Raw genomic sequence first — 144,179 nt, forward strand, 5'->3', positions numbered from 1 at the left:
TGCACTTCGTCTTCAGAGGCAGCCATTTCTCAAAGCAATACCAGAACTCTATTTGGGGATAGGCTTCCTGGATTCTCACCTAGTTCCCTGAATATTTAACAGTACCAAGTTTTTACCATTGGAGACGAGTCTAAACTTTTGGAGTGAGCCAAATATTGAGAGCCAAAGTTGTTGATTAAGGTGAGTAATTGAGCTTAGGAAACCATTTGGCATTAAAATAATATTGAATATAAACATGAAGATAGGTTTTTCTATTTCATTATTTATGAACTGCCTTTGACAGGTAGCTTTATTCAGTTATATACTGTTTAAATTTCATATATAGTTTAGCTACAAAGTAAAACTTCAAAATATTATTTGTGTGATTTATCCCATTTGTCTAACAGATTCATAAATGAAAATAAAGAAAACTATTTTTCCTAAGCCTAAAGTCTGATAATAACACCAAAACATACACTGCCATATGCTTTTGTATATACTATGTAAGCTTATTTTTCCAATCAAAATTTGATTTTTAACCTCAAAAACAATGAAGCATCCTTTAGCCAGACAGAATTTTATTAGGAACAGAAGGGATATGCAGAAGTTCTTAATTCTAAATGTAATTATTTCCTCTTTGAAAAACAGAGCAGTTATAACATTAATAATGCCAGGGGTTGGCTTTTAAAACATTTCCTTCCTTTTCAAGGAATTCTTTCACCCACTCTGAGACCAAGACACCCACTCAAACACTGGAGTGACAAGTTCAGGCACTCTAATGCTTTCAGAAAGGCTGTCATGGCAGAACACTTCCCAAGCCTCCATTCCACATGTTCTCTGGGAGTCATTCAACATCAAGGTTTCAAAGCAATCTCCCAAAGTCCCCAGAAAATACATGTATCTATTTGAAAAATTCCTATCAGCAAGATTGGGCCAGTATCATCTCAACTAGTTATTTCTTAAACAAACAAATAAAACCCTCAAAACCTTTTTAAAACATCGTCTCGGACACCCCAGACAGAAATGTCACATGCGGGGCACGCATGGCTGTTGCGCTTGTACTGTTTCCCTGTCTCGCCTTCTGAGCAAACACAAAGGCTATTTTCCCCCAAGGGTTCAGAGGGCATACGATTTCATTTCTTCAGAAAATTGTTTCTCAGGATTTCAATCTTCTTAGCTAGAGATGACAAAACATAATATCAGAAACACTTATTCCTTTTATCTGCTATATTTTCAAAGCATAAATAAAAGCTCAGTATACATCTCAGACAGGTGGATTCAAACGGTGGGTTCAAACTTAGGGATAAACCATATACTTTGCAAAAATAAATTTGATCATGTGAGAACATTTAATTGTAAAAATGTTTGGGAACATGATCGATGCAAAAACCAAACCCTTTTAAGATATTTTGAATTGTCAGCCTCGTATTACTCAAGTAGCATTTGATTTCTCTAAATCTTGGGGTTAATGAGACAAGTGACAAAAAATTAAATTGGATTTTTAGAAAAGGGGATTCAAATGAATACCATTCGGCTAAAGCTGCTCTTTTCTATCTACGCACAGTGGTGAGCACTATTTTGGTTTTCAACCTCATTACACTCTTATTCATAAGGCATGGTATAAAAACTTTAAACCTCAAATGTTTTTAGAATAAAACAAACCATGCATCTATGAAAAGATGAGCATAATGGCTTTTTGTAACATGCCTGGTGCACTTCGCAACTGGCCTTGCACAGCATTGGGTGAGCAATTCCCATTAACATTAATATGTTCTTAAGCTCCTACTGTTCTATCATTTAGGCAATAATTCGAGGATCAATTTAATTTCATGGGAATTTCACTATTCCAGGCTGACTTTGTGGCTTTGTCATATAAAGAAATTTAGTTCAGAGCACCTAAGATTTCACAGTGATTCTTTTCTGGAGTAACTGAACATGTCCACACTTGCATATCTATTGCATACCTGTCACTAAACATGTCATCATGGATGAAACTAGTTATAAAATATGGTTGTTTCTGAGTTAGGATACAATCTGTCTTGTCTCAGCTTCCAGGTGATTTGCAAAAATCATACAAACTCTGTCATCTAGCAAAACATAAGAGATACATATACCCTGTTCCATTATGGCTGCCATCTTGGATTAAGGCACTGCCTTAGCAGATCCCTAATGATGCATTGATATTTAATTTGGGAATGTTAACATAGCGTGTCACAAGTAGGGTTTCCTTTAGACATCTCCCATACACAAAACCTAGATGTGAAGCTATTGTAGTGCATGCATGTGTTTCAGGAAACTACATCTGTGTTGAGGTGAAATAGGACTCATTGTGTGTACAATCACTCTGTGTTCTTAGCTATGAAAAGCATCAGCAGACAGAGTAAGGGTCTTGAGGGCCAGGTCAGGGGGCAGGGGGAAAGGAACAAAAACTGAGATTCTATTTCAGAATTCTTTTCAGTAGGTTTGGGCAATTAACAATATTCTTGGCATCAAGAATTACTTCTAATGATTGCAAGAAAGTTCAGAAAAGGTACCTTGTTAGTCGTAGGCAGCATTTTACACATTCTTATTCTCTGGGGAGGGGAGGGCTGAAGAGTATGAGCATTACACTAAGACTCAAACTTTGTGGAACTTCTGAACTTCTATGATATGCATGGAAAACATACACCAAGTTTAAATATACATGCACCAAACAGACATCAATGCACATAAAAGGTCAGGTGGGCTCTGATATATTAATAGTGGGTGGTGCTCTCAACTCTTAACAGGCCATCTAAAATTAAAACTTAAGGAAACTTCAGTGTTAAACCACACCACAGAGAAAATGACTTAACGGACAGGTAAAGGACATTCCATGGAAAAGCTGCAGAATATACATTCTTCTTAGTAGCACATACACTGTCCCTGAAATAGACCTCATTCTAAATCACAAATCATTGGAACAATTGCTTGTATTTTATCAGCTTATACTGCAATAAAGCTAGAATTCAATCACATAAAAAAACATGCAAATACATGCAGGCTGAACGATATGCTCTTGAATGGTCAGCAAGTTATTGAAGAAATCATGGAAGAACTTAAAGAGGATGAGAATGTAACTTACCAGAACCTTTGAGACAGCTAAGAACAGCTAAAGCAGTTCTAAGGAGCGTATAACTGCAAGTGCATACCTGAGCTAATCAGAAGGATCGCAAAGAAATAGCCTAATACTGCATCCAAGCATTCTAGAAAAACACTAACAATTCAAACCTCAAAGCAGTAGGGGGCAAGAATTAAATTTCAGAGCAGAAACTAATGTAATAAGGACAAAAAATACATGGAATAGATCAAAGAGTTGGTTCTGCAACTTAATAAAATCAGAGATTGAAAGAGAAGGTTATAGATTCCAGCTAAATCCAGACAATCATTGGTGAACACTTTGAAAACTTACAGTTGCATTTTTTGCAATATCAAGGAAATGAAACTAGCCTAAATGTCCATCAACAGAGGAGTGGATAAGGAAAATGTTGTATTCATATATAGTCCAAATTTATGTATCTGTAAAGAAAAATGAAATAGTGATATCTGTAGGATTACGGATAGACTATATTAAGTGAAATAAGCCAGTCTCAGAAGGTTAGTTCCCTGCATGTTCTCCCATGCACAAAACCTAGATGTGAAGCTCTTGTAGTGCATGCATGTGTATATTTATATCTGTGTGTATGTGAAGCTAGAAGGGGATCGAGTTCATGGAAGAAAAGAAATGGGAGGGGGAGAAGGTAATGGACTACTGTGATATAAAAGCAGAACAGAGCATATCTGGGAAGAAGGAGAACCAGCTAAAGGCGGGGTGGGGGCAGAGGACAGGAAGGGGGTGTGAAGGAGGGGACAACCTAGAGCAAAGCATAAAGCATTTATTTATGAAAAATTCCATCATGAAACACACACTTCCTATTTTAACCTAAGACATTAATTTTTAAAAAGTTAAAGCCCACTAAAATTACAAGACTTTGAACAAGTTTTGAAGACATTCTGTTAATCTTAAACCTTAGGTTCTTTAATGGATGGTTATGTTCCATCTTTAGCTTGGCTTCCTTAGACAAGTCCTGAAGATATCCAGTTATAACAGCCACATGAACATTCATCAAACAAACGAGATGCAGATGCTCCTGAGAGAGATGTGTGGCTCGAGAAATACTCACATGTATGATATCACTTGACTTAGAGAGAAAATTGAGTTAAAAACAGACCTCCCAAAGTTTAAGCATTTGTAATAAAAGTACCAACAAAAAATAAACCTAATGATATATTCTCACAAAAGCCAACATCCTGATTTAAAAGATACTATAAAAATAATAACTTTTATCTTGAGGAAAAATGAATACATTACCATAGTAAGAAGATTGGTAAGGGATAGAAAGTTTGATTAAAGGGATAAAACGAGGAATTGGAGACAATTTATAGAAACAAGAGAAAGCACCTGAAGGGTATAGAAAGACACAGAACAAGTGCCTGTTCCAGGCATATGGCTACTTTTCTCTTAGTAGTTAAGACCTAAATTCTGTGGTGTTGTGAAACTTGCTGCATTCCCCTACTGTTGACTTAAGATGAAATAATTACCTGAGAAAATATCGTATATAACCAACAGATACATCTGGAGTTGTATTAGGCCCTTTCTCCTATTTGTAGTTGCCTAAAAGCTCATTAGTGCCATGGAAAACATGGAATAAACTTTACTAGAAAAGTTGTTGTTCAAATGTAGATAAAGTATTTCTGGAAGACAAGAGATATCTAAGTGTCCTATGTGCATTAGTTTTTTGACAATCTGAAAATGTAAGAAGCCTAAACAAAGTAATCTCCAATATCCAACTGGTTTTTCTACTTTTGAAATGTTTCATTCTAGAGGCTCCAATGCAGTTTAATTTTTAGCACTTGTTCATGTGCACACGCATTCACATACACACCACAGAACACATGTGGAGAACAGAGAACAACTTTAGAGAATTGTTTCTCTCTTTCCATGATGTGGGTCCTAGGGATCAAACTCGGGTTTTCAGGTAAATACCTGACAAATACCTTTACCACTCAGGTTTTCAGACTTGGTAGCGAATACCACAGAGCCAACCTGTCAGCTCTAATTTAACTTTTAGATGATGAGTAAGTAGCAATAAATATAGATATTATAGAAGACAATAAATTTGAATATTAATTGATGACAGAATACTGCTTGTTACCTCAATAAAAAGAAGCATTCTCCATTTTAAAATTCCAATATAAACCATGGAAACTCCCAAACAACTCAGACTATTGGCAAGGCTATTGGTTGGTTGCTCTCCACAAACTAACCAATAAGACCCTATTGCTGAAGACAACACCTATCTATGTCTCAATGAACATGGAGAAGTCAAACTAGTGCCTTGGCCCTACCATGCTTATGAAAGGTACTTTGCATACTAGCAAAGAAAGGTAAACACCAACCATGCTACAAACTGTCCAATCTACAATGGTGACCTGCCCGAATGACACACTTTTGCAATAGTGGCAGAAAAGCTGTGTGTCAACCACTATCTAATTGGATTTGAGGTCCCCTCCATGAGATGGAACCCATGGCTGGCACTACTTGGGTGGCCAAGAATCTGAGACTAGATGGGCCATGGACCCAGGGGAAAACCAAATACTGTTGTTCTACTAAAGGAATGTAGCAATATTGTGACTCCTAACAACATTCTGCTATACTCACAGGTAAGTGTCTCACTCAGCCATCATTAGAGAAGCTTTCTCCTGCAGTAGATGGTAATTAACACAGATCCACAACTAGGCAATGTACAGAGAGTGAGAAACCCTGGAACACTCAATCTTAATCAGAATGTCTTCATCAAAGCTATCCTCTCAAGACTCAGGGAACTTTGGGAAGAAGAAGCAGAAAGATTCTAAGAGCCATAGGGAATGATGATACCAAGAAAACAAGGCCTTCCAGACACCACAGGACTGATGCACAGAGGAATTCACAAAGACTGTGGTAGCATGGACAGGGCCTGTTCAGGTCCAAGCCAGCCAGGGTCCTGGCACTGAGATGGAGAAGCAGACACAAGTTCCCAGTCCTAACTCAAGCTGTCTCCAGTTAGCAACAACTCAAAAAGGAAAACTTCATTTCTCCAACAGTCTCATTCAGTATGCAAACCACACTTAAGGGCAAGCCCCATGCCCAGAAGTAGATGGCCAACACAAAATGAGCTCAAAGGATTTTGGGAGATTTTCTTTGTCTCATATTGCTGTGTCTGCACATTTGTTATTACCTTGCTGGTCTTTTGCTTATATATTATGGTTTTGAGTTTTTAGTGTGTGTGTGTGTGTGTGTGTGTGTGTGTGTGTACATTTCTCATGTTCTTTCTTTTTTCCTTCCTTTCTTTCTTCCTTTCTTTAGATTTTTCATTGCATTTGTCCTTGTTTGTTTGTCTTTTTTACTTGTCTGTTTGTTTTCTTAAGAAAAAGAAGAAGGCCTGGAGCTGGAAGGATAGAGAGGCAGGGAGGATGTGGGAGGAAATAAGGGAGGGGAAACTGTGATTAGAATACACTGTATGAAAATAACTTTGTTTTCGATTAAAACTGGAATGAAACAAAGAAATTCTAGTGTAAGAGAAGGCATGGGAAACAGGAAAATGGTACTCAAGTCATCTATCAGGGGATGCCCACATTTTGGGGAAACATGCCCAGGAGAATGTCTTCATTTACAGCTCTTTACAGATATACTTGTGAGAGCAAACATTTTCAACCTTTTGGGGATGGCTTAGTTAATTCACAACCAACAGGCTCTGTTCTAATCCATTGCTTTGAACAAAAGAATGCATCTCACCAGGCCTCTTTCTTTGGCTCATCTCAATTTTAAGGAGCAGCTCTGGTCATCCATTCCCCACGAACTAAAAGCAGTGGTTGACTTCCATAACTGCCTTTGTTCTACCTAGTTGGCCCCTCTTTGCCCTATTTGAATAGTACTGCATCTCCTTCAGATTCCGTTCTTAATGAGGTTATTTACCTTGCATACCCAATGAGATCGTACCTTACATAATAAATTCTCTGCTCTGAGGTATGTCTGAGGGGGCAGCCTATTCAGCTATTAAAAGGTATAACCTTTTAACGGAGATTGGTCTTAAGGCTGGACACAACTTTTATACTGGCTTTCCAATTACTTAAAGATGTCACCATAGCATACAGAGGTGTTTACATTTACATATACACTAGTGGATCGGCCTTACAAACACCCACTAACTACAAAATGACTTTCCAAAGCTCATTTGCTACCACATGTATAAATGTTCTTGCTTATGTATGTTAATGAAATACACATGTGCTAATAATGCAAGCTGGGCATTAAAGAATAATCATTTTAATGCATTAGCGTTGCTATCAATTATGTGTGCTAATGAAATGCATGCAACTACAATCCATTTGGACTCTAAATTTCCTTCCAGTCAGTAATTGCTCTTCTCCCTCCACCCAGCTATTTGCCAGAAGTTGTAACGTTGACTACCTTAATTTCAACTTATATAATACCACAGTGGAAAAATAACAAGCTGAGAAATGTCCAGAAGTCTGGAAGCAAACAAAGGATAAGGAAGCCTGGAAAATCCACCATTTTGACAATAAATTTAGCCTATCATCATTGATAGGATGGCAGGAGAGACTTCATAAATGAAGGGAAGTCGGGGAAGGGGGAGCAGTTACTTCTTTGAGTCCATATAAGTCATACCACATTAGAGAAGAGAAGATCTTGATCAGCATGTACAAACAAAAAAAAAAGAAAATGTGAAAAAAAAAAAAGGCATTTTAAATAAATACATTAAATAAAATTGTTTTAATTAAAAATCATTTTAATAAAACTTTTCCTCAAAATTCTTTCTCACCTTTTGTTCTATGTTATTATCTTTTTATTGACACAAAGTCTCATTCTGTAACCTAAGCTGACATATAACTCACAATGAAGCCCAGGTTGGCCTCAAACAAACTCAAAGCAATCTTACTTCAGCCCTAGGTAATGAGACTATAGATGTGAGCCACCACATCCTGGGATTTTTGTACATCTCCCCCCAACCCCAGGGGAAAATGTGAGCACAGTCCACTCCACTACAAATTATGCAGTTGAGTTTCCCACATTTGGAAAAATCGCAGGGGTCAGCCCATATGGATAAGTCTCGCCCTGGGAAAACTACCTTGGTGATCATGGTATCGCCCCTGCCAGGTATCGTCCCTGCCAGGTAAGTATACTTTCATATGTCTTAATTTCAGATTTTCATTAACTTGATCAATGTGCCTGATGTTGCTGCACTAACCTACAAAACATGTTTTTAGTTTTCTCCAAGTGTGGTGCTGGTCAAATCCAATAGCTACATGGAGAAGAACGGAACTTTACATCTATCACACTTCACAAAACTGAACTCCAAACTGAGACCCTGAATCTAACAGAGGAAAAAGTAAGGAATATACTTGAGCTTATTGGCACAGAAAGACTTTCTGGTCAGGACTCTGATAGCACAGGAAGTAACATCAACAGTTTGGGACCCGAGGAGATGGCTCAGTGCTTAAGAGCACTGACTGCCCTTCCAGAGGACCTGGGTTCATTCCCAATGCCCACATAATAACTCACAACTCTCCGTAGCTTCAGTCCTGAGAGGTTCAACACCCTCTTCTGGCCTCTTCTAGCACCAGGCACTAGGCACCAGGCACCAGGCACCAGGCACCAGGCACCAGGCACCAGGCACCAGGCACACACATGGTACACAGACATGCATGCAGTTAAACAAACATACACATAAATAAAATGTTTTAAAGACCAGCAATCAATAAATAGGACCTCATCAAATGAAAATGATTTGTGCAGCAAAGAACACCATTATTGAAGTGAAGAGGCAGCTTACAGAATGGGGAAAAAATCCTTATCAGCTATCTAACAGAGTATCTAGAATATACACTCTCAGCCGGGTGTGGTGGTGCCTTTAATTCCAGCACTTAGGAAGCAGAGGCAGTGAATCTCTGTGAGTTCAAGGCCAACCTGGTCTACAAAGTGAGTTCTAGGACAGGCTCCAAAGCTATGCAGAGAAACCCTATCTCAAAGAAAAGAAAAAAAAAAAACCAAACTCAAAAAATTAAAATCAAGAAAACAACTCAATTAAAAAAAATGGTTGCATGGAACTAAGCAAAGAATTATCAAAAGATGAAATACAAATGCCTGAGAAACATTTTTTAATGTTCAATATCCTAAGCCATCTGGGAAATGCAAATTAAAACTACTTTGAGATTACCCCAGACAGAATAGATAGACAAACACAAAATGATGACACATGCTGGTATGGGTGTAAGGCAAGGGGAACATTTATTTATGGCTGGTGGGGGTGCAAACTGGTGCAGCCACTATGGAAATCAGTGTGGAGACTTTCAAAGAAATTAAAAGTAGATCTATCACATGGTCCAGCTATACTGCTCTTGGGCATATACCCAAAAGACTATATTCTACTATAGTGGTACTTGCTTATCTATGTTCATTGTTGCTCTAGTCATAATAGCCAGAAAATGGAAATAGCCTAGATGTCCATGAATGAATTGGAAGTGTGGCTTATTTACACAATGGAATATTATTCAGCTGTTTAGAAAAACAAAATCTGCATATAAATTGATGGAGCTAGAAACAATCATCATGACTTGCTATTGATGATTACTTTGCTCCTCCTATCAGAGTAATGCAAAGTACCTTCCAGCACCATAAACACTAGTCAGTAGGAATGAAGCTACTAGTTGGGCACCAATTCAATTTCTCCATGGTTGATAACTTAAGTTTTGTCTTCAGCAATAGGACCTTGCCATCAGTATGAATCAATATATATATATATATATAGATATATAGATATATATATATATATATATATATATACATATATATATATAGATATATATAGATTAGATAGATAGATAGATATAGATAGATAGATAGATAGATAGATAGATAGATAGATAGATAGATAGATAGATAGATAGAGACATAGATATAGCATGTTTTCTCTTATATTTAGATGTTAGTTGGACAGCTAGCAAGGGACAAGGGAAAACGAGGGGACCTTCTAAGGAAGGAAAACTAGAATATGGTGTTATAAAGAGATAACAGCGAAAGTAGGGGGATTGAATGAGGAAGGGATGGAAGCACAAGGTAAAGAAGGAACATAGGTTGAGATAACTAACACTAAAGGTCTTTTGAAAAGCCAAATGGAAACCTACTACTGTAGAAGCTTCCTAATGGAATTTACATAGATAGATAGATAGATAGATAGATAGATAGATAGATAGATAGATAGATAGATGGATAGAGTAGGTCTACCCTGTAATAGGATGACAATGATCCTACTAGACAGGTAGACATGACAGGCACTTTTTAAAAAGTGCCAAGAATAGGTTATTTCTTTTGAAGTTGTCGACCAGTGAGTTTCCATAGACCCCCCAAATATTACAGGCTACTGTCAATGCTATTGATCACTTTCCATAACTTGATGGTAAGACTCTATTGCTGAAGATACTATGTACTTGAGTCACAGAACATGGATATGTCAAGCTTCAAGCCTTCATCCCCACTGGCTAACTTTGCACACTACCAAAGGAGAAAACTAATCATCAATCTTAGCTATGAACCCTAAAAGGTACAATAATGTCTGACCTGGCAAGACAAGCCTGCTAATGTAATAGTAGCATGAACATCATGGAGTGACCAACCACTTTCTAATTGGATTTAAGTTCCACTTTACAAGATGAGACCTATACCTGGGCACCATTGTCAAGTCAATAATCTGTGGCTAGACAGTCATAGACTCTAAGGAAGAACCTACCACTATTATTCTACTAAATGGGCATAGTATTAAGCCAACTCCTAATGATTCTTTATTATACCCATAGACTACTGCATATCTCTATCCTCATCAAATAAATTGATTTGCTTCTATTTGCATTAGATGCAAATGAACACAGAGACCATAACTGGTCAAGGTGCAGAGAACAAGAGCCTGCAGAATGCTTAGCTCTAGATGGGATATCTATATCACATTCCTTTCTCACAGGGCTCAAGTATCATTGTAAAAAACAGAATGTAAAGACTGTAAGAGCCAGAGGTAGTGAATGAATACAAGGAAACAGTGTCTTCTGGATACAACAAGGCAGCTGCACACAGGAGTTCAGCAATTGTGACGTCATGCACAACCTCCCACCCCACGATGTGAGCTCAAGCCAGACAAAATTCCTGCATGGAGAGGGAAGGTGGACATGAAGTCCCACCTCTGTCAAAGGAGCTTTTGGCAATTGATAGCTGTTGGAAGACAAGAGTCAGTTTTCTTTAAGAGTTTTGCCCTTGGTAAATCGATCACACTGCTGCAGTGGAAGGCCACACATCCAAGAATATATGGGCAGCACAAATTGGATTTGATGAGGGGGAAAAAAGGACACAAAGTGGGTGGGTTGGGAAGGGAGGCGACCTGAGAAGAGTTGGAGGAGGGGTGAATATAATCAAAAAACATTGCACAAAATTCTCAAAGAATAAAAGGAATGAAACAGCGGCCCAAAAGGGGCAACTCTCTTAAGCCTAAATACTTTGGTGACAATTGCTCCAGGAAAGGAGTAATTAGGAGAATCTCCTTCATATAAACCATCCTATTCCTCTCCCCTGCAAGAGACCCAGGAAAATCTAGCCTACTTACTAATGCTTAGGCGCTCATAGATTATACCTAGACAATTCAAATATTTATTGACAACCAACCATCTTATAGGTATTGTAAACATGGCATAAAACAAAACTTCAGATATTTCTGGCAGCAAGTATTTTTTTCTACTGGTTGGGGATGGGGAGATGATCTAGTTTTATATATATACAGTATGTTAGACAAGGACAATATTACTACTGGATACTAGTAATAGTGAAATTGGTTTTAATGGAATAAAGAAAGCAAGAAAGGGGAGTGAAGGAATATTTTTAAAAGGATATGACCAATTCAGAGACAGCAAGTTGGTATCTGAGTATCCCAGATAAGTTTAAGGCAGAAAAAAGGAATACAGGAAGAGGACCACCATGCAGGCACATAAGGATGGACAGTGTAGGACTTGTAAGCCATTGTGAAGACAGGCTTCCACTATAGATATGAAGAGCAATGATAAGAGAGCAGGTAAGTGCCTTTCCAACAGCCTATATGAGATATGAGAGAGCTTTGGATCTGAAAGAAAAGCTGAGCCCACAGCTGGAGTCATCACTATCTATCCTGCAAAAACATTTATATTCTAAATTCTAATTCATAACATTTAAGTATTATAAAATATAATTCATCAGTAAGGATACAAATTAGTGACTTCTGGGTGTTAAAGTTTATTATAAAATCTATTTGTGTGTGCATCATTTAAGGTTGCTGCATATCTACATTAAAGATTGAGTCAATAATCATAGCAAGCAAAGCCTCAGAGCTAAAAAAGAAAATAATTACAACTTAACCTATCACAGAATTAAATTACAAATGAATGACACATCTTACGGTCTTATGTTTGTGTATTATGAAGTGTGAATATTGTTACAACAAATAGACATTTTTTTAACATTGCAAAAGAATTTCAACTTTATTCTTTATATCTTAAACAATGTGGGAAACAGCTGTATTAGTTCCTCTGATTTTTGCTGTGATAAATAAGAAGCAACTTGAGAAAAGGATTCATCTTGGCTCCTGGTCCATCACAGAGTTCACAGTGGTGGGAGCGCATAGCTGAGACTCCTTACATCTATTCAGAGGGCCTGATCCAGCTGGGGGCCCCTCAGCCTTTGGTTCATAGTTCATGTGTTTCCATTCATTTGGCTTTTTTTTTCAATAATTGAGTAAAACTGAAATTTATTATAAGCCATAGTCATCCTAGGGACCTCCATGCTATATATATAGCCTCTATGGTTCTATGGGTTGTGGTCTGATTGTTCTTTATTTTATAACTAGAATCCACCTATGAGTGAGTACATACCATAACTGTCTGGGTTTGGGTTACCTCACTCAGGATGATTTTTTCTAGTTCCATCCATTTGCCTGCAAATTTCATGCTTTCATTGTTTTTCTCTGCTGAGTAGTACTCCATTGTGTATATGTACCACATTTTTTTCATCCATTCTTCCGTTGATGGGCATCTAGGTTGTTTCCAGGTTCTGGCTATTACAAATAGTGCTGCTATGAACATAGCTGAGCATGTATCTTTATGGTATGAATCAGCATTCCTTGGGTATATGCCCAAGAGTGGGATGGCTGGGTCTTGAGGTAGTTCGATTCCTAATTTTCTGAGAAACTGCCATACTGATTTCCACAGTGGTTGTACAAGTTTACATTCCCACCAACAGTGAAGGAGTGTTCCCTTAGCTCCACATGCTCTCCAACATTGGTTGTCATTGGTGTTTTTGATCGTAGCCATTCTAACAGGTGTAAGGTGGTATCTCAGAGAATAGACATGATTTTTAAAGACATTTATTATTTTATGTGTATGAGTCTGCATGTATATCTGCATGCCTGTACACCATGTGCATGCCTGGTGCCAAAGTAAGCCAGAAGAGAGGGATGGAGCCCTTGGAACAGGGATCACCAGATGGTCGTGAGCTGTAGATACTGGGAACGAACCTAGGTTTTCTGCAAGAGAATTGAGTGCTGTTAGCAACTGATCCATCTCTCTAGTTCTGCAGAAATTTTAATAAGATGAACAAATGCCTTTAAGTAAAGAGGTAATGATTGTTTTGAATCAACAAGAATTGAGATCTGAAAGGAGTCATAACTTTTAAAAGTCAAAAGTTAAAGTACAAATTTTGTTTTTACTCACTCACTTTTGTGGTGTTAAGGATGGATTCCAGGGCCTCACACATGCTGGCAAGAGCTCTTTACACTGAGCTGCATCTTGTGCTGTATCTTTTTAACAGTATAAATCATTGAAACAAATACAAGAAAGTTTTTATATAGGTTTATTGGAAACTGTTTTTAAGCATTTGTAATTTTAGCTTTCAATCAGGAGTCTCTTGTCTTGGGGATATTATTTTAAGGTGTGTTACTTTTGTTTATGTTGCATTTGTTTGTCTCTGTGAAGCTGTGTTGCTTTGCCCGCCTAAAATACCTAATTGGTCTAATAAAGAACTGAACATCCAATAGCAAGGCAGAAGAAAGGATAGGTGGGGCTGGCAGACAGAATATATAGAAGAAGAAATCTGGGAGGAAAGAAGAAGTAGCCAGAGAAGGAAGAGGACAGACACCTGGCTGCACAGCAAGCCTCGGAGTAAGAGGAAATAATGAAAGATATACAGAAATAGAGAAAGGGAAAAGCCCATGGGCAAAAAAAAAGGTAGATGGGATGAGTTAAGTTACAAAAGGCTGGCTAGAAATAAGCCAAGCTAAGGCTGGGCATTCATAAATAAGAATAAGCCTCCATGTGTGATTAATTTGGGAGCTTGGTGGCAGGACCCTCAAAAGAATAAAAAACCCCAACAACACTCTTTAACTTCATCTTACTTGATAATTGTCATGCAATAGCTATGCTTAAATGATTAAAGATAGAATCCTCTCAGGGAAAAGAAATTGAGTCAAATGATTGAGAAATAACTACATGGAATCTGGAGGTTCTATGAAGCACAGCATAAAAATTAAAATAAGTTTTTAAAAAAGAGTTCCCTGGGCTTCTGGTAAAAATGCCATTCCCTGCAAAGGCTGATTGTCAGGTCCCGGGACTGCTCTTGGGAGGGTCAACAGAAGTTGTTGGAAGAGGACAATCCACTTCTCTTCCCAGAGTCTCACATTTGCCCATCTATCAAACATCTGACAATATGCTTTTTGCAACTAGCACAGTATAAGAATTACATATAAATAGGAATTATGAAAAACACATGTAAGTTCATAAAGAACTAAGGGAAAGGTTGATCCTCACCCCAGATTCAACAGAACATGTAAAGCACTAGAGATGAAAGTGTGGGGTGAGCACAGTCTAGAAACATAAGGATAACACCTGAGAATGTAAGGTGAGAGGGGCCAGGCACACAGGCTCTTCAGATCCACAAATTAAATGAAGAAATGCCTATTCCTCTGGGTAAAGCTCTGGGGTTGGGATCTATGGATAGCAGGCACCCATACCCTCCCTCCCTAGCTTCTACTATACCAAAGCAAAGACCTGGAGGACAAGAAATTCTAAAACAAAACTCTAAAACTAAGATTTTAGCATTCTGGTGAAAAACTTTAAATCCCAGCGAAGGTGAATATTGATACTTTAGCACAGTGCCTTACTAACAACAACAACAAAAAAAGTTCATCTGTGGAGAACTACTGTTTGTTTGCTAAGCAATGTACAGACAGACAGTTGAAGCTACCTAAGCAACAATGGTTCCCCAATGAACATCCAGTCTGTGCAAAAGTCTGCATATTTTGTATAAACCAAACCAACAATGTGAACTCAGAACAAACATTTTGATGAGACAATAAAATGCATAATTCTTTTAATGATTTAAACGAACACCTTGTTGGAAAGGTGCTTCCCCCTTTTTGTCTAAAAATGAAAGGTTTTGACCTTAACATAGTAAAACTATATGCAGCAAAAACAGTTCTCAAGTAAGACTTACATTTACAATATTCAGTCCATTTGTATTCTGCAAACTCAGAGAAAATACTCCACCATCCATCCCATCTCAGTGACTCCAAAGTTTTATACCTAATTTACTTTCTATCATAACTAAGAAAAACTGAAACTCTAATTATTTAGTCTTTAACTTCATCAAAAGGATTTAATATTACCTAAGTAAACAGGAAGTGCATTGCAAGCAACTTCCAAAATTTTAGAAATGACAGAGACATCTGACTACCTGGACAGTCACCCAAAGATCCTCTGGAATGTTGGAACATCCATCTTCAGCCTAAAGGCCTAGAGTATCTGGCAGATTTTTTCGGTGAAGCAGGAAATTTGAAGGAATTTCTTCTGTGTCCTACAAAATGCCTGACAAACTCTTCCATAAAGCAGGAACCCTGAAGAAACATCCTACCTTATTTTGGCAAAGTTCAGCAGTCACTTTCCTGTGGGTCCCGCATGTCCAGTTTTTACAGCATACTCTCAAGCAGTCAAGGCAAAAGAAGTTTCTTGCCCAAATGGCTAGTCTTGCCACAATGAAAGCAAACTCCTATGGAGTTTCTTCAATGTTCATCATCCTTTTATGAAGCCAATTGGAGTTGCCAGGAGCAGATGTGTCTCATTGACATGAAAACCTTAGGTTATTAAACATTTTAAATGCAATATTCTGTAGGTTTTTGAAGTGTTTGAAAATCATCTGTCTAAAATATACCCATTTAATCTTGAAAACATACCTAATATGACTACAAGTTTGATTATTATAGATTAACTATTAACTCATTTCTTACTTATGCATTACATTTTTAAATGAGCTGCATGAGTACAATACCCTAAACAAAAGTAGAAACATATATACAGTATAACAAAATTAACTTTAAATTTGTATCAATATACCAAAATCCATGCCAGGACAAAATATCTGAGATTAATAAGTCATTTTTTTAATCGTATATTCCTATATTCTCTTAAATAACAAACATCTATAACCCACCAAATAACCAAAGACCACCCACCCCATCTCTTGGGAATATGAGCATCATGTTCTCCAGACTGCTTCCTGTTGTCTGTGGCAAAGACATCTTTAAGGGTCCCTGAGGAAATCTGAAATAATGGCCAAGACCTTGGAAGACCATCAGTAATATTTGTTGATATATATCCCCTGTCGAATTTCAGGCAGTCTCCCTTGAACAAACTAGATCCACATTATCCTGGAACAAATCCACAGCCTCTTGTTTCCTATGGAAATGAAAGCAAACCTCTTCTCCAAAGCATTTTGTACTTCCATTTGACAAATACATTTTTTTTACTTCCATTTTAAAGTTAAGGCATTCTTAAAATATCTAGGCTGGTTTATTTCAACAGTCCTTTCAATCCCATATCTTTTAGCACCTGTTGTTTGCTTATCAATAATCAAAAAAATCAAAATCAACACAATAACATACAGGATCCAGATTCCCTGTGTATTTCGCATCTCTATGTGGCTTATTCTTTTTTTATATATTACTTTACTTCTCTCTTTAAAGATTTTATTATTTTTAAACTGTTTTTCTATGACTGTGCATACTCTTTATTTCTTTAAGTTTCTACACACTGTAAAACACACTGGAACCTGTTTAGAGGTTTTTCCATCTGGATCGCTTTTACTGTTTATCTTTTAACCTTTTTTAACCATGTGAGCAAAGTTAAAACTGCTAAGGTACAGCTGGGCCCCCCGTGTGGCTTTTGGTGGCTGGCACTGCCCGATTCTAGGTTCATGAGAGCCAAGCCTAAAGCTCAAGACCCAGTCAGAGGTGCATCTGACAGGAATTGCATTCAACCCCCCAGAGATCTAGAATGCCCGTGTTTGCACTGTGTCAAGCATTTTTTACTCAGTGTTTTTTAACTTAATGTACCCCCTGCTCCAGGGCTTGCTGTAAGGTAAAAACTCTTAAAGCTTTTTTTCTTTTTACCTTCTCAGGCCCTACATGGAAATATGGTCCCACATTAGGCACTAAAATGTAATTGGATTTTTACTCTTTGGGGGTCTACCACCCAGCTCCCAAATACATGAAGACTTATTCTTACTTACAAATGCCTGGCCTTAGCTTGGCATGTTTCTAGCCAGCTTTTCTAACTTAAATTATCCTGTTTCTCTTTAACTACATTTTTGCCTCTAGGCTTTTTTACCTTTCTTTATTCAATATTATCTTCTTTCCTTCTTACTCCATGGATGGCTGGGTGTCTCGCCCCTACAGTCCTCCTCTCCTCTTCTTGCTCTTCACCCTTCTCTCTATATTTCTTCTCCTATTTATTCTCTCTGCATGCCAGCCCCACCATCCTTTCTCCTGTCTAGCTATTGGCTGTTCAGCTCTTTATTAGTCCAAGCAGATGTTTTAGACAGGCAAAGTAACACAGCTTTACAGAGTTAAACAAATGGAACATCAAAGAATACAACACATCTTTGCATTATTAAACAAATATTCCACAGCATAAATGAATGTAAAACATCTTAAACTAATACTCCACAACAGTGCTTTGTTGTGGTTGGTTGGTTGGTTGGCTAGTTGGTTTTCCAGACAGTTGTCCACTATATAGTCCATTCTAGTCTTAGAACTGTCCTATAATCAAGACTGGCCTGGAACTTGTGATCCACCTACCCCAGCCTTCCAAGACCTGGGATTACAGGCATACAACATCATGCTCAGCTGAAAGACAATTTATTAAATGACACAGAATCAAAGAATGTAAATGTCTTAGAAATTTATTCAACATCAAGAATAGAAATATAATTTATGCATTTATGCACAGAGCAACTTCATTTATCTTTTGTGTTATTGCAAACTAGTTCCATTTTGTGATATCCTAGAAGAGTTATAGTGAATAGTGCAAGCAGAACAAACACAGTACTCCCTCTTGCTAAGTAGCGAAGTCAGTAGGCAGTAGATACTCTTTTTCAGTTTCTTAATAATATCTGCAACAGAGCTTCAGAAAACCTGGTCAATAAATTCTTCAGTGTATTCTTTACTTCTTCAAATACTGAGTAACACATTGTTATAAATTATTATCACAGTATATTTTAATTATTTTAAAGTACATTAGGTAAAGGAAAACGTTAGTAAAAATCCAACCTTACCAAATGGTTAAGAGTGGAAGATACAAGAGAGAGTGAGCAAATATGTGGTGGAGAAATGGGAGAGAGAGAGAGAGAGAGAAGCAAAGTGGTTTGTGTGCTGTGGAGAAAGGCAGAATTGGAGACGTGACGGCTATGAGGACCAGGCGTATGTGAGTGGCCTGAGCTGCCACCTGAGGTCAATTGATATCTGGGCCTGTGTTGCCACCAAGGTCCATATTGGGGCTGTGGCCCTATCACAGCCAGGGTCTGTGTTGATGTCTCATTGCCCCTGTTATCATCAAAGGCCAAGCAGATATCTGTGGTCTGGGGTGCCACCAGAGGCCATCATGACATCTGGGCCTGAGATGCAGCCAAGGGCCCCACATCTGAGTTCATGGCCCTCTTGCAGCCAGGGGCTGTGTTGAAGTTTGTGGCCTGTGTTACCACCAAGGCCATGTGGATGCAGGGGTCCGGACTATGACCCAAAGCTATGTTGATGTCTGAGGGCTGTGCTAAACTAGCTCTGCCCCTTGCTGGCCATGAAAGGGCTGGTCCTGCTCCTCAATGGCTGCTGCAGCAGAAAAGCTGTTCCCAGTGGCATGGCTGCAGGAGAGCTGGCTCCAGAGGCCTGGGCCCGGGAGAGCTGGCCTCATCCCTTGCCAGCCCTGGGAGAGCTGGAACTACTCCTCAGTGACCACCGCAGCCAGAGCTGGCCCCGCCCCTCACTTGAGGGGCAGTTCCGGGAGGAGGCCCTGGCAGACCAACCTAGGCTACTACCCAGGCTCACATCCAGAGCTTTGAGTTAGCCCAACCCAATATCTACACCATGTATGACCTGCTAGAGCATGTGGACGAGTCCTGCAGATCCATAGCCAAAGGATCTCCATGACAGAACAACAACAGGATAACCGAGCAGAGTCTCGGTGAGGGTCCAGTATTGATGGCATACTAGAAGTTAGAGACCTTGAACCAGACCAACAACTCGTTGCAATAAATATTTGCAAGTAAAACTGTTTGAGCAAAAGGGTCTACTGTGTGACACACTGCAGCTTCCAAAACCACTACGACAAACAAATATGTGATGGAGAGAAGGGCAAGATGGAGGAGCAAATCGTTTTTTTTAAACCATTTTTTAAGCTTTTATTTTCTTTTGGGGGAGGCTACAAGGGTGGGGGACAGACATGAAGCACTGGGAAATGAGTGGGATGGGGGTGCATGATGTGACATTCACAAAGAATCAATAAAAATAGGTTTAAAAAAAGAGTGGAAGATACATGAAATGCACAATGGATACCTAAGTTCAAACCCTGCCTCTACCACTTACTGAGTGATCTTACATGAGTTAGTTAACTTTGAACATCAGTTTCCTTATCTACAAGATAGGAATAAAAATTACATTCCAAAGCAGCATTCTAAGGATCAAATAATACTGTAAATATAAAAGGTCTTACAACAGGCTGGACAAATATTAAGTAATGAATAACAATTCCATCTCACAGGAAACTAATACATCAAAATGCCTCCAATTACACAGTTATACATAGTCAGACATTTAAAACATGTAACTCGTAAGTAATAGCCCTACAAAATCTCACATATACTATAAATCTATCTGTATTTTAATCCCCTAAACAGTGAAATTAATTTTCAAATTTATTACAAATTGTCATAAATTCTCAATTGGTGAGGCTTGCATTATTTTGTAGTAACTGTTCTTTGTTGCATGAGAATTCTAGACCAAATTATACTAGCATGCATTACTACATATTGTAGCATAATCATTTCTAAATTTATATCCAAAGCGAACTTTAGGAAATTATTTGAACACACTTAAGAAGTAGTCTCCATAAGAGCTTAGTTGTGAGATGTCCAAAGAAATATTTTAAGGGATCAAAGATTATGGCACCATATTGAATATAATAAAATAAGTACTTACTAGAAGACAAAAGCCTTGACTCATTTCTCTTAATTAGAAGAGTTAATGAGCTGTGCATCTCTATATATGTGCACATAAAAGAAGGCTGAGGAAATATGCAAATGTGGGGAGAAGGCCCTTCACAGCACCAGACAAGCTGAGAGTACTTTGAGCTACTGAAGTAAGTTGAGCTCTAGTTCCTTCCTAATTCTTAACCCTGTGTCATGCATAAGACATTCATTCCTCCTCTCCATTTTCCAGGTAACAGAGGTCTCTAGATTTTATTGCTCATATAAATGCTTTTTCTTCCCAGATTCTGAGTCTCTTCCACTTTAAAGTTGAATTTAAGTCAACTCTTTCCCAAAAGACTTAAACATATAAAAATGTTCTGAATTTGAAACTAAGAGTATGAACTGAGATCTGGCAATCTTTCTGGAACAGTGATTTGCTATAGGCCATCATTCTATATTTTAAATTTATTTTAAAATAGTAAATATAGATAGCCAGAAATAAAGAATAAGTAGTGAATTTTGATAGTGAATTTAGAAAACATAAGGAGAAAAGAAAAAAGTAATGCATATCCCACAGTAGGAATAGTCAAAACATTGTTGTATTTCTTTCAAGTTCTTTTTATGTATGTCCAACATCTCTCTCCCCTTCCCCCTCCCCCTCTCTCTCTCACACACACACACTCACACCTGAATTCTTATATGTAAGTTCAGACCATATGCACTGTAACTATGTATCCACTTTTCTCCTAATATTAAACAAACATTTCTCACACTATTGTTTTAAACTTTAAAAGTATTTTAAAGGAATTAAAGACTCTTTCCCTTCCATTCTGATCATTTATTTTTTCACTATACTAAATAATTCAAACTGAAAGAAAAACAAATGCAGAAGAAATTAAGGAGGGGAAATTGAGGCAAGTACTGAGACTATCCATCCATGCATCCATGTCCTCAGCTGTCTACATGGGAGGGGAACCTCATTACCATCAGCAGCTGCTCCAGGTCTATAAAGAGCGGGTTAAAGGGTCGCAGTCTCTTCTTGGGGGCAGATGTCTACAAGGCCTCAAATGATAACAAGTGGACAGTGATTGATTCTGGAGTTTGGTAACCACAGTTCATCTAAAAATAGCTACAAGGGCAAATTCTGGTGGCACCCACAGAGTATCTTGCTCAGACGCAGTTTAGCTTTAAGAATATAGTTAATTACATAGCAGTATTAAATAATTTATAAAGTATACAAACCAAAATACTAAAAAGGAAGCCCACAGGCAAGAAAACAATGTTAGAAAGATAGAAAGCTGTGAAATAGCTTCGCAGAACTGTTCAGTGCTGGGGATGAAGTGCAGTGGTGGAGTGCTTTCTAGGCCCTGGCTTGACTCTCCAGAACAGAGAGGACAAAAACAAGATAGAGAAAAGCAGACATGAGCGAGAAAAATGAGTTTCATGACATCATTGCAGAAGCAGGAGCATCCTAGGAGGGAGGAACTGGAACAACTAAAGAATAAAATAGAATGGAGTAAGCAAAAATATCGTGTTTACAATACCAAATGTACTAGGATTCCTCACAATACTCCATCTCATTTCCAAAACTTAAAAATATGACACAGTTCAAGCCATTCTTTCCATACAAAAGTGATCAGCAAAAAAGCTACCCTGAGTCCAAAAACACACTGAACACACTTTTCCATTAATTTTACCACTTAGTGTGGCTTCTGTCCATGAGGATAGTTTGAAGTATTCTCTTACGCCTGAAAAAGATTCAATTTTTACATCAGTCTAAACACTACTATCATGCTGAGTAATCATTTAGCAGTTAAGTATTCCCCAAGGCACCACTGCCTCCCCTCTTTGACTCCTGGTCCTCTTAGAAAATTAAATGACATCTGTGTTCTCTTCCAGGATCAAGTGTATACACATACAAAACTGTAAAAAAAAAAAAAAAAAAAAAAAAAAAAAAAAAAAAAAGTATTCCCAGAGGCCTCTGAACTCTTTCAATTCCTACTAACTTCTTAGAAAAGGAGGGATTTAAAGAGAACTAGTAAAGGGGTAAACTGAGTCACGAGTGGGAACTACAGAAAGAACTTTACCATTCTGGGCCACACTGGCCAATGCACATTTCACTTAGCATTTAATTAAGTGAAGTCACTGTGTTTTCATCTCAGAACTTTCTATGGTTGAACCAAGCTATCAGACAAAACAGAGACACTATGAACTCTTGAGAATAGGACCCCAATCTCATTTCTATCTCCCATGCCTGGCTCATAGTTAACATTCATCAGAGGGAAAATGAATAATTAAATGAACACACTAGAACAAAAATCCTACAGATGGCAGAACCTATATGCAGCATTGTGTTATTACAACAGGGCCCTTATTATCACTAAATGCTTTTAGTTAACCACTGGCATATGTATTAAAAATCATTTGGTAAAACTTTTTTGAGCTGTCTTAAAACTTATTCCTAAAACACAAAATAGCTTAACATTAATCTGCCTGTTATCAGAGCAATAATTAACAATCTTTGTTAGTAAATAAGTGGATCTTATGAAGACCAAGCTTGTGTTGGAAATAAATGTATAAATTACTACTATTTTCAAAAATTTGAATCTTTACAAATTTCATAACTGGAACTTTAATGCTTTTTTAAATTTTGTGCAATAATTGCACAGAAGATAGCAGCCAAAGCACCATTCCAATACACTAAAGGCAATTGCTGCATCTACTGCTCATGTCATGGTGATGTATGACTATGTAGCAAAGGTCAACCTTCTGCACTCATACATTATCGGATTTGAAAGCACAATATTTGATTCTGACCAACCTTTAAACTGCCCACAATATGTGTGAAAAATAGATGGAGTTTTACCTTGGTTTTATAAAAAAAAAAAAAAAAAATGAACCCATGTTTCGGAAGCAGAAGGGTCAAGAAGGCAGTGGCAAGGTTAGATGTCAGCACTATGAATCTCACAGTGTCTTGGCTTATCAGCAAGGTCCAGTACAATGATTACAAGCAAAAATTGTTATACTAATGAAGACAAAGATCTAAAAAATTAAATAGCACAGGCCCTCTGACAGAGGGCAGTACCTGGTGGACAATAATGCAAAAATAAGGACATAAATCACTCTTTAGAGATAATAAAAACCCATAGTACACCAATCATTTGCACGCCTGTGGAAGGCACTGTTGAGACCAGAAGTGTCAGCTGCCATACCCCTCACTTCTCATCTGGAATGCAGCAGCCTGAAACACAGCTTCTTGATCAGAAGACAAGTCATTGTTTCTCACGCTCCTCACACACAACAACCCTGCTGACATACAATCTAGTAGTTGTGTGGCATCCTGAAGTCAAAACCAGTGTTTGCTGAGTGGACAAACTGGTTCTCAGAATCTACCGAAATCTGAACAGCTGTTGGTCTCTCCATCAGTGACCAGGGGGCACTAGGAAGAAAGAGTGGAAAATAGCAGAAAGGAAATCTCTATGGTTTAATAGATTAGTTATTTGGGGTACGAGTACTGTGTCATGGCCCATATATTGGGGGGGGGGGTGGTCAGAGGGAAACTTTCTGGAATCAGGTCTTCCCTTCCACCATGTGGGTCTTGGGACTGAACTCAAGTAGTCAGACTTGGCAGCCAGTGCCTTTAACAACTGAGCAATTTTGCCTGACTACCATTGTTTTGAAATAAACTGGAGGTTGCTGTATTTAAGGGAAGAAAGGTCTCACAATTAAAAAGAATTGAAAAAAATCAAAAAAAGCTTCTCGAAATTCAAAAGAAAAAATGTGCTGGATAGGAACAGCAAGAATCCATCACAACACTCAACCAAAATAGGTCTCAAGAATATCAATTTTATTTCAATCTGTATTCAGTTTTAATTACAAGACCCAAAGCATTCTAATATGAAAATCCATATACTGTAGCTATGTGAACACACAGTTGAGAATAAAAGTTCCAAATTTTATTTAATTTTTTTGGAAAGATTATATAAAGCAAAGCACTATTAACTTAAAAAAATCTGTCAACTCCTAGAAAGTAAGGAAAGCCTTTGGAATTCTTGCTATAGACAATAGGACATGAGTAGCCAGGTTCATTTTTAGCAAAAAGTTTATAGTTCATAAAACACACATTGTAATGTCTTAATTATACTTGTATAAGCACAGGACCCATTTCCTTTTGCTATGTTTTTCTTTGAGGCAAGTACCCAACTTTAAAATCTATATACTGAGAAAGGAAATATTCTTGAATTATTGCATACAAGGGGATATGTGACTCTAGGCCCCACTAGATCCAGATGTCAAAAAGCAGCAATTTAAGGAAAGCTCTAAGCTAACATCAGTCATAGCATCAAATGGGTTGGAAATAGGTAAGTAAAAATCAATATAGAGCCTGGTGTGGTGGTGCACAGGCTTTAATCCCAGCACTCCAGAGGCAGAGGCAGGTGGATCTCTGTGAGTTTAAGGCCAGTGTGGTCTACAGAGCAAATTCAAGGCCAGAGAGGGGTATATAGTAAAACTATATAAATATTTATGTAAAATATTTATGTAAAATATTTATGGGTTTCTTTAAATATCTTAGAGGAAGCAGGAAAAAGGATTGTTAAGCCCAGATTAAGTCTCCTGAAATTCGTAAACCCAGCCCAGGTAACAGGCTCTTTGGAGCAAGGGCTGTTCTCTCTCCAAGCTCCCTCTGCAGCACATGTGCTTAGGTTGTCTCCAGCTTAGTCCATTCATGTTATTGAGGCTCCTCGGTGTCAGGCACCAAGAGAACAAAGACAGTATGTCCTAGCCCTCAGTAGTGCTTTGGGCAAGTACTCACTTTCTAGTCCTAACTCCATCATTCACAGGACTTTCAGGCAGAAACAGCACATTGACCTCTGGTGTTGGCAAAGGCAAGTCCAGCACTTAGTAAAAGGAATCTGCTTTCTGATTATAGATGTAGCACATCCTGTGCCAAGGTCTGGTTTACTCTGGTTTGAGATCAAGAGGGAGACAATAACTAAGAAACATGGTCTATCTCCAGTATTCAGTGAGAACTGAGAAGCAGAGATAACAAGCAACCAGGTGTTTCCTGCACGAATGACTGGTGATGACTACACACGCATGAAAAACTGAAGAGCCTTAGCCTACCTCCTTCAGCTAAAGGAGCGCTCACAGGTGGGGAAGAAAGCAGCGGCAGTCCCCAGGTTTAAATCCTATTTTCAGCCCCATAAGCCAATAGTTTTAGGAAATGAATTTAGTCTCCACGTGGCACTGCTCTCTCCTCAAAGTCACTGGGAGAACCCTAAGAGAATGCACAGGACGGCACCTAGAGCAGAAGCTTGACCAACAGGAGGCACTCATCACAAATGCGTGCACCAAACGCCCTGCCTGCAACACCCTTCAAAGCAGACTGAGAAATGTTTATTTCCATGAAAATACGTCTTCCTCAAGTTTTCCTAAATCAAATGCCAGAGATCTGGTAAAAGTCTTGAGTAGCTAAAAATTTGGCCTCTTTTACACAGTTCTGGACTGAGGGATGCTTTGAGAACACTTTTTAATCTTCTAAGAGTACTTGCAACATTTATCAGTTTTGATGCCAGAGGGGAAAGCGGGGAGAGGATGGCCAGCGTGCTCCTGAACCCACCTGTCACCACCCGTCAGTGATGGGATGACGGCCCCAGGCAGCCATGCCCAGCTTTGACACAGGAGCTGCAGGCCCAAACTCAGGTCCTCATGCTTACAAAAAAAACGCTTTCTCAGCTCCGACTTCAGCAATGCTCTTTAAGTCTTTATTTTTCCCTTGATTTCATTTGTGTATATGTGTGGGCATACATGTGCCATAGCAGGCATGCAGAGGTCGGAGGCCAGCCTGAGGAAGGTGGTTCTACCCTTCCACCATGTGGGTCCTGGAAGCCAAACAGGTCATCAGGCTTGGCAGCAGGTACTTACCTTTACCTGCTGGTTCATCTCTTGGGCCCTAGAAAGGTTAAAGGTAACTGTGAAAAATAAAATGGAAGTACAAAATGCCAACTAGTTCAAATAAGCTAATAATAATAATAAGACAAACTGCTCACAGATTGATTCAATTAAATAATGTTTTAATTCTGCACTCAGTTTTTATTGTTTCCAAAGACATAACCTTTCCATATTTATATAACTGTCTGTCTAAATTAAAATATATTTATCCACTGACCAGTAGTATTAACACACTTAGAAATTTAATAAACTTGAAATACATCAAATTATAAAATTATGATCTAACAGGTCTCAATACACAACCATTTCTACTCTGATTCATTATTACTTGGAACTTGAATTATTTTTTTGATGGTTCTTTAGTTTGTGAATTGTATCTAATGTCTTCTACATTTTTTTCTGCTGTTGTCCTAGAGCAGTTTCATTACCCACAGCCACTCAAAACACCTGTCCTCCTCCTTCTCCCCTTCAACTGATACATACAAAAATCTAACAGGTCATCTCATATTTAGGCACTGTCAGTTGGAAAGAGAAGTAAAGCTGCTAAAGAAGTCCTAAACTTACCAAAATTGAAACACTGAAAAATTAGTGGTTCAACAGAATCATCCTGCATTAAGTTAGATCTGACTTGGCTCAGATGCCCACTGTCCCTGACCTAAAACTGACAATCACTCAGCACTGGAACTCAGCGTATAGTATTTAATGACAATCACTACATAATTAAAATCAGTCTCCCCACACACATATACACACGACTACAGACTTGATTCTACTGTGAAGGCGTGCATGCACAATGAGTACATGATAAAAAAATCATAGTTTAATGAATAATAAACTGTCCAACCTTGGATTCCAAGTGGAGCTACTCCAATTCAACAACTATATATCGAGTTCCTTGAGGATCTACATAAACAGGAGGTATTTCAGGACATCTAGGAGGCTGAGAGAAACTTTGTATGTATCAGCACTGAAGAGAATAATGTATATATACTGAAAGTATGTGTGTGGTGAGGGGAGGTGACAGCGACACTAGCTGTAATGCTAAGAGATGTCCGAGCTGAGGAGGAGGGAGGAAACTGCACTGGCTGTGTCGGTCAGACCCTAAGTTCAGATCTCTCTCAAACACGGCAATCATGGAAGGCAGAAGCAAAGGTCTGAACTGCATAGAACGGATAGGAAAGCGTCAAGATGAAGACAGACAGTTTAAAAGGTAGATTTCATAACCTGAGACCATGGAGGCATGCATTAAAAGGCAATCCCATGATGATTAAATGTAAGGCTTTTAAGAGCTGCAAGAATATTTCAATAGCAGAGCTGTGCTTAACATGTATGAGGCTATGGGTTCAACTCCAAAGACTAGCAAGAAAAAGTCACCATTAGTCATTTGTTTACATTCAGATCTCTGATTTCCATATACCAGATGTAGAACTCACTCAGAGAAAACTGCTTATTCTCTCTACATCTTGTTTCTTTCCCATAACTCAAGATATAAAATCTTCACAGGACTGTTTAAAAAAAAAAAACTTGTGTGTAAGCACACATATATACAGCAGGCAGATGTTGTTTGATGGAACAATGCAAATTTATTATTAATATCATTCAAATGAGACAGAGAAATAAAATAAATGTAAGGTGTTTAAGAGAGCAAGGCATAGTGACTCACAGAAATGATGTCAGCACCCAGGAAGTTGAGGCCACAAGTCACAAATTCCAGACTAAGCTGGGCTATACTGCAATATTCTGGGGAGGGGTGGGCGGGGAGGTTAAGAAGTTGGGATGGACAGTTGCACTACAGAGGGAAAGGAAGAAGGAACAGACTCTAAATTCTAGCCTGAATACTGATGCTATTTGGTGAAATGAGAAACAAGTTTGAATAAGCGTTCTTTTTCAAATATACTGACTTCACAATGCCATGGCAGTAGGTGAGTAAATACGAAGCTATGAAGAAAAAGAAGCAGAGCAAGCTAGAGAGCTGACATTCATAGACAGACAGTAATTGTTAAATCCCTGGGCATTGATGAGAGCTCCCAGAGAACAAATGTGCAGAGTGAAGAGCTGACAGGAGGTGAAAGCCAGGGAATACCAACACTCAAAGGACCAAAACCAAGAAACCAGAAGATAATGGTAGCATCTGTCCAGAACCAAAAGGAAAAAGGTGTCTCAAAGGCAAAAGAACACTCAGCCAGCCGGGCAGTGGTGGCGCACACCTTTAATCCCAGCACTCGGGAAGCAGAGCCAGGGGGATCTCTGTGGGTTCCAGGCCAGCCTGGTCTACAGAGTGAGATCCTGGACAGACACCAAAACTACACCAAGAAACCCTGTCTCATAAAAGAGCACTCAGGCAAATCAAGCTGCCAAGCAGGAAAACGAGTGGAGAATTTGTCTTCAATGAGTGGAGCCCTGCTAGACCCTCAATACACAGGTTGAAGAGAGGCCAACTGTGGAGAGAGCTGAGGAGAACACAGGACACCCTTCAGTAAGGACCCTGAGCAAAGACAAAGGGACACACACGAGAAATGCGGAGGGTCAGAAAACAATGCAAGCTGACACTTACGGCAGGGAAGGGGACAAAGCCCGGCTACGGGGTTGAGAGGAGGATGTGGGGAAAGACAGGGAGAAGAGGCCAAACCCTGTCTGCAGGTCACACCGGACACAACGAGGGGACATTAAAAAATGACTGTTGACTGTGGACAGGGAAGCTGTCACTCTGGCCTGACAGCTTGCTTCCCTCATTCACACTAGTCTTGATAATCAGAAATGGGGCGTCTCATTCTCCTCAGGCATTGTCATAACATCAGAATGAGATTTCAAACACACTAACTACTTCTCCGTTGTGTTAGCTTTACTAACCTCCTTTTCAGATCTGGATTTTTATGTTTAATTATGTGTATCTGTGAGGAAGAGAATGCACATGATTTTGGTGTCCTAGGAGGTCAGATAGCAGGAGCTCCAGGTGGGCGTGAGGTGCCCAGGCTGGGTGTTGAGAAGCGAACTCCTGCACTCTCTAAGAGCACACTCGCTCAACCACTGAGCCACCTCTCTAGCCCTCCCTGTGTATTTCTTTTTGGAGATTTTCTTTATAGTATCTCCTCAGTTTCATCACTAAACACCTTTTCTCTGAGGTACTCATATTTGAGCACTGTATATCAGATGTTTTTAAAAAGACTCAACAAGGTGCGATTAACACACACACACTCACTCACTCACTCACTCACTCACGCATACACACAGAGCTAGTGAAATTTAAAAACAAAAAAATGTTACATGAAGTTGCAGAGATGGCTTTAGTGGTTAAGGGCAGTTCCTGCTCCTCTAGCCAAGTTTGATCCCTAGCACCCATGTGGAAGCTCACAATTATCTGTAACTTTCATTTCAAGGGATCCAGTACCCTCTTCTGGCCTCTGCAAGTACCTGGCACAAATGCAGTACATAAACATATATGCAAGTGAAACATTCACCCTCATAAAAAGAAACGCAGCTTTTTAAGAAGGGTTAAATTCATAGTTTCAGTTCTCCATTTCTTTAATCTATCATTTAGACACACGCATATGACATTAATGCAGAAAGCTGTTTCTGTCCAGGGCAACTCAACTATATGATGTTCATGTTTTTTAAGTTTCGTTACCTGCCATAGAAGGAATCTATGGCCCTTCCATATTTCACAAGAGTTTCAATAATAATAATAATAATAATAATAATAATAATAATAATAATTTCTACCATGTAATCTAATATCTATTAGTTATCCAGCAAGAAAGCTAGGCACATCATATAAACTATTTTTATCATCCCAGTACCTATAGAAAACAGATATTATTTTTCCCATTTTACAGATGAAATAAATGAGAAGAGGTTAGGTGAAATGCCCAGGATTACAAAGCTGACATTCAAGTCTACTTCCACATCCTTGAATTTATGGGCACCAAACTAAAATGTCTCAGACTATTAACAAACTAGGTTCTTTAATATATGTCAGATGAGATATTAAATCTAAAAATAAATTTTTAAATGATAAAAGTATATTTAATTTAAACCAGACACACTATGCTAACATGTCTCCCCTATGGCATAATAACTTCACTTCTAATTGTTTCAATATTGGAGAAGACACAGCAAAGGAAGCTAGAACCAATTATCGGATTGTGTTTAAGATTAACTAGTCTATATCAAAAATCTTCACACCTGCTCCTTGCTATATATACTCAATCCAGTGAGCTTCATTAGCAGCTAACTGCCTAGTTCAAAAACGTATTTGTCTCTCAAAGTTAAAAACTACAAATGGCATAATGTGTTTCAAAATCAGAACATTTTAACTTCTGATTAAAAATACCAAATTTCTTATTTCTCTGAATTTGAAAATCTAAATGAAAAACAAAAACATAATTTACTATGTATTTATCATACAGTGAACTCTCCCTACCAAGATTTTTTTTCAGATGGCTAGTCATCCATTAAAACACTATGTGAAGAAGTGTAGATATTTAACCAAGAAAAAACATTGCCAGGTCATCTTTATTTTCCAAAACACACGCACACACAAATTCAATTCATTTATATATCATTATTTTACAAATATAAATAATACCAAGAATTCAAGTACAGTCAAGTGCAGACATAGTTCCTATTTGTTAATATGTAAACATAAACTAACTATATACATCACATGCCTTTGGCCCAGCTGCAGAATAAAAGACATCAAAAGAAACACTGCACTTGACTGTTCAGTTGCATTCTTATTGACAATTCGTACCAATGCCTATGTAATTAAGATTACAGCTTTCAGTATCACTTAATGTAAACACCTAAATAGATATATCCTTCCCACTGGCAAATATCTCAGGAGTTAAAATTCAATGATGAAGTATTCAAAATCTTAATTATGTTTCAATCCTTAAACACCATTAAAGAAATTATTCCTAGCCAAAATTGTTCCTATGTCAAAATGGGTATTATTTACAAGTTATAAGTGTAGAAAACAAAAATGCTTTTTTTTAAACTTTAGAATGCACAAAATATCTAATAGCTATGTGGGTCTCTGCACATTCAGTGATACCACATGCTTTTATTTTCAATGCCCAATAGACAGGACTTGAACACACTAAACTTGCTAGGCAATCTGAATTTGAATAGTATTAAGCATATATCTAAAAGGCATTTTTTTGAGTACCACAAAAAAAAAAAAAGCAGTAACTGACATCAACAAGACTACAAATGTCCAGTAGAAGGCACATGGAGTTATTTACTGCTGTGTCACCAAAGATTCTCCACTTGGTTCAAGATTAGAAACAGAATCAGCTGTGAGAACTGTTGACTTGGCTTCATTTGTTGACGTTTCTTCATTCTCTGTCTCTTCTTGCTTCGCCTCTGGATCCTCTGGACCAGATGTTTTTTCAATCACTTGGCTTGTCTGCTCTGCCACTGGTATTTTGTCGTCTCCCTGCTCTGTACTATTACCAAGAACATCTTGTTCTTCTAAAGATTCTGAAAAGAGAAAGACATGAGACTTCAGGAATATCCAAATGTCAAAACTGCTAAATAAGGCAAAATCAAAGACAAACATATACATGTACTAAGACACACACCTTTTAGTCTTACCTTTTATATCTTCTACAATAAGTACTGAACTATAGCATATTACTTAGGAATTAGCATAAAGGAAAAAATGAAGGAAATAAACCCATACTTCTATAATTTCATATACAATAAGCTTCTAAAGATCCATCTGTAAGCTCTGCGTCCAGTCTCAAGGCTCCAACAGGATGAGATACTGTAAGTGCACTAATTTTTTTTTCTTTTTTTTTTTTTCTGATGACTAGACACAAACTTGAGACACCTAGAAGAGGGAACTCAACTGAAGAACTACCTCCATCAGACTGGCCTGTGGGCTTAGGGCATATCTTGATTAATGACTGGTGCGGGAGGAGCCCAGCTACTGTGGACAGTGCCACCCTTGGGCAGGTGACCTTGAGTCATATTTTTAAAATAAGCAAGTTGATGAGAGGAGGGAGTCTGCAGGCGGGAGACGTCGAGATCATGATGGGAGGACATGCAGAGATGACCGGCCACACTGGGGAAAGCCCATGAACTGTGGACTGGTGGCTGTGAAGCCCCCATGGGACTGGACTAGGCCCTCTGGATACGGAGATGGTTGTTTGGCTCAAACTGTTTGGGGAGCACCCAGGCAGGGGGAATCAGCATCCATCCCTGGTGCATGGGCAGGCTTCTGGGAATCCGGTGCCTACAGCGCGGTACCTTGTGCAGTCTTGGTGCAGTGGGAAGGGGCTTGGACCTGCCTAGGCTCAGTGTGCCGGGCTCTACTGACTCCCCATGGGAGACCTTGATTTGGGGAATATGGGGTTGTGGGGTGGCTTGGGAGAGAGGGATGGGGGTTGGGAGGACGTGGGATCTGTGGGTGGGTATGGGGAGTGAGTAGAAAATTTAATAAAGAAAAATGAAAAAAAAATAATAGGGGGAAAAAAAGCAAGTTGAGCAAGTCATAGGGAGTAAGCCAGTAAGCAGCACCCCTCCACAATCTCTACTTCAGTTCCTGCCTCCAGGTTCTTGAGTTCCTGACCCAGCATCCCTCAATGATGGACTGTGACAAGGGAGTTGGTAGTTATAGGGTAAATAAAACGTGTCTTCCATGAAATTTGTTTTTTTTAAGTGTTTTATTACAGCAGTAGAGAAACCTAACTAGGACAATAAGGCAAGAGTCTAGAAAACAAAACAAATGTACAATCTCCCATGTTACTGAACAGAAAATTGTTTTCCTTACACCTAAGTGTAAAAAAGTGTATGCTTTTGTGTATATGTATATATGTGCATATAGATATGTATGTATATATAGGCAGTACTCTCCAGACCTTATATACATCTCCATTATTCAAGGATGAGAAGTCAAGATCCATCTTTCCAACTGTATATCTTGTCTCTCTTTATGCCTATCCAAGCCCTCACTATTGAAACTTAGGGATTAGAATATGCTGTGTGCTAGGACAAAGAAAACGGTCTTTTCCCTTCTATCTATACACAGAAAAAGTTTGTGTGTATTACTCTCTTTAACTTCTAATTATTTTTGAGTTTTAATTTAAATCTCTTAATAGTAATTTAATGAAAAGTTTATGAAGAAAACTCTTTTAAATTCTTTAGATATTAAAGAATGAACTGGAGGAGGAAATGACAGAAGCAGCAAAGGCCTGGAGTCACCTAGTTTTCAAGTCAAAGGGAAATTCCAGTTTTAAGGCATTCCCTTCTTTCATAATAAACCTAATATTCTTGCTAGCAGAAAAGTAATTAAATTAGTTAAGCAAAAGACAAAATTTCTATACTCATAAATGTTCTTTATGATAAACTACAAGTGCTATTGATACAAAAAAAAAATCTGGGGGAAGGCCAGCCTGCTTAAGGAAATATTCTAGCTAAATTCCTTGTAACATATAGCCAAAATTTCACAAATTAAATAGTTTTGCAAGAAAATTATGTGTATTATATACACACCATTGTAGAAATACTAGAAATCCATGGTTTTAGCATAAACACACTTTTTGTCAGAACTTGGAAAATATTTTTAAGGTATTAACTCCTAAAATAGATATCCTGGATTCCCATCTACAGGATTAGTTACAAATTTCTCCTTTTACAGAATAAAAGGCCCAGATTCCATAGTTAGGGGCATCCACATAATGATGTCTTACTGTACGACAATCCAAATAGTAGTGATCACAAAAAGTAGTAAGGAATGATCATAAATGACACTTGTGACACATGATTAGAGAAATCTGGTTGACGGAAGAAAAGCAGTAGGTCACTCAGTTTTGTTAAATGAGCAGGCAGAAAGGAAAAGCAGAAAGGGCAAGTGAAACTCTATGGATATAAACAAATCATGTCTGCTACAAAAGCAAGTTCTAATGCAGAAAACTTAGGAGTTATAACCATTTGTAATTCAACCCTCACAGAATTTATTCACAGTAGAATTTTAAGAGCCACAGTTTTCCACAACTCTCTGGCCATAAACCAATATTTATTCAGCAAGAACTTTGTCATTTGTGTAGTAAGCCTTCTGAAACCAACCCATCAAGCCATATAAAATGAAAAAACAAAAAGCTAGTAACAGAGGGCAAAACCAACAAACACCATGTTTAAATGAACACAGGCACACGCCATTGGCTAAATTCTAACACAACTAACACAACAGCAAAGGAGTCAAAGCTCAAAGTGTATTATATTAAACTTTTATAATATTACTAACTTTAAAAACTTAACCAAGTCAAAGCTAATTTTAAAATTCTAGGTTTGCATAAAAAGCTAATACAAAGAATGGAACTAGAAATTTTAAACATCTATAATACATGAATTCAAAGCATATGTCTCAATAATTAGAAAATATGACACAGTTTCCAGTCAAAATTATATTTCAGAAAATATATGGAAAACTAAAAACTTGGTGAAATGATAGTAATGACTGAAATAACTGAACTGCCTATTTATAAGGACTTTCCTTCTCTTGGGTTGATGTATAGAAAACAATCTTGATGGGAACAATACTAAAAAAGACAATGGCCTGTTACATACCTATGACACAAATCAGTTAGCACTGATGTGAGAGGCTAAACCTACCTTACAGGACCCACACAAACAAGAGCTAAAAGACCAGGTGCACAGTATTAACAGACACATAACAATTTCACATTTAAACAGTAGAGCATTATAAGAAGACCATGTACTATCCCCAGAGTACTTATTTCTATGGGAGCATCATTTGCCTGTTACAACAAAAACAAAAATTAGTTTTGTTTTGTTTAATGAAGCTTCAGTTTAAACTAGTTTGGTAATATAAAATAACAGTTTAAAAGACATTAGTATTTGACAATAAGATACCAAAAGACTAAGACTCAAAATAGTGATCTGAAGGACCTCATCCTATCCACCACCTTTATTATAATATCCACTCCAATATTACTAAGACAGCAGTGTTTTTCTACCAAAAAAAAAAAAATAGCAATTAGTAACTGACTGTTTAGGCCTAGCCCCAGCTCAGCTTGACAACTCAAACTCAAAACAATATAACTGTATAATAAAAATACTATTGCTTCACCTACACAATCACACACACACACACACACACACACACACACACACACACACAAACATATGAGCCTTACCTTAAATTTAGATTTTTTATCCTAGCTCTTAAGAAAGAAAACTAATTTAGAAAAAAAAAAATTGTTTTTGCTTTGTGGAGAAACCAAAACTTGGCCTTTTTAACATATCAGTGCTCACTATACATGTACACTATACATATTCCTTCCCATTATTAAGTTAAAACCGACAATTTCAATCTTTAAGTCATAGATTGTAAAGAAGACATTTTTGCCTTCCTTAGGATCAATATATTTAAGGAACAAAGGCATGAATTTCATCACAATTCATAAAAATGACTCAATAAATAACCCAATTAAATTATAACCAGTTTTCAAAAAATAGTTAAAATTCAAAACATAGACTATTATCTAGTTATTTATCATTGGTAAACAATTCAATTAAAACAATTAAGAGTTTCATTACAGAGCAATGACTTAAACCACCTAAACCATTGGGTGGAAGTGTTTACAAAAAGGAATCAGAAGACCAAATTATTCAGAAAGCTCAACATAAACAAAGGTTGAAGCTTTAATGAGAAGTCTTTTATGTAAACAGGAGCCAACAAAATTTTCATTATCAAATGGTAAAATTTCCTAAAGCATCATAAGAAAAACACTAAAAACAATTCTTATTCATTCATTGTAACCTAATAGTAACAGTAGTTTGCAAATAAGAAAAAAAAGAATAGATATCAGGTTATCAAATTTTATATTATATAAAGTTTACTTAACTATCAGTATTGGATAGAAGGCATGAATTTTCATATTATCGAGTGAATAAAAGATTATTTTCAACTAAAGCAATTACCTGGGACCTAGACAAACATAATTAAGTAATGGAAACAATGTTTTTTTCAAACATGGCAGCAAAAACAGAACCACTAAACTGACACAAGAATGTGGAGACCTTGCTGCTCTGATGACTACATCTGTGAAGAGAATGCTAGCTATGAAGCATTTTGGAAAGGGTTTTATTTATCATCATTATTAGTGCTGGGGTGGTGCATGTGCCACAGCATGCGTGTCAAAACCAAAGGATGACCCTGTGGAGAGGTTCTCTCTTTCCACCTTTCTGCAGACTCAAGGGATCAAACCTGCCTCATCAAACTTTCATGGCAAGTGTGTTTGCTGAGCCCAGTTTTGGGGATAGGAAAAAACCAATCAACCACTTACTTTAATGTCAGTTGGCAGAATTAATTTTTTATGTATTTATGGATTGTGTATTTATACATTATCATCTAATCATAAAAGGAAATAATCTAAAAGCAAGTCCTTTTTTGGTAACTAGTACAGTTTTAAAAATATAGCAATTAATACACCTAGTTTCTTGTGTTTTTGTTATGTTATCAAAGTATCTGGATTACGATTCTAGAGTGTAAAAAAGTTCAAGGATTAACAGGAATTTCTTCTAGGTCTCTTTGGTAAAAATTTGACAAGATTCCACAAATCTAAATGATAGAAAACTTTTAAAAACCTCATCCTAAATGTGAATTCTTCTAATATCAGAATCCAGACAAAACTTAACTGCAGAGACATGTGGCACAGACTGGGAGGAAAAGTTCTTAGTTCTAGATCATTGATCAGAAGCAAGTTATCTTTCCAGTGTAAATTCTGTAAATTCAGCAACATATCTTGACTAGTTCCTGCTCTCAAGAAGTTATTTCAATATGCTTTAAAAATACAAAAGGAAAACAAAATTTCTGCTCAGTCCTCACTTTCCTATAACACTGATGAATTTAGAAATTAGAACTTTAATCTCCAACTACATTGGCTATTAGCATAAAGTTGATGACTGAAATCATATTGTCTTATTTGATAGCTCAATTTAACCACCAGTGTTTAAAATAAATGCAGCTCTTTTTGTTCATCAGAAATACTTGGCATCATTTACTATAGGATCCATCTTTGGACTGATAACTGTATTGTAGTGTAATAATAGGAGTCTTGGAGAAAAGTTTCCATCTTCTGAAGAAACAAGAAGAAAAAAGGTGGCCGGCCACTCTGATGAATCCAAAGAGAAGTATGAAAAAGTTACGACTCTATAGAAACGTCCTTAGCAAAATGGAATTACTGCTTCAGCTTTTAGTACTAAGGAGTCATCAGACCCTGCCTCAAGTTTAGTCTTCACCTATTAACATTACCTTACTGGGGTTCACTTTGAGCCAGTTAGACTTCATTCCGGAGATTTCAGATAGAAAATGAGACATCTGAGGTATTGTTCCTCCTAGATTAGATGAGAAGGAAAGGTATAGCTGTGTGTTGTTTGCTAACTATCCATCTTGACCTTAGTAGAAGAAATAAAGAATAGGACCCATTATCAAGATTTATATTTTATTGGAGTTTTTTTTCTTCTCCTCTTTTGAAAAAAAATCAAACAAAAAATACTACTGGCTTTCAAGCATTCACTTTAGCTTTCATAAGCAAGGTTACTCATGAAAGGGACTTCAGGTTTTTCCTCTAGGCATCTTCGGTATAAAACCCTTTATTCTCAGTTCCAAGAGGCCGCAATGCCAAGGCAGATGGTTTGCATGTGTCAGCATGCAGCTCAGAGCATGACTAAAGCCAAAAAAACAAGGTTGACACTGTGTTTGGAGTTGATGCTGCAGACTTGGAGATGAAGATGCATTCACTCAGCGTTGGAAGGACACAGGCTCAGTCACAGCTGTCTGTATTCATGTTCACTTTGACACTTGTTAGTAAGCCAAAGCCAAGCCCAATTCCACACATATTTCAGGTTCATTCCTCAAAGTTTAAAAAACCCTTGACTCTCATACTAACCTTCTGAAATCTAAAATATTCACTGCTTCATATAATCCAGCTAAAGCAATTTTAATGCTTTTATGAAAGATAAATCAAAAGTATATAAATGATAATTGCTACTAAATTTGTGAACTTCCAGGATGTTTTTATACACTAGGCAACAGTACCAAAATACTATGGTCTATTTCATAATTTTAGACATCTTCATAATTTAGAACTGAGTAACAAAAAAATGAGTGAATACTAATAACGAGAAATAGCTGGCAGTTTTCTATTTCACCTTTTCCATTTTTTCATGAAACTTCCTTAAGAATTCTTAAGATAGACTTGCAAGAATAATTCTAAAACACAAGCTCTGATAAATCTTATTTCCATACAACAAAGTGACTCCTTTATCACAGGCACTGTTAAGCTCATGGACTTCTAATAAACTGTCCAAATGAAACAAAGTGCTATTACTATTAACCAAGTTGTCCAAAACATGCAAAGATGACTTTCCAACTCCTAAGTTTCTTGCTCTCTGGTCATTTCTACCAATGACCAACCTGAACGGTAGACATACACCTATTCTACCCACACACATTCTAAATATTTTGTCCTTAGAACAGTTGTTTCATGATTTCAGTGCTTCATTTAGACACACCAAATGATTCCACGAAAGCATCACTAATAAGTCTCTTGGACTTCAGAAGAGTTCATTCCATACACAGCTCAGCCGACTGGTGCTAAATGCTGTTGATCACAACATAATCTGCATTTGAAAACTGAAACACATCAATCATATCAATCACAGAAGAAGCCATCAGTGCAATAGCTGACATATGCATGCTGAAGAACTCCATAAATTAACCCATTGTCATTTTGTAAGTGTTGTGCTCTTATTATTAAGCTACACACAGTACCAAGACAAACACTTCAGTTAACAGATTCCTACCTTCACTGAACTGACTCTCTGGTGAGGGTACACTTTCTGATGACATGGGACCAGCTGAACTTGAGCCTTCCACTGCCTGCTTCCTTTCAAAACTAAACTCTGGAAGTCGTGGAGCTTGAGGTCTGGTTTTTCTTGCAGGATTCAAGAAAAAACAGTAGGCACATCGAAAAGCTGCATAGAATTTTTTTAAATAAAGAAAAAAAATCAACCAAATTTCAAGAACAAACCAGATAACTCACAAGATTACTTTTATAAATAGTCAAACTCAAGTTATAAGTTCATAACTTCTGAATTTGTTACCTTACTATTACAATAGGTGTTCTAATCAACATTAATTTTAAAGCATACTATATGATTACTATGAGAATTCAAATATTAATTTTAAAGTAGAAAAGGTATAACAAGTGCAGTTTAATAGCAAAACTATATAAATTATTAAATACTTGACTGAACTTGCATTTCTAGTCAATAGAATAATTACATATTTTAAAACCCAGAATCTTGTCCAAGAAGATATAGTGTGTTATATCCCTACAGCAAAATTTATCACGTGAGCATATAATAATGGCTGCGTGTGAAAATAATTGGTGATCTTAAAAGTATACGTTAATGCTTAGATGCCACCCCAGTAATTAAATCAGACTCCCTATAGGTGGGTCTGGGTAGCAGAATATCTGAAAACAGCTAGCCTAGAAGCTGTGCATTTTAAAAAGGAATTGAGTTAGCTTTTCTCCTTCATTTTTAGTATTAAATAAGGAGACAATGTACCTGGTCAATATGTACAGGCAGTACCTAAAATAAAATATTACACGGGAGTAGATGAGAATAATATATTTAAGAGTAAAATATTTAAACCTAACTATCCAAAAATCCTTACCAATGTATTCAAACTCTTCCTTTAAAGCCATGCCATTGTGCGACAAACACTGCTGACATATGAGAGCATACCTACACCACAAGGGAAAACAACACACTGGTTACAACTACAGACAAAGCTCACCAGAGAGGCCACTCAGCCACTGCGACTTATATCAAAAAAGATGACTATGCCTAATAAACAAATGTTAGCAAATCATTAATAACACTCCTTCAGCCGGGCGGTGGTGGCACACGCCTTTAATCTCAGCACTCGGGAGGCAGGGGCAGGAGGATCTTTGTGAGTTTGAGGCCAGCCTGGTCTACAGAGCTCGAGATCCAGGACAGCCACAAAGCTACACAGAGAAACCAAAAAAAAAAAAAAAAAAAAAAAAAAAAAAAAAAAAAAAAAAAAAAAAAAAAACTCCTTAAGCAAAAGCTGAAGTTAACCAAAACCAAAATTTCAACCAGTTTGAAATATAATTTAAGAAGTGGCAGTATAGCTCATTGAGAGGATGCTTGCTTAGCATGTGCAAACTCCTGAGTTCTTTTCCCAGCACCTAATAAATAAACACTTAAAAATAGAATAAACACAGAACATAAAGCATTTAAATGTATGCATGTATATATAAATTGATGTATATATGTGTGTGCATAGATATCTATATATAGTTTATACATGATATTAAAAATAAACTAAAGAACAGTTGAATATATCCTAAGTCAAAAGAAACAAGTTTAGTAATCAAGGGCTTGAGAAATGGCTCAGCAGTTAAGATCATAGTATATAATGCTCTTCCAGAAGACCTGAGTTTGATTCCTAGCACCTACAACAGACAGTTCACAACCACCTGGAACTCTAGCTCCAGGGATTCATGCCTCTGGCTTCTTTGTGTACCTACATTAATATACACAGACACACATACATACACACAACTTAAAAGATAATAAAAAAAATGTTTTTTAAAAAAGTTTAGCAACAAAACACTTAAATTCCTCAGTGATTTATTCCTTGGTATGATAGCTTCCAAATTTGTGATTTCATAAAGTCAGAAATGATGCAACCTTCTTTTTTTTTCTTTTTTGGTTTTTCAAGACAGGGTTTCTCTGCATAGCTTTGTGCCTTTCCTGGAGCTCACTTGGTAGCCCAGGCTGGCCTTGAACTCACAGAGATCCGCCTGGCTCTGCCTCCCCAGTGCTGGGATTAAAGGCGTGCACCACCACCGCCCGGCTAATGCAACCTTCTTAGAGATTCACAACAAATATAAAAAATAAAATAAAAAGAAGCCCTGTGAAATCTTGCAGAAAATAAATATATTTAATTCTATATAATTAAGGCCAATAATAAATTTTTATATGATGTGGTTCCTGTTCCTTTCTCATTATCAGTTACACTTAAACATCATTCCCATTTTCTGTTCTATCATCAGAACTCAACAGAGTCTTGGCTTAATCAAATCATTCTGTTTTGAATAACATACAACTTATATTAGAATTAAACTATGTTTCCTTTATGAAACTAATACCAACAAGTAAAGCTGTCAAACATGTACTCTACTGTCCCATGAGTTTTTTGAAAGCCTACAAATGCTTTGCACACTCATAACTACCTTCCTAGATTTATGGTAAGGACCAAGTAATATAATAATCTGAAAAACAGTAAGAGTTAAATAATGCAAATTGTTTTCATTACTATTGGTAGTATTTCCATCATCACCAACAACAGTGACACACATTAAAAAATCAATTTCTCATTAACCTACCAGGGTTTTGCTATTTTTGCTCTCTTCAAGTTTAATAGTTTGAACAAAATAATTCAACTGCTCTAATATGATAGCAGAATTAAATGTACAAATACAAGCCACAAAACATCACAGATATATACATACACAGCCAATAATTTTTTTTCATGTCCCTTAATCTACTAGCTTAGCAAACATTACCTGTTCTGTGGACCATCACCAACTAAATATTCAACAATTCTATCCAGAGCACCTCGTTCTCGGGGGAGAATGGGTCTTGCTAAGGGTGGACCTGGAGGATGATGGCCTAGCAAATAAACAAAAATACATGAAATTTGTATATATAAGATACATACGCAAGATTTAATTCAACTGCCAAAGTGATTTAGGTGTGTTAGAACATTTGAAAGATTTTAAAACAATAAAATACTAACTCTTATAAATCTCTATACAGCATTAAATGTTTAATGAACCATACTATAAAAATCTACTATATATGTACATCAGAACCACCAATGTAATTTATTAGGATATGAAACTAGTTGGGTTCTATACAAACTAATTTTTAAAATACCCTACTCCTAAAAGCCTATGGTAATAATTTAGAGACTTTTACTTCGGACTCAGAGTAACAGATTAGGGTTACCTTCCCCAAAGACTGTGAGAAATAGATGAAGCATATTAAAAATTAACAACATGTCTATCAAGCAATATAGGTTAAATTTCCCTTAGAAAACTTAAAACCAAGACAAACCCTGCAAGCGGACCAGCCTTCTGCTTACGGACAGTTTCTAAACAGAGGAAGGGGGCTAACCCCAGAGGAACTACAGCTGTCTCCCAGAGCTGAAAAGATAGCATGGGAAGTCTAGGGAAACCAATGCAGCTCAAATTCACATGACAGTGTTGAAGACAACATGAAGAAAAAAAAATCACTTAAGTGTTGTGGAATATGACTTTAACTGTGTAAAGGTGTGTTGCATTTGTTTATGTTGCATTTGTTTAAGTAGGCAAAGATGTGCTACATCTATTTATGCTGCATGTGTTTAATTATGTAAAAATGTGTTGTTGTTTTACCTTGCCTGCTTAATGCACCTGATTGGTCTGATAAAAAGCTGAACAGCCAACAGCTAGGCACAGAGGGATAGGAGGCAGGCAGAGATAATAAGCAGGCGTAGGAATCTAGGCTCGAGAGAGAAGAAATTGAAGGAAATGACCAGGGCCAGCTAGCCAGGCAGCCACCAAACAAACACGGAAGTAGCAGAAAAAGTAGGACATAAAGAATGAAAGAAGGGCCGGGCGGTGGTGGCGCACGCCTTTAATCCCAGCACTCGGGAGGCAGAACCAGGCGGATCTCTGTGAGTTCGAGGCCAGCCTGGGCTACCAAGTGAGCTCCAGGAAAGGCGCAAAGCTACACAGAGAAACCCTGTCTCGGAAAAAAAAAAAAAAAAAAAAAAAGAACCATGCCAAACATGTAAATGCATCATAGCAGAACTTCAAACACATGAAACAAAAACTAATAGAGATTCAAGAAAAAATAGAGAAATATAAAATTACAGTTGAAGGTTTTAACATTTTCCTACCAATAATTGATAAAAAATTAAATCTACATAAAATCAGAAAAAAAAAACTTGAACACTCACTACTAACAGCTTTATCTAATGGACTTTTATAAATGGTCTACCCAACAGGAACAAATAGATGTTTTTTTTTCAAGCAGAGAGAAAGCAGTTACCAAGGTATAATGTAATGGGTCATTATACAAGTCTTAATATGTTTAATCAGATCCAAACAGCACACAGTATATTTTCTGACTACAAAAGAATTAGAATCACCAACAGGAAACATCTTAAAACTCACAAAATATTTAAGACTATGTAACATATCTAACTAACTCAGGATGAAAATCAGAATCAAAACAGAAATCAGAAAATACTTAGCTAAATTTAAAAAATTAAAAGGAAACATAAAAATGTATGTGTAGCTAGTATAGTACTCAGGCAAACATTCTACCACTGAGCTACATTCCCAGTTTCCAAATGAATTTTGAAAGCATTCACATCAACTTAACTTACTCAAGTATTTTACTTTTACATATTTAAAATGAACATGTACACAAAGCAATCTGAATACATAAAAGATTTCATTAAAGTATCTTAAGCTTCCTGCAACTTGGTAATAACTTGGTTAAATAACTTGGTAACTTTGAAAATAATGCACCTTAATACATGTTGTCATGGGGAACAGTAAATAATAACCATCAACAGCAATTATTGTAGGAATACTGGGCATCTTTACAGTTTGGCAAATTATCAAGTACCTGCTGGTTATTAATTTTCAAACATATGGAAGCACTGCGGTAATATACATTAAATTGATTCTCTCACAAACATGTTGGAATAGAAAAATGAATTATTAATTTTCTCTATAATAAATTATTTAACTAATTCATATTTTTGGCAATGTACAATATAAACAGTATTTCCACAGAAACTAATTAGAAACTTAGGCAGCACATGCTTTACTTACATGTACATGAAATCTAAGCTACAGTTGCTTGTATAGCCAGCCCTATGCTATACAGTGTCGTCTTTACAACTATGTAAGTGGGTAAGCTGCATGCGAGTCAAAGATTCTCACCCGAAGTTCTTACATTAAATAACCAAAACTTGAATTTACAAATTATGGGTATCTCAAATCACCTAAATAACAACTGGAAAATGAACTGTTTTCAATCAATTAAACTTTCTCAATTTCACAAAATATATGACTATTTTTATCATTATACATAAAATTTTGATGTATTATTAAAATCATTTTAAATACTAATATTTTATGCATTCCATTTATAGTCAATTCTTTTAATTTGTAAATCAATAGTTTCTTAGTCTTCTAAAATGTTAGTTGAATTTTTACAGGAACACAAGCAAGAATCTATCATAAATAACACTGGGGCTTTTTATTTACATAAATGCTCTAATAACTCACCTGATTAAAGTAGTGTCTACTCTCAAAAACATTACTCTATTTATATAGTAGCAATTAGTTATGAAGTACTAAAGTACCTGTATTAGAATTAAATACCATAAATAAAATACAGTTTACCCTTATTTAATAATCTGGCATGGAAATCTACATGAAACAACATCATCTGCTAAAGCAGTGAATAGATTTCCATGCCCTAATCACACTTCAAAAAAAAAAAGTAGCTGGCCATATGTTACACCCCTGAATAAAATCTACAGATCTATCACACTATTAAGAGAACTTAAAAGGAACCTATCAGAAAACACTATAGTTCCATGACTTAAGAGAAAAAAATCTACTAGCTCATATTTACAAAAGTAATATCAGACACTACAATGCTTGAATATTTTTCCTGAAATATGGTAATTGTCATGTTTTAGTGTCTATACGAGGAATTAGCAAAGAATATGAGTACTTGCTAAAGTGCTCTCCTCTATCCCTACCATATATAAATCTGGAGCCATTCTAAGAATTGAATATAAAAAGATAATGCTACACTGTAGACTACAGAATGCTACAAAGTTTTATTGCCATTTAAACAAAGAAGCCATAACAGTTAAATGAGCTCAAGAAATAGGTTTTGGTATCACAAGGTGCCAGCTGTAAAGAGTTATAGCTAATTGAATATGGAACTCCTGCTTAATCAGATAACTGCTCTGCTATTTCCAAATGAAATGCCATTTCCATAGTGTCTGAAAATGGCCCATTTTATTGGTAACCAGAGAAAACAATATAAACTGTAAATAACATTAAGTGCTCTGTTTACCCATTCCAGGCACTGAAGTAGCAGGGGATCCAAGGCGCCTGGGTAAAGCTGGAGCAACAGTCCTTTCTGGAGGTCCCCCAGGAGCTGAAGCATCCTTTGATGGCCCAGGAGATACTGGAACTTGTGGAGGAGGGCCCTGAGTAGAGCTTGCTGGTGCTGAGGAAAGGTTTCTTTGAGCTGCAGTTCGCTGACGAATCTCTGAGAACAATAAGTATATTCTATACTTAATGTCTAATATACCATATTAGACACAACCATAAATGACATTTGCTAAAATTTTGTAGCATCAAAGGGCACTGTATCTAACCATTTATAATGCGAATTCTACATAACACCAAAACCAGAGAACTCTTTTAATAACCAGAGTAATTCAACTGTACATGTTTATACAATCAAACTAGCCACCTAGTGGTGGCGCACACCTTTAATCCCAGAACTCAGGAGGCAGAGACAGGTGGATCTCTGTGTGTTCAAGTCCAGCCTAATCTACACAGTGAGTTCCAGGACAGCTAAGGCTACATACAGAGAAACTCTGTCTTGAGGAAAAACAACAACAACAACAAAGCAATTTAATTTGTCTATCTACCGACATCTTAAAAATAAATTCAAAATCACCACCCAGTTATGTGCCACATCCTTTTATAATAAGCCTTCCTAACTATGATATGGAAAAGGAAACATCAGAATTAGTGAAAATTTCAAACACTAGATTTGCTTTTCAAGACTAAAAGTAACAATTTTAATGTGGAAATATATACATGTATATTCTGGAATAATAAAATAATTTAAGTGGTCATAAAAATGCTATTAAAAAAGTATGCTTCACTATTTAGGTACCGATCCCTTCATACTATGATGACTTTTGGCACATTTATTTGCGTCAATCCATTCAAAGAAGGAAAACTCCCACTGTGTATACATGCTTTGTCATACATGAACCTCAGTTTCAGTTAGAAATTAGAAGACTCTCCAGAGCAGAGATTGGTCACATGTGCCAAATTTAATCTGTTGCCTGGTTTTGTAGCTTTATTGGATGATATTCTCTCTCTTGTTTACATATTATCTACAGCTGCTTTCAAACACTTGCAAAGTTGCAGAAAGGACCATATGGCTTTCAAAGCTATTTACTAACTGGCTACACAGACTATTTCACGATCCCTACTAGACGAGACCACATAAATGAACTTCTAACAGTCCCTTTTACACCTTAGCATTAGATATCAAGGCAAGAGACCCTTTGTAACTTTTTAATTCTATATATCACAAGTCTAAACTACTGGGCTGAAACTAAAGAAATCATATGTTCATTGGTCTAAACAGTAAAAGTGCATTAAACACTTTTGGTTTGGATTCTGCCTGACAGTTTAAAAACTGTTTTTGTTTGTTTAGACAGGGTACATATATCAAACTCCCCAGGTAAGTGAGAAGGACCTGAAACTTCTGATCCTCCTGCCTCCCTCTCCCTGTAGTAGAATCAGAGGCATGCAGCATCAGGCCCAGGACTTCACAAATGCTACACAGACATGCTATCAACTGAGCTGCACTCCAGTCTTAAAGTAAATTCTCGACAGGATGACTTAATACTTGTATTAATAATCAGTCAATAAAATTCAGTTACCAAGTATGAGAATATGCCTAGCTGTACTGGATTTAAATTCAAAATTAAGCCCATAGACTCCAACTATGTTAGAATAAACAAAAAGGAAGAAAATAAAGTTTAAAAGTAATTATAAAACATCATGTTATGACCAGAAGACTCTATATTCAAGCTTCCTTAATTTCAGCTATATTGTTTTCTTCATATGCACACAGCCTTTTCTAAATTGATGACATCTCTAAATTTTGCTTCCTCATAATGAAAATAGTTAATCGCTATGGTTATTGTAAAGAATGAGAAAAATCAACAAAAAGAGCTTAGCCAAGCACAGGAAAAGTACTTAATAAGTAGTAATTATTAGTATTAGCATTAATAAACAGGTTTCATAGATTACAATAACCAAAAACTAAGCAATCTAAGCCAAGTATAGTAATCCACATGGAATCCCAGTAGTATAAAGTGGCAAAGGCGAGGATTAACTCAAAGTCAGCTTGGGCTACAGGGGAAGACCCAGGGTCAAAAGCATCAAGGGTTGGGGTTATGGTTAAGTAGTGGGACAACTGCCAAGAACAAGCAAAGTCCTAAGTTTAGTCCCTAATGCTGGAAAAATGAAAACTAAAAAGAGAATGTAAGTGCTCTTAAGCAATCTAGTATCTACAGTGACTAGATTTTATAGGGAATGGAAAGATGACTTAGCAGTTAAGAGCATTGGTTGCTCCTGCAGAGTACTTAGGTTCAGTTCCTAGCACCTGCATGAGAGCTTACAACTGTCTGTAACCTCAGTTCTAGGGGATCCGGTCCTCTGTTTGGTCCTCCACAGGTACCTGGAAGCCATGCAGCACACGTACATAAATGCAAAAAAAAAAAAAAAAAAAAGAAAAAAGTATACATATAAAACATTTGTATAAAACAAAACCAAATATTTTTAAATTATTTGTTTATTTTATATGTAAGTATTTGCCTTTGTGTATGTATGCCCACCACATCCATGCCTGGTGTCTTCATCAGATCCCCAGAACTGGAGTTACAAATGGTTGTAAGTCACCATGTGGGTCCTGGCAAGGAAACCCAGGTTCTCTGTAAGAACAAGTGCTCTTCACTGCTGAGCCATCTCTCTAGCCTCTAAAAATTTCTTTTTTAAAAGATATGGTTATTAGGGGATTGAAGAGATGGTTCAGTGGTTAAGAGAAGTGGTTGTTTTTCCACAGGACCTGGGTTTGATTCCCAGGACCCATATGACAACTCACAATGGTCTGTAACTCCAGTTCCTGGGGATCTAACACCCTCTTCTAGCCTCTTCCAGCACTAGGCACACACACAGTGTACAGATATACATGCTGGCAAATCACTCATAAAGATTAAATAAAATAAAATATAGATACTAATTTATACATTAAATGGTTCACAAGTTATTTGAGTTTCTTTAGCAAAAATCTAACTATGCAAAAATTAAAATCTGAGCCGAGCAGTGGTGGCCCACGCCTTTAATCCCAGCACTTGGGAGGCAGAGCCAGGCGGATCTCTATGAGTTCGAGGACAGCCTGGGCTACAGAGTGAGATCCAGGACAAGTACCAAAACTACACAGAGAAACCCTGTCTCAAAAAAAAAAAAAAAAAAAAAAAGAAAAAAGAAAAAAAATTAAAATCTGTAGTTTTCTATTAATTCTCGAACTGGATATTCTATAATAAAAATAACTATAACTTAATTTTTCAAAATTGACCTAAGCATTTCCAATAGTGATTTGAATATCAACTCCTAGCTCATAGACACTGTAGATTATTCATGGAAGTATCTCCTTAGCAATCCTGGAAAGACTGTGCAAGCACATAGTTGCTTGCAGATTCTCACATAGAAAGGACACCATGTCTTAGAAGCTATTCTACCAGGCATTATTTTTGCAATGACTCTCAAGAGTCTCGGTAGATAATCTAGATGATTTACTAACTCCTCTTACCAACCACTACTTTCCAAATGTAATCACCATCAAACCACATCAGTCTGCTTTCTATGCTTCTCAACCTTCCTAACACTGCGTCCTTTTAATACAGCGTCTCTTATGACCCTCGACCACAAAATTTCCATTGCTATTCCTAATTGTAACTTTGCTATGTTATAAATCATCATGTAAATATCTGCTCCCCAAGGGGTCGCGATCCATAGGTTGAGAACCACTGTTCTAGATGCTTCTTTTTCATTTACGCTGCCATAATTTTGTATGATTTATGTCCTCCTCTCATATCTATACTAGATTATATCCTAAGTTTATGTCTCAGCTTTGTTCTGTTTTACCCAATCTCCAAGCTAACAAAAAAAAAAAAAAAAAAAAAAGGCCTTCTTGATTTAGATTTCATCTTACGCCTGTCACAATGACTAAGACAATAAAACAAATGACAACTCATGCTTGCTAGGATTTGGAGTAAGGGGAACACTTATCCATGCTGGTGAGCCTGCAAACTTGTACAGCCACTATGGAAATCAATGTGGCAAGGTTCCTCAGGAAGATGAGTATTGATCTACCTCAAGATCCAGCTATACCACTCTTGGGTATCCTACTACAGAGACAGTTGCTCAACCATGTTCATTGTTGCTTTATTCATAATAGCCATAAATTGGAAACAACCTAGATGTCCCTCAACAGATGATTGGATAGCGAAAATATGGTGCATTTACAATATGGAGTATTACTCAGCTGTTTTTTTTAAAAAAATGAAATTGTAAAAGTCCCAGGTAAATGGGCAGAACTAGAAAAAAAAAATCATACTAAGTGAGGTAACCCAAGAAAGACAAAAATGGTATGTATTCTCTTATATGTGGATATTAGCTATTTAGTCAATAATAACCAAAGTATAATCCAGAACCACAGAGGTCAGGTAGAGAGTAAGGGACTAGCAGGAAGAGATACATCTCCCTAGGAAAGGGAAACAGAATAAATAATTATAGGAGAGATGGGGGGAGGACAACTGGAACAGGGGATCAAGTGGGGAAGGGGAAAGGGCACAGATGAGAGAGGATATGAGGACAGGCAGCTAAAATGAAGGGCCATTTAAGGGGTAGTATAGAAGCCCAATGCAGTAGAAGCTTCCTAAAATATTTAAATATATGACGGCAATTTAAATAAAACCACCAAATAATGGGGGGAACAGAACCCCATCTGGACAGCTCTCATCATCAAATGAAGCCTCCAGTACCAGAAATGGATTACATTTGAGTTGCTGGTCAAAGGGGTCCTATGGGAACCCCCGAACAACCCAGGCTCTTGCCAACACTCTAGGTAGCTCTCCACAAACTGGTGGCAAGGCCCTACTGCTGAAGACAGCACCTGTAACAAATCACTGAATGTGGGAAATCCAGCCGGTACCCACATAGAGACTTTACCCCACAAGCTATTGTCTCAGGTCCAGAAGGTACTCTGCATGCTACCAAAGGAGAAACAAACCCCATCCTAGCTTACAAACCCTCTGATCTACAACACTGCCCTATCCACAAGACATGCTAATGCAATGGTGGGGCAAAGCTTGTGGGAATAACCAACCAATATCTGATTTGACTCAGGTACACTCCACTAGAATAAACCCATACCTAACACTGCTTTGGTCACCAAGAACCTAAGACTAGATAGCCCAAGGACCAAGGGAAAAACCAAGTATTTCAGTTCTACTAAAAGAACACAGCAATGAAATGACTTCCAGTGACATTCTGCTATACTCATAGATCAGTGTCTTGCTCAGCTATCACCAGAGAAGCTTCCTCCTATATAGTAGATGGAAACAAACACAGAGACTCACAGCCAGACAATATACAGAGTGAGAGAGACACGAAACATCCCTACATGAGATCTCTCTATCAAATCCCTCCCCTCAGGGATCGGGGAACCCACAGAAAAGGAGAGGGATCCAGTGTAAGAACCAGAAGGGATGGAGGATACCAAGGGAATATGGCCCTCTAAATCAACAGGAATGATGCACATGTGAACTTAAAAACCTCCTAGTTTTATGTATTACCTCGACACAAGCTAGAGTCATCAGAGGAAGGAGCCTCAGTTAAGGAAGGACCTCAGTGAGATCCAGCTGTAAGGCATTTTCTCAATTAGTGATCAATGGGGGAGGGTCCAGCCCATGGTGGGTGGTACTACTACACCTGGGCTGGCGGTCCTGGTTCTATAAGAATGTGGGCTGAGCAAGCCATGAGGGGAAAACCAGTAAGCAGCCCTCTATGACCTCTGCATCAGCTCCTGCCTCCAGGTTCTGGACCTGTTTGAGTTCCTGTCCTGACTTCCTTTGATGATGAATAGCAATGTGGAAGTGTGAGCCAAATAAACCCTTTCCTCCCCAACTTGCTTTTGGTCGTGGTGTTTCATCATAGCAATAATAACCCTAACTAAGGACAATACATTAGAATTAAATATAGTCCTGGATTTCAAGATCTTGAAAACGAAAAAGCTCAGTCCTTAACAAATTTAGTCCTGTATAATCAAGATCTTGAAAGAAATTTAATTTTTTGTCATTCCCAAATACTTACATTTCTCTATGATAGAGAGGATACTCAGGAGTTTATACTGTGACAAATTTCATTTTTTATTTCTGTCCAAGCTTTATTGCTTTTTAATATAGTGAGACAAAATCTTTCCATCTTCTAGTCCATGACAATACAAGCATCTTACCAAAAGGTTCTATTTAATGTATATACACACAGATCCCTATTTTATATGCTCAATCCTTCACATCAAATGATAACTAATTTTTTTTTAAGATTAAACACTCTATTAAAAATTCCTTACCAAAAAATGTTAGGGAAAGATCTCTCAAGGTCATCAAAAAATCAAGAAAAATCCAGAAACCATTCCAGTTAAAAGCAGTCTAAGAAGAACAGACAACTAAACATAACATAGAACTCAAATGGGATTACAGAACAGGAAAAAGTACAGCACGGCCTTCAGTTACATGTATCACATGGCTACAAACATACCTTCGTGTTCGAATAGGAGAAACTTGGCACAAGAACAAACAGGAACCTACACTTTGAAATTTGTCTACAAATCAAAGCTGTTCTTTAAAAAAATGAATTGAAATCTACTTGAGACTGAAAGAGAATGTCAGGGAAGATGGGTTAATCATCCAGTAAGCACAATATTTCTTTTAACATAAATCAAACAATAGGCAACTCAAACAAAACTATCCTCAAAATCTGTAATCAGTCTAAGTATAGTAAACATCATTAACAACTCAGTTACACAAAATAAAGATATCTATTATACATGCATCAGTTTTTGCAGCTCAGCAATTTGCAAGAGAGCTAGCAAAATAGACATTTCAAATTAAAATCCTTTTAGAGAATAGATCACTTCAAGGGCCATATCTGAATGCAATATATGTATTCAGCAATTTATTGCACTTTCTGTTAACCAAAAATCAGACTAAAAAGAGAAGGTAAGAGGGGAGGAGAGCAGAAGGGAAAAGAGGAGGAGGGAGGAAAGGGGGAAAGCTAGCATGCAAGTGCAGCAAAAACTCAAGATTCAAACTAACAGAAGCTCAGAACTAACACAAACACAAAACCAACAACTATGACAACACCTAAGAAAGGTGGCACACACCTGCAATCCCAGCACTCAGCAGTCTGAGGCAGGAGGACTGCCACGGGTTCCAGATTAGTTTGAGTTACAGAGTGAAACCCTGTCTCCAATAAACAAATAAAGATATGAACTAAAAGATACTGAATAAGATTCAACATAACTAAAATGCAATTCTGAAAGGTAAAAGGAAATTATAACCTAATTTATAACTTTTTAAATGTTAAGAAAAAATCCAAAACGCAATTATATGCCAAAAGGAGTAAGATATCCTAGAATAAGACACCCAAAAGAAGTAATGTTATTTTATTTAAAGTTTTAAGTTTTTTGAGGGAGATGGGACTAGGAAAATGGCTCAACCGTAAAATGTGTGTTGTGCAAGTAGAATGACCAGAGCTCAGTCCCCAGAACCCACAAAATGAAAAGCCGGACATGGAACTTGCCCTTGTAATCTCAGTGCTGGGGAAGCAGAAACAGGTGGATCTCCAGGTGGCTAGCCAGGCAACCTAGCCTACTTGGAGAGTCATAAGGAAGTGAGAGACCCTGCCTCCGAAAAAAAGTAAACAGCACCTGAAGTGACAGCATGAGAGTGTCCCCAGTCCACATGCATTTGCACACACATGCATGTATAGCTGCACACAGTTACCAACTTTTTAGGTTAAAAAATGATACCTCGTCTCTTTATTCTCCAAGATATCTGCCTGTAAGTACTGACTACATTTTTAATTCAATGTCTTTATTAGTTTGAGGGATGTGTCCTGTATGTCATGATGCATATGAGGTCAGAGGACGATGTGCAGGAGTCAGTTCTCTTTCCAACACGTAGATCCTGGGGATAGACGCAAGTCATCCCGCTGGCAGCAAGTGCCTTTACCAGAGTCATCTTGCCTGCTCCTTAAATGCATTTTTTAAATATTCTCTCGAAGACTATCCAAAAGCAAATGAAATCAGCAGCAGCTTTTCTATAATTATCATGTCAGAAGAAAAACGTTATTTGGGTCTCTGAAGTTTCTAAGAAACGTTTAAATTCTTAAAATTGCTACTTTAAATACTAAAATACCTAGGACAGTAACAGCTGTGGCTTTCTGTAAAATACCACACTGAAAAACATGTTTACTAGTGTTATTACTTATTCAAAGAATTTCTTACACATTATTAAATGATTCCTACAGTCAAGCTATTAGCCATATCCATCATACCAGTTTTCCTGTATATGGAGAGAACACATAAAGTCCAGTCTTTGCAAATTTCAAGTAAGCAATACAGCATTACTAAGTATAGTCACTATCCTATCCGTCAGCTGTTTATGTATTACATTCATCTATATAACTAAAATTTTATCCCTTGACCAATCTCTCCCTATTGCTCCCATCACTTCTATCTCTGAAAACAACAATATTATTCTCTGCTTCTATGAACTCAGTATTTCTTAAGTAGTACTTCTTAAAAGTATATATACAAAAAATGTTTTACATATAACAAAATTTTTTTATAGGATTGCTTAACAAATGTATAAACTATAGAAAAACTTAACACTGTAAATATGGAAATTTCACTAGAAACACATATATGTAATTTATTTTAATCATATGAGAACTTTTACTTTTACCAAAAAGAGCAATGAAAAAAATAAAGAACAAGCTAATATTTTTCTAACCCATGAATTCTTCCCACCAGCAATATCAATTAGAAAACCTAAAATGTGACTCATTTCATCTTCACGGTCCTTGTGGTTATTTATAAAAAGATTCCCTTCTCAAAGTTATAAATGGTATTGTAAATTTAAAACCAGGCTTCAATTCTGCAAGGACAGGAGTTGCAGTTTTCTATGTATTTTATATTCCTCAATGCCACAAAATCTTAAAAACTTACCAGACTCTAGTGAAAAACTACAAAGATTAAAAACTAATGAAACTCAAGATATCTTCACACTCCACTTTAGCAGACATTTTATATACCATTTAAAATGGCTTCTGGAGGCTGATGAGGAGGCATACCCATAAGCTTGAGAATCTGAGCTCAATCTCTACAACCCACAGGAAGGTGGAAGGACTGAGTCAACTCCAGAGTTACCTCTGACCTCTATACATAAGCCCTGGCACACATGTCCCCTCCCACACACATACACACATCATATACACAATATTAATAAACTAAGTTTAAATAATTCACAATAAAAATAAAATGACTTGAAATTTTATATAATATTTAATGTATTGGTGATGACAGTATGGTAGGTAATACAACTCCAAAAATTTGCTGTTACATGAAATTTTTCTTTCTATGTATTTCTATATAAATGATATAAAAAATTTCATATATATTCAATTTTCTTTTTACTCATTTTTAAATTATTTTGCTTTTGTATTAAGTAAATGTGTTATTTTAAAGTTTTTTAACCATCACAAAAGTCTTCATTCTCCAGAAAGAAATCATAAAAATGAAGAGATATTAATAAAAGATATTCCAAAGATTATTATTTGCAAGGGAAAAAGCTCATAAAATATAGGTGAAATCAATTAAATTTCAAGATTAAAATCAATTATATATTTTAATCTCAATAAATATTTAATATTCTAACTTATCAATACATTCCCACAAAATAAAAATTATTTATCCTACGTCAGATGTCAGATTATCAAGTATAAATTAACATAAAAGCATTTAACTTTTTACATACCACCAACACACACTTGTGAACTCACTTGGGTAAATATGGATCTTTCCAACAGCAGCAGCAGTTTCTACAAAGTTATTTACCTTGTCCTGGTTTTGCAGTTACAGCTGCTCCAGCAGATGGCGGCTCAAACTCCTGTCAATTACAATAATGTTTAAATTATACAGTCCCTAATACAATGTATAAGTCGTAATGAAAAAACAGTAATGTCACAGTTTTACCTTTGCTTTCTTTGAGTCTGGATCAAATCTTTCAAGAATTAACTTAGCTGTCTTATAAGTTTCTTTTTCCATGACTTCTTCAAGCTACAAACAAAAATTTCCATAAGTTGTTATATTTTGAAACATATACTATCTATTTTTATAAATCTTATTCAAGGGGTATTAAAGTATCAATCTTGGAATCAAACAAAATAAAGTCACTCCTCTATTTGTACTTATAGTCAGCAAATGCATCTAAATAGATTTCCAACAATCAAATCATTAAAATCCAAGCTTTTAAAATAGTTCCTAACCTCTAATAACAGTGCTTGTATTTTAGCAGCTTTACTGCAAGGAAATACCAAATATCGCTAATTGTTTACATATAATGAGGAGAATAATTACATGCACCAACTTCAATAATGGAATGTGCAAAAATCTATCAGCCATCATTATTGGAAGTTATTAGACATGACAAGCAAATGACAGGCAATTCCTCAGATTTATTTCCTCATAGCACTTAATGCTATTAATTTAAGAAGGTCGTTAGCCAAGAGCTTTACAAAATAAAATCTCTGTGCCAATTAAGTGCTGTCAGCATCGATTTTAGATTATTTATTAGCAGAAGCAATTAGCTTGCTGCAAATGCAATGAGAACTCACTAACTGGGAGAGCGGCCATGGAGTTTGCTCAAGTGACTCAAAAGCTAACGTTCTCCCCTCCTCTTTTTTCACTTAGATTCAAACAACTTTAGAAGAAAAAATCCAAACACAGAACAGAACGTAAGTCAATTTTTACTGAGTTTTATGCTCACACTAGGGGCTGTAATTAAAATACTTCATTGTTATAGCACTTTATTTACAATGCTCTCAAGTCACTTTATAGCCTAAAACAGGGGTTTGATTTTAAAAGTAATCACTAGTAAAATATCATTTCAGCAGAAAAAGTTCAAATTTAGTATAAAATAATCAGCTATGACAAATAACTACTGTGCCATATAAAATGCTTTTGGAAAAACTGGAACAGGATCTTTTCCTTCTCAGTGACCAATAACCACTTATATTCATTATATGTCATGTTCATTCCAAGGATACTTATTTTAAAAAGCAACCCAGACCACATTTACTTAGTTAAAGCATAGCTTTAAAAGAAACACAATAGAAGTTAATTGATTCCCCATTAAATGTTCAACATTTAAGATGCCAAGTCCTTAGATGATTTATAAATCTAATTTAGTAAAACTAAAATATTTTACTAATTATTTCAAAATTATAATAAATTCTCAAGCAAGTTTAATTTTATGATGTAAAATTCATTTTGGACTAGGGAAAATTAGGAATGGAGGTAGAGGAAGAGTATCATGAAATGTATGCCCAAATCAATGTCATCATGGAATATTAAAGAATTTAACCTCTGGTGCTAATAACTTTTAGATCTGTTGTACTATAACAGACCTCTCAGTAATGACAGAAATGCTCTACACTGGCACAATAGAATATGGTAAGTGAGCACTTAAAATGTTGCTTTATGACCTACAAATTAAAGTTACTGTTTTATTTCACAATAAATAATGAAAATGTAAATAGTCAATGTGGTAAGAAGCTACTGATTTGGTCAGTACAGGTATGGATGAAATCTCCTGCTAGGTTTACAAAGATTGGCACATTAAGAAAATTAAGCCAGTCTCAGAAAAAAACAGGTATTGTATGTTTTCTCCTGTATGTGGTTCTCAGATTTTAGACAAAGAGAAAACCATGTATATGTACATGACAGGAAGAAAAAGTAAAATTGTCTATGGGAACAAAGGAGAGTAACGGAAGTGGGGTGAGCAAGGAAATATGAGAGGGGAATGTGCTCAATATACAATACATATTTGTATGAATATGTCCTTATGTAACATAATAAATATAATAAATATATGCAGTGAAAGTTTTTAAAAGATAAAAATGTTGCCAGGCGGTGGTGGCGCACGCCTTTAATCCCAGCACTTGGGAGGCAGAGGCAGGCGGATCTCTGTGAGTTCGAGGCCAGTCTGGGTTACCAAGTGAGTTCCAGGAAAGGCGCAAAGCTACACAGAGAAACCCTGTCTCGAAAAACAAAAAAAAAAAAAAAAAAAAAGATAAAAATGTTTTAAAATTTTAAAAAGATTAGATACAACTATAATCTTTAACATAGAACTCAAAGTCAAAATGCTATTTCAACAACTGTAATTCCTAGTAGATCAGTCAGCCTTAAGTATTTACTTGTGTGTCTGTGTTTCATTTATTTATTTCAAATAAGATAATTCTTAAGGCACTAATAGGTACAAACTCATTCTCCTTAATGTTTAACTTTTACTTCAAATCCTTTTCATACAAGACGCACCCATCATTGAGGTACTATGCTACCACAGACAAGTGATCAAGGGCTGAAGCCTTTAAAGTCAAGAAGCAAAGTAAATTATCACCAGTTTACATTAAATACCTCAGTTATTTATAACAGCAACAGAAAACTAATACAACTTATACTCTAGACAAAAGTACATTAAACAGACCATATATACTTGAATATTTGATTAAATTTCATTTTATGAGTTTCTACATAACACCATGCTATCAGCTTTAATACTAAGAAAATGTGTAAAACCACTAAGACAAACCCCAAGATCAACTCACTTACAGACTTACATATGCCAACCTCTGAACACCTCGGCCCTTTTTCTTACTCTAGTACTTTTCCCCAAACACCCAAAGCATTCACTAATTAGCCTCAGAGCAGGTGTGCTCACCAATGCTGGAGTCAAGTAGAAGATACTAGAAGAAAATATCATATTCCCTCTTGTTTCAGTCTTTTCACGTTGAATTTGTCTCTTACAACTAATATTCTTTTTCCTCCTCTCTCTCTCTCTCTCTCTCTCTCCCTCTCTCTCTCTCTCTCTCTCTCTCTCTCTCTCTCTCTCTCAGTACTAAGGAAACCTAAGAATTTACACAAGTATACATTTCCTACATTTGGGGCTCACCTTTATACCTTCTCTGCCTCATTTAGTTCTTCAATTATTTATTTCTTAGCTTCCAATTAACATAAGTTTTCAGAATCTCAAAAGTCCACACACCTAACCTACTTTTTCCTGAGTATTACTATTAACTAAAAAAAACATAATAATTTCAACATTAAAATACTGTCAAAAGTGTTCCTTGAAGAGTCACTAAGGTATAATATATAAGCATTAATTATCCAGTTCTTAACTTATTTATATAAATTAACATTAAATAAAATTTAACTTACTATCTTTTTCTTCTGGGATTTTAAATCATCCAATGCTTCATCTAGAAAACAAGATTTAAATGTGAGCTAAATCAAATATTAAGATGCTTAGATATGAAACTCAATCATTATAAATAATATACATGAGACAAACAAAAAATGTTCTGAATTTCTCTAAATTTATCACATATGTAGAAATAGAAGTTACCAATATTTACCCATACATTTCATATTCTACCTGTATTATACATTTCAAGATTCAGGAAAAATTTAAATGGACTTTATATAGACAAAATTTTTTTTAATAGTTTATTTTTGTTTTATGTGCATTGGTGTTTTGCCTGAATGTCTGTCTGTGTGAGGGTGTCAGAATTCCTAGAACTGGAATTATAGACAGTTGTTGTTTGAATCTTATATGGTTTTTTAATAAAAAACCCAGAGCCAGATATCAGGATGAAAGCTGAAAGATCAGAGAAGCAGAACAAGCCACAGCCAACCTCACCTTGCCAACTCCTCAGCCAATCCTGTTTCCTCTGACTGAAAGCCTCTGAGTTCTCACCTGAAAGGGTCTCAGCTGAACTGCCTTAGTTCCTGTTGCCTCATGCATTATATACCTTTCTCCACCCTGCTGTCACTTCTTGGGATTAAAGGCGTGTGGGATTAAAAGCATGTGCCACCACTGCCTGGCTCTGTTTCCAGTGTGGCCTTGAACTCACAGAGATGCACACCAAGTAGTAGGATTAAGGGTATGTGCCACCACTGTCTGGCCTCTATATCTAATCTAGTAGCTGGCTCTGTCTTCTGATCCTCTGGCAAGCTTTATTGGGCTACACAATATATCACCACAGTTGTTAGCTGGCATGTGGTTGCTGGGGATTGAATGTGGGTCCTATGGAAGAGCAACCAGTGCTCCTAATTGCTCAGCCGTCTCTCTTGCCCCTAAACAAAAATTCTTTTCCTTTTTTTTTGTTTTGTTTTTTGAGACAGGGTTTCTCTGTGTAGCTTTGCGCCTTTCCTGGAGCTCACTTGGTAGCCCAGGCTGGCCTCGAACTCACAGAGATCCGCTTGGCTCTGCCTCCTGAGTGCTGGGATTAAAGGCGTGCGCCACCACCGCCCGGCTAGACAAAAATTCTTAATGTTTTCAGAAACAATACTTTTACTTTTTTAACATTCCACCCACATTAATTTACAAATACCAAGTGTCTTTTTATATAGTAATAAAGATATTTTGTTTCTAAGAAGTATGCTACTCATTTTAATAAAAAATAAGCTTTTGAAAATTTTTATTATATCTGAGAAGAGACTTACAAAGGGATATCAATAGCTTTTCAAAATTAAAGATTTCTAAAATTTGCCTGCTTATTTAAGTTGGCATAATGGAATATGAAGAATCACTTCAAAAGATATTCCGTACCAGGCATGGTGCTGCACACTTTTAATCCCAGGGAGAGGCAGAGGCAAAAAGATTTCTGTGAGTTCAAGGCCAGCTTGGTCTACATAAGGATTCCTAGGTGCCAGAGCTACAAACTGAAACTCTGTTGCAAAAATAATAATGTTTTAAATAAAAATAAATAATTTTGGAAAAATAAGAGAAGTTGGAGAGATGGCTCAGAGATTAAGGGCACTTGTTGCTCTTGCATAGGACCTAGGTTCACTTCCCAGCACCCACATGATGGCTCACCACCATCTTTAATTCTAGTTCCAGAGGATCTGACACCCTCCTTCTGACCTCCACTTGTGGTGCACATGTGGTGCATGCAGACAAAACACACATACACATTAAATAAAACCTTAATAAAAAAGGAATCCCCTTACAAATGTATTAAGTTTCTAGTTTTTCTGTAGAAATAATCAGTAAAAATAAGTAACTCCTGAAGGTTGTTCTCCAGCCCCCACATGTACAGCTTGGACATATACACCCACACATGTACAGCTTGGACATATACACCCACACATGTACAGTGTGGACATATACACCCACACACGTACAGTGCTGACAGATACACCCACACACGTACAGTGTGGACAGATACACCCACACACGTACAGTGTGGACAGATACACCCACACACGTACAGTGTGGACATATACACACACACAACACATAAAAAAACAGTAAGTGGACATATAACCCACATGTACAGTGTGGACAGATACACCCACATATATACAAAAAACAAACAGTAGTGGACATATACACCCACACATGTACAGCGTGGACATATATACCCCCACATGTACAATACACACACATACAGTGTGGACAGATACACCCACACATGTAGAGTGTGGACAGATACACTCCCACATATATAGCGTGGAAATATACACCCACACACGTATGGACATATACACCCACACACGTACAGTGGACATATACACCCACACGTACAGTGGACATACAACACGTACAGTGCGGACATATACACCCCACACATGTACAGTGTGGACATATACACCCACACATGTATAGTGTGGACATATAAACCCCCACATGTACAGTGTGGACAGATACACCCACACACATGTATAATGTGGACAGATACACCCACACACATGTATAATGTGGACATATACACCCACACACATGTATGCCCACACACAACACAATAAACAAACAATGTAGGGTTTTTAAAGAAAAAAAATACATTGACTAGATAACAACTCACATACAGATTTGATTTGGTAATCAGATTTAAGTTCAGTGTAGTTAAGGACCTGGAGAGGAGCAGCTGCACAAAACTTGCTGCTCTTGCACAGGACTAGAGCTTGGTTCCCAACACCCCTATCAGGCAACTCACAACCACCTGTAACTACAGTTCCAATGATCCAACACCCTCTTCTAGCCTCCGCAGACTCCTGCACAACATACATCTGGCATATAAACACACACAGGCATGTGCACACGCACACACACACACACACACACACACACACACACACTAAATAAAAGTGGAAAAATTAAGTGTATTCAAATAATGTTTGTTGAAGATTAAGTAGGTAATTATATTTAAACAGGGTAGGATTTCCCAAATAAGTATGATAAGGAAAGGTATGGAAAACAACAACAAAGGTGTCTGAAAATAAGTGATTGTTAGGCTGGATAGAAGTGAGGTCATATGCAAGGAGGACACTTTAAAAGCCATCTATTTGTACAACCTTATTTGCATACTGAATCAAACAAAATATTTTTAAAGCAAGTAGCACTTTTTAAACTACTGAAAATTTAATATTTAATATTTTATATTAATATTTTATTAGTATTTCTAAGTATGATTAATTCATTATATTATAATTACTCTAATATAAGATATACTTCAAAATAATGTAAGCAGCGAAGGTGAAGGCAAAAATAAAATTAAGAGAGTCCATGAGATGATAACTGTTTAAGTAGGATCATAGGTATATAAGAGTTCAGTATACTAAACTTTGTACAGTGTGGGCGGAAAACAAAAGGAAAAGAAGCAGACCACATGGAAAGTTCATTTAAGATGAATGTGTATTTCTCACTGAACACAGAGAAGTCAAGCTGGCGCTTAGCTAGAGCCTTCACTCCTAGTGAAGACTAGTTAGTGTTCATGGTACTGAAAGGTACTGCACACGCTATAGAGGAAAGAGTCAAACCTCAACCCAGCTATAAGCCATGATCTACATGGTGACCTGTGTGCATGACATGCTAATGCAATAATGGCACAAAAGTTGTGGGGGTGACCAATCGCTCTCTGCTTGGATATAAGGCCCACTCCACAAGATGGAACTCATGCCTGACACTGCTCAGGTGGCCAAAAACCTGAGACTAGACATGCCATGGACCTAGGAGAAAAACCAAAAACTATTGCTCTGCTAAAACAGTGGTTTTCAACCTGTGGGTCTCAATTCCTTAAGAGGTCAAATGGCCTTTCAAAGGGTTCACATATCAGATATCCTGCATATCTGATGTTTACATTATGATTCATAACAAGCAAAATTACAGTTATGAAGTAGCAATAAAAATAATTTTATGGTTAGAACTCACCACAACATGAGGAATGAAATTAAGGGGTCAAAGTATTAGGAAGGTTGAGAACCACTATGCTGAAGGAATCTAGCAATAAAATGACTCCTAATGACATTACGCCATACCCATAGATCAGTACCTCACTCAACCATCCTCAGAGAACCTTTCTCTTGTAGTACATGGGAGTTAACACAGAGACTCACAACCAGACAATGTTAGAGAGTGAGAGGCTTTGGAACAGTCAGTCCTAACTGGGAGGTCTTCGTCACACTCCTCCCCTCAGGCTCAGAGAGCTGTGCAGAAGAGGCAGTGGAAGGATGGAAGAGCCAGCGGGGACGGGTGACACCAAGGAAACAGTGTCTTCCAGACCCATCAGGACGGATGTGAACTCCCAAAGGACTCACTGGGGGCAGCAGGCACAGGGCTCGCAGATTCAAGCCCGACATGGTTCAGTGTGCAAAGGCAGAAGTGGATACAATCTCCCATCCCTAAGCAAAAAGCAATCTCCACATGACATCCTCTTGTAAAGGAAAAATCAGTTTTCTCTAATGGAGCCTCAATGGGCATGTTAACCACACTTAAGGGTTATTTTTATAGGTTTTCTGTCTCATATTTGCTTTGTTTGGACTTTTTTTTTTTTTGGTCTTACTGGTCTCTTGCTTATATATCATAATTTTTGATTTTGTGTTATGGGTTTTGTTTTTACATGCATCTGAGTGTGTGTATGAGTGTTTCTTATGATTTTTCTTTGTTTTTGCTTTTCTTATTCTTGCTTTTTAAAATTGTCTATTTGTTTTCTAAAGAGAGAGAAAAAAGGGTGTGGAGTTGGCTAGGTATGGAGGTGGGGAGGATCTGGGAGGAGTTGAGGAAAGGAAAACAGTGATCAGAATATATTGTATGAAAATTTTTTTTAATAAATGTATAACTGATTAAGATATTTTGTAAGACCTGAAAACCTTTAAAACTTGAACATACATAAAACATACACAAAAGTTGATTATTATATTTTTATATTTTAATTAAAAGAAAGCTAAAGGGCTGTGAGGATGATGAGAGTAATACAGTTAAAAGAAAAGTCAGAAGGCTAGAGAAAGGGCTACTCTTCCAGAGGACCCAGGTTCGATTCCTAGCACACACACAGCCACTCATAACCATCTTTAACCAGGGGGTCCAATGAACTCTCCTGGACTCCACAGGTACCAGGCAGCACACACATAGTGCACACAAACATGCAGGTAAAATACCCATATACATAAAATAATAAAATGAATAAAAGGAACAAAAATATGTGTGCTAGATTTTACTCTGTACCAATGTTTCCCACAAAGATTGATTTAACAAATACAATTTGCCTTTAGTTAAGAAAATGTTTTGTGTAAAAAAAATCTAAATAAGAACTGACACATATTAAAAACAGAAATTTCTTACATTCATAAACTTTGTTTTACTGTATAGCAAACAATTCTGATACTTACTACATTATGATCTCATATACCTATGATCTCATAAACCATTTCATAACTGGCTTATAAAATATCACACAGTAAGATGTTTGCTTATTTAATACATACTTATAAAAAATTATGGAACTTAAACTTACTATTTCTCTCTGTTCTCTTGGAAAAGAAGAAAATAAGCACAGTTCTTATGGTCCAGATGCTAGAGAGGAAGCAAAATTCAAAACAAAATCATCATTACAAGAGGTGAATCAGAATCCATAGAATTGAATTAGGGTTAGGTATGTATATATATATATTGAAATATATATGTATTGAAAATTAAAAAAATACTATATTCTGTCAAGGAATACCAGAAGCTTGCCTAAGCTTTCAATAGAGGAGTTCTCAACCTAAACTCCATGGGCCTTCTGAGGGTCCCCTGGAATTATAAAAATGCCTTTGTATATATGAGTACATTTCTCTAGAGAAACCATTGTTTTTGTCAACTTCTAAAGGGTCTATAAATCCCCCAAGACATTAAGAACAATATTATAGAATGCTTTCTTTTATTAATATTTTTTATTTTTATTTATTTTTATGTGTCTGTGTATTTGTATGTGCCTATGTGTGGTGATGCCTATGGAGGCCAGAAGAAGGTGTAAGATCACAGGTAGCTGAAGTTTACAGTTGTAAACCTATTAGCATAGATGCTAGCAACTGAACTCAAGTCCTCTGCAAGAGCAGTACAAATCTTAATCACTGAGCCATCTCTCCAACCTCAAGATGCTTTCTAAATAAGTATCAATTCCAAAAAATGTTATTATATGTTCCCTTGTGTTAACAGGCAAGCGTGTTTTTTTCCAAACATGAGCATTATTACACAATTCACTGGAGAGATCTTTATTCAACAGAAACAGCTATCTGGAGAAAGAAATTAGCCAGGGGAGGGGAGAGCCTTACTTTCAAATAAACACTTGATAAAAAAAAAATTAGCTAAATGACTCCTTTTAAGATTCTATGGTAGCCAGGTGGTGGTGGTACACACCTTTAATCCCAGCACAAGGGAGGCAGATGCAGTTGGATCTCTGTGAGTTCAAGGCCAGTCTGGTCTACAGAGTGAGATCCAGGACAGCCAAGGCTATACAGAGAAATCCTGTCTCAAAAAAGATTTTATGGTAATAACTCTTTAGGCTTTGTACTCCTATTATATCCAAAAATATTATATCCAAAATAATTTTTAAAAAATTAAGAGAAACTCAAAATAATCCTCTCACAAGGTCATTTCTTCAATTCAGTATAAATACAGAAAAGACCAGACCAGCCAGATGGCTCCATGGGTAAAGTGCCGTAAACCCAACAACTTACTTGAGTTCACTCCTCTGAACCCACAGAACCAACCCCACAATAGTATCCTCTGTCCTCCATAAATGTGCCATGACATGGACGCAACACCCCACAAACACACACACACAAATGAAAAGATTAAAAAAGTAAATGGAATATTAATAGCAATGAGATTAAATCAATAATAATAAAGAATTACATCTCTCAAATGTAACAGGCCGGGGTGAGTTTACTAGTGAACTGTCCTTAACTTTTAAGAACCACTATCCATGCTTCTTATACTACTTCATAAACACCCTACCAAACGTTTTTTGAAGCTAGTTATTACCTTGATACCAAAACCAAAAAAAAAAGAAAACTATAGGCCAGTTTCCCTAATGAACACAGAAATATGAAAATTCTCAACAAAAATATTTACAGTTCAAAAAAGCATCAAAAAGATCACCTACCATATCAAGCTGGTTTTGTTCCAGAAACGTAGGGATGGTGCAACACACACAATCAATGAATATAGTACATCACATTAACAGACTCCAGGATAAAATCTAATACTCCTTCACTGAAAAGGGGTCAGGGGACAGCTCTGAGGAAAGTAGGACTAGAAGGAATAATAAAGCTATATAAAACAAACCTAAAGCCAACACTACACTAAGTGGGGAAAAACTCAAAGCATTACCTAAAATCAAGAGCAAGAAATGGTATCTACTATCTCTGCTCTGATACAGAGTGCTGCTTATAGTCAGCTACAGCACTAAGACAAGATAAGGAAATAAAAGGGTACAAGTAGGCAAGGAAAAAGCCAAAGTATCCTTATTCACAGGTGATAGAACTCTACACATAAGAAATCCTAAGACTCCACAAAAAAAAAAAAAAAAAAAAAAAAACCCTGGTAAACATTATCATCAAAGAAGCAGGATACAAAATTAACATTTAATAATCAGTAGCCTCCCTGCGTACAAATAGTAACTGTGCTGACAAAGAAATCAGGGCAACAATCCCATTCACAACTGCCTCAAGAAAAAAATAAATTACTCTGGAATAAACTTAGCCAAGGAAATGCAAGATCTCTACAACAAGAACTTTGTAAAACTGAAGAAATTTAAGAAGACACTAGAAGTTGGGAAGATTTCCCCAGATACATGCTCATGGACAGGAAGAATTAAGATTGAGAAAACGACTGTACTACCAAAAACAATATACAGGCTCATTCAATGCAACCTCCATCAAATTCCCAACATCATTGCTCACAAAAATGTGTGTGTGTGTGTGTGTGTGTGTGTGTGCGCGCGTGCGCGCACGCTCGCACGTGCTAGAGATATTGTGATACCTAATTCCAAGTTATGCTACAGAGCTATAGTAATAAAAATACCATGTTGCAGGATATTTGATCACACTGTCAACCCTGAAATTACATTGTTTACTGCGGGGGGGCAGGGGGAGGACTGTTTCTAGTTGTGGTGTGGCTCAGCCCTAGACACACCTTTAATTCAAGAGCTTTCTGCTTTAATATTGTAAACAGGCAGGATCAAATAAAGTCAACCATAGGTTAAGAGGCAGAGCAAGCAACCAGTTGACAGAAAAAAACCAGAGAGTAAGAGGGAGGAGAATAGATAGAAAGACACACAGAAAGTAGAAGGGAGGACATTCAGTTTGAGGAATCTTGGTTGAGAAGGCATAGGAGAAACTCCTTTTATGGAACGTCAGCAGGGGAGGAAGGTCAGCTGGGTACTTTCTCTGCATCTGGCTCCCAAGTCTTTATTGGTAAAATCGAACAATTAAGATTTAGAGAAAAACAACAATACCATGGTACAAGTGCATGCGCGTGCGCATGCGCGCGCACACACACACACACACACACACACACACACACACACACACACACACACACTCCGATGGAACAGAGGACCCAGATATAAACCCACACAGTGACAACCACCTGACCACCTGACTTTTGACAAAGATGCCAAAAATACACACTGAAGAAAAGATAGACTTTTCAGCAAATGACACAGGAAAAACTTGACATCCTCAAGTAGAAGAATGGAAACCAGATCAATAGTTCTCACCCTGTAAAAAAAAAAACCAATCAACACCAAGTACTGGAGAGATGGCTCAGCAATTAACAGCGCCTGCTGCTCCATCATGAGGACAGGAGTTCCGATCAAAGCACCCTACCAGGCACTTCACAAACATCTCCAAGGAATCCAAAATCCTCGGGCCTCCTTAGCCACGGGCACACTCTCATATGTACGTACAAATGTGTACACACACACACACACACACACACACACACACACACACACACACACACATGAAGTCTTTTTAAAAATCAATTCCAAATGGTTCAGCAATCTTTGTAAGACCTAAAACTCTGAAACTATTAAGGAAAAAAAGAAGGGAAAACACTTCAATACATAGACAAAGGCAAAGACTTTCTCAATAGGATTCCAGTATCAAAAGAAATAATGCTAACAATTGACTACTGGGGTCTAGGGAAAGTAAAGTTGCAGTACAGCAAAGAAAAACAATTAAGGGAAAAGACAGTCCACAGAATGAGAGGGAAATGGTACCTAATTATGCATCTGACAGATCAGCATGTAGAATATACAAAGAACCCAACATCAAAACAAGAAGTCAAGCCACCAAATCAATAGATGGGTGTGATGGTTTGAAAAAAAATGGCCCCCAAAGGGAGTGGCACTATTAGGAGGTGTGGCCTTGTTGGAGGAAGTGTGTCACTGTGGGGGCAGACTTTGGGATCTTTTTCCTCAAGCTTCCCTCAGTGTGACAGTCAGTTGACTTCCTGTTTCCTACAAGATGTAGCACTCTCAGTTCCAGCACCACGTCTGCCTACACACTGCCATGCTCTCTGTCATGATGATAATGGACTGAACCTCTGAAACTGTAAGCCATCACCCCAATTAAATGGCCAATAAACATGGAAAATGTTCAACCTCACTATCAAAGAAACGCAAATTAAAATTATGCTGAGATTCCATTTCTCACACCAGTCAGACTGACAGTCATTAAGAAAATAACAAATGCTCTGGCAAGCACACAGATAAAAGGGAACCCTTATATATGCTGCTGGTGGGATGTGAGCTAATCCAGACATGTAAACTATCATGGAAGTTCCTGAAAAATTTGCCAATAGATCTACCCTAAGACACAGGTCTATCAATCCAAGTATTTACTAGAAGGTCTCCAGGCCAACACAACAGATACTTGCCTATCAGTGTTTATCATAACACTATTCACAATAACTAAATTGTAGAATCAATACCTAAATGATCATCATAGAGAATAAAAAAAAAATGTGGCATACACACACAATGGAATTTTTTCAGTCATAAAGAACAGCCAGGTGACAGTGGTGCACGCCTTTAATCCCAGCACTCAGGAGGCAGAGCCAGGCAGATCTCTGTGAGTTCAAGGCCAGCCTGGTCTACAGAGCGAGATCCAGGACAAGCACCAAAACTACAGGTAAAATCCCTGCCTCGAAAAACCAAAATAAATAAATAGTTAAATAACCAAGTATATGTAGTTTTCAGGAAAATGAATGCAGCTGGAGATAATATTAATCCAATGAAGTTGGTTTTTAAAAAGACAAATACCCTACTTCACTTATTTTATAACATTAATAGAACACCAGCACCCTATACAATAGACACTCCTAAAAATTAAAACACATTGTGTCTGGATATAAATTTAGAATCTAAGGAAGACACAGCACTGCTATTTGGAAACTTCATCAGCAAGGCAGCTAGCACAACCTCCTCATACTCAGACTCTCTATGACTGACTGACTGTGACAGATGTGACAGCAAAGAAATCAGAAGAGCTCAGAGTTGGGTCCCTCTCTTTGACTGTCTTTTCTTTCCTGGATTACTCACTCTGAAAGTCAGTGAGCCTGTGGAAACACCCAACAAAGGACTGACGCTTGCTAACAACATGTAAGCCTAGAAGTAGATGAAAAATGACCAAAAATGCCTAAAACCATATGAGGCATCATCACTGTATTTAGACTCAGAGCCTACTTTGAAAGATGCAAAACAACTAGCTCTGGACGACTTCGGCAAGGAAAAGAAATCCACACAGAAGCACAGGTTTACAGGGTACGGCCTAAAAGAGATCCCAGTGGGGGAGTGGTGGCGCACGCCTTTAATCCCAGCACTCAGGAGGCCGAGGCAGGCGGATCTCTGTGAGTTTGAGGCCAGCCTGGTCTACAGAACGACTTCCAGGACAGCCAGGGCTACACAGAGAAACCCTATCTTGGAAAAAAACAAAAAAAAAAAAAAACAGAAAAGGCAGAGATTAAAAAGAAATTATCCAGAAATAATGCATTTACAAAGAGCATTGTTTCTATGACAAAGAGGGAGAAAAGAGATTCAGCCCTGTAAGAAAAATGCAGTTGCCTAACTTCACTGGCAAGGAAAACATACAAACACTTCACACAAAAGCCTAGATAGTAAGGAAAATTCCAGTCAGTCTAGAACACAGGTGAAGACATTCCATTCATTCCAAACAAATAATGGCACAAAATAAAGTAAACAAAATATATGGAAATCTTTTTTATAAAAGTAAAAAAAAAGGTATATTATATTTCAAAACTAAAATTAACTTCTTATCAGCAAAGTACACTAAACTTTAAACCAGAAATTCAAAAAGAGACTGGTATACTGGATCATAAGATTTCTAAAATGTAATACTTAACATGAACTAACTTTCAAACTGTTTTCTCAGACTGAAAATTATGAACAGACACACACCAGGGACAAATAAAATAGAAAGTGCATATGTTAATACCACAAAAAGACTTAACTAGAGACAGTCACTTACCTTTTTAATTTTACTACCACAAATTAGTTGTATAAATAATGTTTCTTTACAGATGTACATACTGTACTTTTAAAAGATCTATTAAAATAGTTTTTGAAGGTACAGTTCCTTTCTAGAAATTTGCCCACTAGGCAGCATCTGGGTTGGGGGACTTCAAACAATACCTCATCCCTATACAAAAATCAATTAAAAGTACATTACAAACAAGTACAACATATTTCTTTTAAAAGGCTTAGAAAAAACACAGAAGGAAATCTTTGGGGCATATAATTAAGCAAGAGGTTCTTAAACTTGACAAGAAAATCAAGATTCATAAAAAGAAAACTGACAAACAGTATCTCACCAAAAAAAATTTTAAACTTCTGTTAAAAAAAAAGAAAGAAAGAAAGAAAGAAAGAAAAGAAAAAAAAAAAAAAAAAAAAAAAAAAAAAAAAAAAAAAAAAAAAAGAAAGAAAGAAAGAGAGAAAGAAAAGAAAAGAAGAAACAACTGTTACGGGACCCTTAGGTGGGGAAGGCATTATCAAGCCTAAGGACCTGAGTATATCCTCAGGACCCACATGGTGGAAGGAGAGAATCAATTCCTTCTAGTTGTTCTCTGACCTCCACACCTGTGGGTTTGTGTGGAAAGACTGAAGGAAGGGAAGGAAGGGAAGGAAGGACAGGGAGGGAGGAGAGGAGGGAGAGAGACAGACAGCAGTAGGCTGGCCGATTATTGAATTTACTTCAAAAGGCTGGGACTTGTGTTTACCAGTCTTCTAACTAAACTCAGGAAACAGCCAGCAGCTAGGAAGCATGAAAATTGTGTGTGGTGGTTTGAGTAAGAATGGTCCCCATAGCTCATACACTGGAATACTTGTCCCCAGTTGGTGGAACTGTTGGGAAAGGATTAGGAGGTGTGGCCTTGTTGGAGGAGGGGTCAGCAAAGATGAGCTCTGCGGTGTGCCCCCTCTGCCTCACAGTTGCTGTGAACTATCAGCTACTGTTCTAGCACCATGCATGCCTGCCTGCCTGCCTGCCTGCCTGCCACTATGCACCCTGTAGTGATGGTCATGGACTCTAACCTTGGGAACCATGAGTCCCAAATGAGTCACCGTGTTTTCTCACTGCAACAGAAAAGTAAATACAATCAAATAACTACTCTTAGCAGCTTCTAACTGAAGTAGGGCTATAAAAAAATATGAAAATGACCACCCTTCTCATTCCCTTGCTTAAATCTCTTCCCTCAGAGTCCCAGAGAAAACAACAAAATATTTTATTTAATTAAAATAAAATAAAGTCACCATGGAGGAAGACAATGGTTAACTCCTCTAGGAAGATCAACTTTTGATAGTAATTAATTTCTGAAATTATAGGGAATAAAATGTCTAGAAAGTTGTATTAAGAAAGAAAGGAAGTGAAGGATGGAGGGAGGGAAGGAAGTGGTAAGAGAGAAAAGAAACAAAGAATATGGCTGTAAGAATGCTTATGACATTAAATGATACAGTAGCTGGAGGTATAACTAAGTGAAAGAGCATTTGTCTAGCAAGCATAGGGCACTGGATTTAATGACCACATACACACATAAGACACTTAAAATTGTTCACTTTAAAATGAACCAACTAGAGCTTGATGTAGTTTATTGACTACTTACCTAGTATGTATGAAGCCTTGGGTTTGATCTTAAGCACCACACAAAATTAAAAAGAGAGGGAGGTCACACTCACATAACACAACACACATACAACAAGCAGGCCTGGTAGTGCAGGCCTTTAATGCAGCTACTCAGGAGACTGATGTAGGAAAGTCAAAAGTTCCAATCCTTGTCCAAGCTACAGAGTAACTTCAAGGCCAGCCTGATCAACTGAGCAAGACCCTGTCTCAAAATAAAAGCTAAAGAAGGTTTAAGGCTGTAGCTCAGATAGAATGCTTGCCTAACACATACAATCCCTAGCACCACTAAAAAACAAACAAAAAAAAGTATTATGTATGCATGTGCATATATGTCTATGTCTGTATAGCTAACTCAGACAGCCATGTAAAACACACCAATAATCTCAGCATGAGGATTATCAGCTGGAGGCCACCCTAGACTAGGTACTGAAATGTTGATTCAAAGAAAACAGGACAATCAATTCCAAAAGTAATATATATCTGCAGAAATAAAAATGTTTAAGTATACCCAAACCTTCCTTCCCTGTGGAAAAGCCTAATGTCTATGAAATAAATGCTGCATTTTGATTAGAATTTAGTGAGGCTAGAGGGTGGTTCGGTGGCAGAATACTTGCCTAGTATGTGTGAAGCCCTGAGGTTTGAGCCTTAGCACTGGGCAGGGGAAGAGAAGGGCAGGTTAAACCTTATGCTGGGAATATACCCCAGTAGTAGAGCTTTTGTTTGGCGTGTATACGCGCTTGGATTTAATCCTCAGTAGTAAAAAAGCAGTGTTTAAATTTTAAAAAAAAAAATGGGAAAAAATATGAATATTCACTTAATGTCTGTGTTCTAGAAAACAATAATGGAATCTAAAGTTCATTCACATATAACAACATGAAGATGAAGTAAATTCTCAAAGCATCTTATATAGAACATTGCTATGGATATTGCTCTGTATGCTGTGAATGTGTTGCTCTGATTGGTTAATAAATAAAGTGCTGCCAGTAGCCAGGCAGGAAGTAAAGGCAGGACAAAGAGAGAGGAGAATTCTGGGAATAGGAAGGGAGGGTAAAGAGTTGCCAGCCAGACACTGAAGAAGCAAGATGTAAAGATAGTGGTAAGCCACATGGCAAGGTATAGATTTATAGAAATGGGTTAATTTAAGATGTAAGATCTAACTAGCAAGAAGCTTGAGCCATTAGGCCATACAGTTTTAATTAATATAAGCCTCTGAGTGTTTATTTGGGTCTGAGTGGCTGTGGGCCCGGGTGGGACTGGAGAAAACTCCAGCTACAGAGCATTGATACTCTACCACCAAGGGCAATTCTGGAACACTTAGTAAAGTTTTTCTACTTTAAAAAATGATTCAGGTAAAGAATATAGCTCAGTGGAAATTCACTGATGCTTGGTGTTCCATCCCCAGTGTTAGCAATGATAATGACTATAATTATTATGATAAAGTGATTTATTTGTCTCAAAAGTAATTCTCATGATTTAGTGACAGATCCAGCAAAGCACAATTTGGGGCAGCAATTGGAGTTAACAGAGTTCTCTATTGGGTATTTATAAATTACCTTTTTTAATCAGAAAATCAACTGCTCTACAGAATTGAATATCAAGTAGGAGTATTTTTCCTAGTGTTATGAAAATATTTAAATCAACTATATTTTTTTATTTATTTATTTATTTATTTATTTATTTATTTATTTATTTATTTATTTGAGACAGGGTTTCTCTGTGTAGCTTTGGAGCCTGTCCTGGAACTCACTCTGTAGACCAGACTGGCCTTGAACTCAGAGATCCACCTGCTTCTGCCTCCCGAGTGCTGGGATTAAAGGTATGCACCACTGCCGCCCAGCTTATCTCATATTTTTAAAATTATTTTCTCCTTGATTTTTATGAAAAATAGAAAGGAAACAATGTAAAAGAGCTCAGCATTATAAGCTCATCTACTTTGGAATTTAAAAAAATCCAAAAGATTTCTACAAAGAAGGGAAATAAATAAGCTAAGAGTGAGGCTGGCAGCACAGCTCAGAGGCAGATCTAGCCTAGTACATGAGGAGGCTCCACAGCCAATGCCCAGGAAATTAACTTCAATGTTACATGTGAGCTCAATTTCAGTTCTCATATATGAACATAGAAAAAAATGTGTTCGCCTTTGCACATGCAAAGTTAACTATCTTTAGTTTGGGAGTTCAAATTTAGAAATATGTCCCGCACTAAAGACTAAACCAAAACCTGAAATACCTTCTTTTTCTATATCCCATTTTCTCCTATCATATTGTATCAGCTTTAACTTCCAAAACATTTCAAAGTCATCTAGTAATTTCTGGTGTTACTGAGCAGTCCAATCCATCTTTATCTTTAGATTAAATTTACTAAACCAAGCATGGTGGTGTAAGCATTTAATCCTGGCACTCAGGAGGCAAAAACAAGCAGATCTCTGTGGGTTTGAGGCCAGCCTGGTGTACACAGTGAGTTCCAGGCCAGCCACTGCCAGTTTCAAAAATAAAAGCTAACAAAAGAACTTGTACAGCAGCTTCCTAAGTATCTGACTTTTGTCCTCTCCTCTTACCCGAACTCCATATGACACCATATATGTGACCTTCTAAAATGTAGTTTCTATCATGCTATTCTTCCACTATAGAAGCTTCCCATTTCAACTACTATGAAATACTTATTCCCAGCTTTGATCTTCCATGATCTGGATCTTGTCAGATCCTCCAAGCTCACTTCACAGCATTTCTTTCTCCATCACACATTTCAAACATATCTGTCATCTTTGCCCCTCACATAGGTATATATTCATGTTCACAATCTACACATTTTCTGTTTACTATTTTAGAAACATCGTCCCTCAGCTACTGGACTTTGCTTTTTTTACAATGAAAGTATACAATGATGTAAAGAAAATTCAAACACTACCAGACAACACAGAATAAAAGATGTAGCCAGAAGTTTTCTTCAGTCCTGCCCAGCCCTGTGGTCTTGCAGCCACTTATAAAATAATCATTCAGGCGCTTAATATTATTTACAAACTGTATGGCCTCTGGCAGGCCTCTTGTTAGCTAGCTCTTATATCTTAAATTAACCTATTTCTATCAATCTATGTTTTGTATTATGTTCCGTGGCATTACCTGCACCCCATTACATGTTGCTCCTTCAGTAGCTGTCTTGAGTCTCTCCAGACTCCACCTTTCTCTTTCCTGTCTCTCTCCTTGGATTTCCCGCCTGCCTCTAAGTTGCCTTGCCATAGGCCAAAGCAGCTTATTTATTAACCAATGGGAACAACATATATTCACAGAGTACAGAAAGACATCCCCCAGCAAAAAGAACTACTTAAAATCCTACCAAAAAAGAATTACCACTAATATTTTGGAAATAATCCTTTATATGTAACTTTGTAGGTGTATGTGCCACTATATGCTGCATATAGTCTTCACAGATTTCAACTTTTCCCTTACTTGTTCTTCAATTCAAACACCACTTCCTAAAAGAAGGTCTCCCAGGACCAGGACCTTCCTCAAGAAACCTTTTTTTAATCACATCATTTGTCTTCCTTCATTGCACATATTTCTCTCCAAATTAACTATGTCTTTGTTAACTTGTCTCTATTTTTTATCTGTCAATCACAGATAAATTCAAGGTCCATGAAAGCAGAATCTTACCACTACTTTTCCCATTATTATGGTCTAGACCACTACCTAACACATTGCAGATGCCTAATACTTATAAAGAGATGAATGCTTTGGTAAATGTGTGTGTGTGTGTGTGTGTGTGTGTGTGTGTGTGTGTGTGTGTGTTACTAGGACTTGAACCCAGAGCCTCACATATGCTAGCAAATGTTCTACCAATAAGCTATAGCTCCCCAATACCTTCTGTACTTTCTATTTCTGAGACAGGGTCTCAGTAGGTTGCATAGCCTAAGTCAACTCTCCCTATAGTCTAGGCAGGCCTTGACCTTGTGATCCTCCTGACTCAGTCTCCCAACTAGCTGGGATTACAGGTCTGACTTCAATTAACATTTATAAGCTACAAAATCCTACATTTTTATCTATTAGATTTTTCTCTAAGTTTCATACTCATACTTAACCATCCATTTGACAGCTCCAATTGGAAAATACAGTGGTTCACCAAACCTGCTCCTACTCATGTTGTTCACTATTTTGATGAATGATAATACTCTCAAACATCCCAAACTATAAAACTGAATTTTACCCTTGAAATGATTCCTCCTCTTCACCCCATAATAAACCAATCACCAAAAGTCTCTCAATTCTACTTTCTAAATCTCCAATCCATCAATTTCATTCAATCCATCTGCTCTTCTCCCACCCACCCAATACAAAGCATTCATTTCTCTTTATCAACTATAATATCCTTCTAGCTTCCTACTCTAGATCCACTCTTACTTCCTTCTAATTATTAGAGCTACACTCTCAGTGGCTATAATGATGTGGTGGTTAATCTTGTCAATTTTGCTGGATTTAGAATCACTTAGGAGAAAGACATCTGGACATGTCTGAGAGGCTTACCTAAAGTAGGAAAAGCTACACTGCATATGGACAGACCCGTGCTCTGGGCTGGGTCCCAGATTAATCAACCTCACTCTGCTTCCCAACTGCAGATGCAATGTGACCATGCTCCTTCAGCCATGGCTACACCTCCTCCTGCTGCCATGTCACACCACCTTACACATACCCACTCTGCAAGCCTCTATAAACACCAATTTTACAGGAGTTTGGAGTAAACAATTCCACAGAAATCCTCCCTCCCAATGCAGCCTTGGGTGATATAATAGATAACACAGTAATCTAGATAAGTGCTGTGAAGGAACTGTGCAGATATAATCCAAGTTATTGATTTTAAGTGGGAGGTTATCATGGATTACCCACGTAAATCAGAGATTCGGAAGCTGACCAACAATCTAAGTCTGCAGTTTCTCCCACCAGAGACTCCAAGTAGACTGCTGTCTGATCTCTGGAGACTCAGGCCTATGAGATTCTAAGCAAAGACCTAGTTGATCTGCCTGAGTTCTGAACTTCAGAGATCTGATATAATCAATGAGTGTTGTTTTAAGCTGCATAAATTGAGAACAATGGAAAACACAACCAAGATTTTTTCTAGAAGCCTGTCCCCACACTAAGCCTGGGTTAGGGCCCCTGTTAAATGTTCCCATAGCATTTTGTATTTCTCTGTCATAACACTAATCATATTTATTACTCAATATACATAGCCTAAAATTTATAGCCAATGATTTTCCAATTTTGTTCACCACATACTATTATAACCCAATGTCTACACAATTGTTATTCATAAATGTTTGCTAATTAAATGAAAAGACTTCTTGTTTCCCAAAATCCTCAGCTGAAATACACCTCCTATAAAGTGCCAGATTATGAAATATATAAGAAGGAATGATTAGCTTATAGCAATAATTAAAAAGAAAGGCGTTAGGATGAAAGATACATACTTGGAAGCATTTGGACACATTATTTCAGTTTTACAAATGCTCCATACTCATCACCATACTCCATACACCATATACCATGCCCAACGCCTATAGCAGTGGTTCTCAACCTTCCTAATGCTGTGACCCTTAATACCATTCCTCGTGTTGTAGTGATCCCCAACCATAAAATTATTTTCCTTGCTACTTCATAACTGTAATTTTGCTACTGTTATGAACTGTAATATACAGGATATCTGATATGCAACCCCTGTGAAAGGATCATTTGACCTCTGAAGGGGTTGCTAGCCACAGGTTGAGAACCACTGGCCTACAGGAAAACTATAAAATATTACTAGTAACAATGGTAATATCCCTAAGATATACTCTTTGGGCTATAGAATAGAAATTATACTACATTTTTTTAAGTTATCAAACTTCAGAAATAATCCAAATTTATTCAATCTAAGACATTAATATTTTATAATAAGAAGAGAATGAATATATTAAAAGTATCTTGTCAGAAAAGGAAAAGATCAGCAAAGAGAATACTTACATAAAAGGAAAAGCAAAAAATGGGAGTGTCATGGCAAGTCTTGCTGTAAATTCATCAGGAAGATACCACAAGTACACAATTAAGCATGTAAACAGATAAAGAACTGAAGAATAGATAATTAATCTTCCAACCCATAATTTCTGCAATCTCTGATTTTTTTCTCTAAATTCTTCCAGTGCTTCAATTTCCTGTTTAGAGAGAAGTATTCCATATTATTAAATCTCATAAATGAAAGAACTAACATGACAGAAAGATCATATAAGATTCCTAAAATCCAATGAAATTCAATGCTCTAATATTTCAAAGCAAACATAAGGAAAGGAAAACTAAAAATGAAGTTTAAAAACTAAATAAGCCTTTCCCAACAAATTATTTTTTAATCTTAAATATTAAATATTATTTTTAATCTATCAAATTAGTAAAGACTAGATAAATGAAAGATATCAGTAAATACTTATTGAGTGAAAAAAAATCTCCATATATGGGCTTTAAAAATCTGGCAAGAAAAAAAAAGAATAAAAATTATAACAATGTAGGGCCAGGTATGGTGGTATACACCTTTAATCCTGGTACACGGGAGGCAGAGGCAGGCAGATTTCTCCAAGTTTGAGGCTAGCCTGGTCTAAATAGTCAGTTCTAGGCCAGACAGGCAGAATAATACAGTGAGACTGTTTCCAAAAACAAACAACAAAAAAATCAAAACAGTGGCTGAAACTGCACCATTTCAGTCTATTCACTATTTCCTATAGTCCTAGGGGGGAAAAAATCACTTTTTAAATAAGAGAAAAATGTCAAATCTACAGAATTGTTGCAGACTGATAAAGTTGCACAGTAGCCTGCAACCTTTATTATGATATCTGTTACATTGACTTACACCATGCTAGCTCTAATTACATTCTATTGGGTTCTATTACTTGATATTCTATTACCTGATACAGGCTTTTTAAGTCACTAAGAGACCAGATTTTTTTTTTTTTTTTGAGATCATGTAACACTAAAGATCTCAGGATTCCTCTATAATATCTTTAAGTTCCATATCTCTTCTCTAATATAAAATTACTAAAATATTAAATTAAAATAGAGTCAACAAACATACCTTATCTATATTTTCTAGAACTTCTACTGTTGAAGGTTTTGCCTGTTTTAGAAACAGAAATAAGATATGCATTAAAACTTGTTACTAAAAACACTTGGATTTATAGTCATTAAAACATTTTATTTTGCAACTAGGTTTCTCAGTGTTATCAAGCTACATGTCTACCTGTTTTAACTAAAATTGGAAAATTATAAAAATTATAATTACTAAATCTATGTAGAATTTTTGTTTTGTTTTGTTTTTCAAGGCAGTTTCTTTGTGTAGACTTGACTGTCCTGGAACTCACTCTGTAGACCAGGCTAGCCTTGAACTCAGAGTTCCACCTGCCTCTGCCTCCAAAGTGCTAAGATTGAAGACATGCGCCATCACTGCCCAGGTAGGATTCTTAAAATAACACTTTTTCTAAATCTTTCAACTGTGATAGCTCTATTTTTACCATTCTTAACCTCAACAGAACAGACTTTTATATAGAGAAATAAATTTTCATCCAAAGGGATTCATATACCAAAATATTCACAGACTAAAGACAGTCTAATTCAACAATGCTGAAAGTTCACCTCGGGCTCTGTGTAAGCACCACACTAATTGACTACAACACTGACATACAACAAAGCTCCGGAGGTCAAAATCTGTTCATTCTGATTCCTAAAATACACAGCTTGGGAGAGCTGTTTGCTTGCTTGCTTGTTTGTTTTGTTTTAAATGTGTATAGGTGTGTGCTTGCATGTATGTCTGTATATACATGCATCCATGGTGCCCACAGAGGTCAGAAGGGGCACTGGGTCTCCTGGAATTGAAGTTATAGACAGTTGTGAGCCACCATATAGGTGCTAGAAATTGAGCCAAAGTCCTCTGGAAGAGCAACCAGTGCTCTTAACCTCTGAGCCATCTCTCTAGCCCCAAGTACACAGCTTTGTAAAGAATAGTTTTTAAAGAGTATCTAAGAATAATTTATAATACAGATTATTTGCCAAAGGTATTTTTATATAAGCCAGAATGGTTCAAATAACAATTGAGAAAACATTTATCAAGACAATAACAAATGTCAATGCAATAGTGTAGCTGAAAGTTTTTCTGTGCTTGCCAGGCATCAAGGTCCCACAGCCACTTATAAAATTCCTGTGTCCTGCCTGGTCCTGTAACTACTCAGATCCAAGTAAACACACAGAAGCTTATATTAATTAAAACTGCTCCACCATTAGCTCAGGCCTACCACTGACTAGCTCCTACACTTAAACTCAGCCCATTACTGTTCATCTATAAATTGCCACATTTTCCATGGCTTTACCTGTGTGTCGTTACATGCTGCTCCCTGGACAGCGGGCTGGCTTCTCCTCACTCTTCCTTCCTGTTCCCAGAATTCTCCTCTCTGCTTATCCTGCTGTGAATGTGTTGCTCTGATTGATTGATGAATAAAATGCTGATTGGCCAGTAGCCAGGCAGGAAGTATAGTATAGGCAGGATAAGCAGAGAGGAGAATTCTGGGAACAGGAAGGAGAGTGAGGAGACACTGCCAACTGCCGCCATGAGAAGCAAGACGTAAAGATACCGGTAAGCCATGAGCCACGTGGCAAAGTAAAGATTTCTAGAAATGGGTTAATTTAAGATGTAAGATCTGGCTAGCAAGAAGCCTGAGCAATTAGGCCATAAAGTTTTAATTAATATAAACCTCTGTGTGTTTATTTGGGTCTGAGCAGCTACAGGCCTGGGCAAAACTGGAGAAAACTCCAGCTACACTATAGTCCCTACAAGAGTTGTTAACATAAGGTTGAACCACACAAAATTGCCATTTTTGTATGTCAAAGCAGAATACTTTAAGTTCATATAATTCAACCAAATAAGAAAAACAAAGGAATAATAAGATTTTTCAGTCTGCCATAGGTTTTAAAAGAAGAATCATTTCATTCATCTATTGAAGGAAAAAAAGTTGATCCCACAGAAGGAAGGAAAGTTACCAATCTAGGGAAATTGGAGGTAGAGACCTAGAGGGTTGAAAGATTAGGGGTCAACGGATACAAAACTACATTTAGAATAAATTCTACAGATCCACACAGCATGATGACTACAGTTTATAGTGACATACTATATCTTTTTCTGAGCTTTCTCAAAAAAGTCTATTTCAGTTTTAAGTATGCACATACACATGTGTGCCTATGTGTACACACATGAGTACAGGTATCAAGCCAGAAGTACCACATCCCTGAAACTGGAGCTCCAGGCAGTTGGAATAACTGGACTGGGGTGCTGGGGACTGAACTCAGGCTCTTTGCAAGAGCGACAGATGCTCTTACACCCGTAGCTACCTCTCTAGTCCTCATTACTATATTCCTGAGAAATGCTAACAGAGGGAAGGTTATTTTCTTCACCACAAAAAGTATAATTACGTGAGCTAATGCATGTTAATTAGCTAGATCAAACAATGTAATGTACATACTTTAAAACATCATATTGCATATGATAAATACATACAATTTTACCTGTGGATTTTTAAAAAAGAGGAAGTCAATTTAATACAACTCTAAAACGTGGATTAATCTAACAAACCAAAGGCTAAATCATCACTAGTCTTCATTAGTATGATAAGGAATAAGAAAAAAAATAAGGAAATTAGTTTGTCCTAGACTATATTATCTCTTCTTACAATAGAAGAATATTTATCAATATAATTTATATTTTATATCTCTAAATTTGAGATACTTTCTCTAAAGGCTTAACTAATAAAATCTTCATTTTTAATTTTGTTCAACCTATAACACTTAAAAGCATATTTAGTGTGACATCAGCAAATTTATCTGACATACTGAAAAAAAATTACAATTCCTTAAGTCCCAGAAGTAGGAAAGCAGAGGCAGAGCAAATTTCTGTGAATGCAAGGCTACACAGTGAAACCCTATCTCCAAAATAAGTAATTAAATAAATAAACAGATAAGTTAATAGATTATACAGTCTATAAAAACCATAAATATAAAACTTTTAAATTCAACTACTTTTAAAATAAACTTGGAACTTGGGCAAGATGAGAAGAAAACTACTTGCATAAGATACATAAATAAAAATGAATTACTAAAGACATTAGATACCCATAAAATATACAGAACTACCAAAATAATGTCCAAATGAGTAACTCTAAATGGAGTTAAATGAAATTAAATATATAACATTAAACTCACTGAAAAGTACACCCCAAAGGTGACCTTTACAAAAAACTTATGTAACATTTTTATGTTAGATTTGAAAACTTGCAATACAGAAAATATGTTTTCTTACCCTCCATCGAGAAAATAATCCACCCATCTTTTATTTGTAGAAACTTGGCACAATAATAAATATCATGGGTTGTCCAAAAGAAGTCACAGCTAGAAACAAAGCAAATATTTTAAACTTTTAAGTTAAATGCCCAACACAATCTCTCTAAAATTTTTATGTTGTAATACTACATTAAAATACCATAAAGTATTTGTTAGCCTCCACTTAAATGAAACTTGAATCCAGATAGCCACTGGTATATTCTAAGTGAGGACATATTTAAAGGTAAAAACAGAGTTGGAAATTTTTAATGACAAACCACTCTAGAAGTATACACATATCTACAGACTTTCTATTTTTTAAAGCAGTTTCCCTATGTTGTTCTTGTTATAAAAGAATGAATCCTTCAATAGTTTGAGCCTTAATTACTTTGTTAATTAAAGTGAACAATGTCAACAGTTTGTCACAGAACAGCCTTTAGTGTAAATCACCTTGGAGACATGAAAACCTGATGACAACGGAGTTAGTGATTTGTCCAATAGCACATAAGAAACCTGCCCTAAAGTTCCTCTACCTTCAGACTTCTGGTTCCTATTTCTAAAAACACTACTGTTCAATGCCCAGTTAAGCATGTGTTACTAAAATTCTAAGACCTTCAAGCTGGATAACCTTCATTTCAGCTAACTTTGTATTCCCTTTGTTTATCTATGATTCTTAAACATTGTATAAAGACTCAGAAATAATATCATAAATCAATTTAACAGATAATCATTATATAATTTCTTATTCTTTTAAGTTAAAATGGTAAAATTATACCTTCAAATTGACATGTTTTTATCAGGTTACAAGTATATGCTTATCTGTGTGAAGCTACTTCATTTATACACATGTACACACACACACTTATTTTCATAGGTATATCCCCCATATCTTAACCATAAAAAATAATTATCAGCACCCAGTAAGAACTTCAATACTATTTATATATCAGAATTGGCTCAAGGCATACTTATTTTAAGAGTTTCTTTTCTTAGGAAAGTAATGAATGCCTAATTTTTAAAGCACTTTCATGTATAAAGTGATCCTTCAGGACAAAAATATTATCTGTTCTAAGACAATCTGAAACATACAAACATAATTTTATAAATGACAAATAAATTACAATCACTAATCCTGAAATATTAGCTCAGTATTCAAAATTCTAAAATGTGACAGTGAGGTATTCTGGAGCTCTTATGAACAAAAAGAATACATTTCTGAGACAAGATATTAAATAAATCTTAAAACCTTCTTAAGATTCTAAAAAGTTACCAAGAAAGGTAGAAGGAAAGAGATTCAGATGAACTACTTAATTTGATATTCTCAAATTACACATCACCCCACTCTTTTGAAACTAGCATGTGATATCTGACAGTGTTTCATGCACAACTGGACTACATAGTTCCATTTCTAAAAGAACTACATCCTTCCAAGTCAAGCTTGTAGCCATCACACCTTGAGACCAAATTTTCTGTTTTGGTTGGGTTTTTGGAGACAAGGTCTCCCTCCATATCTAGCCTACCCTCAACTTCCACCTTCCTGCCTCAGCCTCCTGAGCAATGGCATTACAAACTTGCACCATCATGCCCTGCCTGGGTTAGACAGGTTTTTACTGTTGGAAATTAATTACAACATCAGTTACTCACAGGCTCCTAAGCCAGTTACTCTAAAGGGCCCTAAAACAGATGGTTTGCAAGAACTTTATCATTTAGATACTGTCCCTCCACTTCACAAACTAAGACCCTGAGACTAGAGAAGTAATATGTTAAGCTCCAAAGATATTAAGTAGCAAAACCAAACATTGCATTTTAGTTTTGAATTTTTTTAATGCAACAGTTATTCCCAACAGCATAAAATCAGAAACAGAGAATACTTATATAGCATAGGCTGGACAATATCAATATAGGCTAGAATATCTATGTATAAGATATAGATAGCTGAGGATACAGGTCAGAAGCAGAGCATTTGTCTAGTACATGTGGAGTCCTAGGCTCAACTCTCAGCACCATAAAAAATAAAAATAAAAACCAATGTGAAATAAAATATAGGAAAGCACCTTGGACCTTCTCAAATAGTTGATAAGCAGAGTTGCTAAAGTGGAGAATGGGTTATAAACACAAGAGACAGTGTTTATGGCAATGTATCAGGTAGCCCAATTCCTTTATCAGATTAAATACAAGTGCCAAAATCTGCATTAGAGAAGTTAAATGGCTTGCTAAATTTCCAAGACTCCAGTTAGAACTTTTAGAGCAATGGTTTAAAACAGTCATTACTGTATATTACCTTTTGAATGAGTATATGAACTATACTCATGATTCATAATAAATATCTATTTTTATATCAATTATTTGTTTGGAGAATGTTTTGTGTTAAAGAAACAAACTATGGGTTAGTCTCTAGTCTCCCTGAAGCAAGAAGTTGTGCTTTTAAATTTACCCTCTGAAATGTTAGTGATAGTCATTAAATCCATGCTTTCATATTCATAAGCAAAGAATCAATCCTTATTGATTCAGAAATTTTTTCTATCAAATTCTATTATTAAAGAAGCTGATTTACTATAAATGACACACACATATGGTTTTAATAGGTATGAAACACAAAAAGATTAAATATTTCTATACTTTTAAGTTTGTTTTTCTATCTCACCCACTACTTCTGTCCTTTCCAACTAGACATCTTAACTCCAATTCTGATTGCCCATCATTTACTGTGAAACAATGAGCAAATAAATTACTTAAACATCCCTATTTCTCTATTTCTGCAAAAGAGGGATAGTTAGAATCCTCTTAAATGCTGAAAGGCTTAAATAACATAGCCTACACTATTTACTCCAGTACCCGAAAACACAGTAATTACTCAGAATAAATTTTCTCTTGCTGTAGTTATTGCCATTTTCTAATCCATCTCTACTTTGTTGCCAAGTAACTCTAGCATTTCCTTGTAAAGCACAAATCACTCACTTGCCATTAACTAGACCTCATCAAGCAGCTTGTCTCCAAACTGTACCATTTCTTTCCAACTCTGATATCACAACGGGACTTAGCATGCATGACCTTAAAGACTGAGTACATCTAAATGTGTGTTTGTTTTTTTTAAGATTTACTTAATTGTATTTGTATCAGTGTTTTGCTTGCATGTCTATGAGCACCATATGTGTGCCTCAAGCCCAGGGAAGTCAGAAAAGGATGTTAGATACCCTAGCACAAGAGTTACAGATGGCTATGAACCACCATGTGGGTCCTGAGTGCTCCAAACCTCTAAGTCATCTCTTCAGTCTCCTAAGTGTGTTTTTCCATAGCAACAATGCCTACCAAATTACATGATATTTTCTATTATTCACACTCAAGTTTAAGTGACAGAACTTAAAATCTTAAATTTTTTTCTTGAATTCTCAACTCATTTCAAATCACATTAAAACAATGGGATAATGATTCAAAACATGGTTGAGCTATATACTAGCTATATGATCTTGGGTAAATTACGTAAACTCTATAAGTCTTGGTTTATAAAGCAGTGAAAATACATTCCATGGAATTGTATAAATTAAATGATTTATCACTTAGCAATGTTCACACATAGTGTTTAATAAATTGTAGCCATTACTACTGCTATTACAAAAAAATCCACATGTAAAATTTAAATGAAGCACATGCCTAACTTTTCATAAAAATGAGCACTTATTTCATAACTTAAAATGTTTAAAAATAAGTTTGTATCTTAACTGAAAATATTTTTCTCATTTACTGTCGCATGGAAATAAATAACAATATTCTTCAGGCACTTCTATTATAATAAACTTGTAGGCCTTCAGAGAAAATAGCAAAAGAGTTTTGTGTTTAACTTAAGTTCCAAACTTAAATATAAACTAGTCAATCTTCAACAGCACTTCCATGTTACTACACAATCTGGAATTCAATGTAACTTGTTCAAAATCGCTTTCAAATATCCAAACAGGCAATTCTGAAATCTCTTGTACCAGGTTTATTGCCCAAAAATAAATGAAAAGCACACCTCTAAAAGCACTTTAGATGTGTGAGATGACTGCCACAAAAAAGGGGGGATTTCTATATGAAATCATACCTTCATGATAGTCACCTGTCCTACCTTGCATTCTTCCAACACATAAACACAATATATGTTTATTAATAGCACTACTGTGCTGACAATAGACATCAAGGAACTTTTTAAAAACTCTACGTTTAAATGAGTCAATCTTGTTTAAGAAAATATATTCACAATCAACTCCGTTCCCCGAAGAAGGCACTATGGAGAATTTGGGGGACTAGGGATTAGTCCTGCTGCCAGCTTCAACATATGCCTGACACTAAATTTACTCATAATCCTTTACATCTCTGGACAATTTGTCAACGCTGAGACCGAGGCCACTGAGACAGAAAATAGACTCTCAGCACAACAAACCAGAAGCCAAAAAGGAAGGAGCAGAACATGGAAAACTCAGTGAGTCACACGTGTTGCTTACAACTGCACACACAAAACTTAAATTCACCAATCCGAACTCTCCGTCCGAAAAGACATCATCAAAGGATTAAATCTACTGATGTCGTTTGGAGTTGCTTTGCCCCCAGCTGTCCCTAACACCACTCATCTTCGTCCTTCCTCTCCACCCCTCGGGCCGGCCGCTGTCCTTCTAATAAATAAGGACAATGGTCGTGGAGTGGCTCCTCCAAGTCGCTCACAATCCACGCCCACACCGCGCTCTGAGCAGCATGACACTGACAGTTTTCAGTCCTTCGCATCCGGCCAGCTCCAAGTGGACGCGGAGGTGATCAGAGAACTCCGGGGTGGCTATTTCAGCTAGGGAGTGTGCTTTCTGGGAGCTTCGGGCACTTCTCAACACAGGTGGGGCCAGGGGTTCGAGCTTGCTTCGGGCAGCCACTGCGCGGAATCCCTGAGAACACAGCCGGGAGAACACCGGCCTCGGGGGGGAAGGCCGAGCCGGGTCTCGTGCACTCGGGCGCCGCCCGGGCAGCGGTGCTGGGCAATCCACGGGAGAAGGTGGCAAACCGTGTCCGGGGGCTCAGCCCCGCGCGGCGTGTCCTCAGCCGCCGCCGCCGCCGCCGCCGCCGCCGCCGAGCCCTAGGCCACTTGGCATGGGCGGAGGAGGCACCCGGGCCGGCGCGCCGAGGAACCCGGGAACTGCTTTCCCGCAGCCCGGAACGCCTCCGTCTCCGCGGCCCTCCCCCCTTCACCGTCCTACCTGAGCGAAGAGGGAACCGCCCGGCCCCGGCGTCCGCTCCGGCAAGCCCGGGACGCCACAGCGCGTAGCCCGCCTCTAGAGCAGGCGGCGGCAGCTACTGAGACAGAGCTGGGCCCGGCCCATGCCTTCCCATCAAACCCCGCGCTCCCGCCGCCAGCCAATGGGCGCCGCGGCCGGCGCGCGCCGCTCACCCCCCCCGTCACGTGACCCGGCCCGCCCAGCGGTTGGTGCCTCGGAGCGATGCCTTTGGCCAGAGGGTTCAGGCTGCGAATCCTCTGTCGGTCCTTAGATCACTGCAGGCAGGCTATGGCCGGTCCGATGTCTCTTACTGGTCTTGGACTCTTAGTCTTCCTTTGCCTCCTTTCTTTCTGAACAACCCCCCCCTCTCCCCCAGGGAAAGAAACCGATCCTGGTTGTCCCAGTCCTTCTGAGCGAAAAGAAGAGTGGAGAGGACAAAGAGGAGGGGCGTTTGAAGGTCTAGACGAGTGTGTCTGAAAAAGAGCGGGTACCTGAGGTCCAGATCAGCTGTCACGGATCCAGCAAGCAGCAAAAAAAGGTTTACACTACATAGCTCAGAAGAGACCAGTCCCAGCCAAGCCAGTGGAGACATCTACATAGGCCTGGCTAGACCCTATGAGGGCTTGAGGCGTCTGTTGCTCATGGACGTCAAAAAGGGTCCTTTGATGACTGGGCGCTTACCTCACCAGAATGAGATGAACTTCAAATGCAAAGGATGGCCTTTTCAAACCTGTGGGTAGCAACGAAGGCTGAGCTTTACACCTTTACACTCTCCTAAAGTTCTAAATAACTGAGCCTGCCTAAAACCATCGTGATGTATTTTTCCTAAGAGTTGAAAACGGCCTAAAGAATGTTAAGTTTCCTAGTCAAGTATCAATAATAAATGACATTTGAATGTGGAGGAAAAAAAAAACTAGAGATGTGTACCGGTAACAAGAAGGAAAACTTCAACAAAGGCTTTTATGTTTTATCCTGTGTGCAATCGTTTTTATGGGTTCTTGTACTTTAGTTACTAAAGAAAATGTTTCTGATTTTCAGGGTGTAACGGGTATAATATGCTGTGTTTACAATGATGATGCGGGCGAAGAAGGAGAAGACGACATAGATATAGTCTATCGAGTTGGTGAGATGATTCTCTAACTGCTAAAATCCTCCACTACAGCTCTGTAAAAAGAATTGAAGGGGAGATCTAAACTTAAGTGTGCAGTGTGAGCCACCTCACAAGTGTGGAAGAAAATGAACACGAGTTTCACCAGGTTTGATTTGGAAATTTTACCATTTTATTTCCTAGCCTGTGCAGCTTCTAAGTATTGAAGTCTTGTGCTGCTGTGCAGCTACCGCATCTTGTCTTAGGTCTTTCCTCAAGAGAACAGGAAAGAACATGTTTGACTCTTACTAATATTTTGTCCTCTATTTTTCCAATGGGCCATCAAAGACTGTCATAAAGGGAGTTTCAAAATAAAAACAGGACAGCAAGACAGAAGAGCTAGCTGGTTACAGTAGAGTCTAAAAATCTAATCCTAAGAGAAAATGTCCTAGGGGAATAGAGTTAGAAAAAGTTTTAACCTAGTCAGGTTTGAAGGAAAACATAAACTCGACATCATCCCCCAAATCTTTCAAAGTAAGTATCATTTTTCAGATGGGGAAACAAAGCAGAAGGATATGTGCGCTGTTAAAGATAGCACCATGCCGTTTTGTCTTCTATATGGGGAGGTAAGAGCTGCACTGAGGATATAACTCAGTGGTAGGACACTTACCTAGTGTGTACAAGGCCCAGGTTCAGTCCTCGGTACCAGGAAAGAAATGAAAAAGGGAGTAAAAAGGAAGAGTTTGTCAAGGGACAAGAAGGGGAGGCAGCAGAGATCTAAACATGGGATGGATTGCTAAACTACAGACTATGAGCAAGGCCCTGGGTTAAATATAAGGAAATGTGCAAGAGCTGTAATAAAGCATCCAACAGGAGTGAGAGAAAAACTGCAAGTTAGGTGTTGTTGTATAAACCCGTGCTCACGGGGTTAGAACTTAGCACAGTAGCCTGGGACCATGTCAGAGCCAGGGAAGCAGCTGCTTTAGCAAATCCAGATCTCAAATGTGACTCCCTACTAAGCCTAAACTTAACAGGATTGCATCTAAAGAAGTGAAATCCAGAGAATACTCTGAGAGAGGAAACAAACTGTTCAAGCTGGTGGAATCCTAAATGGTTTAATTCAGCCAAAAAAAAAAAAATCAATTTCCATAAGTGTTATGAAAATTTACAGGAGGGGCATTCATCAATCTGGTCAGAGGTGTTAGAGAAAGATTTCTTAAGGAAGTCACACTCAAATTAGATCCGAAGAATAAGAAACATAACTGTGGAAAAACACAAGGAATGTCATATGTAAAGGCCTTTTGTTAGAAGCAGGCATTTGCAAGCCTAAGAGACTAAAAAGAGGCCATTGTGACTGGGTCGTAGACTACAGGGAGACAGTGATACAGTGTGAAACTGGGCACCACACTGACAGATCTGTTTTTCTGGCCTTGTTTTTTAAAAAACAAAAGTTAATCCTTTCCTTGAGAAAACAGCAGATTTGATGGGACCCATACAAAATGTGAGAGCATGGGCGTGGTCAACTCTGGACCAGTGAGGGTACACAAGTGATGAGGGCAGTTGGACACAGTGCAAGCGAAAGGAGATAAGAACAAGGAAGTGGGAATAAGTAGGGCAAATGGAACAAACTAGAAAGTAAAATGAGAGGTCCTGGTGACAGGTTCAGATCAAGATTTAAGGAACAAGAAATGAAAAATAACTGGAGATTCCTGGTGGTCCCATTAGATCACTGCTAATGCCATCATGGAGATATGGGGAACACTGGAAAAGAGCCAGGGTTAGAGGAAAATGGTGCTTTTGACTTGAACAAAGAGTTTAGGGTGTTTTTACGACTTCAAAGGGAAGTATAAACAGTTGGGTTTATGGGTCTGAAACACCAAGAAGTCTGGGCTAGACAAAAATGTGTTGCCCTTTCTGTAGCCACATTCTTTCAAATGAAGTGTCCTTACTCTAAGTAAGCTGTTTTGTCTTACATTTAGAATAGAAAATACAAAATAGAAGTCACCATAGCAGTATCCCAGGGTTCCCTGAGAATCACCAGGGCCTTGTTAAAAAAAAAAAAAAAAAAAAAACAGTTCTCAGACTTCCCCTTAGAGATACTTGTCTGTTGTGGGGCCCGAAATTTGTATTTTTAATAAGTGCCACTGTTGATCCTTTTTATAACTAAGTTTATTCAAAGCATGGTACTATGGTGCCAGAGACTAACTGCATGAGAATACCAAGGTACTTACTAAAATATAGACTCTTCTCACCGGGTGGGGAAAAAAACCACTCTTCAGGGTAGGCCGCATGCCCAGCAGTCGATGGCCAACAAACAGAAAACACAGTGACATCTTTCAAGGTTCCTTGCCTCATAAATGTCCTGGCTGGGCTTTTTCTTTCTTGTTTTTCTAATTTTTTTCTCTTTTTACCCTGCTGGTCCTTCGTATCTATGATGGCTTCCAGTTTTGTGTTTTTATGGGATTCCTGAGTGTTTGAACACACATAGTACATCAATAGCGAGTTCTTTTGCCTTTTCTTGGACTCTTTTCCTGCTGTTTGTTTTGACCTACTCCAATGTGTTTGGTCTTATTTTATCTTATATTTTATTACTCCTTAGATACCTGTTTGTTTTCTCTTTTGAGAAATGAGAAAATCATTATTTTTAATGTGCTTTGATGTTTGGTCTGCATGTGTGAAGATGTCAGATTCCTTGGAACTGAAATTACAGACAGTTGTGAGCTCCCATGTAGATTCTGGGAATTGAACCTGGGCCCTCTGGAAGAGCAGCTAGTACTCTTAACCACTGAGTCACCTCTCCAGCCCCTACCTGTTTGTTTTCTAATGAGAGGCAAAAAGGGAGTGGATCCAGATTGGAAGAGAAGTAGGGAGGTGCTGGGAGAAGGGGAGGGAGGGAAAATGGCAATCAAGATCTATTGCATGGAAAATCTGTTTTTCAACAAAAGAAAAAAAGCAGTTATTGAGATACTGGGAATGTAGCCCATTGGTTGATCACTTGTCTAGCATGTACTAGGACCTAGGTTCCATTGATTATATATTAAAATAAGTAAATAAATAGAATAGACAAATAAAATAGAATTAAGAAGATACAGCCATTTCATTTCTTTTTTTTTTTTTTTTTTTTTTTTTTTTTGCATTCTTTTGCTTTTGTTTCCTTTTCTGTTTTGGGATTTTTGGTTTTTTAGACAGGGTTTCCCTGTGTCTAAAACTCAAACTCACAGAGATCTACCTGCCTCTGCCTCCCAAGTGCTGGGATTAAAGTCACATGCCACCACTGACTGGCCTGAGTTTGTTCCTTGGTATGTTTTGCATTGTTGAAGATACAAGATAACTCTCTGAGTTATATTACCAATTCCTATACATTTTTCTCTATGAAGTTTAGAAAACTATTGTTGCAAATAGCTATTCTGTTTTTTCAGTATTTTCCTATGTGTATTTACCTGATTACATGATTTTCCTTGCTACTGTAAATGTGACGAATTACTTAGTTGACTTTTGAAGAATGAAAAAGACTTACACAGTGAGAAGAAATCTCACTGGCTTAGCTATATACTTCTTTCAAAATATAATTGACTTTATTTGGTAATAATTTGCTTGGAACTTACAATTTTAAATTCATAAAGGATGTGATCGCTATCCTTTCCTTTGTAGTAATGCCTTCCTCTGGCCTGAGCAATAGACTGTTAAATGTTCTTGGCTTCATAGAAATTCTGAATGTTATCTCTGCTTTGTAGTTTTTAACATGCTATAGACAACTAGTATTATATTTACTTCAAGGGTGGTGTTTGTGCCATAAAAGCTCTACCCTTCAGAATAAATTAACAAATTATTTTTTAAAAATACAGATTCTTGGCCCCTGCAAATTAAAATCACTAGGAATTAGAAGAAGAAAAGCATAGAGAAAGGAAGATAGTATCGCCTCCTGTGGATAAAGCTTTACCCTTCATCTTTGATGGAGGTGGCCTAGGTCCTCCACAGTAAGGCGGCTCTGAGGAAATGGGGCCTTGCAAGCTACAAGCTAGATAAGTTTCCTGGTGCTGATCCTGGGACTCCTGCCCTGGTCACAGAAATGGCCCTCAGCCCACTTAGATAACTTTTTTGTACTACTTCCAGAGCTGCTACACAGAGAAGCCCTGTCTCGAAAAGCCCAAAAAAAAAAAAAAAAAAAAAAAGACAAAATAGTCACATTACATGAGGTAGATATGCTTTGTTTATTTTTAAATCTTGTTTAAGTATTTTAATACTATAGGACAATGGTTCTCAACCTTCTCAATGCTGTGACCCTTCAATACAATTCCTCACGATGTGGTAACCCCCAATGATAAAAATTATTTTTTTTGCTACTTCATAACTAATTTTGCTACTGTTATGAATCATAATGTAAATATCTGTGTTTTCAATGGTCTTAGGTGTTCCTGTGAAAGGGTCATTCGATGCCAGGGGATCTCCACTCACAAGTTGAGAACAGCTTCTACATAGGCTGTAGAATATCTTCAACATTTTTCAGAGTTGATCACGATTTTTATTTTTATTGTCAGTGCTATGATAAATACTTAGTGCAAAGTGACAGAAGTATGTTTGGGACTATTTCCAATATTGTTTGAAATTTTGTCCTAATTCCAACACAAAATTTAACAGTTTTTATGAGGCTTAAGCCAGCAACTCAAGCAGTAATTTTGAAAATCAAGTATTCTAACATAATGCAATCAAAGCCATGCTAATTTGATACATGCTGAGCAATGGTGGATGGAAATATTATTATAAAAGCCCTTGCTTTGTATAGTTAAGCCATTAAGTTTCCAAAGACAAGAAAATGTTTCATGTACAATAAAGGCACTGCAACTCATACCACAGCCTGCCCTCACCAACTCGTGATGCTTTCAGATACTTCGATTTTCACCCATCTAATGGATACAGTACACCAACCAAAGAAATGTTCTGTCTTGCATTTCTTTGTAATGAAAAGCCAATCACCTTCATCTGAAAGTTTTCTCATTACTCAGTGTTTTCCCATTTGTATAGTGTGTTGTTGGTATTTTTCTTATTGATTTGTGTTAGTGCATTGCATACTGGGGAAATAAATCTTATGTTGATTATATGTTGTGAGTGGTTTTCCCACTTTTATAGTTCATCTCTTCACTCATAATATCTTGATGGGAAAAAATTCCTAATGAAACCAATTTATTGGTCTTTTCCTTCATTAGTAATACCTGTTTCCTATTTCAGAGATCTCTTCTTGCCCTTCTACATTAAGACTTTTAATTTTTTTTCTAAAATTTTGTACTTTCCTTTGCTCTAGAAATTTATTTTCTTAAATTAGAGAAAAGGTGAGCACTGAAGTTCTTCACTCCTCTCCTTGGGGAGGATGAGCAGTAGTAGAGGTGACATGCTCCGCTCTGCAGTACTTTGTTAGGGTTTCATTTTGAGCCTATGACAAGAAGGCACATCACAGTAAGAATGTGTGGTAGAAGAATCTGCTTACCTTGCCTCGTGGTAGAAGCAAGCAAAAAAGAGAGGAAGACAGAACTGGACTCCCAGTATCTTCTTCATGTGCAGAGCCCAAAAGACCTGACTTCCTTCACTAGGACTCTCTTCAGAAAGGCTCCACTGCCTCCCAACAGCAGTCTGTCCAGCAAGCTTAAACGCATGCGCCTTGGGGGACACGTATAACCATGGCATTTGCTTGTAAACTGGAAAAGTAATGTATGTGTGAAATACTTCTGACTTTGGTTTTCTTTCCTGTTGATATATTATCCTTTTGTATATTGCTGGATTTGATATGCTATTTTGCTTCAGATGTAGAGAGCTTTAACAAATGGTGTGGACCTGTAATTACTTGTCTGTTAAGGTCTTTCTCTGCTTTTAGTATCAAGGGCAGCCTAGCTAACTTCATAAAAAGAGTTACAGAATATACTTGCCTTTCTGTGGCCAGTTATTATTTTTGCCTATTATTTGTCTTATCTTTGGAATCAGGTTTTCAAAAACCTCACCTCACCCCAAAAAATATCCAATTGGCCTTTCATTCAACTTTCTTTGTGTATATTCATTTCCTTTCATGTAAGCCTTTCTGGAACATGGTTTGTGTCTACAATGTTCCCATATAAGCCTCTTAATCTCCAAATTTGTTCTCATTTTCATTATATTCCATACCTTGTAAAAGGCAGGATTCTAAAAGTATTCTTGTAAGATTCTCACTTCTGGTTAGTCAGGTTAGTCAATAAAATAATAATCCAAGTATTGCTATAAAGGAAATCTGCAGAAGAAATTGAAGCTATAGACTTTTAGAGGGGAAAATTCTCCTGGACAATCTGAGTGGAGCCAATTGAACTACTTCCCTGGCAAAAAGAGAAGTTTAGCTGGAGTCCGAGAGATATGGCAGAAGAGGAAAAAATGAGATAGGAAGTAATCAGAGGTAGTCAAATCGTAAGAAGGATTTGGTGCTTCATCTGTGACTTTTGAAAATGGGAAGGGCCCGCAGCCAGGAGTGCAGTTACCCTTCAGAGGCTCACCTAACAGCTGGCAAGTAGGAGCTCAGCCCCGCCAATGGCAGAATTAAACTCAAACTCCAAGGAAACCTGGAAACATTCTTCTCAGGCAGCAGAAGGAGCACACCCTGATGATATTCAAATTCTGTGAAACCTAAAACAGAACAGGCTAAGCTACACTGTCTGCATTCTTGACCTATAGAACAATATGATGGTGTTACCCAAGGTATTAAATGTATGGCTGGAGCTAGCTAGATGGTTCAGTGAGTCAAGTCACTTGATACCAAGACTGACTTCCTGAGTTTGATCCAGTTACATGGTAGAGGAAAGGAAACAACCCATACAGATTATCTTCTGACCTCCACACATGTGCCATGGCATAGAGATGTGTTCGAACATACTATTTAAAAATTTTTTAAACATAGCAATGTGTTAACTGCAGCAAAAAGAAAAACCTTTCTTACAAGCAAAATATTTTTGTTTCATCAGAGAGGCTTTTCTGTTCAGTGCCATCTGCAAGGTCACACTGTGGTACGCATTGTTTGCCTATTTGGGTTCATCCATCACACTCTTCTGAAGTAAACAGTCATTCTAGGTGAGTCAAGGTAAGTGTCCTATGCACCTTTAGAATGCCTACACACTAAAGTTGAATGAAATCTATAAATGAGTGAACTGTGGAGATGTGCTCAGGGGCAGGGTACATGTAGGCAGAGAGATGGAGAGAAGTGTGTCAGGAACCTGAAGCTGAGGAGCCCAGAGCAGTCCAGAGAAGCCACCACCCACACCACAGTCAGGGGAGCAACAGTATGGGAACTTAAGTATGCTGAACTTGGATGGGGGGAAGCCAAGATCCAGCCAGACGCTAACACCCAGTAACCAAGGTAAACACAAGTGTGGACAAGCTTGCCACACCCCTCACAGCCTCAGCCACAGAAAGCCCAGAATGGGAGTATGATTCCCAGCACACCAGCACACCAGAGACAAAGTTGTTAAGGACAGGCAAGAGTCTCACACTGGGGGATTGCTGTAAAAGTGGAGCTCTGTGTAGTAAGCTGGAGAAGAATTCTGACTTGAATAACTGAGGCTAACAGCCCTCTTCTTCCTACAGACCCTGCTACAAATGAGATGGGAGAAACCACATTCACCCCCGCTACCAGAAAGAACGATACTGAAATAGCTTCAATTTCGTTTGTTTTTTTAATTTTAGTTTAGTTTACAAAGTAGCAGGTTTCTTTATGGTATTTTCTTAACATGGTTTTTGGTTGTTACACACACACACACACACACACACACACACACACCTTCCCATTCCACCACTCTCTCTGCTCTAACCTTCCCTCCACTATGCCTCTTTATATCACGTGTTCTGTTCCCCTCCCGCCTCCTGCCTTAAAGCCCACTCCATGGCCCCCTTCTAGCTTCCTGGCCACTACCCCACTAACCCCATACCTAAATACACACATTCACACATTTGATTTCATTTTGTTTTAGACTGTAACTCATCTGAAAAGACTCTTCTGACCGCTTTCCCTGTGTATACACTACTCTTCCCTCTAACCATTCCCTTTGGGTGCTCTTTTATGACCTTTTCCCTGTGTCTCCACTATTTCCCTTCATCGTCCTCTTTCCTCTAACCATGCAATTTCCAGGTTGCTCATTTGCTCCCTCTTTCCCCATCCTCTTTTTCCATCTTAACTATCAATCATGACGGTTCTAAAAACACTGTCAACTGCATTTTTCTCAATCCAGTCCCCGGGGCTGCTGTCTCCGCACCTTCTCTGGGGTCCATGGAAAGTCAATGCCTGCTTCTGCAGGTCCGCGCCAGCACTGTTGTCAAGTCATGGTGTGCACTACCTCAGCAGGCTGCCTTCCTAAAGCAGAGTAGGGACCATAAATTCAGGTGACAACTCACTAGGAAGAATCACAGATACCAAACCAATTAGTGGGGAGTGAACCAAAAGGGAAAGTGAAAACTGGAGGCCACATCCATCCCAGCAGACAAAATACAACAAAGAAACACAAGCGGAGAAATGAACCCACCATCACACCTCCGCAACTCACAACTCCAGCGCTGGGAACTAAAGGTGAGCTGAAATTCCACAAGTTTTTAAAAGGATCAGTGACCACCCAGAGGACTCGATAAGCAGATGAATAAGGAAATCAATCTGGAGCCCAGATAGCAAAGTTAAACAGCATGAATGAAGAAGAAATTTGAAGGTGAAATTCAAAATCATAGAGGAAATTTTCAGTAAGGAAACAGACTCCTGAAAAGAAGGAAAGAGACGTGCTGGAATGAAAGAGTCAACACAGTGGCCAGCCTGGTGTACCAGTGAGTTCCAGGCCAGCCACGGCCACACAGTGAGGCCCACTCTTAAAAACAAAACCTAACAAAAGAACTTGTATAGCAGCTTCCTAAGTATCTGACTTTTGTCCTCTCCTCTTACCCGAACTCCATATGACAGCATATATGTGACCTTCTAAATGTAGTTTCTATCATGCTATTCCTCCATTATAGAAGCTTCCCATTTCAACTACTGTGAAATACTTACTCCCAGCTTTGATCTTCCATGATCTGGATCTTGTCAGATCCTCCAAGCTCACTTCACAGCATTTTTCTCTACATCACACATTCCAAACATGCCTGTCATCTTTGCCCCTCACATAAGGTATATACTCACGTTCAGTCTACACATTTTCTGTTTTCTAGTTTAAAAACATTGTCCTCAAACACTGGACTTTGTTTTTGGTTTTTTTGTTTTGTTTTGTTTTGTTTTGTTTTAACAATGCAAAGTATACACTGATGTAAAAAATCCAAACACTACCAGACAAGACCAAGCCAAAGAATAGATGTTGGAGATAAAGGACAGGATTGAGATAATATTGCATTCAGACATATCTAAAGGAGAAAAGAAATGAGCATGACCAAAACTTCCAAGAACTATTCAGGAGCCCAAACCTAAGAATCTACTAGATGGGGAAAAGGAACTAAGTATTAAAGGCATGGACAATTCAGTTATAAAATTATAGCAGAAAAATTTTCAAGTCTAGAGAAATAAATGAACATACAAACACAAAAAAACATTCAGAATCAAACATGCAGGGTGCTGGAGAGACAGCTCAGTGGTTAAGAGCACTGGCTGCACTTCCAGAGGACCACGTTTGATCCCCAGTGCCAACATGGCAGCAAACAACCATCTTTACCTCCAGTTCTAGGGGATCTGACACCCTCCTGGGGCCTCTGTGGGTACCAGGCAAGGGAGTGTAATCAAATACATGTAACATGAAAGCAAAGGAGGGGCTACTTGTGGACAGATGACACGGAACAGGGAAGGCGGTGAGAGGGAGGTGAGTAAGAACAAATTATTTGTGAAAATGCTGCAATGAAACACATTACTTGTTTGCTAACATACATACATATGTATATATAAACATATATATCCACATATAAAATGTGTGTGTGTGTGTGTGTGTGTGTGTGTGTGTTAGCTGAAGATGGAGCTAAATGATAGAGCACTTATTTAGCATGCTCAAATCTTTAATTGGATACCAGACAATACAAAACACAAGGAATGATGCTAGTGGTGGTGATGTGTGGTTGGTGGTGGTGATGTGTGGTTGGTGGTGGTGGTGATGTGTGGTTGTGGTGGTGATGTGTGGTTGGTGGTGGTGATGTGTGGTTGGTGGTGGTGATGTGTGGTTGGTGGTGGTGATGTGTGGTTGGTGGTGGTGATGTGTGGTTGGTGGTGATGTGTGGTTGGTGGTGGTGAAGTGTGGTTGGTGGTGGTGATGTGTGGTTGGTGGTGGTGATGAGTGGTTGGTGGTGGTGATGTGTGGTTGGTGGTGGTGATGTGTGGTTGGTGGTGGTGATGTGTGGTTGGTGGTGGTGATGTGTGGTTGGTGGTGGTGATGTGTGGTTGGTGGTGGTGAGGTGTGGTTGGTGGTGGTGATGAGTGGTTGGTGGTGGTGAGGCAGCAGGTAGGTGTAGCATGAAACTTAAAAGTTCTTATTAATAAAATCAAACCTAAGGCCAGGTATTGGGGTGAGCACTGGAAGATCAGAGAGACAGAACAAGCCACAGCTTCCTCACCTGGTCAATTCCTCAGCTGATCCTGTTCCTCAGCCTGGAAGCCTCTGTGTCCTCATATCCGAATGGGTCTCAGCTGAACTGTGCTACTCAAAACCTAAAAGCTTAACCAGCCAAATGCTTAACCAGCCAAGTGCTTCTAGTTCCTGGTCCTCATGCCTTATATACCTTTCTGCTTTCTACCACCACTCCCTGGGATTAAAGGCTCGCTTTCTGGGATTAAAGGCGTGAGTCACCATGCTTGGCTGTATCCTTGAACACACAGAGATCTAGGTAGATCTCTGCCTCTGGAATGCTAGGATTAAAGGCGTGTGCTACCACTGCCTATCCTCTATGTTTAATATTGTGGCTGTTCTGACCCCAGATAAGTTTGTTAGGGTGCACAATATTTGGGGAACACAATACCACCACAGGTAGGTGTGGCAGTTCACACCTATAATCCTAATAGTAGAAAGGCTGAGACAGGCACTACCACAAATTAAAGACTAACATAGAATACAGAGTTAGAGTTTCAAGCCAGCCTGGGCTACTGAGACCCTGTCTTCAAAAAAAAAAAAAAATGATAATGGGGGCTGGAGAGGAGGCTCAGAGGTTAAGAACACTTGTTCTTGGAGGGAACCAGAGTTAAGTTTCCAGCACCCAAATGGAAGCTGACAACTGCAACTCCAGCTGTAGGTGATCCTATGCCCTCCCCTGACTTGTGAAGGTACCAGAAACACATATGATACATGAAACATACATCAATACACATCAAATTTTTGAGTTAGAAAATATGGTTATCAGAAAAGGACCTATTGCTCTTACAGTGTAGAATCTGTCAGATATAAGCAATGACATTAGCTGGCCATTATTGTGCTTTACTGATGTTATTAAAAAGCTTATGAGCTGGGCGGTGGTGGCGCACGCCTTTAATTCCAGCACTCGGGAGGCAGAGCCAGGCGGATCTCTGTGAGTTCGAGGCCAGCCTGGGCTACCAAGTGAGTCCCAGGAAAGGCGCAAAGCTACACAGAGAAACCCTGTCTCGAAAAATCAAAAAAAAAAAAAAAAAAATTATGAGTTGCTTTCAATTTTGTCACCAATGGAAAACTGGCTTATAGTCTTATTCAAGCATGTGGAGCATGGACCAGATCTGGTGGTGCATGCCTTTAATCCCAGCACTTGGGAGGCAGAGGCAGGTGGATCTGAGTTTGAGGCCAGCCTGGTCTACAGAGAGAGTTCCAGAACAGCCAGGTCTACACAAAAAAAAAAAAAAAAAAAAAAAAAAAAAAAAAAAAAAAAAAAAAAAAACAAACACCCTTTCCAGTGAATTATAAACAAAGCATGGTTTGGGGGAGCCCCTGACTTGAATGTAGTTTCAGAAGTCTGGATGGCATTGACTGATTCCTCATAGTTTGGTTCATTGGCATGTATCAGAAAACAGATTCCGTCTCTCCTCTAAGTAACCGTCCAGTGTCTGAGGGCCGGGGGGTGTCTGCTTCGCTCTGTCTTGTTTTGTCTAGCTAAGCCGTGATGTTTGTCTCACATACCACCTACTGTTTAGTCTGACTTTGGAGATTTATAGTCAGCCGTCAGAGCCGTGGGCTGTGTAGCTTTGGGTCTGTCCTGCACATGTGCAGCTCAAAAGTGAGACCAAGTATTATGCTGATTTACCATCAGAATTGGAGGGTCATCTTCAAACCTTTATCTTCCAGGATTTCTCCCTCACCTTGCAGTCCACAGGGGTCCTTTTCCTAATCTTCTGGTAGAATGATAGGATTCCTCTTGCACTCCAAGCTGCCGGGCTTCCCAAGCTGGGGCCACCCACAAAGGAAAAGGCAAGAGAAAAAAAAATGATTTTTAGAACTCTGAACTCCTGAGAGTTCAGTACGTCCCTGCTTCTCGACTCCTCTGAACAGAAAAGGAGAACACAGACTCACCTCCACTACTCGTCTGCCTTTGACGAGCCAAGAAAAAAATACATTACCATGTGCAGTCTGGCCTGTGAGCAGTGCTTTTCCTGGTCTTCTGGACAGAAATTAGGATCTCAGAATTGTAACTGTCCGCAGTTCAGATGCGTGGTGCTCTCAGGAGCCCTTGGCCATGAGTAAAAGGGAGTAATGAGACACTCACCCCTGAATAGCTCACCTCCTAGTGGCCCCCACCTACGCTTCACTCTTTAAAGTTGCCAGAAAATTGTTTCATGGGCTTTGTTTAGAACTTTAAGTTGTTAATTATCAAACAGATATCAGATATCAGACTCAGGAATTCCACCTGCCTCCTTTGCTGTGGTGGGGGCAGGGCATGGAGGTCTGACTAAAGCCTCGAGTTCTCTAAGCATGTCCTCCACTGCTGATCTATGCTGCAGCTCCAAGCTCCAACACTTCGGTAATATCTCTTTTACAAGACCTGCCTTCTCTGTGTAGCCCTGGCTATCCTGGAACTCTGTAGACCAGGCTGGCCTCAAACTGCCTGCCTCTGCCTACCTTGTGCTGGGATTAAAGGGGTGTGCCACACTCCCACCCCACTAATAAAATTCCCCGCCCCTCAGCCTGTACACTTTTTGATAATCTGTTGATTTGACAATGATTTTTTAATATCTCCTACAAAGAAGAGAAACGTAATGAGTAGCTTGGTTAATTATTACTGATAGTAACGTTTCAACTTTGCATTAATAATGAATAAATGTTTAGGACAGATGTCAAATGTGGGAAGAGTGCTTTGGGGTTTTGTATCTGTACTATAAAAATGCAGGGGCTGGGCTGGCAAGATGGATTGGTGGGTAAAGGTGCTTTTGGTGCAGTCCTAATGACCTGAGTTTGATCCCTAGAGCACACTTAAAGGTGGAAGGAGAGATGCTACTTCAGAGCTGTCTTCTGACCTCCTGACATGTACACACACACACACACACACACACACACACACACACACACACACACACACATAGACATACACACACACACACACATAGACATAGGCACACACACACACATAGACATGCACACACACACACACACACACACACACACACACATAGACATAGACACATACACACGTAGACATGCACACACACACACACATAGTTTTTTTTTTAATTCATGCTAGAATTTTGTGCAATAATCAATCAGAAACTTTTTTTAATCAGTGACAATTACTATGCACCCTTAATGTTCTTGTTGCAGTAACATTATTTTTTATTATTTTTGCTCTGTTTTATTATGTCAAATAAAGTAGAATTTTCAATCCTTTTGCAATGTGCATGTATATGATCCCCTCTTCTCATTAACTGGATTATCATACAACAAAGAGCTTCTTCATTGGTTCTCTGTGAAATGTGTTCCTTCTAGTACAGTCCTGACTTCATTCTGATTTGAAATCTTTGGTTTTTACAATTTATGCTCAGTGTTAGAGTGATTTTCACCAATGTCTTTTTATTTTTATTCCATATTCCACTTTTTATAAATTTTTCTTATTACCATCTTTAAAAGGTACTGGGGGTGCTTTTCCCCAAGTTTCATAGCTGAGGTCTTGTCGGATGACTCTGCATGAATGTTTTCAGCCACAGGGTACTGTTGTCCAAACTCTGCTTCACATTCTTTTTCGTTGTTGTTTTTTGTTTGGAAGATTTTTGTTTTTGTTTTGTTTGGGGTTTTGTTTGTTTGTTTTGAGACAAAATCTCTATATATAGCCCTGGTTGTCCTGGTAGTCACTATGTAGGCCAGTCTGTTCTTGAACTCTTAGAGATTGCCTGTCTTTGTGCGCACACACACATATACACACACACACACACACACACCGCCAGTGCTGGGATTAAAGATGTGCACTTCCAGGCCTGGCCTATGCTCCACATGCTTGAATGAAGCCGTAGGCCAGTTTTCCACTGGTGACAAAATTGAAAACGACTCATAAGCTTTTTAGTCAGAGCAGTAAAGCACAATAATGGCCAGCTAACAACATTGCTTACATCTGACAGAATGTACACTGTAAGAGCAATGGCTGGCAACTGCTCATTTGCTGAGTCCCTCACTGTGTATACACATTTCCCATTATTTCAATTAATCATTCACAAACCACCATTGTTTTCATTTGGAACATCTTTCCTTCAGGTCTCATGCAAAAATTAGCTGAAATCAATAACTAGCTCTAGACGTTGCATTGAATTTTAATAATTTGCATCATGTCCATTGTTGTCATCAATAACGTCCGACAGTTCCCTGTAAGACATAATAATAGCTTCAACTGTTCTTTCGGCACTTCAAAATAAAAGGGAAAGTTATCACCTGCTCCTTGATTTATGTATAATACAAGAAAATATGCTTCTCTGGTGCTACCTGCAGTCGTCAAGTGCAAATAATGTATAATAATAATAAATATATAATAAATAAGTACATAAATATAATGTATAAATATAAATTATGTCTGTCATGAAATTTATTTACAATTATTTTTATTAACAAAACAGGATTAGACTAGGAGTCATGGATCATACCTATAATGTCAAAACTTAAGAGTCTGAGTCAAGAGGATTGCCTTGAGTGCAGAGATAGCCTGGCCAGATATAGAATTAGACCCTTTGTCAGAAAAACAAAACCAAACAAAAAGACTTTCTAAAAGTACTTATGAACATGTAATCGGAATGCTGGGGTTGGGAAAATGATTCAATGAGTAAAGCATGAGAACCAGAGTTTGGGTCCCCAGCACCCACATAAACAGCAGGTGGGTTTGGCAGCCATCTATAATCCCGGTGCAGGAGGCAGGTACAAGGAGTGTACAGTACCTGGGGGTGAACTGGCTAGCTAGAGAAGCCAAAGAAGCAAGCTCTGGGTTCAAGCAAGAGACCCTGTCTCAATACAGAGAAAGGAGAATAATCAAGGAAGTCAGCCTCCAGCCTCTAGACCCATGTACACACACACACACACACACACACACACACACACCCTCATACATACACTCACATATCACACACATGTACACACATGAAAGTAAAGATAAAAGTTAAATTGCATAATTCCTATCAAAAAACTATGCGAGAAGTACATCATTGTGTACATTGTATGAGCAAGTGTTCTTTATAGTAACCAAATTCCACTACATGCTGGTGAAAATTTAGCCTACAATTTACAACTCTGCATGTCTGATGACTGAAAGAATTTTCCAGACTACTTTCTGTCTCCATATTCTGCAAAGTTTATCTCTATCTCATGTATCAACCTATCCCTGCTGTCTAGGTGCCAATCATAACATCACAACAGAGCCAGGTGTGGTAGCACATACCCTTAATCCCAGCACTCTGGAGGCAGAGGTGGGCGGCACTCTGAGTTCAAAATCAAGACAGTTTACAGAGTTTTTGCCAGGACAGCCAGGGTTACACAAACTCTTATCTTAGATAGATAGATAGATAGATAGATAGATAGATAGATAGATAGATAGATAGATGATAGATAGATAACACCACAACATCAAGCAAGCTGACACAATGTGCAACTAGAGTATCACTAGAAATTAATCTTACCCTGAAGAGGCAATAACTACCAAAGAGACTACAAACCACAGAAATGTAATCCCACGGAAGCAACACAGCCTGTCTCCAGATCAGCCACCTCTTACATGGATCTCCACAGCACCTTGACAGTCCCAGAACCCCACCATCAAGGCCAAGTGTGATGAAAGGAAAGCCAGAAATCAAAGACACACTATCTTCAACTGACAGTACTTAAAATACCTCAGCACCAGCAAGTTTTGCAAACGTACAGATTCTTGGGAATGAAGAGAGGACTCAAAAGTTAAGGGCACTTGTTGCTCTTCTAGAGGACCAAGGTTCAGGTTTCCAGCACCCACCTGGCAGCTCACAACTGTAACTCCAGTTCCAGGGATCCAGTGCCCTCTTCTGGCCTCTGTGGATAGCAGACACACACATGGTACACATACATACATACATGCAGGAAAAAAATCTTTTAATAATTTTTTAAGTATAGAATTACTGTTTCTTCTATAGAACTTTGTGCTTTTTTTAAAAATGGGGTCCTAAATTTTTAGTTTACTCTAGGGTAAAACTTCCTACAGACTTTAGTTCCAGGTTTTACTGAGTTTTTCTCATTGCTCAAAATACCCTGTTCCTTTTCTCTTTCTGGTGAATCCACACACTTCTTTCAGAGCATGACTCAAATATCTAATTCCTGAGGAAGGATCTAACATATTTGGAGACTTCAATAAAAAACTGTGTGTCAGAAGCAAATTATTAACTTCTTTGTCACCGTTTGAATGGAGACAAATATAGATAAGGACATATAATTTCCTGAATCGTCTGGGTTTGTGTGTGTGTGTGTGTGTGTGTGTGTGTGTGTGTATGTGTGTTGCTGGAGGGCTTCTCTCCAGGTCCCACCAAGCCCCGCAGTCCCACAACCCACGTACAAAATAATCACTCAGACTTTTATATTACTTATAAACTGTATGGCTGTGGCAGGCTTCTTGCTAACTGTTCTTATATCTTAAATTAACCCATTTCTATAAATCTATACCTTGCCACATGGCTCATGGTTTACTGGCATCTTCACATGCTGCTTGTCCTGGTGGTGGCTGACAGTGTCTCCCCCTCCTTCTTCCTGTTCCCTCAATTCTCCTCTCTCCTTGTCCCACCTATACTTTCTGCCTGGTCACTAGCCAATCAGTGTTTTATTTATATAGAGCGATATCCACAGCATTTTTGTTTTTGTTTTTTGTTTGTTTATTTGTTTTAGTTTATCTTTCGAGACAGGGTTTCTCTGTATAACAGCCCTGGATATACTAGAACTCGCTTTGTAGACCAGGCTGGCCTCGAACTCACAAGGCAGAGCAAGGGGATTACAGGCATGAGCCACCACCACCCAAGGATCAGATTTTTTTTTAAGCTCAATAGTTCATCAAGTCATTATTTGTCATTTATTTTTATAGTAGCCTCATATTTATTCATCTTTATAGTAGCCTTCAAATATCAGCCAAAGGGTGCTTGAGAGAGAGAGCCAGGGGGAGTGGCTAAAGGATTAAGAATGCCTATTGCCCTTGCGGAGGCCCTAGGTTCAGTTCACAGCACCCACATCTGGTGGTAACTTCAGTTCCAGGAAATCCAATGCCCTTTGGTGCCACAACCTGCGTGACTTTGTCATTGACCTGACTGGGCTGATGAAGAATGAATGAAGAAATGGCAGACACATTTACAGAAAAGCTGGGATCAAGTGGGCCACATGCTCTTATGGAGAGGCACCAGCCACAGCCCAGAGCATTTATTATAGGCAGCATGAAGGAGGAGGCAGAGCTAGCTAGTTTCAGTAGGCGGGCTCGGTAAGGAAGTGGAATCAGGCTGTAGTCATGTGGTTGATACATTCAACCACATTGACACATTGTCAACATCCAGGAAGAGGAACAGGCCGTTGATGCTTTTCATTTTTTACACACTGTGTAAATAACCATACTCCACCAGTGAAAGGCCTTGCCATTCCCAGGGTCTGAGGCACCAGAGTCTTTGACACAGCTGTGTTCATGTCAATAACACACCATCTCTCAAAACTCATCCACTTCCCAATATCATTGCCTCAGTAGGTACCTGCACAAACAGATGTGGGATGCATAAATTCACTGAGGTACACATACATACACAATAAAATCCTTTAAAAAAGAGCCCCTATTTCTCTCCTATCAATTTTAGAGTGATGAAAGTTCCAGAATGCTCTATGATAAAATGGGTGCAGTATTTGCCTTAAGTAAAGAACATAAAGGGATACTTTAAAACAAAGTAATCATTATGAATGAGATTTTAATTTAGTTTCTTAAATCAGTGCCAGAAATCCATAAAATATAATTTCAAACTTATAAATACAGGATCAGTATTAGTGATTTTTTTTCCTTTCACCTCAGGCTTCATTTCAGTATGGCTTAGCTTCATACTGGTGATCATAAACTGATTAAAAATTTTGTAATAACTTTTGTCTTTTAATTACCTCCAGAAATTTTTAAATTTTATCTTCATTGCAAGGTGTTTTTACAGATGCCAACTTTTTTTTTTCCTTTTATTTTATTTTATAATACCATTCAGTTCTACATATCAGCCACTGATTCCCTTGTTCCCCCCCCCTCCTGCCCCCTCCCCTTCCCCCAGCCCACTCCCCATTCCCACCTCCTCCAGGGCAAAGCCTCCCCTGAGGACTGAGATCAACCTGGTAGACTCAGTCCAGGCAGGTCCAGTCCCCTCCTCCCAGACTGAGCCAAGCGTCCCTGCATAAGCCCCAGGTTTCAAACAGCCAACTCATGCACTGAGCACAGGACCCACTACCACTGCCTAGATGCCTCCCAAACAGATCAAGCCAATCAACTGTCTCACCTATTCAGAGGGCCTGATCCAGTTGGGGGCCCCTCAGCCTTTGGTTCATAGTTCATGTGTTTCCATTCGTTTAGCTATTTGTACCTGTGCTTTATCCAACCTTAGTTTCAACAATTCTCACTCATATAAACCCTCCTCTTTCTCAATAATTAGACTCCCGGAGCTCCACCCGGGGCCTAGCCGTGGATCTCTGCATCCAGATTCCTCAGTCCTTGGATGGGGTTTCTGGCACGACTATTAGGGTGTTTGGCCATCCCATCACCAGAGCAGGTCAGTTCCAGCTGTCTCTCAACCATTGCCAGCAGTCTATTGTGGGGGTATCTTTGTGGACTTCTGTGGGCCTCTCTAGCACTTTGTTTCTTCCTTTTCTCATGTGGTCTTCAGTGCAGAATTCTACCAGATCTTCAAAGAAGAGTTAATGCCAATACTCTCTAAATTGTTCCACACAATAGAAACAGATGCCAACTTTTAACATCACCAATAGTAATTTTTCTATCCTAAAAGTTGAGTGTACAGGGCAGACCAATGCAATCAAATCTCTTCAAAATATATTATGATATTGAAAAGTAATTTCCTGTCCTTAAAAGCTTTTAATAAGGGCCAGAGAAGGGGCTCAGCTGATATAGCTACTGGCCACCAAGCCTGAGTACCTGGGTTCAGTCTCTGAACCAAATAGTGGAAAAAGAGAGCTGACTCCTGCAAAGTGTCCCCTGACTTCCACATACACACGTGAGCCCACACATGCACACACCTGCTGTGGGATGTTCTGTATGTCCTGTGGGAGCCCGTTCTTGGGTTCCTCGTGGCTTTACCCAGCAGGTCCGCATGGAGGATGATTAGGACCATGGGCCTGAGTGCAGGTGTCTGAGATGTCTGTACAGACAGGCCGTGACGAGGCAGTCATGTGGTTGGGTTTACAACCAGTGAGAAGGCAGAACAGAAACACTATAAAAAGACAGACACACAGGAATTAGCTCTGGTTCGGAGAGGTAGGACCACCGCAGGAGGAAGGGTAAGGTTTTAGCTCTTAGCTCTGACCTCTTGGCTTTCTTCTTTGCATTTGTTCTGTGTTTCTTATTTAATAAGATGGTTGGTTACATCTACACATACCATTCACACACACACACACACAGAGAGAGAGAGAGAGAGAGAGAGAGAGAGAGAGAGAGAGAGAGAAATAAGTAACAACTGTAATTAAAGGAAAAATGGAGAATATCTTTACCAAAATAAAAATAATTTTTAACTTTTTATTAGACACAATTTCATTCTAGACAAACGTACCTTTATATTGAAGCAATTTAAATGTCCCTCTCAACCTTATGCACGCAACGTGGCTCACTGAGCACATTCAATAGTGAGAGACTTTGTGTTCCTGTAGATGGTCCACTGCATACCAACCAACCAATCTTATTCTAGCTTTCCATGAAAATTATTTAGCCAAATTTTATTTATGACTGTGGTGGTTTGAATAAGAATGGCCCCCATATACTTGGGTGCTTAGTTACCAGAGAGTGGCACTATTTGAAAGCATTCTAATGTGTGGCCTTGTCGGAGGAAGGGGTGTCACTAGGGGTGGACTTTGGGGTTTCAAAAGCCCATGACAGTTCTCTCTCTGTCTCTCTCCCCTCCCTTGTCCTCCTCTTACTTAATCCCTCTCTCTTTATCAGTCAGCAGATAGGATATAGCTCTCCCTCTCAGCTCCTCCTCCAGCACCAGGTCTGCCTGAATGCCACCATGCTTCCCATCATGATGATAATGGACTAAACCTCTGAAACTGTAAGTAGGCCTCAATTAAATGTTTCCTTTATAAGAGTTGCTGTAGACAGACTTCTTTGGACTGTCAGCTCCCAAATAATGTCACAGAGACTTCTTAAGTATGAAAGCTTGGCCTCAGCTTAGGCTTGTTCCCAACTCTCTCTTATAACTTAAACTAACACATTTATATTCATCTTTATTCTGCAGTGTGGCTTGTTACCTCTCCTCCATACTGTACATCTGACTTCCCCCATGTCTCACTGGAGAAACTCTGCCTCTCTGATTCTTCCCCCAAGTTCCTCTCTCTCCCCAGAAGTCCTGCCTATCCTCTCCTGCCGAGCTATTGGTCATTCAGCACTTTATCAAACCAATCAGAAGTTGCCTTACGCAGTTGGAATCCCACAATTTGGGTGAATCTTGTCCTGAGGTTACTACTCTCTTTATTCATTTTTTAATTCATGTATTTCCTTGAACACAGGACTATTCCACTTCCCGGTGTCTCTTTTCTCAATCTGTACATTTTGTATTTTTATTTGCTCAGCTTGCTCCTTTTCATTATACATCTTTGTCAGAGTTAACACTAATAACCACACAGCAGAGTCTATACTAGGCTGTTTTGAGATTTTCTCTGCCAATGGAATTAATCCAAAACTCTTCACCTCAGCCTCAGGCAGATTTTTTTTTAGACAAGAGCAAAAATCAGCCACATTCTTTATCAAAATATCACAAGACCAGTCTCTAGGTCACATACTAACATTCTTCTCCTGTGAGCCATCCTGAGCTCAGGCCCCCACAGTTCAAATCACACTCAACACCACTGTCTTCCATGTTCCTACTAGGATGGCCCATTAAGGCCCACTTCAAGCATCCAACTGCTTTTCTAATCCAAAGTCCACATTCCTCAAACAAAAGCATGCTCCAGTCTGTCACAGCAACACCCCAGTCTCTGGTACCAACTCCTGTCTTAGGGTTTCTATTGCTGTGGAGAGACACCATGATCATGGCTACTCTTAGAAAGGAAAACATTTCACTTCAGTGGCTTACAGGTTAAAAGTTTAGTCCATCAACCTCATGATGTGACAAGTTGGTGTGCAAACAGACATGGTGATGGAGCAGGAGCTGAGAGTCCTTATATCTTGGTCTGAAGACAACAGGAATGAACTGTCTCACTGGGTGTGGCTTGAGCATATAGGAGACCTCAAAGCCTGCCTCCACAGTGACACATTTCTTCCAAGAAGACCACACCTACTCCAATACGGCCACACCCCCTAATAGTGTCACTCCCTTGGAGGGCCATTTTCTTTCAAACCACCACATATACAAAATTTTTAAATTGTAGAAAGAATGTATGAACAGTGAAATGAAGTCTTTCTTTCCTAGCCCCGCTGCCTACACACATGTGACAGTTCCCTCTGGACTTTTAGATATAATCTCTCCTCCTCCTCCTTCTCCTCCTCCTTCTCCTCCTCTTCCTCCTCCTCCTTCTCCTCTTCTTCCTCCTCCTCTTCCTCCTCCTCTTCTTCCTCCTCCTTCTCCTCTTCTTCCTCCTCCTCCTTCTCCTCTTCCTTCTCCTCCTCCTCTTCCTCCTCCTCCTTCTCCTCCTCCTTTTCTTCTTCACTCTCTGCTTCCTCCTCTCCCTGCCTCCCTCTGTAATGTTTTAGGAACTAAGAGACTTCTCTCATGCTAGGAAAGCACTCTGCTACAGAGCTACATCCCTGGCTTTTATTATTTGTTCAACATAGAGTTCGTCTAATGCACTACTCTATATATCTTAAGAATTATTCTCAAAGGAAAAAAGTACTTTCATTCATTTTGGTGTCTGTATTGTACTCAACTGAACAGATGTAGCATTTATAGCCAGTCTTCACTTAGTGGGCATTGACCTTCTTCTGGGCTCCCACTATTACAACGAACACTTCAGTATGTAACATGGTACATGTGCCATTTCTTTATGTGTCAACATCCACTATTAACAAGAAAATTCTGGAAGTATAATTGCTGATTAAAAGATATGTGTAATTATAATTTTGATGTATATTGACAAGCATACCCCCATGGAAGTTGTACTAAATCACATGCCTTTCATAAATGTACCCTTTTTCTCTATCTCAGACCAGATTGTGGTCATTTTTTAACTTTGTAGAAATAAGAGGTTAAAAAAAAATATAGTTTTAATTTGTACTCTTAAAATTTTGAATGAGGTTAAACATAATTTTGTGTGTTTAAAGGAGCACTGTTCGCTCAAATTTCATTGCTTGAAGAGTAGTCAATGATTTCCTACTACACCTAGTTAGATTCATTTCGCCCTCAATGAAATAAAGACCTACCAAGTTGTAACTTTCTAGCATCTGGTATTTAAATAAAGAAAGAACTATACTATAGTGTCTTAAAATATAGAGACAAGTTTCCAACTATTTCTGGAAGAATTCAAAATTCCATCTTTGGAACTAAAATAGATATGTAAAATTATGTAATAATAAAATTGGAAATCTGCCAAAATAAATAAATTCTAGTGTTTGTTTCCCACAACACTGTGCCAAAGTATAAAATACAGTTTTATGCAAAAGTATAAAGTTACTTTTGTATTTCTTTTGAGTACTACAAAATAAAAATTCAAAGTAGAATTTTAAAGTTACAAAAATGTAAATGTTTACTTTGAAAGCAATTGTTATGGTACTATTCAGTAATAAGAAATCAAACTTTAAAAAAAAAAAACTCTCACGGGGCAACACCCTCTTCTAGTGCAAGTTTGTCTTTAGGGAGCTTCTCACATAACTATGGTTTGAAGTATGAGCAAAACGACTGTGAGTCAGAGGATTGTTTCTCAGAGCAGCGACGGTGAGAGCTGGTACTCTAGAGAGGTGACCGGAGGCGGAGCCTCTGCCTTCATCCGTGGATGACTCCTGTGATGCACTCAGAGCAAGATGGCACTGTTGGGTAGTGGCAAGAGTAGGATGAGGGTGTGCTGGCAAGTCCTGTCTACTTGACACAGAAACTAGAGAAATCTGAAAGGAAGGGACCTTCATTGAGAAAGTGCTTTCCTAAGAACTGGCTGGAAGACATTTTCTTAATTAGTTATTGGTGGAAAAGGGCCCAGCACATTGTGAGTGGTTCCAACCCTGGGCTGGTGGTCCTGGGTTCTATAAGAAAGCAGGCTGAGCCGGGCTGTGGTGGCGCACGCCTTTAATCCCAGCACTCGGGAGGCAGAGCCAGGCGGATGGATCTCTGTGAGTTCGAGGCCAGTCTGGGCTACCAAGTGAGTTCCAGGAAAGGCGCAAAGCTACACAGAGAAACCCTGTCTCGAAAAAACAAAAAAACAAACAAACAAAAAAAAGAAAGAAAGCAGGCTGAGAAAACCGCAGGAAGCAAGCCAGTAAGCAGCACCCTCCATGGCCTCTTCATCAGCTCCTGCCTCCAGGTGCCTGTCATGTTTGAGTTCCTGTCCTGACTTCCTTCGATGATGAACAGTGATGTGGAAGTGTAAGCCACATAAACCCTTTTCTTGCTAGCTTGTTTTTTGGTCATGGTGTTCTGCTTCAGCAATAGAAACCCTAATAAGACAGGAGGCTACTTAGAGGAAGAAGGTCAGTAGAGGATGTGCCCTAGAAAGAGATGACTTGTCCCAGTCCATCCATCTGCTTCCTGGCTTCCATGAGGTGAGCCACTTGTCTCAGTACACACCCTTGGGGTCATGGTTTTCTGCCTCACCACAGGCCCACAGAAATGAAGCAAACTGACCACGAACCTCCGGCACTGTGAGCTAAAATCTTCCCTCCTTTAGGTTGTTCTCTCAAGTGTTTGTCACAGTGATGGGAAATCTACTACAATGATTAATGAGAAACATTAAAACAGTACAATTATTTTGAGACAGGATCTCATTATGTACCCCTGGTTGATCTGGAACTTACTATGTAGATCAGGCTGGCCTTAAATTCACAGAGATCTGCCTGCTTATGCCTCCTGAGTGCTGGAATAAAGGCATGCACCATCGTGCCAACCTAGTATTTTAATAAATATTACATTTTTTACAGTTCTACCACTAATGTAAATAAATCTTACAAATAAACATAAACAGTTTTATTTTCTCCTGTGGCATTTCCCTGTCAACAGTAAAGCATTATGCTTATATCATTGTTATTAAATTTAATCTTACTAAATAAAGCATAGCACTTAAAATGTATCCAATAAGATTTAGAACTTCTCTGGTTCATTTTTATTGTGTGGAAATCACTTAGTATCTTAGAAGGTCTAGATGCAAGATATACTTTTTAATATTGTTATTTGGTCAGCTAATCTTTCATTTCCCTGTACTCTAACTCAAGCCTAAGATCTAACTCTCTGGTTAGAAACAAGAAATGCCAGTTGATCAGATTGGTCCTTGCAGTGAAGGATGTGCTTACCAGACCCCGCTCCTTGCCCTACATAGCGGCATAGGCATTTAAAATTGAAAAGAAGCTAGAACAAGGCATCATTTAATCCAGACCTCTCTCTTCTTGCAAGGCTCTGCCTAAAATGTCTAAGACGGATGGTTTCTCCCTAAAATTCACCTGAGACCGAGACTTTACAACATCACCCTGGAGCCTTCTCTAATGTTTAATCACTCTCACTGTCCGGTCAGTTTAAGCTCTTTGCTGCTGAGTTTTCCTCTGAAGACATGGGAAACAATTGGTCAGCAAGCACTTTGTAATCACCTTTCCAATCCACCACAGCACCTAACAAGGCGCTCTGGCACCTGGTTTTTTTCTACAGGGTGCAATTTATCTTCTTCCCATATTTAATATATCACTACTTCACCTTCTTTTCTAGGTTATTTTTCCTTGAACTTTTTCACTTGATACATATCACTCATAACTGGCTTTGCAGTTAGTTCTTCCATGATGATATAATTTATGTCCACTATCACAGAGCAGAGGAGAGACAGACAGTTTACATTTTTGGTTGTCTGTGATGTTTGGGAGTAGAACCCAGGGCTGTGAGTATGTGCCCCACCACTGAGCTACAACTTCAGCCCCACACCTTCAGGTATTCACTAAGTCAATACTTACGGGGCACCAATGAGAACAATGCAAATCTCCTGCTCTCTCTTATAACACATGTTCTAGTAGGGAAAATAACAATACACACAATTTTGGGTAAAAAAATAAAACATCTTGTATTGACTGGAAAAGTGCAGGTTTGCTGTGATAAAGATGCAGAAACATTGCAGTGGCCTTAAAGTGACATATTTCCTTTACCTTCTTTTCCTAGGTGAATGTTCTACATTTAAGAAACAAAAACAAAAAAAACTCTGCTTCATGCCATCTTCCAGGGAACCCTCTGTCGCTATCGCTTTGTATCAGCGTTCTTTATTTTTATTTATTCTTCTCTCATATATTACATCTCAAGCACAGTTTCCCCTCCTTCCTCTCTTCCCAGTCCCTCCCCCAACCTCCCCTCTCTCTCCCAGATCCATTTATCCTGTTTCCCTTCAGAAAAGGCCAGGCCTCCCAGGGATATCAGCTCAACATGGCATATCAAGTTACCATATGACTCCGCACAGTCCCTCATGTTAAGGCTGGATGAGGCAACCTAGTAGGAGGAAAAGGGTCCCAAAAGCAGGTGAAATGTATCGACATTGTTAAGGTCACTGTTATTATCTCTAAGTCCAGTCACCCTGAATTCCAACCATCAAGGTGGAGAAACACTATTCCCAGGAGGCCGCCTCAGCAGTGGCACTTACTAACTTCTTGGCAAGAGATTCGAATCCTCTTTGACCTCTCTGTCCGCTGCTTCTGCTTCCAACAGCCGACGCCCAACTCTTTTTCCTAAGATGTCACTGGGACACGGTATCCCATCTTGTCAACCCCGGAAGGTGACTGGCATGTCCTTGCCGCCATTTCACCCTCCTCTGGGGCACTGCTGGCTGGAGGCATATGAAAGGCCAGTCCCTTCTCCCTAACCAGGACGGTTCTGCGCCTAACTTACATTCCAGATATGGGCCGGTCGAGGGAGGCTGAAGCCACCTCCTATGATGGAATCAGCCTGGTATTTGTCCTACTTTTCTGTCTTCCCTTCCTGTCTTGTTTCCCACATTCCCTGATTGGTCCTCCCGCCAAGCCCAGGAGGGGAAGGTTCTTAGCAATCCTGAGAACTGAATCTTGGAGCTTTGGACATGAACAGCAGACACTTTACCACTGAGGTACCCCTGATTCCAGAAGGATTTTTTTTTTAAATTTGTATTTTATTTTACGTGTATCAGTGTGTTTGCCCGAGCGTATGTCTTTGCACCATGTGTGTGCCTGGCACCTGGTGACTGCCTAGGCCAGAAGTATGTATCAAATCCTCTGGAAATGGAGTTACATGCAGTAGTGATGGAGTTACAGGCAGCTGTGAGCTGCCATGTGGGCGCTGAGAAACAAACCCCGGTCCTCTGCAAGAGCAGCAAGTGCTCTTAACTGCGGAGCTGTCTTTCAAGGCCCTTTTTCTAAAAATGTTATTTTACTTTTAATTATGTGTATGTGCGTATGTCTGTGCAGGGGTTTGAACACGTGAGTTTGGGCGCCCACTGAGGCTTGAAGAGGGGGGTCAGCTATCCTGGGGTCACAGGCAGGTTCACTTGCCAGCACTTAGATGACAAGTGTCTCTACAAGCAGCGGTAGTTCCAGTTACAGAACCCAGTGCTTCTGACCTGCTCATATACCAGGCAGGCTCATGATGTGCATGTGTGCATGCAGACAAAACATTCACGCACATAAGATAATCAACAAATCATTTGTAAAGAACTTTACCAGCTTAAGAATACCTTTGAAACACTTTAAACAATGCTAGTAGGTTACTGTATTTATGTACACAAAAGTATATCGAGAATGAACCATAGAAGAGCATGGTGCTGCGTCTGAATATAATAAACAACCGTGTGAGGAAGAGTCAGATACAAACCTAAGCTCAGGATCTGAATGTCTTTGTAATACTTCCATAAAGCAATCATGCTGCAAGGAGATAAAGGAAAGGATTGTTCATGGATGCTTTGCTTTTTATTACCATCATCAGTTCATATGACCACAAAATACGAGCACTACCAGGTACCAGTGTCTGCCCCAGCTTTCCAGGATTTACATATAAGGAAATATTTTATCCAGTCTGTCATGTGAATATTTCAGAATGTTCCAGTTTGCAGTTAAATCTATACTTTTATTTTCTGAGGTGGTTTTATTTGTTTGTTATTGTTATTTTTGTTTCTTTTTTCCCCACCTTATAAGTTAAAAAAAAAAAAAAACTCAAGCATTGAATTCCAACTTCATATTTTTTTCAAGGAATGCAAAGGCTATATAGTTCAGGGACATACTAAAATTACTTAAGACATTTTCACACAAATGCCAAGAACTGTATCTGCTAACAAGCTTTACCCAGCTTGGAGACCAAACCCAACCACATAGAATGAGAACGCCAGATATACGACAATAAATATTTTTGGCACAGTTTCAAAGCTACATAATGCCAGACATAGACATGTAAAAGTCATGGCAAGAACTACAAAGATTATAAAAGAAATAAAGTCACAGTTCGTAATTCATACAATTACATATGCAAGCTTAGATAGCTATTCACATAATAAGAGCCACATGGAAAAGTATCAGAGATCTTATCCCAAAAAAAGATAACTAATATTGAAATGGTTTTTGAAAGTAAAATTTTGTTTAAAGTTTATAAATGTGTTTTTGCAAACACATATATATATATGTTTCTATTGAGGTACCCAAATTGTTTCCTCTTTCGTCTCAGACAAATGTAATAAATAAACAGCAATCTCAAAGACTAGAGCATCTTTCAAACCTTGCCACTGTGACCTCTTTGTTGAAATGAGTTTAGGGGGAAATACTATTTGTCTAAAACTAAACGGTTCATTGTACTTAGGGAAAGGATGAAGGCAATATACTTATCAAATGCTCAAGGATCTATTGGACTACTGGGTATCAATTATGGGTCTCAAAGCCAAAGTGAACAGAATATTCCACAGCAATTCCACTATAGTCTTGACTAGAAGGTGATTATATAAGGCTGCTTTTTTAAGGACAGATTCCAGCATTGTCCTGTACTATTCAGAATATTTCATTTTAAATCCAGGAAAATCAAATTAAATCACATCTGTAATGGGTTTTATTTTGCAGAGGTAAAAGGCACACCCTTTTTGTGTTTAAGGTGTGCTTAGTTTATGGATTAGAAGTTGTCAGCCCGTGGGGTGGGCTAATGAGAAGCAAGACGAAGGCTGGTGAAGGAGGGGTAGGTGAAACAGTAGGATCTGAGATCAACTGTCAACCCCTTAGGCAAGATAAGCCAGAACACCACAGTGGCAAGATCTGTGAGCCTAGGTTCAGCTCTCAGTCGTGGGCAGAACTGAGAACCATTCGCTTTTTGGAAGGAATTTTAATAGGATAGAATGTAATAGTTCAATAGATGGGCTGGAAATAGTCAGGTTTTAAGATTCTCTATTCAATACTCTACAGGACTAAATATATGGAATTTTTATTTTGTTATGGAATGTGTAACAAATGTTTCTACTCCTCTTAAAGGCAATGTAAATTGATAAGGAGCACAGCAGCTCCTATTTCCTAACTTCCAACCTTTGCTGGAATTTTTAAGATAACTCTCCAACAACGCATTGTGTTGAGCACATGAACACTGGTAGTAATAGATACTTTTCCTTTAAAGTAGCTACAAATGTTTGCTAGCAAAAGACACTTTCCCGTTGAGTTCAATTCCCATTTACACATGGATCCCTTTAATGGATGTTGAGAGTCTTGATTTAGAACTTTTAATAGGCCCGTTTACATTTTGCAAATCTCTACCTTTGAAATAAAATGCAGCGCTCCACCCATCTGCAGACAATTAAGACCAGCAGCCAAGTATAAAAGGGTGGACAACTTTTAATGGGTGTTTATAGATTGGAAGCACCGACCCCCTTTTAAATGAAAGAGGCCTAAGAAGAAATAGTAAGTGTTAAGAATAACCATGAAATTCATTTAACCCCCCAAGCCGAGATCTGTTATCAAAGAATTGGCCAGATTCAATACTTTCTAATCTGAAATCCTCAACTTCAGAAAAGGCCTTAGAAAGAAAGTCCTCATTTAGAAGTGTTTTGATTTTAATTCCACAGCTACTTTAGGCTCAAAACACAAGCCAGCAGGAAGACCAACAGTGAAGTATGTGACATAAAAACAAATATTTTCATAAAAATCTTTGCCCTAGCAGAAAGACAAACTCTTAGTAGGTTTAAGGTGGGAATTTGGGGAATAGTATGTTTTTTTTTTTTCCAGGAAATACTAGTTAGGCTTTTTATATAGGGGGTTCTGCATTTGTGAAAGGATAATTTGCTCTAAAATATGTGGGCAAGCAGCCTAAATTCTCTAATTGAGTAGTTTGCTCATAACCCCAGGCCATTAGGTGAATGTAAACTGTTACTGGCTTAGTAAGAAAATAGTCCCATTAGGAATTTTGTATTTGTATGCAGTTGTGAGCTAGGAGTTACTGTTTCCAAAATACTGGATTAATGAAAAGCCCCCCCCCTTTTTTTTCTGAGTTTGCAAATACCAGCTTTGAAATGCTCAAACTAAAATTAAGTCAAGGGTCTCTTTTTTTCTATTTTCTCACCAGTAACTGTTTCCAAGAGCGAGTCTCTGCTGTAAGTTCCATGTCTGTTATCCAAGGAAAAGTGGAGGCATTGAATCGAATAGCTGTTGGTAATAAAGGGACTTGGACAGTTTCTTTGATGCTGTCATTCACATACATAACTCCTGTTTTAAAAGTCGCTACGTTGGCATCTGCCAAAGACTTTCATGTATAGACAGGAAGTACAGGGTTTAGGAAGATACATGGGGAAACTCAAGAAACATGTAGATGCGCTCCATTTGGCAAAGCACTCAGAAGGCACACGCGCTGTGTTTATCCTGGCCTTCCTGTAAAGCAGAACAGAACTTTCTATGCTGCTCTTTTCAGTCAGCCTTGGACTCCTCTCACACTGCCACTCTGTAGGTCAACCATCTCCTTCCTTTACGCCCCTGACTCTTGCTAACTTACTCTGTGCTTTGTACTAAAAGCCGCATTCTTGTACATTCCAGAGAAGGGCAAAGATGTCCCGTGAAACAGACAGCATAATATCCCCTAAAGCTGTAAATGTAGAAAAAATGCAATCCAGGGAGAGAAACATCTGACCAAGTATAGCAGGTACATTTAATAGACGGACTCACCATCAAAATCATCCACATCATTTTTGTGTCTCTGGCTCCTCTATGAAGATGAGTCGAGTAATGTTTTGAATGTTAATATTATATCAAGTCTTCTAAAAATGGTAGTACATAGAATTTTTCTTAGCAATTAAATTCTAAGAAGAAAAGTCAAAATCTGAACCCAATGTCAGTCTCTTCCCACCTGGACAGTGGTGTTTAACTATTTCCTCTGCCACACTTCCTTGTTTCATTTGTGTGTTTTGTTTTTAAAAGCTCTTGTTTCGACAGGCTTGGTGGCACATGCTGTTAATCCCAGCACTTGGGAGGCAGAGGCAGGCGGATCTCTGTGAGTTTGAGGAAACCTGGTCTACAGAGCTAGTTCCAGGACAGCCAGAGCTACACAGAGAAACCCTGTTTGAAAAAAAGAAAACAAAACAAAACAAAAAGTCTTGTTTCAAAATGTTACATCAGATCTGAAATACTGTTAATAACACATTTGCTTAGTAATGTGGGGCATTTTCTTGATTAATGACTGATGCAGGAGAACCAGCCCATTGCTGGTGGTGACATCCCTCGACAGGTGATCCTAGTTGTATAAGAAGGCAGGCTGAGGGCCTAGAAGGATGGCTCAGGAGCTAAGAGCACTGACCGCTCTTCCAGAAGACCCAGGTTCAATTCCCAGCACTCACATGGAAGTTAACAACTGTCCGTAACTAAGATCTGACACCCTCACATGAACATACACCAATGCACATAAAATAAAAATAAATAAATTATTAAAAAAAAAAAAAAAAAAAGAAAGCAGGTTAAGAAAGCCATGAGGAGCAAGCCAGTAAGCAGCATTTCCTCATGGCCTCTGCTTCAGCACCTGCCTTCGGTTCCTGCCCTGACCCCTCTGCATTAGGTATTGTGATCAGACATGTCTGAAATAAACCCTTTCCTCTCGAAGCTGCTTTTGGTAACGGTGCTTTCTCACAGCAATAGGAACGTTAACTAAGACATCTTTCTTTCGTGATCTGAAAAGAATTGATTCATCACATCACAATCTCTTCTCTACTACCCATTGACCGACCCACTGTGTTTTCTTTCATCCATGACAAAATTCAGTGTATGATGATTTTTATTTAATACTTTCTAATAGTGATGATGATGATGATCGATAAATAAATAAATAAATAAATACATGTAGAGAGGGAAGGTAGTCATTCCTTAGATTCTTATCAATATTTTTATGTCAAAACTAACTATGAATGATATCAAGAGCTAAATAAAAAAGATTGTTTTAAGTGTGGTGGTGCACGCCTTTAATCTCAGCACTCAGAAGGCAGAAGCAGGCAGATCTCTGTGAGTTCGAGGCCAACCTGGGCTACAGAGCGAGAAAAACCATGTCTTGAACCCACTCTCATCAAAAGAAGAAAGAGAGAGAGAGAGAAAAGGAAGGAAGGAAGGAGAGAAAAAAGAAAGCTTGAAAGCTTGTGTTCATGGATAACAATCACACTCAAAGTGAATAAAACCAACAAAATGTTAATGATTTAAATCCATACACGCAAACAAAAAATTAGAAACTTGCAGATGGAAAAGGCTTCAGAGGGTGCTTTAGATGAGCTCTCAGGAGAAATGTAAGTGAACTTTGAAGGACTAAGCACCCCATCACTCTTACATTCACACCTGCACACCTTTAACACTTTTTGCGTCCTGGTGGGAGGGCTCAAATCTAAGGCTTTGCACATGCTAGGCAAATGCCTTACCAACTGGGCTACATCTCAAGCCCAGTAAATAAAGACAAAAAGAAGAAGAAGTCAATGTGTTTCTGATGCAATCTCTAACTTGCAAAAACAAAAGTCTCAGAAATCTGAATTTTTGTCTTTGAACATTTACTGAAATATCTCTTAAAATATGTCTCTGGTAAATGACTGTTGGAAGCAGGGAAGAGGATTTCATTCCACTATTCTCTCTTATGTAAGTCTGAATTTTCTATAAGAACACACTTAAAATGCATAAAATATGATTCGTAAGGGTTTGGAAAGTGGATAGATTGCCACTTGCAGAAATCCTACTTTTAAATACTCAAAAATGGGAGAATTACCGTCGAGTTTTTCTTGTGGAAAGATGATTGGGTGAAGGGATAGTGGTGTGGCATCTGCTCTGTCAGGTGAGAACAGAATAAAGAAGGTGGGCTGAGGAGGAAGGGAAGGCAGGCGGAAGGGCAGGGCAGCGTTCTAAGCATGGTGGCTATTTTAATGTTACAAGCCTTTGCTTTTCTGACGCTCCGCCACCTCATTAACCTATGTGTCATTCTGAAGTATTTTGCCATGCTCTGATGATTACAGTCTCACTTGCTAACAACACAATGTTTTAAATGCAAGCTCTTCCCTGGAGTCATGGTGAATTAATTTTCAATTAGTTTTCATTAATGAACTTCATTTTTATGGACCTAATTGCTGTCCCAGCTTCAGGAAATGGAGCAAGTACTTTGGGCAGGTGTGGAGTAGAGAGCTCTTTGGAGACTCAAGAATATCCTGGGCTTTTTCAAAAGACTTTACTTCATTCCGTGTCTAGAAGTATGTAGTCAGAAGTCATGTCAATGGTAAAACAAATACCCACCTATGGGACCCATGAAACTTCTCTATGTTCTTGGGGGGCACTTTTTACTGTTAGTTGTATCTCGTGATTATCTTCTTTTTCTTAACTATTTGTTTTTTTTGTTATATACATTGGTATTTTGCCTGCATGTATGACTGCATGAGGGTGTTAGATACCCTGGAACAGGAGTTACAGAGAGTTGTGAGCTGCCATGTGGGTGCTGGGAAATGAACCCAGGTCCTCTGAAAGAGTAGCCAGTGCTCTTAACTGCTGAGCCATCTCTCCAGCCTGCTCATGATTATCTTAAGAGAAAGAATTAGATTTCAGCAGAGAAAGGGAACTACTGAAGGTCCCAGAGAAGTTGACAATGAAAAAGGAATTATTTTATCTCTCTTTCTGGGAAAAAGAAAGAGAGAAAATGAGAAGAACGTTGCCTGTGATGTCTTACCATAAGGCTTATGTCTACATTTCCAGTGAGCAAATGAGATTCTGGAAACTAGGTCATTTCACTGTCTTTCTTCAGTGAAAGGGATGGATACTACTGTCCTCAGAGCTCCTTGCCTCTACAGAGAAACTAACCATCTCCTCTCCCCATGTAGGCATCATTGTTAAGCTTGGGGTAGACAATCTCTATGCCTTCAGAAGTATTGAGTAATAATTACACCTTGTTTCAAAACAATTTTCTTCACTTGTTAACACTTATTACCTGTCTGCCACATGGCATTCTATCTTGAATGGCTTTAATGTGAAAATAATACTGCATTTCTTCCTACTTGGAGAGTTTTAAATCACTATGAATTAATATCATCAGATAGAACCTTACTTAGCTGCTTTACAAGCACCATACATATAAATAATATCAAGAATAAGAGATGTGGTTTGAAGGTGTGCCTCCATGTTTCTACAACTCAAGAGAGTCACTTGCCCTCCTACTCCTTAGTTTTTTCTCATGTAGAAAAGTTTAGAACAGATTTTTCTAGAATTAAATAATGCTAGCCTAAAATCACTTTAAAATAATCACAAATAAATATAAACGTAAAGACAAAGTACACAGTAAAGCCACTGTTCTTGAGTTGCTAATGAACAACTCATGGCCACATAACACACCCACAAACCCATGCTGTAACAACTTCACAGGAAGCCAGAGCAGTGCTCTGGGCCACAAGAAATGACAATATGTGTTCCATTTCCACTTAAAAATTCTATACCTAAGAACTACCACACAGCCTGAGAACTTCAAAAAAAAAAAAAAAACCCTCAATTTTTTTAAATTTTATTTTTAGCTGATACATAAAAATCATAGAAACTATAAATATCTATGGAATGTCATGATGATTCAATACTTGTCTATGGTGTGTAATTTGTAAATCCAAGGGAATATATCTATCTCCTCAAATAGTCATTTCTTTTTTTTTTTTTTTTTTTTTTTTTTTTAATGTGCATTGGTGTTTTGCCACAGGACTGGAGTTACAGACAGTTATGAGCTGCCATGTGGGTGCTGGGAATTGAACTCGGGTCCTCTGAAAGAGCAGCCAGTGCTCTTAACCTCTGCGCCATCTCCCCAGCCCCTAAACAATCATTTCTTATGGTAAAAACACTCAAAATCCTTTCGTCTAGTTTTCTAGAAATTGTCTTTATCATGAGTTCACTGTCTAGACAATGGCATACTTCAAAGAGCTCGAGTTTAGAGGCCGCAGACCCGCCTTAATCCCATGGCTGAGTTTATGAACAGTTCCTTGGGAAGGTTTCACTTCTTTCAGTCTGCTTTCTTGTTGGTATAATGTGGAAATAATAATGCTTACGTTATAATGGTTTTATGTGGATTGAGCTAAGAAAACTCAGGCAACACGTTTTGCACCCTCTAAGCACTCAATAAAAACGTGGGAGTGTGAAGATGCATAGTTAACTACTCTTTCAGAAACAAGCAAGACTCTCAGAAGATAAGTCATTTTGCAAGTTCATGTCATTAGTGTCTGTAATATTTTTATTAGAAGTCACTAGTAAATTAAGACATAGAATTAAATGAGAATTACAGAATTTGCCATAGCTCAGGCTGCCTGGCAACCAATTCAAAACCATTGATGAGCTGTCACCAGTTTCCAAATCTCAATTTTTAATACGAAAATCCGACTCTTAAACTTTTGTTCTCAGGGGCTGTAGCTCAGTGGTAGAGTGGTCGCCTGTCAGATACAAGGCCTAGGGTTCCATCCTAAGTGAAAAAAAAAAAAAACAAACAAACGTGGTGACACATGCCTTTAATCCCAGCACTTGGGAGGCAGAGGCAGTCAGATCTCTGTGAGTTCGATGCCAGTCTGGTCTACAAAGCAAGTTCCGGGACAGCCAGGACTGTTACACGGAGAAACTCTTGTCTCAAGAAATCAACAACAACAACAAAAACTAAGACAAAACCTTTTGTTTGAGAGAGCTGGGGAGCCAGACCAGAGCCGTGACAGGTTTCTAAATAGCCCTGCCAGGGACCAGGCCTTAGTTTCATTTTACCGGAACTGGCTGGAGCTGAGCAAGCAGTTCTAGGGAAGACCACAACTCAGGGGCAACCAATCAGCAGGCGCCCCACAGCCTTCTGCTGGCTCAGCAGGTACCCTGAAGCTCCTTTGACTGGCTCAGCAGATGCCCGCCCCCCAGCCGATGTCCCACAGCCTTCTGCTAGCTAAAGATAGCTTTTTCTACCCTCCGGTCACCAAGCCCCTAACCACTACAGCTTCCAACCAATCAGTTCCCAGACTAATCTTTCCTCCACCAATCAGCACCAGATTAATCCTCCCTGGAATTCCCCTAGCTTGTGACTCCCTTTCGGGTCGCTATTGGCTACCCCAACTGTTGGAAACAGTAAATAAATGCCCTTGCTAAATTGCATATCTGACTTTTGAGTCTTTCTTGGGGGCTTCTCTGGGACCCCAACATTGCTCTCATAATTCCAATGAGACACCAGATTACTGCTTCTACATTTTGTCCCAAGGTAGTTTAAGTTAAAGTCATCAAAACATACATGTTCTATGTCTTTCTATGACTAAAATATATATGAATATATGTAGGTTTATTAGGACATCTGGAAAAAGAAATGCCTCCCAGCCACACCCCTGATTTCTGCATATCACAACGAGGAACTGTCAGTTCCAGCCAAGGAACCACAGAGAAACTGACCTCTTACTAGGTTTCTTAAAACACAATGTAATATTTTTTCTTGTGCTACTACCTTTTCCAAACATTAAGGGGCTTGTTTAGAATTCTCTAATCTTGGTCATAATATTCTTTTAAGAGGATGTTTTTTTTTTTTTTTTTTTTTTTTTTTTTTTTTTCAAGACAGGGTTTCTCTGTGTAGCTTTGCCTTTTCTGGAACTCATTGGTAGCCAGTGCTCGAACTCACAGAATCCTGCTCTGCTCCGAGTGCTGGGATTAAAGGCGTGCGCCACAACCGCCCGGCAAGAGGGATGTTTCTTACATCGATCTCTTTTAGGCACGAATAGTGGCTGAAGGTCAAACAGTACTGTCAGAATAGAACAATGCCACGGACTAACTGTAATTCAGGACCTGCAAGAATCTTTCCTAAATAAACCATCTTGACTGAAGTAAAAAATAATACAGTGCTACTGCCTCCATCTAGTCTAATAAAGTGCTAATTATTTGCCCTTACCTTTTGAAACTGTAGTACATATATGTATTTTAAAAAATTGAGGAGTTCAAATGGATATTTCCCTTCATGTAATTTCACCTTGATTTATCTGACACCAAGCCAGATAAACAGAAAAAACAAGCATATATATGTATACTAGATATTATATGCATGTTAGACAGAGAAATTTTACTTGAGTTAATACATGTAGCATTATTAAGTATTCGATTTAATGTTATAATATTAGGTAATAGTATAGCATATTAAATCAGAAGTAAAATAAATAGGGTAAAATGTATTGCAATTGTGTAGCCTTGACTGGCCCTGAACTCACTATGTAGACTAGGCTGGCCTCAAACTCAAAGAGATTTGCCTGCCTCTGCCTCCATGGTACTGGGATTAAAGGTGTGTGCCACCATGCCCCGACATTGAAATTTTTAATTCGCAATTTTTTTTAGTGTTGAAAGAAACAGCTAGTAAAAGAGCGGTCAAGCAGACCACCAAGAGAAGATCTGGGCTGGCGTCAGTAGCACACATACTAACACTGGAGTGATACAGAAAAGATTAACATGGTCCCTGTGCAAAGATGACATGCAAATCCATGAACTGTTGCGTGTTTAATAAAATAAAAAAGACAGATCTGAATAATTTCACTGGAGTTACTGTAAATATATGAAATCTAACACAGAGATGAGGCAAACGCCATAAGTTTCTATCTAACGAGAACCAAATAGCCAGAATTCTTTTTATTTTTGAGATCCTAAATAATTACACCATTTCTCCCTTCCCTTTCCTCCCTCCAAGTCCTTCCATATACTCCCTGCTCTCCTCCGAATTCACTGCATTTGACTAACTACTAATGTCATGCACATATGTGCATACATATATATTCTTAAATATTACTTACCCAGTCTGTATAGTACTACTTGTAGGTATGTTTTCAGGGCTGACCATTTGGCACTGAACAACGACTTGGGGTGCTCTCCCCTGGAGGAGAACCCCTCTCCTGCCCCCAGCTTTCCTCAGTTGCCTACAGTTCTTTCTGTAGTGTTGAAACTTCATGGGTTTTTTTCCCCCAGTGCAGTTTGGCAATAACCAGAATTCCTTATACTCATAAACAATTATAATTTATGTTTTCACAGAGGGCCCCTCAGATTATCGGCCTCTGGTGGCTCAGGCCTATAATCGCAGCACTTGGGAGGCTGAGGTAAGAGGAGGGTTGCAGAGAATTTGAGGTCAGCCTTGGGTTACAGAGTACAGAGTGAGACCCTGTCTCCAAAGAAAGGAAGGATAACAGTTATTTTTGCTATATTCTTTAACAAAAGGAAGAAGGAGGAAGAAGAGAAGGAGCGGGAGAACTTCTGAATCATAGAGCAGGATAGTTACATTTGATTTATTCTTAATATTAATATTCTTAATATTTCCAGCATATAAAATTTGTTCCATCATTAACATAACAAGTCATCTTATTATGTTCTATTATCTTGACGTGTATGGCCCAAAACTAAAAGTTCCATATATGTATACATTTTTGCCACTCCAAATGTTAAATTAATAATATCGTTATCCCCAAATTCTTAAATACTTTTCGTTGTGTTGAACATGGAAACAAGAGTGCCTGTGAAGAAGCTGGTCTTTGTCTATCAGGATTTATAAGAACGAATGTCTATTTTGTTTGTCCGCATTCTCAAGTGTACCAATATTAACACTGATTTAAAGGATGTGAAGTTTTATCGATTTTTTTCAACCTTTCCTAATAAAAAACTTTGTAGATAATCAAACATTTAGACATCTTTTCAAAAGATTCTGATTCCATAAACTTAATACCTTAAATAATTTCAGATTGTTACAGCGCAGTTACTTAGGTATGTTATACAAGGAAAAATGTGCTGTAGGAAATGTGGGCTGTTTCGCTGAGCTATCAGGCCCACAGTGCATTCCGAGATTGCTACGTGGTGAGTAAATGATACACTTCACTGTTCTCAGTGCAACTTCACTAATTTCTTCAAAGCTGGTTCCCTCTGCTTTTCACATCCATTTCAACAATGACACATTGTACATGGCTTGAATGCCCACATTGAAACCTTTTTCTCTGAATCTAACTTGAAAAATAAATTATTATCCAGAGCAGTGGAGGACCCACTGATAATCTTAAAGAGCATATATGTATGCTTTGTTTGGATTTTTTAAAATATTTCAGATCTATCGATGTAGCTCAATGGCAGAGAATTTGCCTAGTGTCGGCAAGGCTCTGGTGTGATTCATAGAACTGTGAAAACTTAAAATAAAAACAAAGATATTTCCAGTGTATAAAACCATCCCATCACTAACTATTTTTTACACTCATTTGCACCAGCATAAACATGTTTTTGTTTTGACAGACAGAAACTGAAGGAAGCAAGGAAGTGCACAATTAAGCCGGAAAGGGGCTGTGACACCAGCGATCACCCAACCCGGGCTGTGACAAGAGGGCCATTAGCTCGCACTCTCTCGTGTTAGGATGACATATGGGAGGCTTCCAAATTAACACAGTGTTCGCTGCCTACTGGCTTGTATCACAGGCTTAATCCATTTCGGGTTTGTGTGTGTGTGTTGTTCTTTGAAAGACGGGGAGAGGGTGTTTTTAATGGCTTATGTATTTCGATAAGTACTTTTGAATATTTGATGACGCATTAAATATATTAAATGGATGATTTTGGATAAGAAAATCATGAGACATCACCACGGCCCCCATTTCCCTTATTGTTATCTACTCTGCAGTTACCCCTGTTCACTGGCATAGCTTCTCTTTTCTCCTTCTCTCAGGCAATCTGCACTCTTTTTTAAAGATGTGTTTATTTATTATGTACACAGTGCTCTGCCTGCATGTATGCCTGCACGCCAGAAGAGAGCACCAGATCTCATTATAGATGGTTGTGAGTCACCATGTGGTTGCTGGAATTGAACCTCTGCAAGAACAGTCAGTGCTCTTAACCTCTGAGCCATCTCTCCAGCCCCCGGTCTATACTTTTTAAGAGGCTATTTAAAGCCTAGTCTGGGGAGATGGAAAGATGGCTGAGCAGTAAAGAGTATTTGCTGTTCTCACAGAAGATCCAATTCCCAGCACCCACATATCAGCTCACAACCATCTATAACTCCAATTCCTTGGGCTCTGACACCTCTTCTGAGCGCCATGAGTTCCTGTATGCATGTGGTACACATACATACTCTCAGAGGGTCATGAACTCAACCTCTGAAACTGTAAGGCAGTCCTTCAACTAAATAATTTCTTCTATAAACTGCTTTGGCCATGGTGTCTCTTCCCAACAATAGTAAAGTAACTAAGATAGGTTACAGAATCTCTGTATGGATAAGGAACAAGTTTTGAAATAAATGTTCGAATAACTGTCAGTGTAATTAATGCCACTGAACTGATACCTAAAAGTGGCTAAAATGGCAAAATTCATGTAAAGTATGTTTTGTCACACAATAAAAGACATACAAAGAGAAACTGGCATGTTACACCACACATTTTTAAAAAGAAAAAGAAATGTAAATTTCTTTTTCCTGAGACCAGCATGCTGGAGAGGCCACATTTCAGTAACATGCCTGGTGAACAGTCTTAACGGGATCCTGCCTTCCATCTCTACCCTGACACTATCCAAACATGGGAAAGCTGTATTCCATTCTCCAGAGCAGCCTGGCCTCTATCTGAAGGCTGTAAGAAGTCTTGCTTGATCTCACTTAGACTGTGGATTCAGCAAAGCTCGCTCAGCTTGCCCCTCAAAACCATGAGATGTCATAAAGAGCTTTCTGGATTGGGGATAATCTGTCACACTGCAATAGACAACGGTGTTCTTCTACTCTCCAGGAATCAGTTGACTTGGTAATTCCTGAATGCATAGAGAACGGCATGGGTTAAGAGTGCTGAGCCAAGCCGGGCAGTGGTGGTGCACGCCTTTAATCCCAGCACTCAAGGCAGAGGCAGGAGGATCTCTGTGAGTTTGAGGCCAACCTGGTCTACAAATTGAATTCCAGGACAGTCAGAGCTGTTACACAGAAAAACTCTGTCAGAAAAAAAAAAAGTGCTCAGCCAAACTTCTGGTGATTCAGAGAAATATTTGGATCATACAGCACTGATCGAATCCCTACACAGCCGCAGCAGCCCACTGCTTTGCACGGTATCCTGAGTTGCTGGTGAGTATTCTTGACACACGAAGGCCAGTTCAATCAGATATCAGCAGTTTAGAAATGGCATTTTGTCTTCATTCAAAATTAAATCACTTTCACTTAAGGCCAAAAGGAAGAATGAAATATCATCAAAAGTGAAAATCATTCTCTTTACCAGAATGGCAAACAAGAACATGGTCTTATTTTCACGTGGACACAAATATTCTTTGGTGATATTTTAGACACAAAATGACAACACTTCTCAAATGTTTTATCCTAAAATTGAAAGCTAAGGAGGCTTCCAATTTTAGGGTTGGCCTGAGCGCATGGTTTGGTTCTACCCACCATACATAGCAAGACATACAAGCTCTCTGTAAGTCAGCTTCGTCCACTGCGGAAAAGACATACAGCAGTTTTTCTATTGGGGTTGTACCCTGCAATCTCAGACAGTCACCCGGGCTATATGCCGGACCCTTGGAATCATTGTGGGTTGGACACAGGCCTTGGGCTTTCAATAGACTTCCCCAATAGTAGGAGGTGGGTCCCCATGGTAGAACATATGCTCAGTGTGCTTGGGACCCTGGCTTTGGTCCCCAGCACCAAAAGAAAGAACAGTCCCAATGCTACCCAATGAGAGAGCGACAGGAGCATGGGGAAGCAAAAGAAATCAAGGAAAGGTGAGACCGTGAAGTGAATGCTTCGAGGTCAGAGACTGAAAGGAACAGATTCAAACCTGAAGAAGTGGCTTTAAAACCTATCGAGTGCTGGGGAAACAGCCCAGTGTGTTAAACTGCTTGCCCCTCCTGCTTTCTAGTATTCCAAATGCCATGGAATTCAGTTGGATAACGTTTATATCACTGACCTGAAACACTATGACCAAAGGAACCTGGGGAAGAAAGGGTTTGTTTAGCTCACACTTCCACATTGTAGTCCATCACTGAAGGAAGCCAGGACAGAAACTCAAACAGAGCAGACTAGAGGCAGAAGCTGTTGCAGAGGCCATGGAGGGGTGCTATTTCCTGGCTTGTTACCCATGGCTTGCTCAGCCTGCTTTCTTATAGAACCCAGGACCACCTGACCAGGAGTGGCCCCACCCACAATGGACTGGGCACTCCTGCATCGATCACTAATTAAGTAAATGCCCTACAGGCTTGCCTACGGCCTAATCTTATGGAGGCGGTTTTTTTTTTTGTTTGTTTGTTTGTTTTTGTTTTTTTTTCTCAATTGAGGTTTCCTCCTCGCTAGTGACTCTAGCTTGTGTCAAGTTGACATAAAACTAGTCAGCACAGACAAATGCTGATTTAAACTGCTTTGAGTGAGTTAAATGATATCTGACATTGTCTTTATTTTTGTCACAGAAGGAAGCTTTAGGAATGTGTAGGTGGGGCTGGAGAGAAATCTCAGAATTGAAGACTGTGTGCTGTTCTTACAGAGAGCCCAAGTTCAGTTCTAAATACCCACGTTGGGTGGCTCACAAGCCTACAACTCCAACTCTAGAAGGGTAGGACACCTTTGACCTCCACAGGAACCGGTACTCAAGTTCACAGGCACACACATATACACTTACTTAAAAATAAATTTTTAAAAATATTTTTAAAAGAGCATGTAGGTTATTGCCAGGCAAGATGCACCTATATGCAATAGTGGCACGTTGTTATGGGGACAACCAACTGTTCTCTGATTGGATTTGAGACCTACTCCACAGGGAGCATTCCATGTTTGGAACTGTAAACCCACTAAAATCTGTCGCAGGGAATGTCACAGGACTGAAGGGAAAACTTAATTCTGCTGTTGAGCTAAATTAACATAGCATCAAATCACCTCCAAAATATATGTGTTTACATCCATAGACAATTGTCACTCTCGTCCTTAATTCTAGATGCCTCTTCCATGGAGGCAGACACTTACGGCTTCTCAAGGTGCTGAGAACGAGTGATGATTTAGTGATTTATATCAACCGTTTCTGGGCTCAGGAAGCACTGCAAAAGGGGGTGGTGTAAGAGCTGGAAGACAGAGAGGATTGAAAAAATGCTCTCCTCCAAAACAAAACCCAGGATAGCTAAAACAATCCTGTATAATAAAGGAATTTCCAGAGACTTCACCATCCCTGACTTCAAGCTCTACTATAGAGCTATAGTAATAAAAACAGCTTGATATTGGCATAAAAACAGACACATGGATCATTGGAATCAAATTGAAGACCCTGACATAAATCCACACATCTATGAACACCTGATTTTTACAAAGAAGCCAAAACTGTACAATGGAAAAAAGAAAGCATCTTCAACAAATGGTGCTGGCATAACTGAATGTAGGCATGTAGAAGAATGCAAATAGATCCATATCTGTCACCCTGCACAAAACTCAAGTCCAAGTGGATCAAAGACCTCAACACAAATCCAGTTATACTGAACCTGATAGAAGAGAAAGTAGGAAATTGTAGCTGAAAGGTTTCCTGTGCCCACCCGGCTCCCGAGTCCTCACAGTCCTACAGCTGCTAAGACCCAAATGAACACACAGAGGCTTATATTAATTATGAACTGTATGGCCTATTGGCTCAGACTTCTTGCTTACATCTTAAATTAACCCATTTCTATAAATCTATACTTTGCCACATGGCTCGTGGCTTACTGGTATCTTTACATCTTGCTTCTCATGGCGGTGGCTGTCAGCATCCTGACTCAGCCTTTCTCTTCCCAGAATTCTCCTTGTCTGCTTATTCCACCTATACTTCCTGCCTGGCTACTGGCCAATCAGTATTTTATTTATCAATCAGTCAGAGCAACACATTCACAGCATACAGAGCAACATCACCCATCAGGAAGTAGCCTTGAACACATTGGCACAGGAGACCACTTCCTGAATATACCAATAACACAGACACTGAGACCAACACTGTCAATGAGATAAATTATTTGGTGTTTTGATTTCTACCTTCTTGAGTTCTTTATATTTTGGAGATAAGCCCTCTGTCAGATGTGGGGTGGGTAAAGATCTTTTCCCATTCTGCAGGTGTCTGTTTTGTTTATTGACAGTGTCCTTTGCTTTACAGAAGCTTTTAAGTTTCAGGAGGTCCCATTTATTAACTGTCATTCTCAAACCACAGGTACGACAATAAACCAACACCAGATGGTAATGGAACCCTTCCATTCTAATTCACTTTTTTAAGATTTATCTTATTTCTCTCTGTGTATATGCATGGGTATATGTGATGGGTGCCTTCAGAGGCCAAAAGAAGGTGTCAGACCCCTGGAGCTAGAATTACAGGCAGTTGTAAGCTGCTGGACACAGATTCTGGGAACTGAACTCCAGTCACCTACAAGAACAGCAAGTGCTCTTAACTACTGATCCATCTCTACGTCCCTGCCCTGCCAAGTTCAAATTCTTCTAAGACGGGCTGGAGAGATAGCTCAGCCGTTAAAGGCTAGGCTCACAATCAAATTCTTCTAAGACAATGTCTTAGTTAGAATTTCTATTGCTGTGAAGAGAAATCATGAAGATTAATTCTTATAAAGGCAAACATTTAATTGAGGTATCAGCTTACAGTTTCAGAGGTTTAGTTCATTATCATCATGGCAGGGAGCATGGCAACATGTAGGCAGATATGGTCCTGGAGAAGCTGCTATATGTTGATCTGCAGGCAACAGGAAATAGACTGTGACACTGGGAGTGGCTTGAGCATAGGAGACCTCACAGACACACTTCCTCCAACAAGGCCGCACCTCCTAATAATGCCGGTCCTTAGGAGCTTATGGGGCCAATTACATTCAAACCACCACAATGTTCCGATTTGTTTTAATGAAGTTCCTCTATTGTCAGTTCATTAAGTACACTACTGCATGAATTCTTATTCAATTTGCCCCAGTTGCTCCATTGTGAACCAACCATAGTTAAGTACACACACTTTTAGACACTCCTTTGAAAGTGATATGTTTGTGTTACTGCAAAATTGGTTACAGAGCTACACGTGGTAACACATGCCTTGGAGACCCAGCACTCCAGAGGCTTCCATTTGTGAAGCGGTGTCACATGCCAATGGTATGTGAAGCATACAGTGTTCATGAGTTCCAAGATTTCTGATCACATAACCAGACTGCCTAGAAAGAATCAAAGGATATCAATGGACAGGTGATTAAAACTTGTTCTATGTAGCCCAGGGCTAACACTAGAATCAAAAACAGCCAGAAAGACTAGTTTCAACTCAGCTTGGGGGGAAAAAACCAAAATGGCTTTACATTGATGCATCAGATTGCCTCTGGACAAAATAAGTTTTTTGCTTTTAGCATGGCAATCCTTTACTTTGTAATAGAAGATTTGACCTCGGGAGCTCCCAAAACTCTGAGACCAACAGGATACTTGAAGTCACTGCGGTGGACCCAAGGTTCCACAATTGACCCAAGGTTCATAGTCTGCTTTTTCTGTTTATCAGCAAAATGGTGCCTGGACTGCTGGTTCCAGCTGGCTGCCACTTGCAGGGTGGGTTCTCAGCCTCTGCCTTCATCTGTGGAGTCTACCAATTTCTTTCCTTTTGCTCTGAGTCCCTTCTTTGACAGATGGTTTTAACTTCAAATTACAAATAATTTTCTCTCTGGGTACTGTCTCAGTCCCCAACTTGCACTTAACATTTTAGGTAATTGCTTGCCATTCATTATTTTAAGCAACTTTCAAATTTAAACTTACAGCATGTAGCTGGTTATATGTGCATCTGTATGTAAACATGTGTGTTCTGATTCAAATAACTCTGTTGCATTATTTCCGCACATAGTATCCTGAACCAGAAGAAAGTAGAAATGACAGATTCTCCAGAGAACTAAGGAGACTCCCTTTCCTATCATCATTACTGTATTCTGTTCTGGGCTTCTCAACTCAGAGAAACATCGAAAGGTCTCCAACTGTCAGGTGGGTAGTTAAATTAGATTACCTGTAATTGTTTTCCCAAGTCTGAGCATCTTAGACTCTGATAATTAACTAGAATGGAAATCAGCCTTCAAATGGGATTATTTCCCATATTTGTCTTTCAACCACACATTATAAATCATCCTGCCTGGTCCTCTGAGCTCATTGATGAGGAGAAGAATGGAAAAGTCAGAATACAAATGAATTTGTTGATTGTTTGGTTGCAGCCAAGATATCAAAATGAGTAAGACTTAATCCTGTGCTCAGAAATTTCATTGTCTGGTGGGAGAATGGAGCCATTACAGATCATTTCAGAGCATTATGAGGAAGCAATAGAAGTTATGTCCAGAGTGTTGTAAGACCACAGAGGAGAAATAGTCAGCCTATTTGAGGTGGACATATAATACAGGACTTGAAAATTATCCAGAGGAAGTATTACTGAGATGGCCCTTAATCTAATAGCCTTGGGCAAGTAAGATGGGCAGGGAGGGGGGCGTGTAGTGGGGGTAAAAATGCTTTCCATGCAAGCCTAAAGACCTGAGTTCAATACCCAGGACCCACAATGGAGGGAGAGGATCGATTTTTAAAAGTTTTTCTTTGTCCTCCCTTTGAGCCATGCCATACATAATCTGCATGCATACACCCAAACATTATACATACCCACAATAATTATAAAAAAATAAATTTTAAGATAAAAGTAATAGGACCTGCACTGGCATTGACAAGGAGATATGAGCATCGTGGGTAGAGTTGTTTATCGTAGTCAGAAGTTTTCTCCTGTCCCACCCAGCACCGAGGTCCCACAGCTGCTTATAAAATAATCGTTCAGAGGCTTATATTAATTACCAATTGCATGGCCTATGGCAGGCTTCTTGTTAGCTAGCTCTTATAACTTAACCCATTTCTATTAATCTATAAGTTGCCACATGGCTGTAACTTACTGGTATTTTCACATCTTGCTTCTCCTGGTGGTGCTGGTGTCTCCCTCCTCCTTCTTCCTGTCTCTGTCATGGGATTTCCCACCTGCCTCTAAGCTGCCTTGCCATAGGCCAAAAGAACTTTATTTACTAGCCAATGGGAGCAACACATATTCACAGCATACAGAAAGACAGCCCCAGTAGTATATAAGGGAAATTCTTCTTGAAAACAAGACATCAGGGGCAGCATGGCTACAGGCTTTCTTGTTAAAATCTGTTTAAGGACAGGACTGAAGATTTAGCTACATGGTTGAATGTATGTCTGGCATGTTTACTCGTTTTGTATCACAGCACAACAACAATAAAAGTCTGGATAGTAGGGTAGATGTATGTTCAACATTGTAAAGATTTTCCAAAGTGATATTTGACTTTAGATGGCCATTGGTAGTGAACAAGATTTATAATGGCTTCAAATCTCATCAGTGTAAATGCTGTTAGTCCTTTTCATTTTTAGCTTAATGAGAAGTCAAATAAAAATACATTTAGTATCTGGTAACATGTTGAAACACTTATTACTGGGGATAATTTCAGAAATTTAGGTAATGCATTAGGTGGACACATCATCTAGCTTTGGTTATTATCATACCATTTTATACCAGCCATCTCTACACCCATCTATCCTTTCTCCTTATGGTGATTTGAATAAAAATGGCCCCCAGGGAGTGACACTTTTTGAAAGCATTAGAAAGATTAGGAGTGTGGCCTTGCTGGAAGAAGTGTGTCATTGGTGATGGGCTTTTGAGATTTCAAAAGGCTTTTGAAACCTCCAAAGCCCACACCAGACCCAGTGTTTCTCTCTCTCTCTCTCTCTCTCTCTCTCTCTCTCTCTCTCTCTCTCTTTCTCTCTGCCTGCCAATCAGGATGTAGCTCTCAGCAATTGCTCCAGTTCCACGCTCCCTGCCATGATGATAATGCACTAACCCTCTGAAACTGTAAGCCAGCCCTCAGTTAGAGTCTTTCTTTTTTAAGAATTGACTTGTTCATAGTGTCTCTTCACAGTGATAGAACAGTGACTAAGACCCTCCCATATTATTCTGAAGAAAATCTTAGTAATCACATCTTTTCATTGAAGAAATTTCAGCAAATATCTCTACCATACAAGAAATCTAAGCTGAGTTCTTATATAAACACTAGTACTCCATAAGGCAGGAGGGTTGCAAGTATGAGGCTAGCCTGGGCTACACAGTATGACCTTGTCTCTTGCTTTCTAAGAAGAGCTCCTTTAGGGCTGGAGAGATGGCTCAGAGGTTAAGCGCACTGGCTGTTCTTCCAGAAGTTCTGAGTTCAATTCCCAGCAACCACATGATGGCTCACAGCCATCTGTAATAAGATCTGATGCCCTCTTCTGGCCTGCAGACACAGCACTGTATACATAATAAGTAAATAAATCTTTTAAAAAAAAAAAAAAAAAAAAAAAAGGAGGAGAAGAGCTCCTTTAAAAATCTAAGGCCAGGCGGTGGTGGCGCACGCCTTTAATCCCAGCACTTGGGAGGCAGAGGCAGACAGATCTCTGTGAGTTCAAGGCCAGCCTGGACTACACAGTAAGTTCCAGAAAAGGCACAAAGCTACACAGAGAAACCCTGTCTTGAAAAACAAAAACAAAAAAAATCTAATTAAAGGGACTGGAGAGATGGCTCAGAGGTTAAGAGCACTGACCGCTCTTCCAGAGGTCCTGAGTTCAATTCCCAGCAACCACTTGGTGACTCACAACCATCTATAATGAGATCTGGTGCCCTCCACTGGTATGAAGGCATACATGCAGGCAGAACACTGTATGCATAATAATAAATAAATCTTTTTTTTAAAAAAATCTAATTAAAATGTCATTATATTCATATAAAAATAGTAATGTCTTGCCATGAAGTATTCAGTGTGCAAATTTCCACCAGTCTCAACAATATTATGCAAGTTCCCAAAATTAGTTCACATACTGCAGTCAGTTGGTTTAATTCTACCACTATGATATATCTGCACCTCACTTTCATTTTTATTTTTTTAATTTTGAGATGTGGTCTCAATAAATTTCTCAGGGTAACCTTGAGCTCACTCTATAGCCCAGGCAGGCTTTGAACTAGCAATCATCCTGACTCGTTCTCTCACACTGGGATCACAGGCTTGAACCACCAAGCTGGGCTTTGTCTTTCATCTTTTTCTTTTGCAATGTGTGTGGGGTTTTTTCCTGCCTGTAGGTCTTGCATCACATCTTTTTTTGTTTTGTAATGTGTGTTGAGGGGGGGGGTTCCTGCTTGGAGGTCTGTGCACCACATGCATGAGGTGCTGGCCGAGACCAGAAGAGGTGTCATACCTCTGGGATTGTAGTTACAGAAGCTCTGAGCCTCCATGTGGGTGCTGGAATTCAAACCCAGGTTCTCAAGAAGAGCAATCAGTGCTCTTCACTGTCTCTCCAGCCCCAGTATTTTATCTTTTTATTCAGAGATCCTCCCTTTTCTTTTTTCTTTGCAATCTTTTTGATAGAGCCATTGGGCTGTGGTAAGTGAGATGGTTCAGCTGGTAAAGGTAACTCAGGTAGCTCCTGCCTGAGTTCCCGCCCCAGCACCCACAGCATGGAAGGAGAGTACAGACTCCTATAAGCTGTCCTCTGACCTTGACATAGGTGCTGAGGTGTGTGCATGCCCACATGTGCATATACACATATGTACACCCACAAATAAGTGTAACTTTTAAGAAAAAAAATGTAATAAGATTGTCTCTAAAGTTTCCCATTAACTAGATTTTGCTGATAAATTTCTTTAAATAAACAGTCCTCTGTGTTTTCTGTAAATTATACTACTTTGAATTTTTGAGCTTAACTACACTCAAGTTCTTTTTTTTTTCATCAGCACAGCTGGACAGTCTGCTGTGCTCTTCACCAGGAAGAGCTCTTCCTGCTGCTTCCCTTTCCTGTGCTAGCATGTCGATGCCCAATCATCCTGGGCTGCAAAACAATGTCATTTTCCATTCATTTCTATGTTGAGATATGTTGATAAGGAGACACTATCAGTTTCTTTATGTTCATGGTACCACTTCCATAAAGAAGGACAGAGAAAGACATAAAGAACAGAAAAAGAGACAACCTATAAAAATGGTATACAATATTTACAAACTGAATACCTGATAAATGATTAATTTCCAAAGTAGGAATGAAATTTCTGCAATTCAACCACAACAATAAAAAACATAATAATAGAAACTTATTTTAAAAATCAAGCAGAGGGTTGGGCAGTGTGGTACACGCCTTAAATCCCAGCACCCGGGAAACAGACAGATGTCTGTGAGTTCAAGGCCAACCTGATCTACATAGTGCACTCCACGTTGGCCCGGGCTATGTAGAGAGACCCTGTCTCAAAAAATTAAAAGAAAAGAAAAGAAAGGAATATAAAATGCTTTATCATCTATGGAAAATAGTATACAAGTTAATAAAAAAATTAAAAATAGAGCTATTATATGATTCAACAGACCTGCTATTGACTACATGTCCATAAGAATGCATATCAAGACGTCAAAGTGATGTCTAAGCAGGCATGTAGCATTATTCACAGTAGCCAACATGCAGAAACAACCCAAAAGTCCACTGAGAAATGAATGAACACAGAAAATGGGATGATACATATGCTGGCCTTTTTTTTTTTTTTTTTTTCCGGGCTTCAGAAATAAAGACAAAAAATCCTTCCATTTGCAACAATGTGGATGCTCCTGGAGAACTCTAAACTAAGTAAAATAAGCTAATCAGAAGAGAAAAATGGTGCAGGTGTTCACCTGTAGGAGATAGCTATGATACTCAAGTGCATAGAATCATTGAACACAAGTAGTGGCCGGCAGACACTCAAGGGTGGAGGAAACGGTGCATTCAATAGGTTAAAACTCGAGGTATGCTAAATGAGTAAGTTCTAACCATCTGCTTCACGTAGTTTCGGTGTGTACTCTTCAAATTTCGATGGAAGGGGCGCTGAGGGCATAGCTCAGGGGTGGCCCACTTGTCATTGGCAGAGCATGTGTAAAGTCTGTGAGCTGAAAACTCGGCCCAAAATAGTTTTTAAATCTGTTAAATACTTTTGCTACACACAAGGATTAAAAGGAGACCCTGAGAGCTATTCAATATGTTTCTTAATTTAGTTGTAATTACAGGTATTTGCATGTGTCAAAACTCACAGATTTGTGTACATTAAGTATGGGTAGAGTTTTGTATATTAATCATGCTTTCCGTGACCTGCATGGCTCGGGGACCGACCTGACTGGGGGATAAGGAGTGAATGAATGACAGAGACACATACAGAAAGTCTGAGAGTGAGGGGGCTGTGCACTCCGATGGAGAGGTACTAACAGCAACTTGGTAGCTCCGGCCTTTGTCACATACAGGATGAACTGGAAGGAAGTGGGTCAGCTCATCTCCATAGGAGGTCTCAGTAGGAAAGCTGTCTCAGGTTGCAGTCATTCAGAAGGAAGATGATGTAGATAGATTCCTCAAGCACTGGTTTTAGCTAAAGGCCGACTGTTGTGGAATATTAATTTAAGGTGCGTTACATTTGTTTATGCTGTGAGATATTTGTTTAATGATGCAAAGATGTGTTGCATTCTTTTATGTTGCATTTGTTTAACTCTGTGAAGCTGTGTTACTTTGCCTGTCTAAAACACCTGATGGGCTAATAAAGAGCTGAACGGCCAATAGTGAGGCAGGAGAAAGGATGGGCGGGGGCTGGCAGGCAGAGAGAATAAATAGGAGGAGAAATCTGGGAAGAAAGGTTTGGCGAGCAAAGAAAAGGGGCCAGCCACCCAGCTACACAACAAGTCACAGAATAAGAAGTAAAGAAAAGATATACAGAAATGGAAAAAGGTAAAACCAAGAGGCAAAAGATAGATGGGATAATTTAAGAAAAGCTGGCAAGAAATAAGCCAAGCTATGGCCAGGCATTCATAAGAAAGAATAAGACCCTGTGTATATTTATTTGGGAGCTGAGTGGCGGGCGCCAAACAAGTAAAGAGCAAAGAGTAAGGGAAAAACAAAAGAAAACAAAAACTACAACCAACCATTCATAAACATCCAAACTTGGACCAAGGAAAGGTTTTGCCGTTCCTCTGAGCCTGGCCTAGGGAAGGTCTTGCCATTTGCATGGGCCTGAGGCACTGGGGTTTGGGGCATGGCTGTGCTCATGTCTATTATATACATTCACTCATCATCTGCTCTCCACAATACCACAATACGATTGTTCTCAAAAAGACAATATAGGGCAGGCAAGTTGGCTCAGCAGGTAAAAGCACTTGGCACACAAGCCTAAGGAACTGAGCTCTGCTCTCATCCCATGCCCGGAGCCCGCAGTGGATGGAGAACCATCTCTCAGAAGCTGTCTTCTGACCACACATGCACTGTGACACTTACGGGCTCTCTCTGCCTCTCTCTGGCTGTCTCTGTCTCTGTCTCTTCTCTCTCTCTCTCACACACACACTACATAAAAAATAAATAAATAATAAATAAATAAATAAATAAATAAATAAATAAATAAATAAATAAATAAATAAATAAATAAATAAATAAATAAGGGGCTGGAGAGATGGCTCAGTGGCTAAGAGCACTGGCTGTTCTTCCAGAGGTCCTGAGTTCAATTCCCAGTAACCACATGGTGGCTCACAACTATCTGTAATGAGATATGGCACCCTCTTCTGGCATGCAGGCAGAACACTGTATACATAATAAATAAATAAAGGAATGAGTAAACAAATCTTTAAAAAATAAAAGAATCAAATAAATAAATAGCTTTAATGTTTCAGAAGGTAATGTAAGATTTTAATATTTAATTTGTATGTGTGAGTGCCTGACTATATGTGTATGTCTACAGAGGCCAAAAGAGACATCAACTCCCCTGGAACTGGAGTTAGGTATGGTTATGAGCTGCCATGTAGGGGCTGGGAACCAAACCTAAGTCCCCTGCAAAAGCGGCCGGTGCTCTTAACTGCTGAGCCATCTCTCCAGCCCTAATTCTTAGCTTTCTCCTTTTATTTACCGATCTTTTTTTCATTTGAGTTTGCTAACATTTTTCAGTGGTGATCGGTGAATGTGGGGCAATGACACTGTTAAGAAAAACTCATATAATTTCATATATTTGATGTGTTTCAATCCAGTGCTGTTATTATCATTTTCATTATACTTTTTTTTCTGGAGGTGTGGGTACACAGGTGCCACATTGTGCGGGTAGATGTCAGAGGACAATGTGTGGGAGTCAGTTCTCTCCTTCCACCACATACACGGGTGGGTCCCAGGATTCAAACTTGTACCTTGAGGCTTGGTAGCAGGTGCCTTTAGCCCTTGAGCCGTCTCCCTGGCCCCTTTATCATTTGTTTGTTTTATTTTGCTTTGTTTTTGTTTTTTTGAGACAGAGTTTATCTGTGTAGCCCTGGCTATCCTGGAACTGGCTGTGTAGACCAGGCTGACCTCTAACTCACAGAGATTTGTCTGCCTCTGCCTCCCAAGTGCTGGAGTTAAAGGCCTGAGCCACTACCACCCAGCCCCTTTACATGTATTTATTTTTATATACATATCTCCATTTCTGTATATATACCATTAATGATACTTTACTTCTATTGATCAAGAAGTCTGAAGTCCATCGACAAACAGATTTGAAGTATTGATATGCTTTGAAATTTTAAAAATTTTCAATATCATGACTGCATATGTCATTTACATAATTGTGTAGTATAAGCAGTGCTGGGAAGGGACATAATCTTTACAAGGGTATAACAAGACCTAACAGTGGCCAGAACCACCAGAGTACCCATGCTGGCCCAGCCTCTTGTGTCTGTGGATTTCCCATGTGGCTTCCCAGGAAGACCCATGTGGCTATGGATTTCGCTTGTGGTGTTCTGTAGTACAGCAAGGATTCATTGAAAGCTACTATACCGTTGGCAGCAAAGCAAAGCAGTTATTTTATCAGACTCCTAAAATGATAGCTTGAGTTCAAATCCTGGCCCTACCAGTCAAACTAGGTAAAGGTTCCTACCTCTTTCTGCCTCGTTTTCCCCACCAGTAAGATATGCTCAAAGATGTTATGGCGTTACAATGATAAATGAACTACTCCATGAAGGTACCATTTGCTTGGCATATGGTGAGCACTCAAAAAGTGTAAGCAGTTATTACTGTTCTAATCATTCAAGCTGATCCTGTGTTTCCTTTATGGCTCCCAGCCTTACCAATGAGTGCAGGTATGAGACCTCAGATGCATGAAGGAGGCCCTGGCCTCTAGTCTGAGCTAAGAAGGAAAACACATCCATTAGGTGCATGAGCGAGAGGCAATTGAACCCCGACATGCACTCACTTTCAGGATTCACAGGTAAAACAGAGTTCTGGCTCCTGTACATACCCGGTTAGTTTTAATCTGCTTGACTCAGTTTTCTAAGGGCTTCTTTGGTGCCTCGGAAAAAGTACTTTAACTCTGGAGAGTATCTCACCTGGATTCCCTTGGTGGATCCCTGTGTGGTCCTGGATGGAAGCATATTCCATTCTCCTCGAGTGACAAACAGTGGTGTTGGTGGCCACCTGCCCCAGGTCATGGAGACTTCTGACTTCAATGCCAATTTTCAGCGTGTGGTCTCCTCTCTTAGCCAATTAATGTACTCATCAATAACTGTTTATTGAGCATGTGTTCATTTGTTAGTCCTGTTCTAGGACTAGCAAATTGTTGCTGCGGCAGGGAACTTAGAAGTGAGGCAAGACATGGACGCTGACAAAACTTCCTGCTTCCCAGGGTTTACATCCAGTGAGAGGGGACCGCAACCAAACAAATAATGGAAAACAGCAGGCCAGATGCCCAACGGCACTATGGAAAACAAGAAAGCAAGTAGGTTGTACAAGTTAGTAAAAGTGAGGAGCCATGCTTTTGACTGGTCAGTGCAGGACGTAATGAGAAAGTGACATTCTGGTTGAGTAGAAAAGGGAGGAAGGGACTTCACATATCCACTTGAGGAGCTACCAGCAGGAAGACAGACAGCAAGGACAAAGGTCTAGGGGAGAGGCAATCCTGGTGTTATCGAGGAACATCGATAATGACTTATAGCTGGAGAGGAGGCAGCAAGAA

General features: G+C 38.6%; 1 protein-coding gene, 1 long non-coding RNA gene, 1 other non-coding gene and 1 pseudogene across 5 annotated transcripts; 2 read left to right on the top strand and 2 right to left on the bottom strand.

The window, feature by feature from the left end:
* Nucleotides 1-8,050: 8,050 nt before the first annotated feature.
* On the bottom strand, nt 8,051-8,198 carry LOC114700839 (annotated as a pseudogene).
* Nucleotides 8,199-30,064: 21,866 nt separating this feature from the next.
* Lnpk (lunapark, ER junction formation factor) lies at nt 30,065-88,537 on the bottom strand. Of its 3 annotated transcripts, XM_037204887.1 has the most exons (14): nt 87,921-88,058; nt 82,685-82,773; nt 79,418-79,459; nt 78,322-78,509; nt 64,666-64,724; nt 59,090-59,130; nt 55,847-55,930; nt 55,709-55,760; nt 45,785-45,982; nt 42,196-42,301; nt 40,275-40,345; nt 39,398-39,568; nt 37,845-37,927; nt 31,952-32,044 (listed from the first exon to the last, which is right to left on the bottom strand). In XM_037204887.1, the coding sequence occupies exons 2-14, from the start codon at nt 82,709-82,711 to the stop codon at nt 32,036-32,038; spliced, it is 1,131 nt and encodes a 376-aa protein (XP_037060782.1). In that variant the 5' UTR covers nt 82,712-82,773; nt 87,921-88,058; the 3' UTR covers nt 31,952-32,035. The 3 variants fall into 3 exon arrangements, with proteins under 3 accessions (XP_037060781.1, XP_028736453.1, XP_037060782.1); XM_037204886.1 differs by lacking the exons at nt 37,845-37,927; nt 87,921-88,058 and adding an exon at nt 88,430-88,537 and having other exon boundaries at nt 30,065-32,044; XM_028880620.2 differs by lacking the exon at nt 37,845-37,927 and having other exon boundaries at nt 30,065-32,044; nt 87,921-88,052.
* A 470-nt stretch (nt 88,538-89,007) lies between these two features.
* LOC119087854 lies at nt 89,008-96,693 on the top strand. The gene is made up of 3 exons (XR_005091347.1): nt 89,008-89,194; nt 96,000-96,115; nt 96,619-96,693. It is a non-coding gene; the product is annotated as an uncharacterized LOC119087854 (long non-coding RNA).
* A 29,915-nt stretch (nt 96,694-126,608) lies between these two features.
* LOC114700840 lies at nt 126,609-126,715 on the top strand. The gene has a single exon (XR_003735740.1). It is a non-coding gene; the product is annotated as a U6 spliceosomal RNA (small nuclear RNA).
* Nucleotides 126,716-144,179: the final 17,464 nt, after the last annotated feature.

Source organism: Peromyscus leucopus, chromosome 4 (genome assembly GCF_004664715.2).
Source record: "Peromyscus leucopus breed LL Stock chromosome 4, UCI_PerLeu_2.1, whole genome shotgun sequence".
Taxonomy (NCBI): Eukaryota; Metazoa; Chordata; class Mammalia; order Rodentia; family Cricetidae; genus Peromyscus; species Peromyscus leucopus.

Bases quoted from the DNA above. Each gene is read 5' to 3' on its own strand.
- Lnpk (XM_037204886.1), bottom strand. From the start codon at position 82,711: ATGGGTGGATTATTTTCTCGATGGAGG. The intron at 55,931-59,089 runs GTAAGTTAAATT...TTTTGTTTGTAG, and splicing joins AATCCCAGAAGAAAAAGATA to CTTGAAGAAGTCATGGAAAA. The intron at 40,346-42,195 runs GTAATGTTTGCT...CTTGTGGTGTAG, and splicing joins GGTGATGGTCCACAGAACAG to GTATGCTCTCATATGTCAGC.